This window comes from Papio anubis, chromosome 1 (assembly GCF_008728515.1).
Source record: "Papio anubis isolate 15944 chromosome 1, Panubis1.0, whole genome shotgun sequence".
NCBI classification, from domain to species: Eukaryota; Metazoa; Chordata; class Mammalia; order Primates; family Cercopithecidae; genus Papio; species Papio anubis.
Window position 1 is genome coordinate 190,439,662 of NC_044976.1, and position 144,179 is coordinate 190,583,840.

General features: G+C 39.1%; 1 protein-coding gene and 1 long non-coding RNA gene across 7 annotated transcripts; one reads left to right on the top strand and one right to left on the bottom strand.

Annotated features, from left to right (window-relative positions):
* Positions 1-20,881: 20,881 nt before the first annotated feature.
* Positions 20,882-96,660, bottom strand: PRRX1 (paired related homeobox 1). 6 transcript variants are annotated; one of them, XM_009193854.3, is made up of 5 exons: positions 96,498-96,660; positions 94,934-95,087; positions 40,309-40,484; positions 33,780-33,961; positions 20,882-24,270 (listed from the first exon to the last, which is right to left on the bottom strand). In XM_009193854.3, the coding sequence occupies exons 2-5, from the start codon at positions 95,031-95,033 to the stop codon at positions 24,132-24,134; spliced, it is 597 nt and encodes a 198-aa protein (XP_009192118.1). In that variant the 5' UTR covers positions 95,034-95,087; positions 96,498-96,660; the 3' UTR covers positions 20,882-24,131. The 6 variants fall into 6 exon arrangements, 4 of the variants coding, with proteins under 4 accessions (XP_009192118.1, XP_003893599.1, XP_003893600.1 ...); XM_003893550.5 differs by lacking the exon at positions 96,498-96,660 and adding an exon at positions 29,825-29,896 and having other exon boundaries at positions 94,934-96,343; XM_017952341.3 differs by lacking the exons at positions 20,882-24,270; positions 96,498-96,660 and adding exons at positions 24,278-28,542; positions 29,825-29,896 and having other exon boundaries at positions 94,934-96,345.
* On the top strand, positions 29,925-54,488 carry LOC116271445. Its single transcript, XR_004180003.1, has 3 exons — positions 29,925-30,244; positions 45,256-45,402; positions 54,404-54,488. It is a non-coding gene; the product is annotated as an uncharacterized LOC116271445 (long non-coding RNA).
* Positions 96,661-144,179: the final 47,519 nt, after the last annotated feature.

A 144,179-nucleotide genomic window follows, 5' to 3' on the forward strand; every position in this document is an offset into this window, starting at 1 on the left:
AAGGTCCCGGTGGGAGGTGATTAGATCATGGTCATGGGCTTCTGCCTTGCTGTTCTCATGACAGAGTTCTCATAAGATCTGGTTATTTGAAAGTGTATAGCACCTCCCTTCTCTCTCTCTCTCTCTCTCTCTCTCTCTCTCTCTCTCCTGCTCTGGCCATGTGAGGACCATGCCTGCTTCTTCTTCACCTTCTACCGTGATTGTAAGTTTCCTGAGGCCTCCCCAGAAGCAGAAGCCTGTACAGCCCACAGAACTGGGTCAATTAAACCTTTTTTCTTTATAAATTACCCAGTCTCAAGTAGTTCTTTACAGCAATGTAAGAACAGACTAAAGCAGGCATGGGGTCTTTCTGAGTGCAGGGTCCTGTGTAACTGTCCAGGTTTGCTTCCCTTATTCACTTAAGATGACTTTCCTTTAGAGTTTGTTACTAAACTCAGTGAAAATCGCCTCTGAGTCTTCCCAAAGTGTGGTCCAGTGGTTGACGAGATGATTTTTGATGGTGCACAGATGGGCATTTGCTTAGTGTTATGGTTATCTACCAATATGTTATGATATATGTAATGGTTATATAAATGTGCCTTAGACAAATATAATTTGCACATCAATCAATAATTTCAGGTTTATTACTGTTTGGGATAAAAGTAAGTTTAAAAATGAGCCAGATTAAAGAAAAATGCTAAGTAAATAAGAATACAGGTGTTATGCAGATATTGTAGAAAGTATAAAATGGTACTTCAATAATGGAAGTGTGGAAACAGTGGAAAACTGGATGACTACTGTTCTAATGACCTCAAAAATGTGGTAGTATTCTTGGGCCACAGCTGACCTTTGATTTTCTGTTCTGGCTGATCTTTTCTTTGTGTTTTCTCTTTAGACTGGTAGAAGGTTTTCCAATATTGAACAAAGAAAGGCTACTGAATCTGGAGTCCAGTTGGAGGCAGCAGTCACCAATTACCCCCCTGGATTTCAAAGTCCATCAGCCATTCACCACACCCTTTCGTGATCCTCTTTTGTACACAGAAAGACTCCTTACCAGGGACAGAACACATACTTGGAATTGGCCACAAAGTTTTTTCTACCAATTTTCCAGTCAGCCCTGAAGTACTAATAACAGTCTTGACACTCTTTATTCGTTATTGTGGATATCTTTAAAATGTGTGTATAATAATAATAATTAAGTAATAAATAATACTTATTCATTTATTATTAGCTCCAGTTGTTGTCCTACCCAAATTTATACATGACACAGAAAATTTAGCAAAAATAACTTGAGATTATTGCCTGAATTTGTGCTCCTTATTTATCTAGAGTACACAAAGGGATAGAATTCCTAACCTTATTTGGTATTATCAACAATCCAGTAAGTATGAGTATGTCCATATTGTAGATGAGTCTCAAGAGACCAGGTGACTTGCTTAAGGCCAGCTAGTGGTCAAGTTTCTGAAGGAGGGCCTATTTCTACTCTTCCAATTCTTAAGTTCAAAATGTTTTCAACATTCTTTGCTTGGACACTTCACACCAGGGCTCCAGTATTCCATTCTAGAATGAAGTTTCTTCCTAAATTCAGGTAGTACTAGCATCCAAATTCTCAAAGGTGTTAATCTTAGGGATTTAGGGAACAAGTGATGAGAATTTCTGGGAATTCTCAGGAATTTCAAAAGCCCTAAGTTATTCTTAAATTACTTCCAACATTCTTTACACTCTTCACTCATTATTATGGATATGTAAAAACTATTTGCTTAAATTATTAATGTTATTTAAATCATGTAGCATTCAGATTATCTAACAACAGGAGCATACAGAGTCACATGTCAATATTACTAATATAAGAAATTGTTTTGCTTCCAAAACCCATTATTTCTTGAAACACTACTCACAGAATTTGTGTAAAATATTTAGTACAATAAAACATAAAAATATTAATTTTATTTACAAGAACGATGCACCATTAGCAGCACACAAGGCCATGAGCACATAGTTAAAGCACTGGTGCAACTACAAGCAAAACTGATTACACTGTGACCACGTCACTCTTATGTGCTCCTGTCCTGGTAACAAAAACATGAACCTTAAACTTCCACTCCAAGTGGCATCACTTTATGAGACTCATTTGACTCAATAACTTTTCTATGTCGTTTATTGAGTTATGTCTCTCAGAATATACTATTTTTCACATTTCTCCAATTTTTCAGCTGATTTTTCTTGGGAGCTAGGATTTAGAAAAGTGTATTCAGGTAGAAGAAATGCTAGAAAGAAATACCTGTGGGGAAACACTACTTAGGACAGGCAGCAATCTGGGATCATGAGCATTTGGGTACAGCAGTTAGGGCAAATGATTCGTGTTCCAAGAAAGAGAAGGGCAACAACTAAGTGAGGTTTTTTTTAAACAATATTTCCTCCTTTTTGAAATAAAAGCCTTTTAAACCTTGTATTAGGTAATGAGTATCCTACATGGAATTAAAATCCACTATCTTCCCAGGAAGAGGTATTATTTAGGAGTTAATTGCTAGTTGCTTGTTTAGTCTTTCTGTGGCTGTCAGATTATTCCTGAATGGGAGCCTCATAAACAAGAAGCTTCCTAGCATGTCCTCTCCAAACCAAATGGACATGTGTTTCCCATTTAAACATTTCATTGCCCCAACTGAAAACAAATCAGCTGTGTCTTTCAGATCTTAAGGGGAGAAGGTTGGGATTTATTCCTGGACAAGCCTGAAGAAAACATTACCCTAATGGATGAAATATGTTTGCACAAAAAGACTTTTTAGAAGTGTTGCATTGGTCTTTCCCAACTTGATCTCCTTTTCCTTGAAAAGAAAGAAAGTTCAGAAAAATTCATCCATATTAGCCTAGCTTTGTCCTTAAATGAGGAGTAATGGATTAATTTTGTTTCGGTTTAGATAAGCACCAAAAGAAATAGTCACTGTTTCCAGGAATTATTCGCACACTTTCAACAATGTAGTCTAGAAGTCCCATTCTCTCCTGGCCATATACAGCAATAGAAACCCACTTCCTGTTTCCTCAAGCCAGATTCCCCTATCAATTCAATTTTTCCCAAGAAGGCTCTCACTGATTTCTCAATGCTCAATGTAGTCAGCGAGAAAAATGGTCCTGGAAAAAATATTTGACTTTCTGTGTAGAAAATAATGGTCTCTTTAAGATTGCAAGCCCACTGTGGAGGAATTTTGGCTTATTTTATGTTTTGTACCCTGATGAAGCACAGGAAATAGGAAAATAGATTATTTTTCTTGGCAAACCTGGGGTATATTTGGTTTAGCAATTGGACAAGTTTTAGTTTAAACTGAGCAGCACAACATGAAGCCACTCTCAAAATTGTGTGTCAGGTTCTCAAGCATAACTAGGAAAATTCATCATCACTGATATTTTTTCGAAATCTATGTGATAGAACTGCACAGCAAGTAAAATATGTTGGGTTTTTTCTTTTTTGTGTTTGATTTTGTCATAAGAAGGCTTACAGCCTCCAAGAAACTTGGGAGATGGCAAGGTCCACAATGAACCCAAAGAACAGCACTTGTTAGCTAACTAGAAGCTGGCATCTTGCTCGCGTTGGTGCCATGCCACTCAGCATTGTAGGTGTATAAGAATAGTATAAAAGGGTATTTTTAAATTATTCTAATATGGGTATCTGATTCAAATTTAAAATGAAATGTAGATGTCACTTTTTCATCACTCAAACAGGTGAGACTCCATCTGGATAGAGTCTGATATATAATCCTCTTTTTTTTACACTTTATGTTCTTGGGTACATGTGCAATGTGCAGGTTTGTTGCATACGTATACATGTGCCATGTTGGTGTGCTGCACCCATTAACTCGTCATTTACATTAGGTATATCTCCTAATGCTATCCCTCTCCCCTCCCCCGACCCCACAACAGGCCCCCGTGTGTGATGTTCCCCTTCCTGTGTCCAAGTGTTCTCATTCTTCAATTCCCACCTATGAGTGAGAACGTGCAGTGTTTGGTTTTCTGTTCTTGTGATAGTTTGCTGAGAATGATGGTTTCCAGCTGTATCCATGTCCCTACAAAGGACATGAACTCATCCTTTATTATGGCTATATAGTATTCCATGGTATATATGTGCCATATTTTCTTAATCCAGTCTGTCATTGATGGATATTTGGGTTGGTTACAAGTCTTTGCTATTGTGAATAGTGCACAAGAAACATATGTATGCATGTGTCTTTATAACAGCATGATTTATAATCCTTTGGGTATATACCCAGTAATGGGATGGCTGGGTCAAATGGTATTTCTAGTTCTAGATCCTTGAGGAATCACCACACTGTCTTCCACAGTGGTTAAACTAGTTTACAGTCCCACCAACAGTGTAAAAGTGTTCCTGTTTCTCCATATCCTCTCCAGCATCTGTTGTTTCCTGCCTTTTTAATGATCGCCATTCTAACTGGTGTGAGATGGAATCTCATTATGGTTTTGATTTACATTTCTCTGATGGCTAGTGATGATGAGCATTTTTTCATGTGTCTGTTGGCTGCATAAATGTCTTCTTTTGAGAAGTGTCTGTTCATATCCTTTGCCCACTTTTTGATGGGGTTGTTTGTTTTTTTCTTGTAAATTTGTTTGAGTTCTTTGTAGGTTCTGAATATTAGCCCTTTGTCGGATGAGTAGATTGCAAAAATGTTCTCCCATTCTGTAGGTTGCCTGTTCACACTGATGGTAGTTTCTTTTGCTGTGCGGAAGCTCTTTAGTTTAATTAGATCCCATTTGTCAATTTTGGCTTTTGTTGCCATTGCTTTTGGTGTTTTAGAAATGAAGTCCTTGCCCATGCCTATGTCCAGATTGCCTAGATTTTCTTCTAGAGTTTTTATGGTTTTAGATCTAACATTTAAGTCTCTAATCCATCTTGAATTAATTTTTGTATAAGGTGTAAGGAAGGAATCCAGTTTCAGCTTTCTACTTATGGCTAGCCAGTTTTCCCAGGACCATTTATTAAATAGGGAATCCTTTCCCCATTTCTTGTTTTTGTCAGATTTGTCAAAGATCAGATGGCTGTAGATGTGTGGTATTATTTCTGAGGGCTCTGTTCTGTTCCATTGGTCTATATCTCTGTTTTGGTACCAGTACCATGCTGTTTTGGTTACTGTAGCCTTGTAGTATAGTTTGAAGTCAGGTAGTCTGATGCCTCCAGCCTTGTTCTTTCGGCTTAGGATTGTCTTGGCAATGCAGGCTCTTTTTTGGTTCCATATGAACTTTAAAGTAGTTTTTTCCAATTCTGTGAAGAAAGTCATTGGTAGCTTAATAGGGATGGCATTGAATCTATAAATTATCTTGGGCAGTATGACCATTTTCATGATATTGATTCTTCCTATCCATGAGCATGGACTGTTCTTCCATTTGTTTGTGTCCTCTTTTATTTCACTGAGCAGTGGTTTGTAGTTCTCCTTGAAGAGGTCCTTCACATCCCTTGTAAGTTGGATTCCTAGGTATTTTATTATCTTTGAAGCAATTGTGAAAGGGAGTTCACTCATGATTTGGCTCTCCGTTTGTCTGTTATTGGTGTATAAAAATGCTTGTGATTTTTGCACATTGATTTTGTATCCTGAGACTTTGCTGAAGTTGCTTATCAGCTGAAAGAGATTTTGGGCTGAGATAGTGGAGTTTTCTCAATATACAATCATGTTATCTGCAAACAGGGACAATTTGACTTCATTGAATACCCTTTATTTCTTTCTCCTGCCTGATTGCCCTAGCCAGAACCTCCAACACTGTGTTGAATAGGAGCGGTGAGGGAGGGCATCCCTGTCTTGTGCCAGTTTTCAGAGGGAATGCTTCCAGTTTTTGCCCTTTCAGTATGATATTGAGTATGGGTTTGTCATAAATAGCTCTTATTATTTTGAGATACATTCCATCAATACCGAATTTATTGAGAGTTTTTAGCATAAAGGGCCATTGAATTTTGTCAAAGGCCTTTTCTGCATCTATTGAGATAATCATGTGTTTTTTGTCTTTGGTTCTGTTTATATGCTGGATTACATTTATTGATTTGCATATATTGAACCAGCCTTGCATTCCAGGGATGAAGCCCACTTGATCATGGTGGATAAGTTTTTGATGTGCTGCTGGATTTGGTTTGCCAGTATTTTATTGAGGATTTTTGCATCGATGTTCATCAGGGATATTGGTCTAAAATTCTCTTTTTTTGTTGTGTCTCTGCCAGGCTTTGGTATCAGGATGATGTTGGCCTCATAAAATGAGTTATGGATGATTCCCTCTTTTTCTATTGATTGGACTAGTTTCAGAAAGAATGGTATCAGCTCCTCCTTGTACCTCTGGTGGAATTCAGCTGTGAATCCATGTGGTCCTGGACTTTTTTTGGTTGGTAGGCTATTAATTATTGCCTCAATTTCAGAGCCAGTTACTAGTCTATTCAGGGAGTCAATTTCTTCCTAGGTTAGTCTTAGGAAAGTGTATGTGTCCAGGAATTTATCCATTTCTTCTAGGTTTTCTAGTTTATTTGCATAGAAGTGTTTATGGTATTCTCTGATGGTAGTTTGTATTTCTGTGGGGTCAGTGGTGATATCCCCTTTATCATTTTTGATTGTGTCTATTTCATTCTTCTCTCTTTTCTTCTTTATTAGTCTTGCTAGTGGTCTATCAATTTTGTTGATCTTTTCAAAAAACCAGCTCCTGGATTCGTTGATTTTTTTGAAGGATTTTATTGTGTCTCTATCTCCTTCATTTCTGCTCTGATCTTAGTTATTTCTTGCCTTCTGCTAGCTTTTGAATGTGTTTGCTCTTGCTTCTCTATTTCTTTTAGTTGTGATGTTAAGATGTCAATTTTAGATCTTTGCTGCTCTAAAATTTGAGGCTTGCCCCTAGAACTCACCAAACATGTGTCTCTTTGCAGAGAAAATTTTAACAGAACAAGTAGAGGTCAGTCTGTGATTTTTATCTTAATTATCTTCTAGCTTTTATATTCCATTCCATGATGTCTATCTTTTTTAATTCTTAAAGACTATTTTTTCCATATAATAGTCATTATGGGATGTACAGTGAGACCTTACTTGGCAAGATAGTTCATATTCATGTGAAATATAAGCACATTATCTCCATTGAAAAATCTTCCTCAGTTTGTATTTGGTATTGAAATTATTGTTTTCCAATAAATGACTATAGAAAATTTGATGTAAACATAGAGATACATTAATGTTATTCACCAAGAGAAGTATATATGTTATCAAATATAATAACTAATATAATAATGATTATCAGTTCTTGTTGTCTGATGTTAGCCAATATTCTTTAGGCCTCAAGGGCAGGTCTGCATATATGATACTCTCTGAAGTCATAGTGGGAATTTTGTTTGGGTGTGGATGTCCAATTGATTGAATTAATCAACATATGCCAACAGTTTGTTTATTACTTTGCAGCTCAATCTATTGCATTCATGGAGCTTCTGTTTCCATTACTACATACTTTGTTGGTCTGTCTACTTTTTTGTAGATTTATACAATTATCCTGTTTTAATCAACTGTATTGAGGCATAATTTACATAAAATAAAATGTACATATTTCATGAGTACAGTTTAATAATAAGCTTTAACAAATGTATATAGTCATGTAACCACCATGCCAACCATGATAGGGGACAATTCCATTAGCTCAGATAGATTCCTGATGACCTTCCCAGTCAATTTCCCCAACCCAAGCCCTAGGCAACCAACTGGACTTCTTTCTGCTCCTATAGATTTTTCTTGCACTCAACCTGTTTTTGAGATATATCCATGTTGTTGCCTGCATCAGTGATTTGATCCTTCTTATTGTCATGCAATATTCTATTTTATGCATATACCACAAATGTCTACCCACTCACCTGTTGTGGCCATTTAGGTTGTTTCCATTTGGTACTATTATGAATAAAATTGCTATAAACATTTGTGTTTAAGTCTCTATATAAACGAATGTTTTCATTTCTCTTGGAGAAATACATAGGAATATAATTTGGTTTAATGACAACTGTGTTTTCAGCTGGGTAAGAAACTGACAAACTGCTTTCCACGTGATTATATAAATTTTAATTCCGACAAGCAATGTTAAAGATTTCTAGTTGTTCTATACCTTTACCAATATTTGTTTTTGTTAATCTCCCTAATTTTAGCCATTCTAATGGGTGTGTAGTGGAAATTAAAACTAGTGAAGAATGTTGCTTCAATAGCGTTTCATTTCTCCTGGAATTAGGAGCCCACTAACCCATTATCTAACATCTATTTAAAATGGGGGCCATCTCAAATGAATCTTATGATTCAAGTGCATTAATTATTTTTTCAACAGTTGGGTCAAAGTGACCCAAGTTACTTTGGGTCAGATATGCCAGGTTACTTTGGCTCACTTTTGGGTCAAGTCTTTAAAAAAATAATGCACTTGAATCACGAGATTTTTCACTATTTTCGTAAGTAATAGAATTTTTTTTACCTTTACAGAAGTAATTGATTAAAATATTGAGTAAAAATGTACCTAAAACAAAGTCTTCAAGTATGTTAATGAATAAGCATGAACTTTGGGCACGATTATGCAGACAGTAAAAATTTTTATTCATTTGTACAATATAATCATCTGTCTCATATTTGTCTATTTTTTCCTGTTGAGAAATGAGGAACTTACTCAAAATCTTCTTGGACATTTTCAGCTTTCTAGCTACCAGCCTAAGGATAAAGCCATCAAGTAAAAGAGTACAAAAGCCCCACCATAATAAATTTCCTCATTTTTTTAAGGCCTCCAAAAATGAAGATGAGCAAGTGTTTTTAGAATTTCCTGATCTATCAGTTTACTAATTCTTCTGACTTAAAAAACATAGTGAACACATTCTACCCCCTTGTGTCCATATTATCTCCTCCCCCAACCCCCAACTTTTTTTACTCAAAAACCATCCACTCAATTGTTTTCTGGGAAGCAAAATCAAACATGACAACAAATTTTAATAGGGGGCTTGGATTGACCAAAAAAATAAACACAGACATCACATCAGTAAAAAAATCTGGATTCATTTTTCTAAAAGATCTTTAAATAAAGTGCTGTTAGGATACCCAGCACATATTCCAGGACAGAAGGATGGGTAAGTTTCCATACCCTAAATCCTGTACATTTGTAGATCACAACATCCAAGTGAATGATAGTCACATCAGTCTTCAGGTAGCCTAGCTGCTATGCCTTTTCAGGCTATCATATATAAAACCAGAGGCTGGGTGCAGTGACTCACACCTGTAATCCCAGCACTTTGGGTGGCCGAGACAGGCAGATCACCTGAGGTCAAGAGTTTGAGACCAGCCTGGCTAACATGGTGAAACCCCGTTTCTACTAAAAATACAAAAAAATTGCAGGGCATAGTGGTGCACGCCTGTAATCCCAACTACTCAGGAGGCTGAGGCAGGAGAATTGCTTGAACCTGGGAGACGGAGGTGGCAGTGAGCCAAGATTGTACCATTGCATTCCAGCTTGGGCAACAAGAGTGAAACTCCATCTCAAAAAAAAAAAAAAAAAAAAAAAAAAACCAGAGCAGGTCTGAGCACTGAGCATAGGTTGGTATGCATATATGCTTGAGATAATCAAACTTACTACTATGCAATATACTATATGATTACTGGGTACAGTTTGATATAGTACATTCAGGTATCTCCCTCAGTCTGGGTAGACCAACATGAGCCCAGTCCGGGTACATTCCTGAACTCAATACAGTGGGATAAAAAATAGGGTTGCTCTGATATACCCAGAGGCCAAGTCAACCAAACCTTAGACTAGGTGTAGAGCTTGTCCCTGTATACATACATAATAGGTATAATGCCTGTTATCGCCCTTCCTTAAAATGTTGAAATATCTTCCTGGCTCTCCTATTCTGTAATTCTTTCTACTGTCTATGACTTTTCAAACATGGGCCATGATGTTTACCCCATCGTATTTCTTTTGTTAATTTTATTTAATTACAATAAAAATGAGTTATTTGATATTTAAAATTATATTATAAATATTTATAAAGATTATGCTTGTTAATGGTCTTATTTAATTCTTCTATGACCTTTCTAATTTTAAATCTTTATCATTTACTGACAGAGGCATATTAAAATTTCCAGCTGTGGTTGTGGATTTATAAATTCCTTTTTGTGATTCTATTGATTTATCCTTTATAAATCTTAAAGCTCTGTTACTAAGTGTTGTTAGGTGTTATCTAAAATTGTTACAGCTTCATGTTGAACAATTTTGTCTTTTTATCATTATCTAATGATCTTCCTGATCCCTAACAGTGATCTTTGCATTAATATCCACATTATCTGTTATTGATGTGGGGAGACCAGATTTCTTTTGCCTAGTATTCATCTGATGTATATTTTCTCACACTTTTATGTTCAAAATTCTATCTTTGCATTTTACATATCTCCTGTCAACAGCGTATTTGCAAAATGTTAAAATTCCATCTGACCACCAGCAATTTATTTGGTGTTGGGGTGAAGTGGAGAAGGAGATGCATTCTTTCCCTGAGATGGCAAAAGCTGAGTTAGGTACCTAGAGGTACACACAGCAGGGGCTTATGGGAGCCAGCGCAGATAATTGGTTTTCTGGGGCTCAGAGGACAATTCTGTATTCATTCATAGGCCTACGATGCCTGCTTTCTGCCTTGCTGACGGAAAACCAAGCATTAACTTCAAGTAGGCCCTTTGAAAACTCACCTGGAGCCAGGAAAGGTGGGATTGAGTAGGTCAGGAGAATTAGGGACCGCTCCCCTGGATGACGAAAAGTTCTCCGTAACTAACTGGCTTCTGACGCTTCATCCCTGACAAGAAGGGGCACTACACAAACAGCAGGAAGAGGGGATTTAAGCAAAAGACTTCCAGGGATTTTTATTCACTCAAAAATTAACTCTGCACTCTACTGCTTTGGGACTAGGCTATTTTGTTACGAGAAAATAGTTATTTTGTTAGAGGAAAAAGAAATTCTTCAGAAGTCCTCTCAGTTACTGTTCTGTAGACTTTCCATTGTGCTGGGAAAAGGGGTTTCTAAACTTCTGAGTGCCATTTTTATATGTAAGGGGGAAGAAACTCAAACCCTCAACCTTGTGTAGCTAAGCAACAGGGAAAGCATGTTGTATATACTTCTGGAAAGAGCAGAGCAGTCACAGATATTCCATGTACTCCCTCTTTTCCTTTCTGTAGTTTTCTTCCTCTTCTCACTGCTACATTGCCCTTGTCTTTGAATTTCTTTTGCTGTAATGCCACATGGACAACCTGAGCCTCCTAATCTGCAGCCCAGGACTCTTGCCAATGTATCTGAGTCGTCGTTTGATAGTATGGAAGGAAAAGGGAACCTGAAGTGTGACACAGGTACTGTGTTAATGTTTCATGTATGTTGTCTTCTTTAATTTTGCCACTAATCTCTGATGTAGGTATCATTTTACAAAAGGAAAAAAGCTCAGGGGATAAGCAACTTGCCCAAGATTACACTGAAAGTAAGCAGCTAAGCAGGAACTGGAATCAAGGTCCATGTTTTTTCCATTACATCATGTTGTACCCTGAAATTCCCCTCTGTAGAATTCCTGTTAATGCTTGCTGTTCTGCAGCAGAATCCTCCCAGACCTCACACGTACTTCTCTTTTGCCTCATCTCATGCATCAAAACTATGTCCTATTCCTTTAAGACCAAGAAGTTGTGGAAATGGTTAATAATTATCTCAAGGCACAGGTTGAGCCCATGCCCCTCTTGAGAGACTCCTGGAAACTGTGTGGTGACAGCAGGAATAAGTCTCTGCTTGGGTCAATTTAGGGACAGTAGTAAACCAAGGGAGACATTTTTGGTAGAAGTCTTCTAGACACTTTGACTCTTTTACATCTAAAAGCTTGACTGGACAAGTTGAATTGCATGCAACTAAACTTTCTGTAGTTTTTTTAAAAATATATTACAATTTCCCTCCTCCCTGCTTGGCTAGAGCAACGACAAGGATTGCACAAACATCCCACCCCAACCCCACATCTCCCTCTGCTGAGGTTGTAAAATATACCTGCCCATTCTTTCTTTCTACATTTAACAAATTTTGAACTACAACAAGCACAGAAAAGTACAGAGGTTAACACTATAAACATGTTATACTCACCACCCAGCTTTTATCAAATTTAATATTTTGTTATATTTTCTTCTCATATTTTTAAGAAGTAAAATATTTCAAACGTATTAGAAGCACCCAGTATACCTGTCCCAATCCTATCCTCTGCCCCCTTGTTCAGAAGTTGCTTTTGCTGAAATTGTTTCTGAATCAATTCAGAAATTTTATGAAATTATTTCTCACTTCTATGATTTTTTTTGCTTTTTTACTACGTAGATATATGTTTGCAAACAGCATACTATTAGAGTGTGCGTTTTTTAACTTTTTATAAAGGGTGGCACATCTTTCTACAACACGTCCTCCCCTCAAAGTTATGTTTCTAAGTAAATAAATGTAGCTGTGTTTCCTTCATTTTCTATTTCTGAATAGTATTCCATTGTTTGAACATGTCACAGTATGTTTATTCTCCCATTGAAAGACATTTTGTTTGTTTCCAATATTTTGTAATTGCAAACCATGCTGCAATGAACATTTTTGTTCATGTCTTCCTGTGCACATGTGTGAGTTTCTCTGACTGTCCAGGATTGCTAGCCTTATTTTACCTCTGCTTAACTGAATGACACTAAGCAAATAAATATGTGACTCTAGGAAATAGTTCTCAGATGCCTTTGATTTGTCGACGACCTAGCTATCTTCCTTTTAGGAATGCTGACTTTTTATAACTAAAATAACAGTTTGAAATATCTTCCATGAACTCCAGACTGTCGGGCATTAATTTCTTGAAAGGGTTATTTAGTGTGTTTATTTACTATAACATTCAATTTACTTTATTAGGTTATAATCCAAGGGCACCAGGTGCCACAAGACTATATATTACATATTCAAATATCTAATGTGGGAGAATAATTTCCCCTATTCATTGAGAACTAGAAGTCTATGAGTTACCACAGGCATGTTAAAATGCTGGTCGTATGGAAGGAAGAAAGGCAGAAAGGAAGGGAAGGTAGGAGGGAAGGGAGGGAGAAAGAAAGAGGAAGGGGATATTTTTACGTAGGGCTGAGTTGCAGTAACAAATAGACTTCGCCATGTAATGGTTCAACATAATAGAACTTTATTTCTCTGTTGTATAACACTTCAGGATGGTTCCAGGTCAGTGAGGGTTGCAGCGTTTCTTCATGCAGTCACTTTTCTGGGTCCAGGCTGACTGTTACTTTACTATCTTTAAAATGTGGCTTCCAAAGTTAATCGGAAGTTGTCATCTCAGTCAGCCAGATGGAATAAATAGCAAGAAGAGCGAATGGGAGGTCTGAGTCAGGACTGAAATTGTCAAATACCATTAATGCTCACATTCCATTGGCTAGGAATTAGTCATGAGACCAGATCTACCTGTAAGAGATGCTGAGAAATGAAATCTACCTGTGTGCCCAGAAGGAAGAGCAAATGGACTTTACTAAAATGCTAATTCTTTCTTCCACAGGAGAGAGGAAAGAAGTTGTTATAGTTTTAATTGAAGTATTTGCAGCAAATGTTTGCCAACATTAGTAAGAAGAAATAGGTAATACCAATTGAGCCAAAAACAATTTGCAATCAAAAGTGCTCTCTTTCTTCTTCCTTTCTCTGGTGTACCTGTGCTATTTTTGTCTGCCTACATTTCATTTCCTTGTCTATCTTCTGATAACAACAGATCTCCACTACCCAGTCCTCATAGTTTTGATAAGAATGCAGCCTGAGAGCCCCCCTCCAAAAAGTGGAGTTGGAGGTAATGGCTGATAATGCAGGAAGTTTACTTGGAAAATGATCCCACAGAGCAGGAATGAGGGGTTGAGAGAATACAGGTAAAAAGCATGCATGATCAAGGTGGCCACCATTTCTGTGGTGACTGATGGTCAATAACTGTATGCACATAGATTAAAATTGGGGAGCATTTATCTATTGGTTTAGTTGAAGTTCTATCTTCAAGGCTGGTGGAAACATCGTGGAGACTGGGCACTGCAGTAATGACTGGGCTACAAGTGGGGACAAGAAGAGTTGCACTGGCACCCAAGTGGTGTCTTAGACAGGCAGGCAATGCTGGTCTGGCTACTCAGTACACCTGCACCCCAAGGCACAATGATTGACTCATGAGTGTTACATACACCAAGGCAGGACAACAGAATTCTCCCTTGGGATTTCTATAATAGCAGCTTGTTTCTAAGATCCTTCTTCCAAAGCTAAATGGAGGTAAGTCTGTACCTTCAAGCAGTCCCTTTCCCTACTACAAGGAGAAAACTTGCCTGCAGAGGTGGGAGATGGAGTCCTGGTGACATCAAGTCTTGGTTCCAGGACCTGAGGTTCTCAGAGTTACTCTGATTCTTATAAATCCCCCTTTCATCCTGTGACCACATCTCATCCATCTAATAAATATTCTGATTGACTATCTTAGCCTAATTTGAGTTGGGTTGCTGCCACTTACAGTTGAAGTGTACCTGAACAGAAATGTAAAAATGGATAGATGAAAGTGGAGTGTTATTAAGTGCATGCCTTCAAATCTAGACCTAGATGACCTGTGGTAGTTTGAAGAGCTGGAGGATCTCAATTTGAGACCAGCTGCCCAAGACTCCTGAGTGTCATACCGAGGGTCCGAATCTGCCAAATGGTAGAAACATTTTCTCCTTTTCAAACAAAGCCAGGAATTGTGAAACACAGTGAAAAGTATTGAGGCTTAAAAGGAGCTAGAGAAATGACTGCAAATCTTCTTTCCTCAGCCCCTTCCCAATGCCTTCCTGCTGTCCTTGCTCCCCACAGGCCAGGACTCCACTCCCCCTCCCACTGTAAATTATAATCTGCTGGGATCTTGCCTGACAAGGACAGATTATCTCTGCCCAAAACTCTTGTATCATTCTATCCAAAGGCAGAAGATTAGAATGAAACCTTTAAATTGAGGTCCTAGGAATGAGCAGACCACAGAGTCCTGTCAAGAAAAAAAAAAAAAGAAGAAGAAGAAGAAGAAGAAACAAAGTGGGGTTGGGATAGGTTCAGACTCAACTATATAACTCAACAATATTTCTGACTCACCAATATTAGTGTCTAGTTATGGAATCTCCAGAAATTGAATCAAAAAGCAGCCAAGCCAGATCTAAAAGCATGTATGTCACTCATCCATGGGGATAATAGAGCAGTGCCCGTTTCCCAGGCCTGGGCATGCATGGGGAACAAAGGGTAAAGTAGGCAGATGTGTGTGCTGGATAGACTGGCCAATGAAACCACTTTATTGTCAAGGGATTGAGTCCTCTGTGTTCCTGGTGTCATATGCTACAGACAAGTGAACACTATATATATATGTATATATCTTCCCCTTTAATCTTCCTTAAAAGAAAATTTTACTGTTGTTAGCCTCTCTTCTCCACACCCATTAGGAATGGTTAAAATACCTTAGCTATAGATGACAGGATCATAAGTTAGACCTACAGATCTAACTGACAAATATGGGTGCCTCAGAGTTCTGAGATAAGTGTTCTTGAGAGTTTTTGGCATCATGTTAAGCAGAGGCACTATGAATGGGAAGAAAGTGGTGTGTGTGCTGGGGCTCCCGGCATGGAATGGAATTGCATCTCTGCTGCTTTTGTCAGTCTGTTGTCCCTTTCCTTCCAGTATAGCACTTCCCTTCTTATAGAAGGCTGATCCTGCTCCATCCCTGTGGTACTCAGGGATCTGCGTATCAGAGTGTCCTTCATAAAGCAGTCTGGTCAATAAGAGGATCCCCCACCCCCTGACCACAGTGCTGATTCAGAGAGCCACATAACCCCAGCCAGGCCAACCAGAATCTTTCCCCTAGATTGTTCTGCTTAGAACCAGCATGGAAGATTCTTTGCCCCTCATTAGAATGTGAATCTCAAGCTGCCACTACCCATACTATTTGTCTGCTCAAAGGCCGATTAGTTGGAAAGAATTAAGATAAGAGAAAGTAAGAGGCCAAAATAAGAGATGGAAATAGAAAGAATGCTGGAGTGTGGAGCCCTTGTCCAGTCTTGTGCTCAGGGCAAGAGTAGAAATGGAAGGTCTGCATATTTATATCCATATATTTATGTATAAATCAAGCTAACAGATTGTTAAAGTGTGTTCTAGTCTCCTACTACAACAAACATACCTTCATAATGACTTGAACAGCCAGGTTTGCTGTTAGGATTCTCATACTATTTGGAGTTTCTTTCCAGAACATGGCAGTGGTGGAGAAGGGAGTTAGACCTTGGCCCCAGCCTGTAGCCTTCCCATTTCTCTCCTCACCCCAGCCCCATCGTGCACCAAAAGTGGACGTGTGTGTGTGTGTGTGTGTGTGTGTGTGTGTAAACTGTAGCACACATACCCCAGGTCTACCTTCACACTTTCACCTCCACCAAAAGTAGCCTTTTGACTACCCCTCAATGATATATGAACCACAAGAAGAGGCCTGTTCAGGCCCTAAGAGTGGGTTTGGGATCACTTGTTTAGGGAATTCCAAATCTCAAGTACCTGGAGTGTGGTCAAGAACTGTGGATGTAGGCTCCAGGTGGGCACATGCAGGTGGCTCCATAAACTCTTTCCTCAGGGGAGGCACACAGTCAGAGGAATATAGGTGAGGCTCAGGGCATGGCATATGGGCCTTGCCTGATAGAAGGGTAAGGACTTACTGCTATGATTTGGTTGTGTCCTCACCAACCAAATGGAGATAATTGAATCCCAAATGGGACCAAATGGAGATAATTGAATCATGTAGGTGGTTTCCACCATACTGCTCTCGTGGTAGTGAATAAGTCTCATGAGATCTGATGGTTTTAAGAACAGGAGTTCCCCTTCACAAGCTCTTTTGCCTGCCACCATGTAAGACATACCTTTGCTCTTTCTTCGCCTTCCACCATGATTGTGAGGCCTCTCCAGCCATGTAGAATTGTGAGCCCCACTAAGCCTCTTTCCTTTATAAATTACCCAGTCTTGTGTATGTCTTTATTAGCAATGTGAGAAGAGACTAATGCAGTAAATTGGTACCAGTAGAGTGAGCTGTTGCTGTAAAGATACCCAAAAATGTGAAAGCAACTTTGGAACTAGGTAACAGACAGCGGTTAGAACAGTTTGGAGGGCCCAGAAGAAGACAGGAAGATGTGGGAAAGTTTGCAACTTCCTAGAGACTTGTTGGATGGCTTTGATCAAAATGCTGACAGTGAATGATGTGGACAATGTAGTCCAGGCTGAGATGGTCTCAGATGGAGATGAGGAACTTGTTGGGAACTGGAGCAAAGGTGACTCTTGCTATGTTTTAGCAAAGAGACTGGTGGCATTTTGCCCCTGCTCTAGAGGTTTTTGGAAATTTGAACTTGAAAGAAATGATTTAGGGCATCTGGCAAAAGAAATTTTCTAAGCAGCAAAGTGTTCAAGAGGGAGCAGAGTATAAAAGTTTGAAAAATTTGCAGGCTGATGATGCAATAGAAAAGAAAAACACATTTTCTAAGGAGAAATTCAAGCTGGCTGTAGCAATTTGCATAAATAACAAGGAGACAAATGTTAATCACAAAAACAATGGAGAAAACATCTCCAGGGCATGTCAGAGACCTTCACAGCAGCCCTGCCCATCACAGGCCTGGAGGCCTAGAAGGAAAAAACAGTATTATGGGCTGGACCCAGGGCCCCTTTGCTGTGTACAGCCTAGGGACTTGGTGACCTGCATCCCAGCTACTCCAGCCACGGCTAAAAGAGACCAAGATACAGCTTGGGCTGTGACTTCAGGGGTGCAAACCCCAAGGTTTGGCAGCTTCCATGTGGTGGTGAGCCTGCAGATGCACAGAAGTCAAGAATTGAGGTTTGAGAACCTCCACGTAGATTTCAGAGGATGTATGGAAATGCCTGGACGTCCAGACAGAGGTGAGCTGCAAGGGCAGAGCCCTCATGGAGAACCTCTGCTAGGGCAGTGCAGAAGGGAAATGTGGGGTGAGAGCCCTCACACAGAGTGGGGCACTGCCTAGTGGAACTGTAAGAAGAGCACCACAATCCTCCAGACCCCAGAATGGTAGATCCACTGACAGCTTGCACTGTGCTCTTGGAAAAGTCACAGACACTCAAGAACAGCCTGTGAAAAAGCAACCAGGAGGGGCACTGTAGCCTGAAAAGCCACAGGGGTGGAGCTGACCAAGGTCATGGGTGCCCACCTCTTCCATCAGTATGCCCTGGATGTGAGACATGGAATAAAAGGAGGTCATTTTGAAGCTTTAAGATTTAACTGTGCTGCTGGATTGCGGACTCACATGGGGTCTGTAGCCCCTTCATTATGGCCAATTTCTCCCTTTTGGAACAGGTGTATTTACCCAACGCCTGTACCCCCATTGTATCTACAAAGTTACTAACTTCCTTTTGATTTTACAGGCTCATAGGTGGAAGGGACTTGCCTTGTCTAAGATGAGATTTTGGACTTGAACTTTTGAGTTAATGCTGAAAGGAGTTAAGACTTTGGGGGACTGTTGGGAAGGCAGGACTGGTTTTGAAATGTGAGGACATGAGATTTAGAGGGGACCAGGGGTGGAATGACATGGTTTGGCTATGTCCTCACACAAGTCTCACCTCAAATTGTAATAATCCCCACTTGCCGAGACCAGGACCAGGTGGAGATAACTGAATCATGTGTGCGGTCTCCTCCATACTATTCTCATGGTAGTAAATAAGTCTCACGAGATCTGATGGTTTTATAAATGGGAGCTCCCCTGCACAAGCTCTTTTGCCTGACCCCATGTAACATACCCCTTTGCTCTTCCTTTGACTTCTGCCATGATTGTGAGGCCTCCCCCACCCTGTGGAACTGCGAGGTCACTAAACTTCTCTCCTTCATAAATTACCCAGTCTCAGGTATATCTTTACTAGCAGTGTGAGAACAGACTAACATTCTTACTTTAAAAGGACTGCATGTTTGTGTACCCTCTAAATTCATATGTTGGAACTTTAACCCCCAATCGGATATTGCTAGTAGGTAGTGTCTTTGGGGGTAATTAGGTTTAGCTGAGGTCATGAGAGTGGAGCCACCATTGTGGAATTGGCGTCGTTACAAGAGAAAGAAACTAGAGCTCACTCTTTTTGTCATGTAAAGCCACAAGAAGATGGCTGTCTCAGGAAGAGGGCTCTCACCAGATACGGAATCTGCCAGCATCCTGATCTTGGATTTCCCAGCCTCCAGAACTGTGAGAAATAACTGTGTGTTTTTAAAGCTAGCAGACTATGGTGTCTTGTTAGAGCAGCCCAACTTGACGAAAACAGGTACAGGTTTTGTTCCAGGGTCTAGGATCCCTGGGGCTGTCCCAGCTCTGGCAGCATGTCTCGGCTGCATGAGCTGTCCTTCAAATAAAGCCTCTTTATAAATTTGACTAGTTTGATGTTTCTGCTGCCTGCAAATGAAAGAATCCTTATTAATAGGCTTATAATGCCATGCAAGTGGTTCCATTTTTTAAAAGCATTTATTCCTATCATAACTTGCTAAATCAACCTTCCTCCTCCAGCACTCAGGTAAACTGTACTTTCAAAAGTCATGAATCCAATGGCTTTTCCTCCATTCCCAATTAGCTGGCCTTCTCTAAAGCATTTGAATATATCAAACATTCCCCTCTTATTGAAAACCTCTCTTAACTCTGGAATAATAAAGAAGATTAAATCTCCTCCTATTTTTCAAACAGCTTCTTTTAAATAGACTTTATTAGCCATTTCTCCAGCTAGAGATGTTCTTCAAAGTATAATCTTCCTCCCTGGCTAAAACTACTTTCAAAAGTCATTTACTGGGAATAATTATTTGAGTCATAATGGCACTCTCTCATTTCAATGAACCCATTTGTTATTGTACCTCTAAGTATCACCTCCTTAAATATTAATTTCAAACTTATATCTCCATCTTTGACTTTGGTACCAAGTCCTATTTTTATGTCTTCACTTACTGGATGCTTACCTTTGAATTTTCAGCTTCAATAATACAACAAAAACTGTGTTTATCTTCTGTAGCTGAGTCTTTCCCCTTTTGGGTAGATTTTGTCAGTTTTGTCAGTGATTCATTTTCCCAGTCCCCAGGTTTTAAACCAATATTACCTTTGACTCCATTCTCTTTTTCTTGCTATAAAGTCCCAGTGATTCTTTCCTTGCAAAATGTTTTCTAATCGTCCTTTCTTTTATGTTCCTCTCACAGCAACTTCTATCTGATCTGCTTCCAGTTCCTGTTCTGTTCTAGTTTACCTTCATTCTTTTGATCCTGCTAAAGTAGCATTTTTTCACATGGCGTTTTTTAATGCTGAAAAGCCTTCAGTGGATCTCTGTGGCCTGAGGAAAAGTCCAAACATATTTGACGTGTAGTACCCTGCAAGATTAAGCCTCAACTTGCATCTCTAGTATCTTCCATTCAACTTTAAAATTAACTCTCCATCTCATCCAGGCCCATCTTGCCATATATCTTTGAACACAAATTCCTCATTCCTATATCCCTGCCTTCACTCCTACTTCTCCACACCCTCATTTGAAAAGCCATCACCTGTTTCTCACCTGTACAGATCCTTACTAGACAGTATTGTGAATGTTAAAGGTACTGATTTTAATAATGCTTAACTCTCATAAAAGTTCCACTCTATTCTCATCTATTATAATAGTTGTGTCCCCTCTTCTTCCTACTGTTGTCTTTGTTTCTGAGGAAAAATAGATTATTTTCCTGTTTTGTAGAAAATAATATCACACTCGGATATAGTTCTCTTGTCTATGAGCCCTTCTTACCTTCACTCTTCTGCATGTAATCTCAGATTCTAGCAGATCTGTGTTTTCGAAGTTCAAAGAGAAGAGAATCAGCAGGCTCAAGTGTATATAGCAAAAGACATGGTAGTGTCCTTTCTTTTTATTGAAAAGAAATCATTTCTATTCTAGCGCAAACAATGTATATTTTACAACATAAAGCAAGATATAATTTACATATTACATTTTTTATGAGATCTTTATACCCTAAATGTCATTCCCTTTTTTATTAAGTCACCTCTTCTGGTTTAATTTAACCTGCCAAGTACCCTACAAATCAGCATCTTGTTTGGAGGGAGATTGAGGACACAGGCAGATAGTTCCTATGTATTCACCTGTATCTAGTATCAGGAGTATCACGATGGTGAAGAACAGAGATATGTCTTGACGTTTGTGGCCCTGAGGCCCTCAACTGACAACTGGCTTAAGATCCAGAAGGTTTCTTTTCCAAATCACATACCAAACTTGTATTTTAAAAAATTGATAGTAAATGAACAAAATTGAGAGCTTGTACAACATGTGTACTTCTTGATCAAGTGCTTAGATAATACATGCTTATGGTGTTGGTTCACTGGCAGTGAATGTTTCTTTGGCTGACCAGCACCAGTTACTCTAAGATATTCCCAGACATTGCTTGCCTGAGACATTGGATAAAACCACCCAATTTCACCGATCATTTGGGTTTGTGGGTTCCGGCTTTGCTGTTTGCCACTGGAAATGGATGTCTGAATCAAAATTTCAAATGATTTTGTTTCACATGTCCCTCTATCTAAGGTTTTTCCCTTCTCAATAAAACCTTTTCATGTATGATTTCTGTTCCCTCCCTATAATTCAAATCTTCTTAGCCATTCTCTCCAAACTCCAAACCTCCAAAGTTCATCAATTTCTTGGATTATACTCATTTCACTTAGAATGTGTCAGTCTATTGGGATGTACTGTTCCTTCAAAACTTGAAAATCCACAGCAACTAGTGGGACAAAAGGATGAATGGAGGAGCTCTTCAGGAAGCAAGTAATGCATGCTGTTCAGCAAGCCTACATGAACCATTCAGTAAGAAATATTTTAATAGTGGGTTAAAAGAAGAAGGAATCGATTGGTGAAAGCAAAATGTATAAGATGAGCTTCATTATTATTTAAAGAACTACAGAATCAACATTTGAAATACAATTTCAGATTGGTGGCTGTTAGATTGAAATAACATCACCATTAGCTCAATCTGATATGCCAAGGGAAATACAAATGTGTGCTAAAAGTGCATCTTAAACCCAAAAATCCTTGCCTGTCACTCAGACTACAAAGTTGCCATATTTGACCAAAATTGATCCAAAGTTTTTTAATCACTCACAACTAGAAATTATTAGAACTAAGCTGGTCGGGATGAAAATATAAATTAAAAAAAAATTCTGTTCTATGTGTCTTAAATTATTCTTTGGTCAAATGATGTGATTTTTGAGAGATCTGAAAATATAAACCTATTTCTCATTTCCAAATACAAGGTTATAAGTATGTACAGCAAGGTAGCATTTTCTTACTAGAAAACAAGGCTTTCAGGTACCGTATCATTCCATTAACACTGTATACTTTTATAGTCCCTTTCCTCCCATGGCTACAAAGTGCTGGACATACAGAGAATACAGGAAAGAATAAAGGAGCAAATGAATAGAGCCTCACAACACCCCTGTGAGGTAGGTAAGTATTGTTAATCCCATTTTACAAATGGGTAAACTGAGGCACAGCATGGTAATGTAGTTGATCAAGTCCACCTGGCAAGTTACAAAAGCATGGCTGGGAACAAAGAAAAAGAAATGAAAGATCAGTCCTGGCTCCCAGCCCTAGACACTAAACTTTATTTCAAAATATTAAAAAATAAAAATAGCCCACAATTGCCTTTTAAATGTTGGAATTTAGAAAAACCTTTAGGTATTCCTCTTAAACATGTGTCTTTCATATTCCTGCTGAGTGAAGAAAGGGTAGATGACTAAATGGTTTTCCCTCCTCTCTCTAACTGCAATTCCCATGATAGATCAGATGTATCAGCATTTCACCAGAGCTCAGGCTCCAAACTCAAGGACATTTTTATAGCCTCAAATAGTTTCTAATCCATTTAAAGGCCTAATGTGAAAATGAGACCTGTTCTAAAACAGCTGCTCTATCAATTATTCTGTGGCTTTAATGAAAATTTTATGTAGAAAAAGAAAAGCAGCAAGATCCCTAATTAATGTCTCATCACTATAGAGATAAGAACAGTGGTGATGGTGTATAATTTGCTTTTGGTACTGTTTGGGAAATTGCAAACTGAAGCTTGCAATATTATATATATATATGAAATATATATATAAATATATAAATATATACAGTATATATATAACTGTGCATCTCACTATCCTTAAGGCACGAAAGAGATGTGGGCATGCCTTTTACGACTCACTCTTAGTGTTACTAGAGAAATTTCTCTTCCTCTCTCAGGTGAAAAATATTTCTTCTACCAAATAGTCTGTGACAGCAAATCATTCAAAGACAACAAATATCTTTAAGATGATTGATTGATTGATTGATTGATTGCATATGGTGAGGGGTGGTGGTGATAGTGATATAATCTATAGCTTCAAGCTTAAATCTATAGCTTAGATGTACACCTTAGTGCTTAGAATTAGCCAGACACAGCCAATTACATTGGATCTGACAGTCCAGTGACCAGATGTGCACAACTGTTTTTTCAGAGGCTGATGGAAAAACCTTACCATGACCAACAAAGATGGAGACAATGAGAAAGGGAATTATGTCTGTCTGGCACAGATTCTTCAGAAAGACTTTGGCTTTTCAAAAGCTCCTAGAGCTTCTATCAAGAGAACTGGGAAGAGGGCAGGGTAAGGCACTGAGGTTCAAACAAGTCAATGAGGAGAGTAGAGGCAATCATTCTGGATGTATATATGGTTTCTTTGGCTGCTGTAGTTTTTTAAAAAACTTCATACAATCATGGGGTTGGGTGGGCTGAACCTAGCTGAAGAAGCTTGGAGTATATTAAGCAAAGCATGAATAGAAAGAAAAACAAAATAAACACACACAGAAACAAGTGGTGGTGGTATCCCAGAGGGAGGAGGAACATTTGTTAACTAATTTTCATTTTGCTCCTCTCCTGCTTTTCTCTGCCATGGTCCCAATATTTTAGTTCTGTTTTTTGTTTGTTTGTTTGTTTGTTTGTTTGTTTGTTTGTTTGTAATTTACTTTTCTCCCCCAGCAGATGAAGAAATAACAGAGCGGGATAGGTGTCTTATGGTTTTTGATTTCTTCTTAGGCCTGTTTAATAATTTTTTTCCTCAGTTGACTGTTGGCACCTGGTTCCTCTGTAAACTATATTCCTTGGCCTTCAGTCTCAGGTTGGCAATGCTGTTGGCCATGTTGATGCCCTGTGCAGGGCTATTGTTGGCACATGTGGCAGAATAAGTAGCCATGGCGCTGTAGGGACAAAGGAGAGAGCAGGGAGAATAACAGGCGTTAGTTTCACAAAGCTGCAAGTCCGTGCCCCAGATGGAGGTACTCTCAGCATGGGGGCAGGCAGGGGCAATGGCTTGGACTAGATGACCTCTAGGGTCCCTTACAGCCCCAGCTTTCCATCCGTCTAAGGTACTTAGAGAAGAGTGGTCATGTTTTGAAGAGCAGGAGAGAGTGGTGTAGAGTGAGGAAAGGGAGGGAGAGGTATTTGTTGTGGTGGATACAGTGAGTAATGATTTATTTCTGGGGTAGGAGAAGAAAGTTGCTCAAGTTGAATAGCAGGTGTTTCATCAGCTGACTAATTACAACAGTATTTAATCTCTCGTCCTGCCTACCTCCCCAGCCTGTGGGAGCAGTGAGGAATAGAAACAAGCTTTTGAAAATAAACTAAAGGGAATTTTGCTCCTTCACTCTAGATAACTGACCTTAATTCCAACACATTTTAGATAATAAATACCATAATAAATAATGTGCCTGGAGAACCAGTTAAACATCCCGACATAAGTTCTCTGCCATTCTTAATTTACTGGTTGATAGTACCAAGCATTGCTGAATCAAGAGTTTACTACCCCACTGGCCTTGATTTTAAAAACTCCTCAAAAGAACTTGAATAGCACACACTGCCTTTTGGGTCAGTTATTTTGAAAATGTTTAAATCTACTAGATAAACTATCAAAGTCTCCATTTTCAGCATTCTTGACTTCAGAGGTAACTGTTTCTCACTGTCTTTATTGCTGAGAAAAATCTGAAGTTGTTTTTCGTTGTCAGAGATTACAATGAGGACCTAAGAACACTGGTAGGCAGAAATTTATCGTTGGTGGGTTTCTGTTAATTGCATCCATGAATCTCTATTAAAGGAAAAAGAAATGGTTTCATAGACTTAATAGTAAATTACTCTTTCTACTAAATAGTTAAAAGGATATGCATTTTAATTAAATAAAAATGTTTTTAGTTGCTTCTAAGATTAGCAAAATCTTTCAACTCAGGGCTGGAATGAGATAGACTTATAAATGGAATGACATGTGCTCTTCTGTTGCCTACATTCCAATGGAATTTTGTCAGCCACATAAAAGTTTGTGGTTCTGGGGATCAAGTGACAAGATCAGAAAGAGAGAAAAGTAAAGCTACTCTACAAATAGAACGTAAGTCATTGATTCTTATTTGGGACACACAGAGTCAAAACTCATAATAACCTATTTCAGCTCAGTTACTAATAATTAACTCAAAAAAATTAAGAAATATAATGAGTCCCAGATCACTAGGTATTTCCAGAAATATACATCTTTAATTTAAAATCTTTATAGCCCTGGTTAAATGTATGGGTGACTCTGTGTGTGTGTGTGTGCACACAGCTAGACAAAGCTATGTTCTATTATAGCACACTAAACTTTTGCTTTTAGCACTTGATTCATGTTTAGTTAATAATTTGTTTAGTATCTATCACTGTTTCAACTATAAGCTCCATAGATTAGACATCACATTTGCCTTGTTCACACTGTTTCCTCAGGTAGAAATGACACCATATCTAGTACTATGTGTTCAATGAATAAACAGATAACTAAGAAATATCTAGATATAGTATAATTAAATTGATTCCTGCTTGATGTCATTGGTTTCTGTCATTCTGCTGTGAGCAATGATTTCTAAAAACAAAATATATCTTACCAATATGCTTTTATTCACAGGAACTGGTCCTTACTGCCAATTTTACTATCTTAACAGAAAGAGCAAAGTCAGTAGGTAATGACAAAAGTAGAAGCTGATGACTGTGTATACTTGGACCCATCAAAAAATATCTTTCACAATAAAAACTGAACAAGTTATTAGTATAGTTAAACTATCACTTCTACCACTACCTATCAAGGGATAGAAGCAGAAGAGTTCCCAGTTAAGGTAGGTTTAAATTAGAAGTGAGATAAATGACCGGAACAATACACTAAAGTGGGACAAGTTTTTTTTAGAATATACCAAGAAATGTCACTTATTTTCAAAACTCATATACGTGTTATCATTTAGTTCACGGTTCCACTCAAGACCTTACCATAAATGTATGTAAACCCACAAAACCTATATTCAAAAAATTTCTAGGATATGCCAAGAATCCGAAGATCTAAGTATCTGAGAAAAAAAAAAAAAAAGACTATTGAATTTGGGAAATGTACCTAAGTCATAGATTATTATAAAATCAACCAAGTCAACCTTTCATAATCAGGTTTCTGTGACAGAATTAAGCCCTAAAGATGATGCACAGTTAGTATAATTTTAAACACATAGAAGAGAACCTGGAATTAGGAGTTGCCTGTATTATTTGCTAAGTATTGAGAAGAAATTTTGATGGCTTCTGAAAACAGAAAGCTAAAACTTCACGAGAGAGGATAAAGAAAAATTTTCTGATGCTAAATTGTAGATTGTCATAGAATATTGTGCTTTAAGTACTTGGTCTAATTTTCTGAGAGATGTGTTTTTTGAGATTCTGAACAAGCAAAGTCCTATTTAACAGAAATTTGCCCTTTCTTAGATATCAAAGTTGTGTTCCATCTCTTTAGCCAAAAAGGGAGATTAGAACCTTGGGGAGATTATTTTAGTTTACTGAAGATGCTATTGCTATTTCCCAGAAATGTCTCCTATAATAATGACTACGAGTTGTCTATTGCGTAACCATTTTTATTGTAGTGATTTCATAGTCAACTAGCTTTACCACCTGATATTCTAGTCTGAGGACTTAGTAGGGTCACACATTTCTTGGAAATATTGAGTTTCTCTCTCAAATGTAGGCAAGACAGTGATATCCCAAATGAGATGAATGTTAATGCACTTTCTATCTCAAAAACAAATTAATGGGATTCAGATCATCTATTGCACAGGAGATTGGGTATTTACTGGGACATTTCTCACATAAATTGCAGCCTGCTTTTCCACAGTAAAGAACAGTGCCCTTGTCTGATTATACAGTGACGTTGTATAAGAACACCAGCAGAGGCAAATCTGTGACAATGTCTTATAGGTATCCCTCAAATTAGTGGAGCATGAGGATTAAAAAGCAGTTGTTTTTAATGAATGAATTTTGCAGCTCCCTAGGAGCTTGATAGGTGATAACATTTTCACTTGATAAATGCGTAGGAAATGTATAAACTTTCAAAATTGATTTAACTTGTTCAAGCATTCCATAGCCATAAGAAGTAGGATAAAAGAACCAAAGCCATCTTAATTCACAGCCTCTTAAAAATTTTTAGAATATGTAATCCTACAAATATGGATTCCAATAATATTTTGTAAACATACTAAATAATTGCAAGTCTGTTTTCCAGTAATTTGACACGGATCTAGCTTCTCAATTTAAGCTAAGGGTGCAATGTAGCAAGCAGTGAGCAGTCCTTGGATTTACCCGTGAAAAGCAAAACTTATTACAAGTCAGAAAAGACAGAATTAGTGAGTGAGTCCTCTGAGAGTAGCTTAGTCATTCTTCAAAAATGGCATTAGAAGTAAGATGGAGAGGACCTGCCTCCTAAAGTGTCAACAGATGCAAGACAGTCTTGAGTGGCTGCCAATATGAAATTGTTTGTGACCATCTGCTTTCCATGTCATGGAAACTTCTGAAGTTCTGCTTTAGGAAAAGAAAGAGAACCCTAAAGTGTTTTCTTAAAAGTCCAATGAGGGTAATTAACTGTTTTCAACCAATTTATAGAGCCATTCAGAGCATGTAAAATGACCAGTCCTTTCTATACAGGATTAAGCTTGCTCGGATCAAATGGTGAGATTGAAACTAAGTGATTTGTACAGATTAAGCACATGACAACAACCAAAAGCCTGCTTAACAACAACCAGAGATCCTGCCTGTTGGTCTTGCCTTCTAAGCAAAATCCATTTATTCTTGGAAGCAGGGTACAGACATAAGTTCTGGGACTGAGTTTTTAGGTTTTGGCTAAAGCCCCATTTTTAGTTAGTTATAGTTAAGTTCTTTGTGTCAGTGACCAAGAAACCACACTACTGAATAAAGTGCACTGAGGAATTAGAGATTAATAATAAATGCTTGCACCACATCTGTTGATTTAGCTAGTCTGCACTGAGACTTACACGGAGTTGACACATTTAAATCAGCTTCAAATGTTTGCATTTCCTTATTTGGAGATTCCTAACAGATGCAGCACAGCCATAGATAGCAGAATGCTAATCACTAGCAGGGTTGGAGGACTGTTTTCACTGGGGACAAATCATTTTTTATCACTTCAACCTACCCTGAAAGTTGTGAGAAAAAAGGAAAATGTTAAAATGACTGCCAGAAAATACTATTCGTAGTACGATTTTAAAGCCAGGATACTTACGGACAACTGCCCCTCTGCTTTCTAAAAACCTATAGTGTTGAGTCCCACAAATCACAAAACAATTGCTAGCTTGGGAAAAAAATAATACCTGACTCTGTTTTCAACTCTTTGTTTTCTATGTGGCCCTTTGAACAAATGATGACGTTTACAATTTCACCCTAAAGACAAATCTGTCAGCCAAGAAGTCTATGAGTTTTCCCGAAATCTTGGGTTTCACCAGCTCAGGATTTTTTCAAAGACTGTAGGGGTTACGGTGTTCAAGATTGTGATGCATAGAAGTTGCAGAAAGTCTCTGGTTTGTTCTTTTGTCAGTGCAAGTACAACAGAGGCATACTTCCCTCACCTGATAAAATGTAATACCAGTTTTCCTAGGGAAATCTACTTTTAAAAAGAGATCTGGTACATTCTTTGGAAAGGGATCTTTTGTGATTTAAATAACTAACTTCTGTTTCTAACTTATGTTTTGAAATTCAGAAGTTGATTTTCTAAGATGTATATTTATCTTTTAAAGTGAACACACTTGTACATTTCATTAGTAAGCTTTCAGTTTGTACTATATATTCAGTGATCTTTCTGCTATTTTTAACTTTTCATTTTAGAAATACTTTTATATATAAAGCCTCTTATATCTTTCTATTGTTGCAATACTTTTTTTGAAGTGCACGTTGCTTATCAGTAGGTTCCAAACACCCCTGTGAAATAAGCAATAGGGAAACTATTGCTAGCTTCATGTTAGATACAAAGGTACATAAGAGAGCAATGATCTGACTGGCCTGAGGAGCAGCAGAAGCCAGGACAAGAAAATAATTCTTCCGAACCCTGTCCGGTAACCTACAAAGTCTCACTATTCAAAGTGTGCACCAAGTGTCGGCAGCATCAGCATCACCTAGAAGCGAGTTAGAGATACAGAATCCAAGCTCCACCCTGGACTTCGTGAATCAGAGTTTGCACAGTCACGTGATCCCAGATGTTTCCTGTGCACAGCAATCTCTGAAGAGCCCTGCTCTAGACTAGTATCACCCTACTATTCATTTCGTGGACATGCTTTCTTGCAGCTCTGGTTCCCAATAGTATTCCTCACTTGAGGACTTTACTGCTGAAATTTCTAGAACTGCACCCCCACTTTCTTAAACACTCTGAATTCCCACTTAAACCCTACCCCAAGCAGCCGCCCTCTTCCCCCTCTGACAAGTTACCTTTTCAGTGTCTTCCGTTAGAATCCGTTATGAAGCCCCTCGTGTAAACAACATCTTGGGAGGGACGAGGATCTATTTTTGAAAGTGTGAAAGGGAGAAATAAGCCAAATGCGTTCAGCAGATGTCAGGCAGCACCATGACCATGATCAAATGAGGGGAGGAGAAGGATGGGGAGGGAAGCTGTGGACGAGGATAGCTGGCCTCTCTTTCACTGATCACTAGCTTTCTTTTAAGCCCAGGCTTCCCTCTGGAAACGGCACTTCAGGTCAATAATGCAGAACCAGGCCATTCACTACCCACTTCACCTAGGAAAGGATGTCTCTGGGAAAATGTTTCTTGGCTACTTCATTTCAAATAACAGTCAAAAGTTCAGGACTTGGTTGGTCACTGCTACCCAAGAAGCAAAGCACTGCAAGATTAGTGAGTCTGAATAATTCTGGTGCTTGTGTGTGCTTTCATTCTTACAAGTTGCCTAAGAAAAATAGCTCTGAGTTAAGCAATGGGTGTGTGTGCCAAAAACAAGCTTCCTTTAACTGGCCATGGATGGATAAAGAAGACACCTGCCAGGACAACAGTGTCCGTGTTAGGGAATGCTTTGTCCCTCTGGTGACTCAGTTGCCTGCCTAATGTCATCACCTCTAACATGCTCAATCAAGGGAATGAGTGAGGTCATGACGTGCTATAATTAGAGCAAACTATATGTCCTAGGGACAATCCTGGCTTATACCTGTTGTCCTAGTATAATTATTAATAGCGTTCCCCTTTCACTCTAAAAAATGCCCCAGTTTGAACAATAAATTACACTTCTATCACTCTGGATGTAAAAGACACCCAGAAAAAAAATATGTTGGCTATTTTCCAACCCAAAATTCTGACCATATGCAAATAACTGCTTTTATGCCTTGGTTTTCTCCTTTCTTTTTTCAGGGGATAACTGTGGAAGTCAACAAACTATCCTTTCTGGTAAAACTGTCTGCTCACTGTCTCTGGCTTGTATGGCCAAGCCACATCTATCAGTCCATTGGGATGCCCACACCCCACGGAGTGTGGACCTCAGCTGCAGGCATGCCTCACTGATCTGAGATAGCTCTTGAATAAAAAGGGGATTTTAGATAGTTTTCCAATCTTATACTTTTTTACTACTTTCGATACAATGCAAGGTTTAATTTGAATGAGAGTACAGTCGTGTGGCTTAACATGTTGGATAAAAACAGGGATCACAAGCATTAGTTCTAGTTCTGCTTGCTGAGGACTTAAATTTGGGCAAGTGTTTAGTCTCTTCTTTGGAAGCAGAGCAAGACAGAGCTATCACACAGGAGTGTTCCAAGAATTAACCAAGAGAAATGCCTTTTAATGAGTGTCACATGTGAGATAACTAACTTGACATAATAGTATCAACAAGAACAGTGAGTTAATTTTTCATAACACAAAAGGTCTATCATTTCCTTTGCTTTGGATCACTTGTTTTTCTTTTTTATTTCCTTAACAATATTTCCTATCAAGCTTCAAAGTGTGAAATCATAACATAGTTTGGTTCTAAACATAGCAGAAACTTCTCCAAATAACAGAATAGCTTTTTGCTACTTTTAGAAATTAACCAAAATATAAACACTTCAGTCAACATTGGATCAAAAACATTATTCTTGATTAGATTACTGTTTTAACATCACTTTTCTACTTATATTTGAAGAATAATTTATTCTTCATACAGAATATGAACATTTTATGATTTTTTAATTAATTTTTACAAATTCAATTTCTAAGAGAGAAATGATATAAAAGCATACCATGAAATGAGTAAAACGTACTAGGTTATATGATTTTAAGTGAAAAGAGGAGAATACAAAATAATATATACACTAAGGCTACACCTATATAAAATATTGAACTCTAATCACAAAAATGAACATACTAGTTATGTCAAGATGGTGAATTATGGATGTTTTTTAAAATGTATCCAGTATTTCTACATAATTCTTTCCATTAAAATAGAATATTTCCAAAACAGGCACGCATAAATTGCCATGTTAATAATTTCAATTAGATGTCCATATACTAAACACGTATGATGCAGACACTGAGGCTCAAAGGGCTGAGGTCCAAGTAATATAACCCTATATTAATTCAGGAAGGATTTCATCCCCATTCATGCAGTGTGCTGTGTGAAGCCTCTCACTGGTAAGGACCATGTGGCAGCCATCTGGATTGTTTATTGCTGGTGTGAAAAATTCCTATGGAGGACCCAGATAGAAAAAGGAACAATACTTCCTGGTTGTGACCATATTCAAACCAGAGATCTTGAAGCATCAGGCTTTGAACCACACCCATTTTCCAAGTCATTTAGCATGTTCATGAACACACTAAATTTCTCTTATACCAATATTTATAAGAGAAATAAAGCAGACTTTCATTTATTTAAAATATTAGAGAATATGTGATTTTACGATGGTCTTCAAAAACTGTATTTTTAGTAAATCTTATAGGAGAAGAGTTTAAATTTAAAATAGGGCACACAGATATAACTAATGTTTCAAGATCAGCAAGGCACACCACATCTGAGTGCAACAGGGCCCAGAATAAGACTTTCCTAGACGGAGGGTCTCTATGTGCTAAGACGGAAAGAATTCAGGCTAATTTTATAACAGGGGATTAAAAGAAATTTCCAAATGCATTTACCGTGTTTCTCTAAAGGAACTGATTTGGAACAGAAAGAAACTTTTAGATGAGGCTTTTTGCTTTGATTAAAGCTATGAACCTTTGAAAAACACTTGCATTTCAAAAATGTAGCATTTCATGTCAGGAATTCAACTTCATCTGAGACATAATCTCCTATATTTCATTTAAAACCTCTCCTTAAACCGATAATTAACCTTGACAATAAAAAGGTAAACAAAAGCATAATAAATGAATTTGTGAATAGTTCTGCCTCCACTGAAATCAGCCAGGGAGAACACGTAGGCTTGGCCTGGTTTCTCAGAGTACTCAGGTCTACTTTCAAAGAAAGGCACTCTAGACTAATCCAATGGGTTAGGCACTTGTGTCTCAGCTTCCCTTCTGGCAGCCTGTATTTTCTGAACAGCATAATAATTGGAGGTTAAAAACCTCTTTATGAGATTGAAATAGTACTCTGTTATTTGTTTCTTTAAAAATGTTCAACTTTTTAATATAAAAGTTTAGTGTAAATTATACATTCCTTTTTTATTTAAAAGAAACACACACACAAACACATGCAGACACACACAGACACACACACACACACACACAAATACACACAAACTGATCCCCAGAGAAACCTTCAGACAAGTAGACAAGAATTAGCAATAGACTAGGAAGGCATTTGGCATTATAAGAAATTCACACCTACTAACAAAGAACCTTGGCCATGAAAGTGATCAGAATGAACTTGGGTTTTCCTTCCTTCTCTCTCTGTCATAGTCCCTCTCTGTCTCTCTCCTTCCTTCCTTCTTTCTTTTCTTTCTTCCTTCCTTCCTTCTTCTTTTTTTAAATTCAAAGTCAGTTTTACTGCAAAGTTTGCCTTTGGCCCTATACTTGGAGCTTTATAAGTTAAGTCCCTACATTTGCATAATACAACGAATTTATCTTAAATTTGGAAACAGGGTAAAGTGTTGTTGCAGAATTGTTGCAAGAGGGACACTGGGCACAGCTTAATGATCTTTTCTTTTAAATTCTTCCTCATCTTTGAAACCTTTGCAAGAGTTCCTGAGTCCAAGAGGAGATTGCTGAGATAGCCTGCCCCTCTTACTTCTGCCCCAAACCCTGCTCCTGGGGCAGCTAATAATCTCCTGGGAAAATGTGGGGATGTCAGCAAGTTGAATGTCTCTGAAGAGATTAACCCAGTAAGAAATGTCGGTGAGCTGCACAAGCAGCTTGAAACATGACCGACCGCTGAGAAACAAGCGGAAGTGGAGCAAGGGAGAGTGGGCCAGTCATTCACCTGTACGGAGACGCCGTCCCCCAGGAGAGATAATCGGTGGGTCTCGGAGCAGGACGAGGTACGATGGGCTGCTCCACAGCAGTCACGTCTCCTGAGTAGGATTTGAGGAGGGAAGCATTTTTATTGGCTAGCATGGCTCTCTCATTCCTGCGGAACTTGGCTCTTCGGTTCTGAAACCACACCTGGAGGATTGTTAGGAGGCGAGAAGGCGTAAGGAAAGAGAGGAAAAACAAAGAAGAAGGGGTTACATGGATGAAATTCTGGTTGATTTTACTATATAATGCCTTCCCAAGGAAGATATAAGATGGCTATGGAATTCTCCTTAGAACAATAGAAACATGCCATACGCCTTCCCTCATGAGGGCCATTCTTAAAGGTCCAGACTATTACAAGACCATGAAATTCTCCAGTAATCAGGTCTCCGGAGATGGGATCTGTGACTTACAGACAGGACAGCAAAATATGGGTTATAATCCCTGTTACAATTGTAATCAAGAAAAATCTCATTAGGCTTCTGCCACAGAAATAATGACTTTTCTAAAAGCTTTCTCAAAATTCTTCAAAATGTGAAAATGTTATCTGCTTTCATAACAATTATATTTTAAGAAAATTCCCCATCTCCCAAAAGTAGATGTTCCAACAAAGATTTAAGAAGGAAGTGTTTTATTTGGGAGGTGCAAGGAACACCATTTGGGGAGCAAGGAAGTAACAGAGAAGAAAAGGTAACCACTAAAGAGTGTGCTACTAAACCAGCTATCTCTGCGTTTGCTCAATCCTACAGAGATCCTGAAAACTAAGACTAATGTAGGACACACACTTCAGAGTTATCCCTCTTGGGGCTGACGGAGTTGGGTGTGTGTACACTGGATCCTGTCAGTCGTTGGATATTAATGTTCCAGCACTTCTGGAATGCTGAAGGCAGGGCAGTCTCCTGAAGTTCTAAAAGAAACTGCTGGCACAGAAATGCAGGCACTAAAAGTTGGAAGCTGACCAGACTGCACTTAATTGTAGGGTTCAAGGGAAATGGACAGCACAGACAGCATTTGCTACAGCTAATAATAAACCTATCATTTAATTTTATTTATTTTTATTTTATTTTACAAGTTCTAGGATACGTGTGCAGGATGTGCAGGTTTGCTACATAAGTCAAACTGTCTCTGTTTGCAGATGATATGATCCTGTATCTAGAAAACCCTATCGTTTCACCCCAAAAACTTCTTAAGCTGATAAGCAGCTTCAGCAAAGTCTCAGGGTGCAACATCAGTGTGCAAAAATCACAAGTATTCCTATACATCTACAACAGAAAAGCAGAGAGTCATATCATGAATGAACTCCAATTCACAATTGCTACAATGAGAATAAAAAATCTGGGAATATAGCTCACAAGAGAAGTAAAGCACCTCTCCAAGGAGAACTAAAAACTATTGCTCAAGGAAATCAGAGAGGACACAAACAAATGGAAAAACATTCCGTGCTCATGGATAGGAAGAATCAATATCACGAAAATGGCCATACGGCCAAAGTAATTTATAGATCTAATGCTATTTCCATTAAATTACCATTCACATTGTTCACAGAATTAGAAAAAACTACTTTAAACTTTATATAGAATGAAAAAAAGCCCATATGGCCAAGACAATCCTAAGCAAAAAAAAAACACAGCTGAAGGCATCACACTATCTGACTTCAAAATCTACTAGAAGTCTACAGTAACCGAAACAGCATGGTATTAGTACAAAAGCACACACACAGACCAATGGAACAGAATAGAGAACTCAGAAAAGACTGTACATTTACAACCATCTGATATTCAACAAACCTGAAAAAAAACAAGCTATGGGGAAAGGATTCCTTATTTAATAAATGGTGCTTGGAGAACTGGCTAGTCATATGCAGAAAATTGAAACTGGACCTCTTCATTACACCATATACAAAAATTAACTCAAGATAGATTAAAAACTTAAGTATAAAACCCCAAACTATAAAAACCCTAGAAGAAAATATAGGCAATATCATTCAGGACATAGACATAGGCAAAGAATTAATGATGAAAACGTCAAAAACAATTTCAACAAAAGCAAAAATTGACAAATGGGATCTAATTAAAGAACTTCTGCACAGAAAAATAAACTATCATCAGAGTGAACAGGCAACCTACAGAATGGGAGGAGATTTTTGTAATCTATCCATCTGACAACGGTCTAATATCCAGAATCTACAAGGAGCTTAAACAAATTTATAAGAAAAAAACAAACAATCCCATTAAAAAGTGGGCAAACAATATTGTTTGTTAAGTGTTACTAGGGCTAGGAACTTATATAAGCACACTACATACATTATTTCTAGTCAACATGACAATTTCACATATTAAGTTTTAATATTTCTATTTTACAGTTAGAAAGCAATTTCAATGAGATTAAATACAGTCATGCACCACATAATAATGTTTCAGTCAATCATGGACCTTGTATACGATGGTGGTCTCATTAAATTTTAATAATTATAACTTAAATATATTATAATTAAATTTGATATGTTTAGATACACAAATACTTCCCATGGTATTACAATTGCCTACACTATTCAGTAGAGTAATATGCTGTACAGGCTTGTGACCTAAGAGCAACAAGCTATACCCTATAGCCTAGGTGTGCAGTCAGTTATACCATCTAGATTTGTGTAAGTAGACTCCATGATGTTTGCACAATGACAAAATCACCTAAAAATGCAGTTCTCAGAACAGATTCCCCATTGTTAAGCATTATATGACTGTAATCTCTTGAAATTCACATAAATAATAAATGGCTGAGTTTCTGAACTCAAGGACATCCAATTCATGATCATACGACTCTTCCAGAGTGCTATGGAATTCTACTTATTCATTTACTCATTCAAGAAATCTTTATGGAGCTCCTCCTATGGTCCAGGCCCTGTACTAAATGCTGGAAAGAGAGAGATGAGAAACTTATGCTCTGCTTTTAAGCAGCTCACAACCTATTAAAGGAAGGCATGTAAATTTGAAAAACTGCAAAACAAGTATTTTAAATGCAATTATAGAAATGTATAACAAGGTATGGGAGAAGAAAATTCTTTTTGTGGAGTGAGCAGTTGTACAGCTCGAGGGGACAACATACACATAAAATAACATGTGATCAGTTCCCTGTAGAGCTGCGCAGCATGAAGGGCCTGGGTGGAAATTGGCCAAGGTGGAATCTGGACTTGGCTTCCCAGACTCCTGGCTCTTCTGTTTCTATTGTGCCTTCACATTGCTCATAGAGCTATCATCTTAAATGTTAATATAATCACATTAGTGCCTTGTTTTATATCATCTACTGGCTCCCCATCAGTCACAGAATAAAATAAAAACTTCTTAACTATAGAACTAAAGCTGTTCAGGAATTAGCTCTTTGTCCATCAATCCAGCCACAAGCCACATCACTCTAACCTCATACACTGGCCCTCTATGGCTCCAGCTCCTACCCTGTGTTCAAAATTACCTGTGGACTCCTAAATGTGTTAGGCTATTTCCCACCTAAAAATATTCACACCAGATATTTCCTTTGCCTATCATATTCTTTCCTGCTTTGTCCAGGTATCAAAGCCTACATATTTTTTTCAAAGTTCAACTTTAACATTGAACATAACTTAAAAGTCATACTGGCTACACTACTTTCAAGATTTGTCCTGGGAGTTGTTTAATTTCTCTGCTCCTTTTTCTCCTAATCAATTGGAGATAGTAATATCTACTTACAGGATAGTTTTGAGAGTTGGCCCAGAATTGGTGTCTAATAAATATAAATTCTCTCCCTTTTCCCCCAGGCAAATTAGATCATTCCTTCCTCTGCTCTATCACTAATTATTGTACATTCCACTGATGTCGGAATCATATTATGATATCATAAATGTATGGTTTGCACATCTATCTTGTCCACCCCAGTGCAAACATCGTTAAGGAGAGGGTCGGTGTCTTATTCATCCCCAGCAAACCAAAACTGGGTTCAAGAGCATAATATGTGCTTGATAAGTGTATGAGGAAAAAAAGAGGAAAAAGAAGAAAAAAATAAATTTTGCAAAGATGAATAGAACATGGCCTCCATCTAAGAGGCCTCCTCAGTCCTGTGGGGGAAGTTGGCCCAGATACAACTCAATATAATACATTTCATGTTATGATAAATGCCATAAATATAAAGAAGCCCGGAATCAGAAGGGGTTGGTTCAGACTGGGAAAAGGTAGGCTTTCATGGGGGGAGAGTAAAGTCATGGAGGGAGAACTCTGTCCTACTCGTTTAGGAAACGTTCACAGCTCTAAAAGTCATTAAATCACAGCAAGGTGGGAAAAGAGAAAGAAAAAAATAGTTCCAACATATAAAAAAGACATTTCCCTGTCATGATAGGGGCAAGACAGTCCACCAACCCCAAAATTGGTCTTTCACTTTTTTTTTTTGAAATGTCTACCATTGCCCTCTGCAGGTTTCCTTATTTAAAATTTGATCACCTTAGCAAAAGTGGCACATTCGTGTGCTGTGGGTTACTGGACTAAAAGTATTCATTACACCCCTGCAAGCTGAGGTGTGGCATAAAAGACATGGAGTTTTTGAGGAGAGAGGAAAGGATTTAAGAGCAGAGTTAGAGATTTGCGGTGAGCAGTGTAGGGGAAGAGGGTGTGGGAAGACAAATTTAATAATCTGCCCTGGATGGCAAATGGGAGAGCAAAACTGAGTGTTGTCCCTATGGGTCACTCTTACTTGAGCCCAAAGGGGCACCTGCACTCACACTTCCTCCTAACCTACCCTCAGGGACCCCACAGGCTCCCATAACTTTCTTCTTTTGTCACTGACATTTTCGTTTTTTTTCTTGGGGCGTACTTCTTGGTGAGGTCCCTGTTTCCCCATAGGGAAACTTTCACACTTTCTCTTCAGACTGAAGGGAGTACCGGGATCTCTGCATCAACTCCACAGTGGTCTCCCACTGTATACTGTGTCTCCTCCATAGACACAGACCCTAATCAATGGGGTAAAAACCTACCCTGGGGTCTAGCTCAAGTTCTGGCCTGTCAAGAGGGTTATCATTTGCAGAAAGAAATTCTTAACTCTCAGACAGAACATAGATATACAAACAATAATTTCGTAAGGAAGACAAGACAGATTGGACCTACCCACCTTATCAAAACAGCATCTTGCTACTGGCAATATGGAAGACAATAAGATCTTTCAGCAGAGAGCAAAGCACTACTCCAAAAGGCATTTAGCCAGGAGACTTTTATTCATTCAGTTTTTTTTGGGGGGGGGGGGCGGTGGGGGTAATTAAAAGCATGAATTCTGGATCTGCATGTCTGCATTCAAATCCTATTTCAGACACTTCCTAGCTATGTGATGCTGTGCAAAATACTTTAACCTCTCTGTACCTCAGTTTTCTCATCTGCAAAATGAAGAAGACTATCCACATCGTTGAATTAGTGTGAGGATGAAATACATTGCTTATGTAAAGAACACTATTTGGCATATAAGGGCTCCAGTAGTGTTAGTTATTATATATTGTCATTATTGTTATGACTGTTAATCACAGGTTGTATGATGTTCTAGATGTCTGGCTTGCAGTTGATGTGTCATGGCACTAATGTTAGAAAGAATGGCTCTTCTCTTTTTCCTGCCTTTCATGCTCTTACCCTCTTTCAGTTCACAGAGACCCTGAGGGTAAATAAAATCATCCACTTAAGTGTGCTCTTAACTCAGTTCCTAAGTATTCATTTCCCACTCCATCAGTGCTCATATTCATGTGTACTTACAACAAGTTTCTTGAAGACTGAGGAGGAGAGCTGAGGTAGGGGACAGAGAATTCATCTCTTTAACCACTTCAAGATCAAAGTGAAATCTAAGGGTGCAGAGTAAAATGCTCAGATGGACAATGTATATCACATAAATCTGGAAGTGTCAGAAAGAAACGGGTGCTGGGAGAGGAACCTGTAGCTAAGATTATTCTGCCCTACCTGAAAACATTCAATTTTATTTAAAAAAAAAAAAAATACTTGCTGCTCAAAGAAAAACAGCTGGAAACAGGATTCTATCCTTATGCTGACCATTTGCAACCCTTATGAGTACCAGCTCCCATCTGAAGCCTCTAACTTGTATATTATTTGTTTATTTATTTATTTTTGAGACAGAGTCTCACTCTGTCACCCAGGCTGGGGTGCAGTGGCACAATCTCAGCTCACTGCAACCTCCACCCCCCAGGCTCAAGCAATTCTCCCACCTCAGCCTTCCAAGAAACTGGGACCACAGGCACGCACCACCATGCCTGGCTATTTGTTTATTTATTTTGTATTTTTGGTAGAGATGAGGTCTCACCATGCTGCCCAGGCTGGTTTCAAACCCCTGAGCTCAAGCAATGTGCCTGTGTCAACCTCCCAATGTGCTGAGATTGCAGGCATGAATCACTGCGCTGGGCTATAATTTGTGTCTTTAAACAATCTTCAGAGATGTGCCTCTGAGGAGGGGACTACTTGGTGCCAGCTTCCCACAGCTTCAGTTACCTGCACTCTGGCCTCGGTGAGGTTCACCCGGCGGGCAAGGTCTTCTCGCACAAAAGCATCAGGATAGTGTGTCCGCTCAAACACACGCTCCAAAGCCTGCAGCTGGCTGCTATTGAAGGTTGTCCTATTCCTTCGCTGCTTTCGCTTCTTTTTTTCCTCTGAGTTCAGCTGATCATCTGGAATAGAATACAATGATGAAAAGAAGCCAAATTCACTGTAGGAGTCCCAGTTAAAACTTTTTTTACGGTATATCTATAGTGAGATATTGCTCCATTTGCTCACATCTTTATCAAAGTCCTATAGCCAAATGCCACTTTGCATGTGCAAATGTGGGCATTAGTGCTCTCAAGTTCATATGTCAAGAATCCCAGCAATTCTAATGCTTGGCTGTTGCCTCTAAATCTGGCACAAGACCTGAACTGTCAGAGAGACATTACTTGCATGCTCCTTGATGCCTTGACAAACATGTCGAGGAAAATCGTACCCCTGTTCATGTTCTCTGAACTTCTCTAGAGATAAAGGAAGAAGAGTAGATGTTTTTGTACCTTGTTTGTCTTTGACAATATTATGCTCACTCATGTAGTTTAATAATCAAGTAGACCAATTATCTCCTGGTTCCTTCTCTCCTAACATATATACATGAACACAAAAGTAGAGTTATAGAGAAGAAACTCTGTTCGAACCACATTACGTGGATGTGTTTTACCATGCACTCCCCTTGAAGCAGCAATTAATTTCTAACAGCATTCACTGAAGACTCCATGCTGTTGCAAAGGCAGGCTTCAGAGGCCTCAGCCTAGATCAGGACTAGTGCTACAATGCCATCAACCCAAGCTAACATTAGCCTGGAGCTCACTCCCTGGGAACCCAAGAACAGGAAACAGTTCAGAAAGATCCCTGAAAATGTTTCACTCAAACTTGAGTTCTAGGACCCTAAGATCTTAGGCACCTTTGAAGAATCACAACACCATTTTTTACCTGTCAAGATCCTTCCTTGGTTTTCTCTGAGCTCCCCTGAAGGTAGCCTGGTGAGATAATTGTCCAGGTAGTCCATAGCAGTCAGAGAGTAATATGCTCCTGTCCTGCTGCCCCCACCCAGCCCAGTCAGGAGCGATGTATATGTGAAACTGAGTGGAATACCAGCTATGCTGACACCTTCATCAAACTGTCACCCTAAAACCTGAGCTCTGCAGAGCCCGTGTGAGTCCCAGAGATTTGCAACACCATGCTGCCAAAACCCAAGTCATACGCTCCATCTAATGAACTGGACTTATGTTCCCCTTAGCTTTTCCCCAAAGAGGCTCAGCCCCAAGAAAATTATGAGGCGTTGTAGTGAGGATGGGGAGAAAGGAGAGCTTGGCCATTCACTGTTTAGAAAGTACTTTTGGCTGTCTCTTCTAATATGCAAATTCTCCTGATTCTCTCTGATTATAAACAGAGAGAATACAAACACAACGTACTCAGTAAAACTATTAGCACGAGTCATGATGACACCTACCTCAGCTATAATATTGTTCTTACTACAAATCAAGGGAATGTTCTAGATTTGTGTACAGAGTCAAAATGTAGCTTAAATCCAGAGGCCTGACAACTAAGGTCTCTAAGTCTTTTTGCTAAGAGAACCCTTCTACATCAATGCTTCCTTACCAGGAAAACCCTTGAAGCTTAGAATGGAGACTGCACATTTCCTCTTGATAATTAAAGCACCCATATATAGTAAATGCTTGTTGAATTTGTTTTCAGGGAAAATGTGAAACTCCTCTTGTCCTTAGAAGACTGTTTCCGTAGCAAAAAATGTCATATGATCTCAACCAGATTCCTCCAGCCAAGAAGCTACCACACCATTCTCTCTGCTTTATAGTTTTGTGCAGTCAACCTTCTCTTTAGATTTTTACATTTATGGTGCCTCAACTAGGGGCCCAGCTTTGGTGGCACTTCTGTGACACTCAGTAAGAATGTAAGATCAGCTGCATCTTGGAAATTGAGCAAATTTAATAATAATTTTTGAGATCTACCAATGCCTAAAATATTCTAACCAACATCACTGATTGTACCACTAGCGATTAGCAAAATTAGTTTGCAATAAGATCAGCACTAGAATTCAAACACCTAGGATTAAATACCTTTTAGGTAGTTACCTTGCCCTTGTATTCTCTTTCCTATTTAATATTTGGAAGCATTTCTCCCATTCATGTTCATTTTTCCAAATCATTTTGTCTTGTACTTCAGGTCTTTCTAGATAATACAAGCCCTTGTGATAGCACAATAATCTGAATTTCATGCCCCCAAAACAGAAGTCTGCAAAAAAAAATCCTTAGCTTCTGTACTTTGTTTTAACTGAGACCAATTAGACCCTAAGCCATTTTAATCATACAGGTAAATTTCTGTTTTTAATAATATAGAGATAATTCTATTTTTAGTCATATAGAGAAAATCCCTTATTAAGCCAATCCCATGATTTGTTTCCTTCTCTCAAAGAAAATTCTTTCTTAGGTGCAACCACAAATTGTAAATCTTTTATGTTTTTTATAAGCCTATTTCTTCTTGTACTGCCAACTGCAATCAAGACCAAGAATATTTTATGTTTTGTTCTTAGTATTACAACCTGCTACATAATCTCAGTAGTTCTTTGAAATATTCCACTGTTGAATCAAATTCCACTGACTGTCCACCATAAACCACCAACTCCCCTGATGTGGGAGTAAGGGAAATGGAGAATTACAGTTTATGACAGGGAATAAATAGCTATGATGACCTGAAGCAATTCCAGCAAAAGTTTCCCAGTGAATGTTCTTGTTGTTTTTAACAAATGAAAACACTAGTTCAGATCATGTTGAAGGTGAGAAAAGACACAAATAACAGGGATCCAGGGAGTCTGGCTCTGGCAAATGTCCTTCAGAGTGCAAGCATAATAGAAAGAGACGACGAGTGGGCAACAGAGACAGCTCGACCATCATGCTGGGGATGGTCTGTCTTTGCTCACTAATCACAAAGTGTGAGCTCCCTGTTTTTCCCCAAGAATGCAGAACAGGACCCAGCACAGTATCTTCAGCAGTACAAAAGGAAACATAAACACTGTAGAGGTTTACATCTGCAGGGCATCTGAAGGACCTGTGATAAACACATTTATCAGATTCTTGGCTCTGGTTGAATACAGGGGAGAGAAAGCAGTGTGTTTGTACAGATTCCAAGAGGGTCAAAACAACTACAACTAGCAAAAACAACTACAGTGAAGGTTGATTTTGAAACATGCTGTCTGAGGATACTGACATCCAATTGGATATTAGGATGCATCTCATTCTTTGGCATTCTAAAATGGGAAGGATTCACCAAGTTGTAGAATAACCAGCAGAAACATGAATACATTTTTTTTTTCTTTGAGACAGAGTCTCGTTCTGTCGCCCAGGCTGGAGTGCAGTGGCTCAATCTCGGTTCACTGCAAGCACCACCCCCCGGATTTATGCCATTCTCCTGCCTCAGCCTCCCGAGTAGCTGGGACTACAGGCACCTGCCACCACCTGCGGCTAATTTTTTGTATTTTTAGTAGAGACGGGTTTCACCATGTTAGCCAGGATGGTCTCAATCTCCTGACCTCGTGATCCACCTGCCTTGGCCTCCCAAAGTGCTGGGATTACAGGCGTGAGCCACCGTGTCCGTGTCCAGCCTACATGGATACATTTTTATCAAAGTCACAATGTTTCAAATCCAAAGTGTGTATGGATTTTACACTTTTTTGATAATTAAGTAAACTGAAAATATGTAGTTATTGTTGCTCTTAATAAAAGCAAGCGAAACATCCTTATAAATAGGTGTAGTCTTGCTTGGGATCATGAGTCATAAAATATTGGCATCTAAGAAAACCCATGAAATTGTCTAATTCAACCATCTTATTTTACAGATGAGTTAAATTAGATCTAGAAGAACAATGTGACTTGCCCAAAATCACAATGCAGACTTGGGACCTCTAGCCAGAGTGAGAAACCAGGATTCCCAATTCCAATTCCATTCCACTCTTAAGTGCAAATGACAGCATACACCCCGTGTAAGAGAGAAACAACAAAGCATTCGACACATAAATGGAAACCATTCCCCAGGGAAAATGTTTATAAGAAAGACAGATTTTTCCATACTAGCGGTTATAAAAAGGGTCTGAGAAAGAGGGTCGATTAATATCACATGTTGTCCTTCCTACCAGAATAGCCATTAAAAAATGCAACCATTCTCATCTAGAAAGCTATTTTCATCCAGATGTTCTTGTATTCTTCTTTACAATGCTATCCATAAGTCCTTGCTTCATCAGTTAAATAAGTGCAGGGTTATTTTAGCTTAGTGGTATGCCCCGTCTTCTATCTTCTCCCACAATCATGGAAGATGATTTTCACTTTAGGACACAGTTTAAAATGTCTCTGTTCCTAAAACACATCTCAAATCTTACGTTCTCTATAAACCTTTTCTGATAGCACCAATTCATATTGATTTCCAAGGCTCTAAATTTGTATACATATATTAGTATATTATCAAATACTTTTTTAAAATTATGGTTCAATTTTTTCTGTGTAAATATTTTGTCACCTTAGTGCATTCAGGTATTTCTATAGAAAAGAGATAGGATTCCTTGACATATTACGTTACAGTAAAAGTTGAAAGAGTTATAGTAATGTCATGGTATAGAAGCAGTCCCAGAATATTAGAACTTTAGTGATTTATTTGAAGTTTTAAAGCACTGCGTAGTTTCTGAATTCCAATTATTCTTTTTAACAATACATAGCAAGTAATTATGTTAGCATTGTCTTTTGTCTCTGGATAGCTTTACCCACAGAGGAAAAATTCTTTTGCAGTGTTTCTTTATCAGATAGAATAGTTACCAGATTTAGAGAGGGAAAAAGGTTTGTTGTCTGATTCCTTTGCAAATGTAGGAATTATTCTTTCATTTTTATCCTTTACTAGAAAAGCGGCTGCAGGACACATGAATTATTTAAACCACCAGGAACGTACACAAGAAAGAGGTACTAAAAGAGATGGGTGCTTCTAAGGGATCACAATGTTAGAATACATATGAAGAACTTCTTGAGAAAAGAAGTCTGCAAGCCCAAGGTAGGATACCCTCTGTGTATTCAAATATGAGTTAAAGAGAGCAATAGCCTTGACCTTGACTCTAGTGTGAAGTTCACTCTGGACTCCTCCTGTGGCTGCTGACGTTGCCCTAGAGGGAAGGTGGAGGAGAAGGCAGAAAGTGCCATCCTCAAGCAGGGGGACCTGACAGCATGTGGTGATCCCTATTCACTAAGGCCTTGCACTCACCATGCAAGCTTCAACTAACTCCAACACCCCTCACCCTCTTCTGCTCTGCATCCTGTGGGAGGAACCTTAGAGATTCCAAATCATTGGTCAGCCAAACGTAATTTAAAGGTACGGTAAAAACATATTTTAGGAATAAAATCTGAAGAAAACTGTGTTTCCTATGCCTGGATCACATCAGTTTGGGAAAAAATCTGATGCAAGAAGATAAAATGCCAGCTCCAGTAGCAGAAACCAACTACCACATCAAAGCTTGTCATCTGCCTTCTGGTTGAAAGCATGGCAGGCAAGCGGATCTAAAGTGCAGCCCGTTGATCATTTTATGGGCATTGAAGAATGTTTTCAAAGGAACTTATATTGCACAACAGCTACTTACTTTAATGGGATTTGTGTGGTTCAGGCCCTGTAACCTTTGGAAAATTGAAAGGAAGTGTAATTGCAAAAGCCACTAAAAACCGTTTAGCTTTTATTGCAAGGCCTATGAAAAGCAGCGAAATAGAGCGGTGGTATTCGTTTGAGTTTCTTTGGCTACACTCAGCATTAACTGAAATTAGGACAGCATCTTTCTAATAGGTGCCCTGATAAATGGCACATGGGTCACTTAACTGGGAAGACTGTTGCAATATAGACTGAGCTTAGTGCATCACAATGACCAAAGCCAAGTTGAGCAGCACACCCACTCCTTCTCAACAGCATAGTCCTTCAGCAGTCCTCCACCATTGACTCCCAGCGAGTATCAAGAGTGAACAGATCTCTGCCAATACAAATACCCAACTGTGCAGCTATTGTGCATTATCACAGCACAGCTACCTGAACTAGAACACACTAAATCCCCTAAACTTTGTTTGGTGGTCTTTACTGTCATCTTGGTAAGACTTGGTTCATTTTTAGTCAAGTATCAGACTAAGCCTTAGCGAACAGGATTAAAACACCTTATATGTAATTTGGGAAGTGACATATGTTCTCTGGAGAACAAAATGCTGTAAGAAGTGTGACATTACATTATTTTGAATGGTTTTGATCAAAAAGATGAGTCAGTGGCTCTGTGTAGACAGCTCAAAATGTAACTCTCTCAATATAGCCAACCCTCCTTTCAAGTAGAGAACACTCAAGAATATGAGGTACTCTAATGTGATTTGCACTGTTTTTAGCTTCTTTGTTAAGTATTTCTTTTCACTTCTATAGAACAAATACATTTCTATAGCACCAAAAATGTTAACACAATCCATATCACCTTAAGTGCTTTAACTCTCTTAAGGCTTTTTCCTTAAAGGATTATTGACCAGAACCCCTGAGAATATCCAACACAAAGCAAGGACACTTGCCAGGACTGACTTTCTGTGTAGTCTCATATTGGAACCATACTTACTTCTGAGGCTATGTTGATAAATCTCCCCTCCCCCCATTATGTGGGCATTTTCCATGTGATGATGAATCTGTTTTAGACTATAACTCTAGAGCACAACATTTGTGTTTGTATTTAATTGAAGCTCTTATCAATGCTCAGTAAGTGAATAATCAGACATGAAATAATAATACTACTAATAATACTAATGTGTTCATGAATACATAATATTACTAATACCAATAACAATAATGTATTCATGAATACATTATTTGACTTAGGAATTGGACTGCGATTACAAACAGAGCTGAGTATGAGGTATATGCTCTTGTCTTCTTCTGCTGAGCTTTTTTTCCCTTTGCAGTGAGACCGTTATCACTTTGTAAAAGAGACTACATCAATCTTGCCATTACCAGTAGAAACTAGTGTTTTCATGAGAGGCAAGCATCATATGTCATCTTTTTCAATGATTCCTTATTGTTTTGGTTATAATTTTTAATGTTCTAAAGAAAAATCTGGTAAACACAGGTTCTAAAAAACCAAGACTGGAAGCAGACAGGAATGAAGGAGATGTACATAGTTAATGAGTAAGCTCAGCTCTTAGAAGGACAGGAGTGATGGAGCAGAGCTTCTCCGCTTAGACAGAAAGACAGCTACATGGTATTTGAACTTGTGAGAACAAAAGCATGACTTGAATTTTCTTATAATTGTTAATCTTGTGTTAAATGGACAAGGTGCTTATAGCACAGAAAGCCACAGTAACAGAGAATTAGCTTTCCATCACAATAAGAGAGAGAACCAAGGGTAATTCTGTAACACTATATAGAATAAATGAAGAGGTCTGAAAAGGATATCAAAGTTTTTGGTATTACTCTGGTATTGGATGCCAAATAAATCTGAAGATGAAAACACACTAAAATGGTCAACATAAGAAGCTTGATATTTTAAAATATTTTTTAGATGAAATAAAATTATCCTTAAAGAACAAAAATTCAAATTTTATTTAAAGAATAAGAAAAGTTGAAGTGAAAATAATGGCTTACAGTTTGACTTTTTAGAGGAAAATACCATTCTTTAACATCTGAAGCTTTCAATTTCGGTATCTGTAAAATGGTTGTTGGCTTAGTCAGCTCAGGCTGCCAAAACAAAATACTATAGACTGGGTAGCTTAGACAACAGAAATATGTTTCAGAGGCTAGAAGTCTCAGGATGAGGGGGCTGGCCTATTTGGGTTCCTGTAGAGGGCCTGCTTCCTGGCCTGGAAACAACTGCCTTGTTACTATATCCTCATATGGCAGAGAGAGCAAAAGAGAGCAAGCTTCCTCGTCTCTTCTTATAAAAACACTACTAAGTCCATCATGAAGACTCACTCACGTGACCTCAACTAAACCTAATTACCTTTCAAAGACCTTAGTTCCAAATAGCATCACATTGGGGATTACGGGTTCGATATATGAATTTGGAGAGGATATAAACATTCAGTCCATGACAATTGCTTTAAGATACAAGTGATACATATATTTTTAAATGATACAAATTGTGACAACTAGTTGTGCACATTTCCTTATATTTTATTGTAAAATATGTATTATGGAGCAATTGTGGAAATGGCTTTGGATTGGGAATAAGGAGGCTTTGATTCTAAATCAGGGGAGTTACTGGGAAAGCCTGTGATGTTAGCCCTCAAGTGTCCTAACTGGCGTAATTATAGGTTAGGCTCTGGGACTAAGATCTGTTTCAAATTCAGCATTGTGGAGTTATAGGATAGCTTTTACATTTCCGATGCCTAGCCTAATTAAAAAAACTTTCAATAATTGCTCATTTAGGGTGATGACTGAATTATATTCTTTTGGTGGTGATGGTGTTGGTGGTGGTGTTTTTTTACTTTTTTGAGAAACATTTAGGCTGGATTTTATCTTGTATAAGGGCTGCAATGTAATTACCAGGCCTGGAGAAATCTTCAGTGCTTGACATATTCCTCCATGCCTACAGCACTCTGCAGAGACAACACTCCAGACTGAAATCAATGTGAATCTTTAGAAGACATTAGTTTACCTCTAACCACAGTCTAGAGAAAGAAGAAACGTACGATGTTTTTTAGAATAACTATAAAGAGTTATTCTATCTTCTAAATTTACTAAAAGGAGATAAGAATAACTACATACTTCTTTTCTCTGCCATCCTTGACCTTCTAACCATGAGTTAAGTGGCATCAGCCTTGCTGCAAACACTGCCTATATCAACCATTTTAAGCTAATCCCAAAATGGATGCCACTAACAATGGTTACATTCAATCTTGACTTCCGCATCCTCTCACTATCACTTTATTCATTCATTTGAACAAATATCTATTGAACACCTACATGCCAAGCAATGAGATGCTCTGAGTAGACAGAAATGTTGTATGTTGTCTACACTTCAAGATACTTACTTTATAACTGATCTGGAGAGAGAAGTCAAAAGCACTTGACAAGTAAAGTAACAGTAGAGAAAAAAACATTCCAGTACACTTGGTGGCCATCAGAGCCAGGAAAGGGCTAGGAAGGAGGACAGAGATACCAAAGTGAGTACAAGGTTAGAAAACACTGCATGGGCCTCTCTTTGTCATGCCTAAAGCTTAGCATGCTTTTCTCAGCTGACCTATTATTTCTCACGCAATCACTCCACATTAGTTGTACTGCTAATGGTGATAAAAACGTAATTTTCTTGTCCTTTTCATTTGTATTTTTCTCCGACCTTGTCTTTCTTTGCCTAATAACACATCACAGACCTTACCCATAGCTACTAACTTTTACATTAACGGCTTCTTCTCCTTCCCCAAGTCTCGGCTGACCTGTCAATTCTTTGTAGGAATCTTCTGTGATCAACAGCCAGAAGTAGTCTTCTCACTATTCTTCACCCAGCATCTTAACCATCTGCTTTATAACACTTATGACAACCTGTAACTATTTACGTTGATTGCCTCACCCTAGAATATAGCTTCATGAATGTAGGCACCTTACTGACTCGTTAACTGTGCTATCCTGGCACCTGGCATTAGTCTTCCATATTTTGGGTACTTTTCTTAGAATTATTAAATTAATATGTTAGACTGTCCTTGGTGAAAGTGCCTACTCTGAACAACCTGATCAGTTCACACTCAGTCACCAAACCTGACCACTCTTTCAGGGATCACTTTCTGTAATAAGGTCTTGACACACAAAATTTCCTGCTTACTGCATTTTTGTAAGATGTAAATTCCAGGATCAAATGTTTTGCAGGTTTTTCACGCACTTTCTCAGTGAATGACTTTGCAGCAGTAATTATTCCAATTAGAAAGTAAGCCTTGAAGGCAGGTGAACAGAGTTTATAGAATAGCGCCCTAAACCTCTTAGTAGTGCTCAATAAATGTTTGGCTTTGATAATGATGACACATATGGAATTATTGACCATCTTGCTCCTAGAAAAGACAAAGGAAGTCTCAAAAGGCATGACCTGATACAGTTATTTCTATGTTCCAAAAAACATATTTAGCTTGAGGTTGTATTTTCTTCTAGTTAGTCATTTCCAGTCACCGTGTTTTCTGTTCCCTTTCTCTGGCAAAGGAGCTTGGGCAAAAGCCTAGCTAATTAATTCATTCTCCAATATACAGGAACATTACTGCCTGTCAACCACACCTAAGCCTTAATTATATGGTGATTTCCTCTCCAAGGATATGTGACTGTTTTAACTAGTAAGGAAGCCGATGCACTAAGGTCATATGAGAAAAAAAAGTTACATTTGGGTAAAACACCCAAAAATTCACGTGGAATAATCCTATTCCATTGAATCATGTCCCCTGTTGTTGAACAGCCCTAAAGAAGTCCTTGTTAATAGTCATTCTGTCTGCCTGGAGTGGAAATCTATGAGTAATCTATGTGTCACTGTGACTCATGTCGTGGCCAACACTTCCAAATCCTCATCATCTGAAATTTGGCAACAAGAATTTACACTGCTCAATTCATAACAGGAAGAAGTGAATGAAGGAAAGACCTAATAAAAAGTTGTACTGATTAAACATAAAATGATAACCAGAAAAGGAAGATAATCAAGGTTAACGAAGGACAATGACTTTTCAATCACCACCTGGGTCATTCTCTACCTTAGCATCTGTTTCCAATATGACTTCCATGGCAATTACAGATATATTTCCTCCTATCACCTTGGGCCTTTTTTCAGGTTTTCCCTGTTTCTGAAAGTTTTGCAATTTTTAAATTACTTTGAAAAAGGACTTTGATAGTGATATGTTGAACCAACAGCAAGGACAAACTGGATATACTATTGTTCAATTCCACTGCAAGAGCATTCCCAACAATTGATAAAAGTTTCATTTACCAGCCTTCTTATTTCTTTTCTTTAATCTATTTGATTAAAATGGCACAGGGTGTAATTAGGTGGCTAATTTATTCAGAAGCCAGCACCTTTAAAATAAAGTATTATAGGAATAAACTTGAAATTTTCATGGACTCAGGAGATTCTTACAGAAAACATTTACTGACTAGGTGAGTAGATGGAAGAAAGGATTTGAGAAAATCAGATTTTATAAACACAGTGTTTGCATTAAATCAGTTAAAGAAAATGTGTGTATGGTAACTGATTTGGGCAAAGTTGGAGACATTCTAAGCTGCATCTTATTTTTTTTAATCTAGCCAAGAAGAGAGTTCAAATGAAATATTTTCCTTTCTTGCTATTCAGCTGTGTTATGCAGACCCCTGCTGGGCTCCTTCACTTTGTTCTATTTGGTCATTTCTATACTAGGCCTTTTTAGTATTAGTGGTCATACCTTCCTTGATGATATCATTAAACTTATTCCTTCATTACAGATCTATTAGTTTGAGGAGAAATCTTCTTGGCTAGAAGGATTATTATAATTTTCTTTCCTAGAGACATCCAGGGATTTCTTTTTCTTTTTATTTTCTTTTCTTTCTTTCTTTTTTTTTTTTTTTTTTTTAGGGATAGGGTCTTACTCTGTCACCCAGGCTGGGGTGCAGTGGCATAATCGCAGCTCACTCCAACCTCTAATTACTGGGCTCAAGTGATCCTCCTGCCTCAGCCTCCCCAGCAGCTGGGACTACAGGTGCACACCAACATGCCCAGCAATTTGTTTTTTGGTAGGTATGGGGTCTCACTATGTTGCCAAGACTAGTCTTGAACTCCTGGTCTCATGCAATCCTCCCACCTCATCCTCCCAAAGTGTTGAGATTACAGGTGTGAGCCACTGAGCCCGGCTGAGACTTCCGGTTTGAGCACCAGTCTCAGGTCTTCCCAAGATCAAATGACACTGAGCTTTTCTGGCCATTAAGTGTAGGTGGTCATCAAATGATACCAATGTAGGTAACTTCTTGACCTGAGAGAGCCCATTTTTTATATCAAAACTTATCTCTAATTAATCATAGCCCCAGACCAAATTATACAACAATAATATTATATTCTTTCCCACATTTTCAGCAATTCAATGTTAGTAAAAGTTTTTTCATAGAAATTTATGAGAAGTCAACTTTATATAATGGGGCATGGAGGAATGTCAGTGGATCAGAAGCCAGACAACCTGAGTTCTCTGTCTCTGGCCCAAAAATGTCATGTGATCTTGAGAATGTAACTTTGCCAATCTAGATTTCTATTACTGTTGCTGTTGGAAAAGGGCATAGTATTAAATTATTTTTAATAACTCTTTCTAATTTTAAATTACAAACTCCTCTTCAAGTACTTGACCAATAGATAATTCTGTGCCTTCAAAGAGGTATATAGTAAAGAATAATATACTTAATTACTAATTATCCCCATTTTTAGAATCTATGAATTTAACAATGGATTAATTAGATATTGTGTAATTCCATGGATATACATTGCCGTGGTCGAATCTGCAATGTCTTTGATTGTTTTTAAATAACACTAGTAATGATATTTGCAGAAATTAGGGTTATTTCAACATTGCATCAATGCTTATTTTCTTTCAGATAATTTTTAAAGATAATGTTCAGATTTAGCAGGTATTCAAATACTTAACAAGAAACCAAAGAAAACTATTGAAAAACCATGTATAAAGTTCTAGAGTTTTAAAACAATCTAACATTTAAGGGTGGAAGGGCATAATTTCTTATAAAATGTTTGTGTGTGTGTGTGTGTGTGTGTGTGTGTGTCTGTGTCTGTGTGTGTGTCTATGCAGGTATATATGTGACTTAGCTCAGAGAACCCAAAGTTGAACTGGTAACAACAGTGCTAGAAACATGAAAACTAGAAGCAGATTCAGTTGCTCACAGTGGGAAGGAACAACCTCTTGCAATGCGAAAGTTTTACTTGTTTGAGTTCTCTGCATAGCCCACTAAACTGCTGAGACCTACTGTCATTACCTAGTACTGACTGTATCTGGTAGCTCACTTTGACATAGTAGTTTCTGGTAGGAGCTCCCAGACAATAGCTAACATGGTATCACTGCCTGCTGAACTCAGCTGTAAACAAAATATATATACATTTTAAATAGATATTTCATGGCCAGGAGAGGTGGCTCACACCTGTAATTCCAGCACTTTGGGATGCCAGGGCGGGTGAATCACTTGAGCCCGGGAGTTTGAGACCAGCCTGAGCAACATTGCAAAACCCTGTCTCTACAAAAATAACAAAAATTAGCTGGGTGTGGTAGCGTGCTCCTGTAGTCCCAGCTACCTGGGAGACTGAGGTGGGAGGATCACCTGAGCCCAGGTGGTCGAGGCTGCACTGAGCCCATGATTGTGCCACTGCACTACAGCCTGAGCAACAGAGTGAGGCTATATATATATATATATATATATATATATATAATATATAATATACATTATGTATATTTTACATATATATTGTGTATATAGTCTAAAATTTAAATAAACCAAGTCAGAGGATATAAGTTTCCAAGTGAAGTAAATTGCCAGATTATGCTGGTTGGCACAACCATGAACTATATAAATGAGGTCTTAAATTGCTACATAATGCAAACATGGAGTAGGAAAGTGGCAAAGTGGTGACAAAAAAAGGAATGGGGTACATTTAAGATGAATCACTAAGGATGTTTTTCCATTTAATTGTGAGCATTTATATATTGAGACCATTCCACCAGGACCCAAATAACATGTGTGCCTTTGGAACTATTTGCAGTATATGTTTCAAAGTTCAGACCAAAGCCACTAGGTAAGTTTTATGGGTCCCTCTAGAAGAGCAGTTTCTTGTCAGGGCTGGAAAAATAATGGCACAAAGCATCCGGTAACAACAGAATCTAGGCCTGTTAGTTTGATCCCAAGATGATGCCTCTTCCAAAAGGAGAGAATCCAGAAAAACAATGTATTCTCCAGACTGAGTGTGAAAGACTAATATTTAAGGTTTGGAAATGTTTTGGGTATAGTCTATTACACACCGGGTGCAGATCTGTTGGGGAAAATCTATTTACCATTTTATTTGTTCCAGCAAAGACTCTCATGAAGTTGAGTTTCTCCAAGATCATCATTTGTGGAGGCTAAGGACAGGAAACAGGAAAGATGTATGACACCAGCTTTCCAAAGTCTGTCTTGCTTCTCAAGGTTCCTTTAAGAACACAGTACAGCTGAGAAGGCAAGTTTGCATTCAGGCCTATACAATGACTGCAGTGACCAATGGCCAATAAATCAATTACATCTTGTGTACCCTACTTAACCTATGAATATGATTAATATTTGGAGTGTGTTTTTTGTGGTCTCATGCCAAAAGTTAACCACAGCTTAGAGATTCTTGAACTTCAGAAAAATAAGTAGAAATCTATGTCCCCCACTTTATTCTCAGTGCAGTTGGAAAGAACAGAATTCCATGAGAGAGAAACTTAATTGTGTTCATAACTTCGGAGCGTTGAGAGGTTGCATTTATATAGGCCTTTCTTTCAAAGATTGTAAAACACCTCACGTATGTTATTTCATTTATATTCCAAATGTGTTTATAGCATAATAAAAGGACAGAATACAATTTTAATTTTAAAGAGTGTTAATTTAATACATTTTAACAAAACTAAGCAAAGTTACATTTATCTAATTTAACATTTGGGGAAATCAATGTTTAGTTATATTTCAGAATAAAAATGGTCAGTGGGTAAGTTGATTAGTTTAACCTTTAATTAAAATTTTATTTTTGCTTTGCTTTTCCCAGTACTCTAGGTCACATTGATTATTCTCCTTCCTTGACTCTGAGCTAGTGCTTGATTCACACAATTTAGCACATGGCTGTATATTTTCATGATGTCTTCTTTGTTTTCTATGTATTTTGGTCTCAACTACATACTCAGGGGGAAGAGCTGACATGGACTGGAAATGACATTAATTAGAAGATAGAGCCTTGAGAGCCAGTCCTGTCATTCACTGTCTTTCAGCAAACTCACTCATCTTGCCTGAGCCCAGGGCATGCAGCTGATATCTGGTAGTTTGGCTACAGAGACCGAGTTCTGAAATAAAATGTAAAATACAAATGTAAAGTGTCCTAAATGTTTTCAAGTGTTGTTGTGAGGTTCAAGTAAGATGACTTAAAAAAAACACACTATTATGTAATGTATTATTATTATAAACTCTGTGAAGACAGAGGCAGTAATTTGTACTTTTCCTATATACTTTCCAGGAACTAATGTAATGTCAAGTCAATATGATTTACCAAGTAAATACTTAATAAATATTTCTGAATAACAAACAATTATTAAGTACTAACTACTTGCTAAGAACCTCTGTTAAGTGCTCTACATGGACCATTTCATATTTCACTACACTAGGAGGTCTTGCAGATGAGGAGACCAAGGCTTAGGGAGCTGATCATCCAGGCCCAGGGCACACAATGGACGACGTCTGGTAGTTTGGCTACAGAGCCCAAGTTCTGAATCACTTGACATTCATAGAACCAACGATCCTGAAAGAATTCAGAGGTTAGAAAATTTTCTTCCTATAAACTATTAAGTAGTGGAAGAACTTTTAAGAAGTGGATAGGAATTCGTGGCAGTGTATCAGGTATAATTTTAACCTAGAAATTAAATTAGATAAACAGATAAACTTCTTGACATGATTGGATTGCAATTCTATGATTTTCGTAAGAGATGTTTTCTTCAAAGAAATGCCTCTGAACATTTGGTTGGCTTTGCAAACTGAAGTTCCAGCCTGCAAGATATTTCTGTTCTTCTCTTGATCAAATGGTTATAAATCCCTCTTAGAAAAGTGGGAGTATTAATCTGATTATGCACGAAGCCAATGAGAGGAAGATAATTGCATAGATCTACCCATCCATTTCACCGAACATCGTAAATTATTGAAAGCTGCAACCTAGCTTTCTGGAATCTCCAAGTTTTAAAAAAACACTCTGCTATTGCCACTTATGGGAGACCCACATTATATTGTCTTTTTGCTTTAAGTACCATAAAAATAAAATTTTAAATTTGAGAGTTTACCCTTTACAGGGTGCTCATAGAACAACGGAAAACATGTGATACCTTCTTCTACGAACACGGGCAAAAGTCTCAATCCTGGGAACTGGTTACCCTCGCTCTTAGGAAATTCAGTTGAGGAGTTCTCTTTTTACTTGTTATAAATTACATTTGTTAACAGAAATGTGGATCTGCTTTGCCTGCACACACACCCACTGTATAGCACTGCCAACTCCACAGGGAGGAGTCCGACAAATCCACTTCTTAAAAGTTCTTCCAAGTAGAGAGTACACTTGTGGTTACTAGAGGCTTGAAAGTGTGAGGGGAGGGGAGAATAGGAAGAGGTTGGTTAATAACATAAAAAATTACAGTAACAGTCCGTTGCCTGATAGGAACAGGGTCACACAGCAGGAGTTGAGCGGCAGGTGAGTGAGCATTACTGCCTGAGCTCCGCCTCCTGTCAAATCAGCGGTAGTATTAGATTCTCACAGGAGCAGAAACCCCCACCTATTGTGAACTGCGCATGCGCGGGATCTAGGGTGCAGGTTCCTTATGATAATCTAAATTAATGCCTGATGAGCTGAGGTGGAAGTTTCATCCCAAAACCATTCTCGCTCCCTACCCCCACCTTCCCCCATCCATGGAAAAATTGACTTCCATGAAACCGGTCCCTGGTGTCAAAAAGTTGGGGACTATTGTTCTATACTGCTATCAGGTGACTATAAAATAATTCACGTGTATCTTCAAATAGAAAAGAGGATTTTGAGTGTTCTCAACACAAAAAAAGATAAACGTTTCAGATGATGGATATGATATTAATAATTACCCTGATTTGATCATGACACATTGCATACATGTATCGGAATATCATACTGTACTGAATAAACATGTACAATTATAATGTGTCAATTATAAGAAAATGTATTTTTGGTCTGACTTTAGGGCATTTGTAAAACTTGTAGTTGAAGCATTCTCCCTATTGCAATAACCCTTTTGAATAAAATCTTTCCTTAAAAAAAAATTCTTCTACTTCTTAATAGTTTTTGGAAAGAAAATTTCTTAAACTCTAAATTTGTAATTCTCGAACAAAACAAGCAAAACATTTGGCCTGAGTAGAAATAGAATGATCAGATGCCCACAAGTTAAACTGATTTCATGCCCAAAGATTATATGAGCCTTTAAACCATGGAATTCAAATCAAGTTGCAATGACAAACCACAGTTCAGAGTTCCTATGTTGTGTTTTCTTTCTATTTAGTGTAATATATGTTTGCTACTGGTGATGAGCACTGGCTGATAAGTATGAAAGGTCAGTGGTTCCCACAAGGAGCTCAAAATTTAGTGAGGAAAAACAGATATATAAGCAAGTAACTTCAAACTTGAATTATGCAAAATAATGGAGGATATATATATAGTAAAGTTGTGATGCAAAGGAAGGATCAACTGTACCTTAATAGATGAGATAACAGATAAGTCATAAAGAAGAGGAACTAATTGCACTAGATTTTGATGGAAAAATACACATTTTGACCAGTGGAAAAGTACTGTTTGTAATGGACAGATCAGGATGATAAAGGCAGTATTACTCATTCCTAAAAGTGGATTTTTACCTCATTTATTCCTCATAACAGCCCTATGAAAAACTATGTCACTGTCCTAATTTCAGGGGTTCAGAAAAGTAGACTTCTCAGGAATGCCGTGCTGATAAGTGATACGATCATGATTTCCCTGTGTTGTCTCAGGCCAGCATTTGAGAGCCTTGGGAAGATGAAGCTGTAGTGGGAAAGTAGGGCCAGATGGTAGAGGACCTTTCCCAACACGCTAAGACTCTTGAACTGCATCCTCCAGGGTAGGGCAGTCAGTAACGGGTTTTCAGCAGCAAAGTGGGTGATAGGGGCAGTTTTGTCTCCAGGTAGCAACCTGGTAACATGGAGCTTGGTTTTTGCTGAGCATGAGACAAATATTAATGCTTTACAGATTCAGAAGGACAGCACTAATAATACGGCCTGTCTGCTACTTTTTTTTTTTTTTTTTTTTTTTTTTTTTGAGACGGAGTCTCACTCTGTCGCCCAGGCTGGAGTGCAGTGGCGCGATCTCGGCTCACTGCAAGCTCCACCTCCCGGGTTCACGCCATTCTCCTGCCTCAGGCTCCGCAGTAGCTGGGGCTACAGGCGCCCGCCACCATGCCTGGCTAATTTTTTTGTATGTTTAGTAGAGACAGGGTTTCACCGTGTTCGTCAGGATGGTCTCGATCTCCTGACCTCGTGATCCGCCCGCCTCGGCCTCCCAAAGTGCTGCGATTACAGGCGTGAGCCACCGCGCCCGGCCGACTGTCTGCTACTTTTAATGAATAGGATGCTTAAGGCCTCTCTGATAGCTAAATTTTCACTATAGTGTCTCTGTCCATCATCTCCCACTTTCTCCCCTGTCTAGGTCTGTTTTTAATTCTCCTGGTCATCTTTCTTTCAATCTATGACATATATGTATATCTAAATGACTAGATAAGTAAAGCAGGAATTCAGGACACGAGGACATGCCATTTTTTAACGTATGGAAGAGCCCTGAAGGACTTTCCAAATGGTCTGAATATATATCCTAAAGGTTCTCCCACCCTATAATAGAACCTGCAGTAACACACTCATCAGCAGTTCTATACTAGCTAGAAGCACCTCCACCTGCCAACATTTCACCTGAGACCTACTGGACTTCCTGGGCTCAGAAATTATTTCCTATGAAGGAGGTTGGCTTGAACCAACTCATTCACAAAAAATAATTTCCAAATGCATCAAATTGAGTATGATGTTTCATTTGCTTAAAAAATGGCCATAGGAGGCCATAGAATGTTTTCAAGTTTGTAACCCCATCAATACATTTAAATGTGATTATAGTCATATATATGAAAACCCTTGAAATCCATCCACTTGGCTGGGCTCAGTGGCTCACACCTGTAATTCCAGAACTTTGAGAGGTTGAGGCTGGCAGATCACCTGAGGTCAGGAGTTCAAGACCAGCCTCGCCCCATCCCTACTAAAAATACAAAAATTACCCGAGTGTGGTGGCAGGAGCCTGTGATCCCAGCTACTTGGCAGACTGAGGCAGGAGAATCGCTTGAACCCAGAAGGGAGAGGTTTCAACGAGCCTCGATCATGCCACCGCACTCCAACCTGGGCGACAGAGCGAGACTCCTTCTCAAATCCATTCACTTGTACTTTTGAGGCACCCTGGTATTTCTCGGTGCATTTTTGTGTTGCTTTGGTTTCGCTGTGAAAGGTATGAATCTCAATTTATATCCAAGCAGGCTAGTCTTCCTTCGAGCTCCTAGGAACCTCATTTCTCTCCTTTTTGCCATCCTCTGGCCCATTTTACTATAATTTTCCCTTCAGTCTTGTGGTGCACAGACCCTTGGGGAAGCCTTTCCCCACTCCCTTTGGCCATAATACAGTTTTCTGTGAACGGACTAGAGAGCCATCCTCTTACCATTTATCTAGAGGAGCTGTGTGCAAACCAGAGCTCCTGAATGGGACAGAGAAAGAAATGAGAGCCATTTTAAAAACTCAAACAATTCTCATTGCAAGGAAGCAAACATTTGCCCCTCTGAAAGGGTTTTGTAAAAGAATAAAATAAAAAAGTAAAATAAATAAAAATCCTTATTAATGTTCACTAGAGAAACAGAAAAGTCTTTTCCACAGAAAAGTCCTTTCTGTGCTGAAATTGGCAGGCGGAGGGCCTGAGCATTTATCTCCTGCATAGAAAGTGCTCTGTCAGGAAAGCTGTGACTAACAATAAGCTGAAAAACACACCACAGACTTCCACTGTATTTTATTTGGCAGAGAGGAATTATTCCTCAGCACAAAGTATTTGCAACTGGCATCAGTTAAACAAGAAATTACAACCTTTAAAGGCTCTATTTATCATTAGCTGCAAAAGTGCAGACTTCACCGTCAATTACTCTGACAAAGGATTACAGACCATCAACACTGCACACAGGATAACAGTCTTGGCAGTCAAAAGCCCTTGCTGAGGGGAGGATTAGACAGCTAGCTAATAGCCCGGGGCCTCTTCTCCAGACACCCCCTTGACACTTCCTCAGCCACCCTCCTCCCCTCTCAGGACTGACTCTCCCATCTCTAGCCTTCGTCTCCCTTCACCTCATCCAGTGGAGACTGCTGGACTGACAAGGTTTTGGCAGAAAGATGTGACAGTTGTGCCACCGTCATTTCTTAAGAATCATTGGCCAAATCAAGTCAGCAACAACTTTACTCCAGTTCTGCTCTGAATGTGTTCTGTGGATGAAAATGGAAATTACTAGATAGATATCTGAAAGCTGAAGAAATAATATGGTGTTACTCCTCTCAGCTGCTTTGCAAGGCTAAATGGTCAGGAAAAAAAAATGGTCTATTTTAATAAGCAAAGGCCTCTACTGTGATTCTAAAACAACTTTCTAAACCCTGAATAGTGCCTATGTATTCTTGGAAGAAGCCTTTTTGCATTGAGCTGAAACGTTTCCCCATCTTTAAATGATTCCATTCTTTGGGAACAGAAAAATAAAGAGACGCTTTGTTTCTCAGTTTTTAATTTTTTTAAAAAGTGTTTTCCTCAGGTGGTTATATAATGGTAAGAACTCTCTTTCAAGAAACAGATATAAGTATATAGCCTTATTTAGCTTTAACTTTCCAAAAAAGTACAAGGTAATAATCAGTGTTTCAGTCACCTTGTTGCCAGTTAAGTTAGTTTGAAATGGTCCTGGAGTTTCTCTTAGAAGCACAAAGCTTACAGATGATTATTATTCTCTTCAATATTTTTGTTTTTATTGGCTATATTTGTCTCCATTTACAAATGTGAATAATTATGGAGAATAAAGTAAAATAGTGTAATATGTGTAAATTACTTACACATGGTTTGGTTCATAGTGTTTAACAAACGGTGATGATAATGATCTTGGAGATGATACTAATAAAGACAAAGATGATGATGATGGGAAGGTGGAATATGCAGTATTAAAAGTTGTGTTATATAAAGGCCTTTTAATAATACAAAAGAACATGGTGATTTATATATAGATCTAGATCTAGATACATATAAATATATCCAGACCTAGATCTAGATCTGGATATATTTATATATGTATATACATATTTATATATGTATATATAGATATACATATTTGTATATGTGTATATAGATATACATATTTGTATATGTATGTATTTATATAGACATATATTTCTACATATTTATATATACATATTTATATATCTATATATGTATATGGATATCTGTATTTGTATATCTACAGATGCAGATATAAATATATATGTATATTTATAGACATGCAAAAAATATGTATTTTTTTTAAGGATTCCAGCTACAAATGTGGTGTATTCTTAACTATAAAAGAAAATGTTCAGCAAAAGATTGGAAGAAAGTGCCTCTGAATAATGTAAAGATTGGAAGAAAAGCCTCCGAATGATGCAATAATGAAGACTTTTTCCCTTATCTTCCTTTCTATATATTTCTCTAATTCTTTAAGATAAGCTTGTCTTACATTTATTATTAGAAGAAAATAGAAAAGGTCAATACAGGAAAGTAAATAAATCAAAACAAAAATATCACACTTGGAAGATTATGCATTTGTACACATGCAATATTATAACCCTTCAAGGGAGACCATTGTTCCCATTTTACAAAAGGAACTAATGTTCCAAGAGATGAAGCTGTTTTCCCAATGGAAATTAGTTCCCCAGCACAGCCAAAGCTAAGACATGGCTTATCTTATTCCTAGGCCTCTGCACTTTCCATTTCTCCTGGCTGTCTCCTGCCTGGAGAGCGTGTGCATGCATGTTCACATTCCATATCTCTTCCTGTTAATGTGTATTTAAGAAGTGAGTCTATTCATGTATGAGGCCCCTAATCTCTCCAGATTAGAGAATGTTCCTTCACGTTTGGTCTGCTATGTTCATGAAAACTATCACAGGGCTATCGCTTGTAGATGACCTCCTCCAAAAATCACAAGAGTTTGGATAGTTTTATTTAGCTCTATTAAGTTCAAAAAATGTGCCAGGCAGATTCTCAGTCCAAAAATAATCTCCTTTTATTGGTGTTCTAAATTAACTCATGGAGGAATGAGCCGAGCTAAATTAAAGCTTTCATACAGTGAGGCCCATGGATTTTTACTGAGTGGTAAACGTTTTCTTTCTCTGTGAGAACTTTACTGTTTCCTTCCTCTAAGAGAGGCTGTGCTTAGAGGCAAAGAAAGTAGCTCAAAGCAGATCTGCGAGAATTCATTTTATTTGACAAAGACTCTTAGTGTAAGCCCCCAGTGTGGAACCTTTAAAATTTTATAGGTTTTCCTACCTTTTAAAGTAATTTGCATGTAAATAAAGGGATATTAATCCCTAGCACAAATGGCAAAATGTGTTCTTTGCCCTTTTTTAACTGGAAAATTGAATTCATAAGAATCATTGAGTGAGGTATTTTTACTTATAAACGATTTCAAATAGTTTCACAAATCTTAACCACATCTCTTCTGGACTGCTGGCTGCACCTTATGTTATCTTTTCATCACTATTGGAATACTGTGGTGCATTCCTCTCTGAGAACTGCACACTAGAGAATAAGCAATGTAAGACGTAAAATATATTAAGATTCAGGGTTGCCTTTTTTTCTCTAATACAGACATGTCACTGCTGGTCATGGTTAATGGCGTATTTATCACTGTTCTTGCAGTGTGGGGATAACACCCACAGGGTTTACAAATAGACCTAGACAAGCATGCCTGGATTGTCCTACTGCCATCTGGCCTGGAAACTTTTCATGTGTCACTCTCTCCTTTGCTCCTGCCTACCTTGCACCTTGAATGAGTGACCAGTGCAGGTGTGAAGCACATGCTGATCTCTTCTGTCTCTTTTTTTGTACTGGTCTTTGGACATGTCTACTGCTAAAGACAGAGAAAACTAAAATGCCAACCAAAGCCTTTATGTTGAAATGTAGAGAAAAGCATGTTTTATTTTATTTCTCCACACTGGACATCTGGATGATCCTAGAAAAGTCATCCTAAATTGCTCCAAGCATGTGCTATGCATTCAATAAAGGTTCCAGCAAAGGCCTCAGAGAATAGAGAGGGGGAAAAAAGCATACCCAGGAAAATAAGGGAAAAGAGAAAATAAGGATGGGGTCATGATATTTGAAGGAAAAGATGCACGTTCATACTGATCACACAAAGAAATGTGTGTGAGAGTGAGGGCAGGGACTCAGGGACTCTTTACAGATTTCTTGTTGACTGCAGAAGTGTTTGAACTAATAGGAAATATAATTGATTGGAATTGATATGTTTAGTTAAGTTGACAAAACTCAAGACTGGCCACATAAAAAAAAACCTGTGGTCTTGATTCTGAAGAAGAAAATACTCTCTTCTATCCAACTGTGGCTGAGGATTCCACACATCCGCAGCAGAGAAGAATAGCCTTTCTATCCCAGGACACTTACTCCTTCCACCAAGCGTATGTCAACAGACAAATGACACTCATATCAAATATGTTCTAAAAAGGTTTTGGTAAAAAGAGAAAAACGTCCAACTGATTGAACCTTTAGGTATGTAGTATTAAAATAGCATCTTGTTTAGAGTGGCTACAACCATAATGCAGGTACGGGAAAGCCATTGGTGGGACATAATGAGCATTACATAGGGGCTCAGTTTCCAGTCACAGTTGTGCAGCTAGCTGGCTGATCTTGTGCAATCACTTCAGCTTCCTCATTTTGTCAGTAAGAGATTTGGAAGGGCACCTTCTCTAGCTCCTTCTATCTCTAATGGTTCATGGGGTATGGTTACTGCATTTAATCATAACAACATCAGATATCTTGCAAATCAGGCCTTCAAGGACATTTAGCAAACCATCCCCACCATCACTAGGGAGATAGACTCTTCCAGTGCAAGTCTTTGCAACTCCAAGTAAGGTCAGATCACCACAGCATATCTCCCAATGCATCGGCTCATTAGACTATGTCAGTTTCTCCAACTTACTACGTGAAGAGGCTGACTGACATACTAGAAGCATTGATGCCTTTAGCCTCCTCTTAATTCCTAAGTCTACTGTTATTCTAACAACAACAAAATCCTTAGATGTTACCATACTTTTAATTTTTATCTATAAGGACACTTCAAGCACAGCTGTTACTCATTAGATCCAGTGGCTGAGAGCATTTGATTACTACAGGAAAAGGAAAAAGGAAAATCAGTAAAGTTTCATTTACAATCTGCTTTTATTGTAAAATAGCAGAAGTCCTGAATCAACAAGAAGATCTGCTTGGTATTAAAAGCATAAATATGCTTTCTTAAAACAGCAGTAAATACCGTGGGCACATTTCCCAGATTTAAAGTACTATCCTAATTCTGTCTTATTTTCCCCATAAGTACCCTCATACTTCTCAACCAGTGCGACTAGCTTTTGAATAAGCAAATGCAATTATATATTTATATATTTATATAAATTATATATATAAATATATAATTATATTTCCTAGATGGAAATATAAATTACGCATGCATACACACATAGACATTCACAGAATTTTCATATAAATTTCATAAGAACCATTTCCACTCTGCAACAAAAACAGCTGTTTTGTGTGAAAATCTTTAAGCAAGGCCGGATCCTGTCTGCCAGGAATACCAGAGAAGGAATTTCGGCTCCCAGAATAGGTTTGGTTTGATCATTTATAAGCTCTCTTTCAACTCTGAATTCAAAGTTTCTGTAAGTTACTGTTTTTTCCTAAATTCATTTTAAAAATTGATCAAACCTTTCTACCGTGTTTCATGTGTTGGCAGGTACTATACAAAACACAAGTGAGAAACTGAAAGCTTATGGTGCTGAAATGTGGAGATATTTGCACCTGGGGTTTGGACGCACCCGCACCTGGAAACCAAAGTGTGTGGTAATAAAGTCCTTCACGGCGACAACTTTCCTCCAGGAAAATTGCAAAGTTCTTTACAAAACTAAGCCTGTCCCTGCTTCATGGAATCTCTGTGTGGTGAACACATGAAAAAAAAAAAAAAACTAGTAATAAAATATGTATAAATAAGATGGAATTATTGCTCCCAACCATTTTTCTTTGTGGGCACAAACCTTGCCTGAGTTGTATACTATGCAGACCCATTGCCTTGCCACTACATCTCATTTTCCCCATTCGGGTCAGATTTCTTAGAGAATAAATGTCCCTCGATCTTCTGTCTCCTCTTGTAAATTTAGTCTGATTCAAGGTCTGAGCTTCTCATCTTTTTGATCCAACCTCCAAAGAAATTTTAAATAGCAAATTGCCAGTTTCCATCATACTAGCCACACTATCAAATTTCTTGTTTCTAATAGTTTTTCTTTTAAGAGTCTAGCTGAGTAAGTTTTATCTTAACAACATACATTTCCAAATTATTTACAACAGTGATTATTGATTTTAGTGGGGGCTGGCAGATAGGGAAAGTGGAAGATCACAGCCCAGCAAAAAAGTCAACTGTTGTTCTTTCCTAGTACCCTTCATAAGAAAGGTTGTACTGCCATATCAAATATCCTGTTTCCTGAGAGCCTGCCTCTGAGATTGGTATGTGCAGGAAATTACATCATACTAGAATTTGGTCATACTGACCCTAAGTACACCCGTATTCCAGTGTTTGCCCTTTGACCCCACCTCCCTAATCACATTTGCATGCTGTCTCCACTCTTTATAGTATATTTAGAACCTTTCTACAGCATATTCTATTTTGCAAGTCATTTATCAATGCTAATTCATCTCTTCTCACCCTGATTCCTTTGAGGTAGAGCCTTGTAATTAGTAGTAATAACAAAACCATGGTATTTAGCTTTTCTATAGCTTCTGTCTCCTGAGAACTCTACAAATATTAACAGCACACATTGCAGTCTCCCAGAATTGCTTAGGTCACAGAAGGACTGGGGAAAAATGTTGTGACTAGCCTAAGTGGAATAAATTGAAGGTTGGGTTGGAAGTGAATCAAGATGCTGGTGTTAACATGCCTGAATATTTAGGAAAAGTTCCAGGATCACTTAATGATGAAAAGCAATAAGGCTGTCAAAATTTGTCTGGAATATATATAGGATTAGGCCAAGTCCTAAAATTTCCCAAGGCACCTCAAGGTCAAGGGCTTTCTGCAGAAGGTAAGTCTTTTGATGATATAAAAATTCTAGAAGTCTCAGTTGCAGAAAAATGTGAGAGATGCATGTGAGTGTGCATGTGTGTCTGTGTGTGTGTGTGTGTGTGTGAGAGAGAGAGAGAGAGAGAGAGGATTAGTTGTTAGCTAAGGGGTTTTTTCCACTTATTTCCATGAAGATTATCTATTGGACCCATTTTAATCCCCAATACTTGTTGTAGATTATTACTTCCTATCTTGAAAAAAAAAAAAAAACAGATTCAACTAGGACAGACCTGGTTCTTAAAAAATAGTGGAACTCTAGTGGCCTGAATTTAAAAAAAAAAAAAAAAAACTTTAATTTTTCATCAAATACACGCAACAACTTAAAAATAATGTAAGGTGATCCCTTAACTACATTCTAGAAAGTTAGCTACATTCTAAAATATGTCAAGCATTAATTAAGGAAAGATATCCCAAGAGGCTCATCAATTCTATTTCTTGGAAGTTTGTACACTTTTATTTTTAGTTAAACCCTTTAAATTAAGAATTTAATCAAAAGTATTGAAACAATGGAAAATAAATTGGGTTCTTACCCCATAAGGATTTATGTCAGTTATTAGAAAGGGCTTCCTGATCCTGGACAATTGTTAATAATAATACAAATGTACATTTTTCCTGGAAATGTAAACCTGAATAGATCCAACTTCAATTTTGGTCTGCCAAGATAAAAACAACTTTATTATGGAATTGGCTCCTCTCTCATGGCACCACTTTCCATTTGATATTATATTTATGTGTATATCTAGAGTCTAGATTCTAGACCCATATATGACCTCTTAAGGACAGGGATCTTTGTATTCCTCATAGCACTTAACACAGTACCAAGCACACAATAACTGTGCACTAAATATTTCTTGAATAAATGTGCTAATAAGGCAGGCTTAGAGAACACTGCTTCCCCTCGCCCTAACAGAAGGCCCCATAGTGCTCTGAAACCTGCTGCTGGAATTCTGTTGATCACGACCCAGGGCACAGGGTTAATATTTTCATACTCTACATTAAACCATTTGGACTATGCTTCATTTTGTTTATTTTCAATACTATCTTTGTCACAACACACAAGAGTAGAAGAGAAAGAGGGAAGGAGAGGAGGGGAGAAAAGGTGAAAAGAGAAGGGAAAAGAAAGGAAGGGAGAAGAGGAAAGAATAAAATTAAAGAAAGCAATTGATGTAACAATATATCTGAAATAAAAACAAAAATATTAAAAAGAACTAAAAAATGGAGAGAGGGAGGAAGAGAGGCAGGCAAAGAGGGAGGAAGGAAGGAAGAGAGGGAGGGAGGAAGGAAAGGGAAGGGAAGGGAAGGGAAGGAGAGGGAAGGAAAGGGGAGGTAAGGAAAGGGAAGGGAAAGGGAAAGGGGAAGGGGAAGGGGAAAAGGAAGGGAAGGAGGGAATAAATTTTTTCTTAGGGATGTCAGAATTCATTTGAGTGGCAACTCCATAAAAGCAAGCTGTTATGTAAGTGTGATCTGATTAAATCCATCAATAGTTTCTGAAAGACATCACTTTATATTTCACTCTCTGGTTGGTTAATAAACATTTTTTAATCCAATCTTTGTTTGGTTGCAAACATGCAACCCATCTGCTTTATTTCTTTCATTTATTCATGCAACAAATACCTTTTGCACAATCATTTTCCAGGTCTGTGATTGGCACTGGAAAAACAGTGGTGAATAAAATATGGCCCTCACTTGAAAGGCTGCATTACTTTGCTCTCTCAATAGCTTTCTAAAACCCAAATTAGTGTATTATCCATCCCTAAATTTTGTCAAGCATCTTTTCATTACATTATCCTCTCAAGCCTCTTTTTGTCTGTCTAGATAAAACCATGAGTACCTTCTCTTTGGAATCAAGCATTTTCTGATGGACTGTATCTGACCAGTTCATGCATTTCCTTGTTTTGATGCTCACAGCAAAGACTGCATCGAGCTAACTTACTGTTCTCTCTGTAATATCTTACATTTTCTGAAATATCCATCTCTCTGAATATCTTGTAAATTTAATTTTATTTATACCTTTCCCAGAGTCACAGTTCCAAGGCCTCTCTGGTACATAATTCAGGTGGCACCTATTTAATCTGCCCTGACCCAATAAAAACATTTGAATACGTAAAGTCTAATTTATATTATAATTATTCTTATCACATAAAAGCTCATATGTGGGAGAAAGTGGGGAAGTTGAATTTTACCAAACACGTATTTTCTCACATTTTCAAGTTCAAAAACTAGGCTGGTAATGTTAACTGCAGATTGTGCTTATGAGTATTACTATAAATAAATGCTAAGATTCAACCAACTTCCTTATATGCACCACACACACTTGAAGGGTTCAAAGGAGTAAAATCGATTATTATAACTTCTCTCTCCAAGTCTAAGTGATGGATATCTGTTCATCTACCACTATTCAGCTTATAGTTCATATTTCCCATGACGTTTTTCTTTACCCATCGGACTGACAATTTCATCTTTGTGATCCTTCCATATCCTGCCTTGATCCTGACTCCATCGTAGAAGCCATAACATGCAGCTGATTTAGGGTTCACATGTCTGTCCCTGCTAAACTATAAGCTTGTAGGGGGCAAGAACAAGATCTTATCTGATACAACATTTCTAATACTTATTACAGTGCATGGGACATTATAGGTGCTCAGTAAATGTTGAATAAATGGGGAGGAGGGGAGGAGTAAGGATCTTATATACAGTGAAATTCTAACCAAATGCTAGCAAGAGCTAGAGACCTGGCAGCTCTTGAATTTTCCAAGTGATATATTGTATGGAATCTGTTGAGAAAAGTGTTTCATACAGATGAGGAATGCCAATCCAGTCTTTCTCAGACAAAATGGAACCAAATCTTTACAAAGTTTTCTCTTTTTTGATCTCTCTCTCTCTCTATCACTCACACACACACACACACACACACACACACAGATGTGATATTAAATCTCATCAGTTCACTCTACAGATGCTTGGTCTTTATGACAATCCAACCTCTGTGCCCCATGCACTCCCCACCTCACTCCGTATTGCCACCTGGTGCCCAAAAGCAAGAAAAATACCTAAGAAATGAAAACGATTTTTTTAAAGCTGATTAGTATCAGGACCTCGGAACCATAAACTGAAAGTTTAAAACAAAAACAAAAACATGTGCTTCTTGGCATAGACATCTGGTCACAGGCATATAAAGATTAAATACACAAATCTTCCTCAAAACTCACCCTTGTTTCCACTCACATCTTTATGAATGTTCTCAATTGTTCAGCCCCATGGACTGCCTTCCCACATAGATTCCATGATTTAAAACCTTTTCTACTAAATCAACTATATTTTGTCATTTGCATTAAGTAAATTCAAAATTGTCAGACTATGATATCATTTAGCCTGTGATAGCCAGGAAGATTGTTCATTCATTGATTTATTCAGCTCTTTAATGAGTCCCTACTTTGTTCTAAGAACAGTACACAGCTCCACAGAGTCTCACTAAATTATTATCAATCCCGCCAAAAATCTTAAAGTTCTTTTTTTGCTTATAGAGAGTAAACATACATTTTTATTAATATTTTTGAAATAACAGAAAAAAAAATAAAGGTCCTCTCTTACTGCCTCAAGAAGTTGGGGAATCTAAGATTGGGAACCAATGGGTTAGAAAAGAGCATATGCTGATAGATTACATACAACTTCAAATCAATAATTCCTGAAGAAAAAGCCTCAAATCTCTACATTTAGCTCGTATTATCTTTCTTCTCATTATAAATGTGCTATCGATTGCTAATGTATATTGATAATAATTATAGTGTCACAGAACTAAAAACCAAAAGATGCAAAGCTAAAGAATAATATGAATTTTACTTGAACTTGAGTCAGCACAAAATTATCAAATAAGTTTCAATACTGAACTTAGCAAGTATATAGTTAAGAAATGGGAAGAAAAAAAGATGTCAATTAGAAATTTCCTGTAAGCAGTTCCCAGAACAAAGACAAACTCTTCAAGTTTCATAATTAAATGGGTACAACAATCAGTACAACATAGTAAAGTTTTATATGTTAAATATGCCCTTTTATTATTTTACTTTGCAAGTGCAATTAGTAGTAATTAGTAGCCATTTTATTATTTTGGTCTTATAATGTTCTTTCGTCTATGAAATGATATAGTCAGCAGACTATAGGAGGTTTATTTAAATGTCTTTATTTAAGTAATATTCATACCTTTTAAACATAAAATTTTATTGGTAAATAAATTTCATAAATCTGTATAACCCTGAGCATTCACCTGAAATTAATTTTCAAGGATATTAAAGGTTAGGAACTGTTGAAACATAATGGATAAAGCTATCTTTAAGAGTAAATTTTTAGAACTCCTATTACTTTTTCAAATGGGTTGGTTAAATAAAAGCAATTTTTAAGAAAAATAGAAAAAAATAGATACCTTAATTTTTTGCCTCAGCACAGTCCAGTTTCAGAAATATATATTAACACTATATAGCATTACATTTTTTGGACCAACTTTGTACTTGGAGTGTTAGTTTTCCTTACATTCTTATTTTATACTGCTTTCTGGGTCCAAAGTCAACAAGGAGCTCCAGGATTTATTTCATCTCTCAAGATCTTTAGGGTAATAGGAAAATAATAATAATAGCAATTTTTGAGAAGTATGACAATGAATTTAGAGGTCACATAGCAAATGAATGAATGTATAGCCTACATGCTTGACTTCTAAATTATAGAGTAAGCAACACATTGCTTCTCAATCAAAATATTCTTGATGATTAGCTATTTCTCTTTCTTGGTCCTTCTCTTTCTCCTTTCTTTTTCCCCTTTTTCTCACCACAGAGCTTTTTGAATTGAGTAGAAGTATTTGGTCACTTGCTCTTTGACCCTGGTGTCTCCTGAGACTATATATTCATTTTAAGAATGAGTCCCTTTAGTTACCTAAAGTGTCCTCAGACTAAATTGTTTCCAGATGTTTACAAATATTTCAAGGATATATCCACACAGTTTTTATGGATGAGTGATAACGGACTCCACAATGTCTGTTCAATTGTAAAATAAGAATTAAGTACATGCTATAAAATAACTTTCATTAAGCAGGGACTTGCTATATGCAAGGCATAATGCTAACCACATCCTATACCTTATTTTACTTAATGCTCACAAAAACCCCATAAAGGATATATTATAATCCTCATTTTAGAGAAAAGGAAAGTAAGGCTCAGAGAGTGACTTCATAGAACAATTAAGTGACAGGAGAAGGGTGCTACACCAAGTACACGTTCTTAGCCCTTGTGAACTGCTGCTGTGTCAAAGCAAAGCTCATCTACTGTTAGCTTACAGCAGGAAAGAAAAGACAGAATTCACAAAAGTTGGGGAGCATCCCTGAGCATCCAAAGAGACTGCCTTTAAGAGGCCAGAGAAGGAGACTTGTAGACCAAGAGCTCTTGTTTAGTTTCAATAAATGCCTCCAACGGGCTTGTTCACCAAATATGCTTTCAACAGACTGTAAATGTGCAGTGCAGACATTTTCTCATCGTTTAAAAACCAGCCTTCACAAATGGGGTTTTGGAAATTGCCTGTTTAGTGTTTATTTTGTTCTTTACTCACAACATTCTGACTTGTAAAATTAAAAAAAAAAAAAGAGTGAGAGAGACAGAGAGAGAAATCCTAAATGGTCAAGGTGACCTTTTTGTAAAAAGCTCTTCTTATCATAGAAATTGGGCTTTTTGTTTAACCTTGTGGTACTCTGAGGGTGGGAGCGGGGGGAGAGGATACTTAATTAGTAAGAAACTTAAATGACGTGCATTTGGGATGGGGGTGGAGAAGCATCCGGTCAATTCTTGTTTATTCTAACTAATGGAGAGAGGCAAGGCATAACCATTTATAAGGCACTCAACCAATGTTATTATAGTTCCATCTCCCACATTACATAGTTGCCTCATTTTCGTTTCATTTCCAAATGATTTTGAATTCTCAAAGTGTAGATTCTTTGATAATGAAATAAACAAACTCTGGAGTGTGCAAGTTAGAGAGAGGTGTCAACTACAGATTTTAAAAGAATGCACCAAGTGGTAAATCCATATGCAGGCAATTAGGAGGTGACTCTGTTTGTTCTGGAAATATCTCTCATGGAATTGACTGCACAAGCCGCTGCAGCCGCCCGTCTCCTACCAATGCTAAATGTCATCTATTCATGCCACCTCCTTCTCTGTTCTCATCAAACAGCTACCCCCTAGGGCTAGAATTTGAATCAGTGTCAGAATTGCTGACCTTGGCAGGTCACATTTTCCTTAGACCCACTCCCCAAGGCTCTACACAACTCTCAGACTTTTGACCTTGCTGAAAACTATGGGATTATTGGAACAAGAAATTCTATTCCCCACGTCTCTTCCTTCCCTTCTGCTTCCCCCACAGCCCAGTGCTGCTGTAGCTCGTTTTAAAGAAAAGCTCGCTTATGAAGCGCAGAGCTGCCTGCTCTTGCCCTCTTAGGTTTTTGGCCCTCTACGCCGGCATTTTTCCAAGCTGCCATTTTCCACTCACCAGACAGTATTTTTAAAAAATATCTGAAACGCAAACAACAACTTGGTTTTTTTTTTGTACCCTTAACTAAGGATCTACCAGGCTTTTTTTAAATGTAATGTTTCAAATCATTTTTAAGTGAGCTCAGTGCTGGTGAAAGGTGCCGGATTGACAGCTTTGGAGGCAGACGGTCTATATTTTAACTATAACAGAGTGAAGCAATATTGACTACTGCCAATGAAATTCACAGGCCTCACCCTTCAGTTCAATCTCTTGTGGGAATGAACAGGTATTTGTCCAATTGAATTTGCTTGTTTAGTGTTTATATTGTTCTTAACTCTCAATAGTCTGACTTGTAAAAAAAAAAAATCAATTACACTCAAGTTACATTCACATGCTGCCTTGTGCTCTCAAGGCCTGTCCTTATATGTCCTTGCTAGGGATGAAAAATCTACCCTCCGAATCCCTAGCAGCTTGTTACCCTCTTATTATATTAGAGCTTCATAGAGGTATTCATTAGACTTCAAACCATATATAACTTTTCCACCACATTGTGCCCTCTTGAGACTCCATGATAAAAAAAAAAAAAAAAAGGAAAGAAATCAAGCAGGCATTACCATTTTCATTTTACAGGTAGGTAATAGAAGCCAAGAGTGGCAGAAATAGAGACAGGATTGAAATCTAGATTTTCTGACTCCAAATTCCAAAATCTTTTAGTCTCCATCTATCAAAATGAATACCTTTTAAACTTTCAAGTTTGGATGACAGCACTTTCATTCCCAGATCATTTTCCCTCTAAATGTGTCTTGCAGATGGCCTAACAAATCCCCTAGCTTGAGTCAACCCTCAGAGTACTGCCGGTTTGTTCCTGAGTCAGCTGCTAGCCCACACTTGAATCACCCTTTGACAAGACTTCCCAGGCTGTGGCCTCACCCATCTCACACAGTTCTTGGTGTCCTCCTGCATGGGTCCAGCCACAAATGGTGTCAACTGGCTTATTCTGACCCAATTTTCTTCTCCATTCCTTATTTCAGATCATTAATAAAGACAATAGTGAAAGCTCAAAAGAAGAGATAAATTTCAAATAAGTCCTGGTCCAAAACCAATATTTCAACATCAGGAAAAAATATTGATTAAATTTCCTGTGCCAAGAAATTAAAAAACTGGTAGATTCTAAATTGCAATTTGGAAGTCAGATGACTGTCTTTCCTGTTCCAAGTCTCAGTTTACATGAAGTCCAGTTTTTCTTTTCAAATACTAGACTTCTCTGCATGGTCTACCTAATCAATGGCATAACTCTAGGTTTACGCTGATTATAACTTATCCTTTGCCAAATTATTTTTAAAATCATGAAAACTGTTGGAAAGCTCAAGATGCTAAGACAAATGAGATAGTGAGGCATTTCTTAAATCTCTTCATGGTGCTACAAACTGCAGAATGCTTAAAGTATCTGAGACTCCAAATTGCGCACACGCGCTCGTGTGTGTGTGTGTGTGTGTGTGTGTGTGTGTGTGTGAGATGGAGTCTCACTCTGTTGCCCAGGCTGGAATGCAGTGGCATGATCTTGGCTCACTCCATCCTCCGCCTCCCGGGTTCAAGTGATTCTCCTGCCTCAGCCTCCCCAGTAGCTGGGATTACAGGTGTGCACCACCACATCCAGCTAATTTTTGTATTTTTAGTAGAGATGAGGTTTCACCATGTTGGCCAGGCTAGTCTTGAACTCCTAACCTGTAGTGATCTACTTGCCTTGGCCTCCCAAAATGCTAGGATTACAGGCATGAGCCATCACACCCGGTCAACTGCAAATCTTTAAAAGCAACATGTATCTATACAAATAGTTTATTCTGATAGTTTTCCAACTAGTTGTTTCTTATGGGTTTAAAGTTCTCATAGCCTGCAATCACTTCAGGGTCATAGAAAGTTCCATCTGTAAGAAACTACAAGAAAAGATCTGATTAAGTTTCTGAGATAAAATGTCTGTCTTGGAAAAGAGAGGATAAGCCTGAGAAAGATGCATAAAAGACAGGAAGGAGTTGAGGTTGCTATTAACATTTTGAGCAGGTGCCACCTGAGAGCATGAGGGACCACTGAGTGATAGGGAAAAGAGGAGGAACAGGATCTCTGAACCCAGGAGCAGACATGTTAAAATCATGCTGAATATGAACTATGTGAGGCACAATTTTAGATCCATCTCGCCAGCTGGATGATTGGCAAGAGGCCATGCCATTCACTTCTTTAATATCCTCCAAAGTGCTTGGCGTGATGCTGAATGCAATGCATACTTGTTAATCGACAAACTGGTGGTAGGTATAATTTTCTGATTTTACCTCCCCTGAATTTTGGTTACTATTTCATTGTTTGCTTGGAGGAAAGACCTGACGGATTTCTGACCTTTGGCTCCATTAATGCATACATACTAAAAAGAAGAGACTCAGACCCAGGAAACACTAATAACTTCTGAAGACATTTCAGTTACACAAGTCTTCGCATATCTGAATTGCAGTCTTTAGCAATGTTGCCTTCTGATGTTTTGCTAAATTACAAAGAGGCCGCTTTTGCAGAATTTAAAGCAGAACCCTTCTTTTCTGGGAAAATTACAGGCAGTACCTGAATTATAGACTTTAACCTTTCAAATAACAAAATCAAAATAAATTGCTCCTATTTCATACCCCACTGCACACAACCAACCACTCCTTCTCCCATGCAGCTGCTTCCAAGGAGCCCACCATGGTAAGACTTGGAAATTTGAGAGAAAACCCAGGTACAGAAACAGAAAAGATGAGACTGAGAAAGATGAATGTCCTCGGTCAGTCCTCTAGGCCAGGCTGCACAGCTTCATTGACATTGTCCCTTCTTTTCCTCTTTCATTTGCTAAACTCCGCTGGCTCCGTCAGCCTCCTGAGCCCCTGTAGGAGGCACACTCTGGGTGCCTACCACTGCTGCTGCATCCTCACTCATACAGCCAGTTCAAGACACCATCATCTCTCATCTGGCTTCTTGCAATAACCTCCTAACTGCTTCTCCTTCCTCCTCTAATATCCTTTCTCCATAAAGCAGTCGGGTTGTTCTTTTAAAGACATAAATCACATTACAAAACTCTCCAGTTTTAATTTCTCCCCTGGCTTCCCATTGTCATCACACTTAGAATATAAGCCCAGTTCCTCAGTGCAACGTACAAGTCCCTGTCACCTAGCCCCTACATACCTCTCTGACTTTGTCATCTCTCAAAGTCCAATCGCTTACTATCTTCCAGTCACATTGACCTTCTTTCTGTTCCTTGGCCATCTCAAGCTTGTTCCTGTCTCAGGGCCTTTGCACTTACTGTTCACTTCCTCTGCCTGGAAGGCTTTTCACCCTGCTCTCTACATAGTTAGCTCTCCTTCTTTTCTTTCGTATTCCTGCTCAAATAGCCTGTGTCATTTCTTTCATAAAACTTATTAATCTCAATTGAATTACTTATCTAGGTGTGTGTTCATTTATTTGTTTATTGCCTCTTTTTCCCAGGAGAATGTAAGGTTCATGAGAAAAAGCAACGTGTCTATTTTATTCACTGCTGCATCCCTGAACCTGGCATAATAACTGGCACATAGTAGGTACTCAAGACATATTTGTGCAATATGTATGAAAAAAAATAAGTGAGAGAAAGAAAAAGAGATGGGCATGGAAGTCTGTTCTACGAACATAACAGATTTAAACCTAGGCCTCCAACTTTGTTATACTAACAAATCCCAGGAGATGGGGCATGGGGTGCCAAGAGTTTATGGAGTGTTTGCTAGATGATGATAATTCAGTACCTTATTTCCTCTTCAGCTACTGTTCTATGTGTTTATCTTCCTTATGGGGAACTCTAGAGAAGAGGAGTGAGTAGGATGTAACTGAGGCACCAAAACCTCACTGGCATTCTTAAGCCACACAGTGTGATAATACTGTTAAGGGTGACTAAGAACATGGGAGCACACAGAAAGAACACTGAATTCAGACATTACGGGTCGGGGAGAAGGGTTTTGGAGAAGGCTGCCTAGAGATTAAATTCATCTAGCTCTAAATTTTGCCTAAATTTTGGTCCTATACCAGTAAAGAGAGAAGGGCCATCCCTTTCTTCCTCATTCTGAACCACAAGTCTATTTCTTCCAGGATGCAACACACTAGCTGCTTCCATTTACACTACAGTTCAACTGTATCACCCATCGACTAATCTTTTGGAGGTTTCCTAGGAACCTAATAACACATTAAAACATTGCATTTGGACAAATGAATTTCCAGTTCCAAACAGCCAAATTAGAAACAACTGTCTGAATCTTTTAAATAAAATTCTATTCTTGGTTATAAAAATTCATTTCCATAGCAACAGAGAACATAATCAGAAATGTTGAACCTGTCACCTTTTTCTCAGTGTTTTACAATTCAATATTAGATGATACAAATTAGGAGCTTGGTTCCACCTGTGAGGTAAAGTTGATACATAAAAATCTGATTTAATATTTAATAGACTTGTCAAGAAGATATTTCTATTATTCCCGTGATTAGAGCTCAGAAGGGCTGGGTGGCATGTGCAAGGCCACACTGTTGGAAGGACCGTGGTCAAAATCAACTCCTCACCTTCGGGAAAGCTCTCTGGCTCACCTGTTTCTTCTCTAGTACTATCTTCCAACTCACTTCTTCATTTATGTTCACTGAGCCCTGTAATTGACCTCAATTTTGCTGCTTATCTGACATCTAAATGTCTAGTGCTATCAAGAGGGGTTTTTTTTTTTTGCAACAATAATATTTTCTGAAGGATTATTTGCATGTTTTAATTTGTAATTCTAACAGTCAGGTACCACAGTTACAAGAGTTCTATGTTCCACTGAATAAATGCCACTGAAAAACCATTCAACTCAATCACTTCCTTCCAATTTTCTAGCCACTGGAGAAAAAGTTAGAAGATACTGGAACACTGTGGAACAGAGTGGTCAAGACAAGTTCTGATTTGTCAATCACTAACTTTGACGCTTCAGGCACATTGCTCCGACTCCTCTGAGTCTCAAAGCCCTATTTGTAAGGTAGGGATGGCAATATCTATCACTCAGCATTATTGTGAAAATTGAAACAACATAATTAGCAAAAATTACCCAGCAAGTACCTGACCCATTATGGTATTCAATACATCTTAATTTCTTCCCTTTAGCTCCCTTCTTCCATTAAGAGACCCAAAGGCACAAGTTAAGTGGAATCATTTCTGAGTCTCAAGGCTAAACACAAATAAATATGGAGACAAATCCAGAGTCTCCTCGCTCACCTTGAAACTGCCTTTGTTGTTTCATTGATACATTTTACATGCCCATGGGTTAACAGGAATAGAACCACATTTTACAGTCACATTATAGAAGTCACTCCTGCATGGTGCTGGAGTTGTCTTTCTATGGAAGCATCATGCTTGCTACTCAGAAAATTGTATTTTATTTAAACCAGAAAGCCTAGCTGTCTTTGGTAACTGTTCCTCCAAAACGAAAACTCATTGAGGGGGTGATGCAGCCGGGATAACTTTCAGGACATTCATAACCAACACCAGCATCTGCAAGGCCTGAAATATGGGATGTTATGACACTTGGTGAATTACTTCTGACGTACTTAATTATGCAACAACAAGATTTGCAGGAGCATAACCACATAGTTCCCCTGAGTATGCTGCCAGTATGCTCCGCTAATGATTAAATATAAAATAAACAAGAGCTAACTGTGAATTATGAAGTCGTAATTCCACCAACGGGGTTCCATTGATGTCATAAACCACTAGAGCAAAGTTCATGTCACCAAAGGATCCCAGATGGGCTTAGAGAACTGTAACTCGGTAGTGGTCTCTACTACAGACATGGGTCCAGGAAACCCTTTCACCTCTGTTTTCTGCCTCTTCACGTCTCTACAAGAGCCATTCTTTCTTGTTTTCTTCCTTTAGGTTTTCTAAAATCATACTTATCCTGCTTTTCTAAATGTAGTTCCTTTTCATTCATTCATTGGTCTGTCATTCAAGACAGACCAACAAATACATCCTTTGGACAGCAATTCATGATTACATATACTTCATTAGAAAAAAAAAAAACAAAGCCTGGTATTTAATAGAAAATCCATTTAGGACAGGAGCCCTAAAACATACCTTAAAAGGGGATATTTGAGATATAACTTTAGCATGTGCCAAAACCTACTAGTGTAATAAATGCAGTTGTCTTTAAATGATACATTTGGAAAGGTTATGTTGAAATTTGAAATTTCATACATAGTCTTTTCAAAAATCAGCATCTGAAAAAAGGGAAAATTAAAACTTGGCTTTATCAGACCATAAAAAAGATAAATAAACAAAATTTGAAAATAGAAAAATTGTGCTTTATCAACGGTCTGAAAGTAAGGAAGGACTTTGTAAGAATAGAAGATAAAGATAAACTTTCATTTAAAAACATACTTAAAACTAAAATTACATTGCAAACATTATCCATGGGGTAGGTTGCCACTTCTTTGACACATGTTTTTTCTTCAAGAATAAGTGCTAACAACCACCTAAAACTAGTTTTAATATGTACAACCACAATTTGTCAATATATGACAAAAAATAAAATAAAATGCCTGTAATCCCAGCACTTTGGGAGGCCGAGGTGGGCAGATCACGAGGTCAGGAGATCGAGACCATCCTGGCTAACACGGTGAAACACCATCTCTACTAAAAATACAAAAAATTGGCCCAGCGTGGTGGCGGGCGCCTGTAGTCCCAGCTACTCGGGAGGCTGAGGCAGGAGAATAGCGTGAACTCGGGAGGCGGGGCTTGCAGTGAGCGGAGATTGTGCCACTGCACTCCAGCCTGGGTGACAGAGCAAGACGCCATCTCAAAAAAAATAAAATAAAATAAAACAGTTAGTCTTACTTAGAATTTTTACATCCCCTGATAGTTGCCTCACATTGTTTTTCTTGATTTTATGTGGAGTGCTTAACAGAATGCCAGATGCCTAATAATTGCTATGTGTGTGCTCTTTATTTCTCACTTGTTTGTTCACATATTTGTTTATTCAGTAACTGTTTGTTAAGCCTCCTATAATATAAAAAGCACCATGATAAGTGCTCTGAGGCTTAAACTGTTTGCCTCTGCCCTTGTCTTTAAAGCTGTATGCACTCCTTTGAAGAGATGAGACTGACACTTACGGAGAGTTAAATAACAATGGAACACACAGGATACAGTGGATGTCACAAGGAAGATATTATTCAATACCAATTGCTATGGGAGAAAGTGGTCTAGGTCAGTGTTTTCAGACTTTGTGGGATATAAAAATCATCTGGGATATTTAATATGCACATGCTTTGGAGATTCTGATTCACTGGGTATGAGTGGAGCCCTGAAATCTGCATTTTGAGAAACCTCGGATCATTCTGATGCAAGTGAACCAGGCATCACATTGAAGATATGGAGGATTAGAGTATAAGGACACTAGAGAAAGAATCCCATAATCTGTCATTTATTTCTCTTATCCCTATTCTCTAAATTATTAGACATGAACTGCACATATGGGAGAGACACAGACAGGAAGAAGAAAAACAATGACCAAAGGAAAATCTTCCTAGATGAGGAAGGGCTGCATGCACTCCAAAGAACAGAGACCCAGAGTTATCTACAACCCCAATTAGAGACCCTACACAATATGATAAAATATTGACAACATTTTTAGCAAACACACACACAAACGCTTTTCTATATATCAGAACGCTATTGCCAAGAGAACTGTGCTCCTAATCTTTGCCTAACACTCACTTAGCATGTTGAGGCTGACCTTCCCCTTCTCTCTTGCATAAGGCACATGTTAAGCTACTTTCTTCGACCACAAGCACACTAGCCTTGCAATAAACTTGTCAAAGTGCCTCACCCATGGTGACCAGTTTTCTCCACATGTACCATAACTGCTAGCCACGCTGATCTATTGCTCGAGAATGCCAGAGAGATTTAATTGTTGATTGCTTGGCAAAAAAAAAAAAAAGAAAGAAAATAGAGTCCTGGATGCTTCATGATATAGAAGTGCCATCCGTATGTCTTCCAGGCTTATCAGATTTCAAAGGAAAATATGTATGCAGACAGGTCACATATCAAACGGAGGACAGAATGTTTATCTTACTCAACTGGCTTAGGAAATCTAAGTTGGCAAAAGAATGGCAACTTTATGTATAATTATAGTTAACATGGTGAGCATTATTCATGTACAAAAAATTAAGTAAACCCACAGAAATCTCAGTGGAGTAGTAAGGTAGTGCTATGTTAGAGGCACTATATGACAGAGAGAATTTAATGTGGTTGGCCTCCAGAAATTTACTAGCTATGTCAGGTCTGGAATAAGAACCCTTAACACCCTGTATCCCAAGCATATGTCATAGAGTCTCTATAAAATTCAGAAGCTAAATAGAGGAAAGGAATTTGTCTTCTTCAATCCCTGTAACGTCTTCAGTCCCTATAAAATCTTTAATATTGGTGCCATCCAAAAATATAAAATGATCTGTGTTATTGTTTCATGCTGAGAGAGGAAGGGTGGCCTAAAGGTGATAACCATAGTCAGGAACTTCTGAGCCAAACTCCTGGTTCTGCCAGATACTCATGGTGTGGCCTTATAAGTATCACTAAAAGTTACGAAGCATCAGTTTCTAACTGTAGATAGAAAACAAATAGACTCAATCAGTGACATGCTGTAAGAGTATGGCTTTTGGAATGTGCAAATATTCCTCTTTTCAGTGGCACTAAATGGCCTCCAACATTGATTGGGAAGCCACAGTGGACATATATCCATGCCAGAAAAAAGTCATACTAGTCAGAGATGCTGTGGGGTGGAAATAATGTAAGCAAAATGCCCAGTACCCTACTACCATTCCCACTGAAGGCACTCAAATAAATGCTTGCCCTAAAGGGCATTTATAACAATTTATAATAAGCATTTATTTGAGTAGGGTACTAGGCATTTTGCTTACATCGTTTTATTATCACAAATAACAAACCTGTGTGATAAATATTATTGTGCCAGTTTTATAGATGAGTAAATTGAGACACAGAGATTTGTCTAAAATCAGTTGGCAAGTATTAATAAATGGTGGAACCATAATTTAACACATAATTTGCTGAATCCAACGTAAAACACATGAAGACTTCTAATGTATCTAAATCTAAATTTAAAATGTTTCACATTTTGAGACCTTGCTGTAAATCCAACAAAATGCATTCTTTTTTTTTATTGTTACTTGACAACTTAATTTAGAAAATTCTCCATTCACTCCCTTATAGTATGATAACGCACATACATTTAGCCCTTTATTTCTCAAATATTTTCACAAACACAATTTCTTTCCAACCTGCTATGTTAGCATGAAGAAGATAGGTGCAGCAGTCACATGCCAATTTTATAATGAAGAACACGAACCAGAGGAATTTAAAAAGGTCTGTGCAGCATGGCAATATGTTATGAAATGGCATGCTAGACTCTTCCTTCCTAACTCAGTATGATTTCACCAGATAATAATGCATCTGGAGGAATTTGGTTGACATCAAAGATCATGGAATATAATGAAAAATAAATAACATGGGATCAGAGCAGCTCCAAGCCACAGTTTTCCTATCTGTAAAATGAAATAATTACATTAGCCCTATCTTACTTCTTAAAATTGTTTTTATAGAACATAGTAGCATTTGCATGTGTTCTTAAAGTTTGTGAAGCAGTTTTATGTTTTATCCCACCTTATCTCTCATATTAAGAATTTTATTAATTCTTTATGACAAAGTAAGTCATCTAAATAAACCAGCAGTCTGAGTATACTAATTCAGCTGAAATGGTTATATTTCAAGGCCTACATAGATTAGATTTCCTGACCTTCAAGGTAGCTCTGAATCTCCAAATCAAAAAGCCCAAAACAGTTCAGAAAACAAATATTCTCACCACCCAGAAAAAAAGAATGTTGAGGTAAAGAAAAAAAAAGAGAGAGAGAGAAGGGAGATATAAATTTAAATAGCAGTCTGTATATTCTGAGTAAAAACGATCATACCAGGAAAAATTTCTTCCCTGAGGGAAGCTAAGAACAGACTGTAACAGTCAAATGTGGAGTGATATTATTTTCTATTTCTCTTGTCAGAAGGGATTCAGTCTTGAAATATGTCTAGCAAAACTGCAGATTTTGGTTCCATGATTAATGAACTAAATTACATTTTATTTCTTAAATGTGTTGAGGATTCATCCTGTGGTCTTCCCCTGATCTGGAGGATTAGAGCTGTTGAACAGCACATCTGGTTATAGGCAAAGAGCTCTCTGGGTGGTTCTCTTTCTTTCCTCTCTCAGAAATAGGCAATGTGGGGGAACTTCAGAAACTTTTATTAGACAAGTGTGGTTTTTAGTTTTCAAAAATGGTGTTTACTCTCTCTGTTCTCCCTTTCTCATGAGGAGAAAGATTAATTATTAACATACATGTAATTCATAATTTAAAATTTCTGTTCTATCAGATTTTATATCACTTGTTAATACTTCCCCTAAATAAAATATTTGCATGCATCAGACAAATGTTTTAATGTCCATTTGGTTGGGAACAATTTTTAAATAGACTTCATAATAATAAAATACATTGTTTCCCTGAAAAATCACATTTGAAAAAGCTGAGATGCTGTAGATGCTCATGTCTGGGTAAATGCACTATCTTTAGTTTTTTGTAATTGCTTCTTCCTCTGTCAAACCACACTATTATGTCCTGGAAGATGTCACTCTCTTACCTCTAAAAGGTATAAAGAAATAAATGTCATTTTCCTCCTTTTCTCTTTCAAAAAGCATGTATGAGCCTTAAGACATTTCATTTTAAAAATTCAAGATTCAGGGACCAAGAGTAATAGAAAATGTCTAGTTTGCTACAAAATTTTCCCCCACTAATTTTGTGAGCTCTTCCTTACCAAATCATGTAAAAATTAATTTTTGGAGCAGTAGTTCTCTAACTGTGGTCTAGGAACATCCTTTCGGTATTATGCAGGCTTTTCCAATTTCAAAAGAAGACATGTGCTCATGTCTAGAAGGTTCCCAGCTAGAACCAGCAGCAAAGAAAAAGAAGCTGTTAACTCTGAAGGACTTCACTGCTGAAAACGTCCCCACTGGAACTTGAGAAAGCTGGGAATTAACTGATAACACAGCTTTCACAATCCTTGTAGAACCGTTGTTAGTGTGGTGCGTGTTTGTTTAATTTTTCTGATCAGAGCAAGTGGGTTAAATGTTTAGGCAGTTTTTCAGTTTTAGAGAAACACAGTCTTTGAAAATGGGGTTAAAAATTTTTCCACTGAATAAAGAAAAATCAATAAAGAAGAATGTTAATGCAATATGATGCCAATTGTGTAAAAAGTTTAAAAGAAAATATTTTAACACCAAAATATTAACTGTATCTACCTCAGACTTGTGAAAAAATTGGTGTCTTGATATTCCCATTTCAATTTTTAAATGTACAACAATACATTTTCAAAAATGAACATGTATTACACTTTGGTATTACTCCTATAATTTAAAAAACTACTTGCAGCTAAAGATTACAAAAACAGAGATGGGGAAGAGGGGAGGAAAAAAAGGATTACAAAAACAGTAGAAGTACTATGTACAAAAAAAGAAAAATCTATTTGCTTACTGCAGCAGTGTTGTACACTGTGGAATACACCTTTTCCCCAGAAGTCTCTAAATCTTAAAAAAATCTAGATAATCATAAAATATTTAGAAAATAACTGAGCACTACTTGTGGAGCCACTGACTGTTATTTTCATAGTAAGTCTTGAGAAAAGAGATTTGTGTGGTCTAGATAAAGTAGTCAGAGAAGGTTTTGCAAGGGGGTGTGATGGGAGCAGAATCTTGGAAGATAGCATGGGAAGATTTGCAAAAACGAGGCACAGAGCAAGGACACTTCACATCAGAAGTCAGAGAAGCCAAAATGAGACCAGAGCCCATGAAAGGAGACTAGAGCACATGGAGTTACTATACTAGCCTAGCTAGCATACTAGGGAACAATAGGAAAACAGTTACAATCTGTGTGTGTGCGTGTGTGAGTGTGTGTGTGAGGGAGAGAGAGACAGAGAGGTAGACTATCAAGTGATTTTTTTAAAAAAAAGATAAACAATTCAATTTTGATGTAAAGGATGAAAAGTATGAGTTCTAAAGAAAGAACATGACATGATTTTTTAAATGTATTTGTAGAAAAATACACTAGCATTTGTCATTCGGACATTCAATAAATATTCTTTAGGGATCTATTATATCCAGTCTTTGTCACCAACACATCAAGGACAAGTATGGACGCAGAGAGTTTCCACAGGCTAGGAGGGTGGTACAGCAGTGCAGGTGAGCCAGGATAGAGATTTAAATAGTAGATGAATTCAAATGATTTTAGAAGGTAAACTTGCTAGGATTTGGGGATGGATGGAACAGAATCATAAAGGAAGGAGAGTCAAGGATGAGTCTGAAGTGCCTGAGTCTCGCACCCACATGCTACCATGTAGGAAAACAGGGAAAGTTGTAGGAGGATCAGACTCGGGAAAGAAAGTTCATTAGTTCCATGTTTTGTTGATTTTTGAGGTCGTAGCACATTTGTGATGTTCAAATGGAAATGTCAAATAAGTGACTGTGGCTATGGATTGCAGCTCCAATGGAGGGTCTTGAAGCTGTCAACTGGGAGTGGTTAGTATATAGATGGTTATTAGAATGGTGGGCCTAGAAGATACCTCCTAGGCAAAAGGTATAAAATGGGAAGGGGAGGGTAAAGTGGCTAGAACTTAGGCTAGATTAGAAGGGTGTTCCACCAAGGTTGGAGAGCTCGTTCTCTCACTTGGTAAGCATTAACTGAACACAGGCGACAATTTAGCAACTGTCCCAGTAGTATACTACTGCTGGAATCTAGACCAGTATTTAGCAAAGCAGCACTGGTAGAAAATGGAAAGTGACAATGTACATAATTATTTAACGTTACCTCCCAGTTTGAATTAATGGTGATACGTGAAAATGCCCAGGTATAAAGGTTTACATTCAATACCTACTTCCATGGGCACTTTCAGCTTCATATATTCACGAGTTAGCTGAAAATAAAACAGAATGATATCCAGTCCCCAAAACCTAAGTCTCCAATAAGTCTCTAACTTGACTATTATAAAATGAATTAGCAGAGAAGAAAAATACATAAAGAGGTATATTACATATAATTGAACTCAACAGTCCTCTTGTTTTCTGAGGATCCTAGAAAACAGCATTTAGGAGACCTCTGTGGCCTCTAGGTGTCAGTTTTCTCTGCAACACAGATTTTTGGCAAACTGTTGAAGCAGAGAGAGTACCAAAAAAAAAAAAGGGGAGTAGACAAGGACAGGAGCCTGGGGCACTGACTCCCACCACCCTCCAAATCTAACAATCCCTTTGAAGACTAACACTAAATTTGTGTGGAAAATAACAATGGAAACTTGAGAAAATGTGGTTCTCTGTATGTATCTGAAGAGCTGGCTAGGTCTAACACTTTGCCCATAGTCAAGCTGATTGAACTTAGCACATCCTGGCTCAAATTTTGATTGAGTTGGGCTCGTTGGCCTTTAAATTGTATATCTGAATTCTCTTTGAAAAGATTTGGCCTTCCCGTACATATTTAGAGGACTGGGATCACCCATCTGTTTTTATGCTTATTTATAACTATACCACTTTCCAGCACTGTGAGGTCCTTGAAAATATAATGACATGACTGATGATGAGAAATTAAGTGAATGGGGTGAATGTTCTTATTCTCAGACAAACGTTTGTGGGAAAGCAATTTCCCTTACAGTTCTGGCCTTGTGCTCCTGTTTCTAGTGAACACTCCAGCTCAGATTATCTTGGAAGGTATGTATTAACCATCATCTATGCTATGAAGACAAACCATTCATTCTTCCAGTTTGTTACTCTCACTCTTGCCTTGATTTGTTGACCCCCATTGTCAGGGTGTGCTAAGAAGTCGAAAATCCCTAAATTTACAGAAGGGGTTAAAAATGTATCCTCATCTGTCCTGTGAGTCTCTTGAAACTCTTGCCCAAAAATGGAGGATCAGTGGAGGCCAGGAGTCAGATTTGTAGATTGGAAATGGCTTTAGGTACCCAAGTTGCAGGCTCACACAAGATTTGGGGCAGTTACTGTTCTTTTGTGGGGACAAAAGGTTACCCTGATCCAAGGGCCTAAAACTCTATGGTGTCAGGTTTTCTCTTCTGTCTTAACACTCCAGGCACTGTGAGGGCTTCTCTGACAGTTTTTCAACATCTCACTAATACCAGCCAGTTCTCCATTTCTTAGATCTGCCCTTCTTTCTTTAAAGACCTCAAGTACATATGCAGAAAAGTCCACACAGCTCCATGGGGACAAACCCTCTCCTCCAGCATGGAACCCAGGCACCAGTCCTAGCACCCACCAATTCCATCCACGGTCATCTGGCCCCACTCCCCTCCTGCCACCCTGGAACCCCGACCACCCTCATTTGAAAGGAGAGGCAGGCAGCCAGTGTTCCTGCCAGCTGTCTACATGTTTCCAATAAGATGCATGTGTGTGCAGCTTATATTCATATAGTCCCTGAAGTGTCTTCAAGCTATTATTTCCCACGTTTTGTTACTCGTGTTCAAGAGACTCTCTCTCCTGCAAGAGCCCAAAGATTTTTGAAGGCAGGATAGGCACCAGCGCCGCCTGGGAGGAGCGCGCCCCCTTTCGGCGAAAGAAGGGAAGGAGGAATGCGTCTGGCGAGGCTCGCAGCTCTTTTAAGCAGCGTCCGGCGTCGGTGCAGCAGAGAGGAGAACTGCGGCGATGCGGTGGCGGTGTTTGTTTCTTTGCCGAGGCAGAGACCACACCATTAGAACCAAAAATACTGTGGGCTCTGTTTTCAACGTTAAAATTCTTCATAGAGTTAATTACTCTTCCACCCATTCCACAACCTCAATCCCCAGTAAAGGTGAGATCCAAAAAGAGCCCCCTGTTCCGACCCCTATATCAACTTTACTGCTGCATCTGAGTTTCAGTGTATTCTCTCCCTGCCCGTTGAGAACGTTTCCAATCACTTCACAGTAACTCGGTGAAAGTAAACAAAATAGGAATAAAACCTGCCCTTGCCCTTTCTCATAACTCGGATCTTGGGGATTGAAATTAATACACGAATTTCAGATTTATCCCTTTTTAAGAGAGCTGAGCCTGGGCGGACTCAATAATGGTAAAAAAATAAGCCCCAACGTTCTGGGGAATTAGAGCTTCTTCATTACGTGGCACAGCTAAGGGACTGGGACATGCAGTACCCGACGAATGTATTCTGGGCATAACTCAGACGCTTATTCCTGTATCTGCGAACCTCGGGAACAGAAGAATCCCCAAGATGCTGGTTGTCCTCAGATTCCTCTAACACATTTGTGCATCTGATTGATTTATTCTGACATGTTTTCTTTATTTTCTTTCATAAAATTTCCTTAACCAACCACCATTTGTGCCTTTATTCCCCTCCCCTACGCTAACATGGCCCTAAAATCATCTTCCCAGATATTTTTTCATCAAGAAAAGTAGTCCCAGGGCAAGTGAAATATGGTATTTTTTTAGGCTTAAAGTTAAAATCGATACCCCATAATTGTCTAGATGAGTACTTCCCTGAGGCTGCCGCACTAAATTAGAAAAATGTCAATGACAATCTACTAATATTGAGTCCACAGTGGAGCGGTATTACTCAAGAACATCTACACCTGAAAAACAAACCTGCCGACCCGGAACCACTGATGACTGTTTCTCTGCAATGTAACTCCGAATATACTGATTTTAGAATAAACAGCATTTGGAGAAAGGGGGGGCATTGCGACCATTTGTTGGTATTATTATTACTGTTTGAGACTGTTGGGTTTTGAGTGTTAGCCTGCTCACCAAGCCATTTGATTTTAAAGGAATCCAAATTCTTGTGGATACATAACGCTGACATATGCATCCTCTTTATTAATATATTGTTGTAAACGGAGTTAAAGGACACCCAAACAATGGAAGTGGTATTCAAAAGGCATCAAAGTAAAACACAGAATTCGACAAAGGGCGCCCAGTCAAATTACAATGGCACTCACAATTACAATTACACTCACAGGCAGTTCTGTAAATGTTTGGACAGGGAGAGTTGGCCCCTTATCCAAATATTGCCTGTAATTTTTTATCTGTAGTTCTAAGGAATACTTTAAGGGTCCTGTTAATTAAACTTCCAAAGGCTTGGCTAGAGAAAGCGAACCCCCACGTTTTACTTTTTCTTTGAGAGGATACTCTGACCCCCAAAACACTTCCACCACCTGTAGAAAAATAAGCAAAATGCAATCCTCATCTCCGTCTCTACAAACACACTCCCGATTTCAAAAAGTTGTTCCTCGTATAGCTCCTTCTAAAGCGGGGGGGGGGGGGGGGTGGAGGAAATACATGCATATTTTCAGAGCGGTTGAAAGTGGGCTCGGCCCTGGAACTGGAGACTGGAGGGGCGCTGGGGGTCGCAATGCAGGCACTGGCGCGCGCAGATCTTTGCAACAACCCCTTGCCTGCGGCCCTAGTGCTTCCGCTAAGGAGAAGGGTTTTCCAGGAGTTAGGGGTCTGCGATGATGGTGTGGTAGGCTGTTGGATGGAGCGGGAAACAGTGTGTAGGAGAGGGATTGTAAAAGAAACATGCCTCTTAAAATAAAAAATCAAATTGGTCTAGGGATCGTCGTGGTTGAAAATCTACAATTGTTATTTCGTGGAAAAGGGTCCTGGCTGGGAGAGGCATTCAAAGCTGGGTCGGTGGAATAGAAAGGCATCATCACTGCTTCTGAATGGACTTTTTTTTTTTTTTCAACTGGGAGCTTGAAGGTGACATCTTGTTGGTTTGGAGATGACTTATTCGTTCGTGTTGTAAAATCTAAAATGACACTCCTGGGAAGAGGAAGGAACTATAGGGACCCGTGTGACCCATTCCTGTTTGCTTAACTCCCTGGCGCTCTGAACTGAGCGCGCACCGAAGTTAGGTCTCTCAGCCAAAATGCAGGACTGCACGACGTCCTAACGCACGGGAGAGGTGCTCTGAAGCGTGGGGGTGGGAATTCACTGCATTCCAGAGTTGGGGGATCTGGAGCCCCAGAGAGGACTGGAAGCCTAAGGCTTCGGACTTTACAGGCCTATCTCCCCACACTTCAAATTCCAAGTTGTCCTTCACCCAAAAGTGGGTAAGGAGTCCCTGGACTATCAATTTCCCCAAAATTCTAAGAGAAGAAGGTCACTCGGGCCCCTACGTTTGCGTGTAAAATAAACCGAAATCACCACCTATTGACCGGCCTTGACATTCGACTTTGGGGACTCAGTGAGGCACCTTAATCCTGTATTTCTCCTCCTCTAAAGAGAAAAGTTTCCAGGCTAACCTTAAAACGATATATTTCATTGGCTCCCCTCTTCAACGAGATAATTGAAGCCCAAATTTAGACTGCCAGCACTGGCTCCCGAGTCCCAGGATGGTGCTGCATAAGAAAATTTCTGGCGCCAGGGTTGTTGCAAACGCTGAGACGCTAGAAGTTGATATTACTGTGATGCGAATTCCAACTTGGGAGCGCCCTAGAAAATGTTCCCGCTCTCCTGGGAGTTTCTCTGGCGAAGAGAAGTTGGCGGGGCAAGGTCCTGGGAGAGTGCGGCTGGTAGATTGGGCAGGCAATTCCTTTGCGCTGCGTTTACACCTCTCCCTTTGTGACAAATCGATTTCCCGCGTCGCTGTTTTGCATTTGCATCCCGCCGCGGCCCGGGAACCAGCTGCGCCGGGTGCACACTTAGCACCGGCTTGTGAATGTGTGCGTGTGTGCGCGCGTGTCTAATTGACTTTCCGTCTACCTTTTTATGACTACATGTGTTTCCAACAAAAGGTCTTATTAGGACAATCTGGTTTCACTAATTTAGAGGTTGGAAACGTGGAAGGCAGGCGCATTTTTTTAAAAGAGTTTGCAGAAGTTCAGATTAAGAAATGACAGCGGGATTCACTGTCTTCATTGGAGTATGTCTGCTTATTTTAATGACCTGTTCCTCTTTCCTCTCCCTGATTACCCAAGTTCTGCCACCACCCCCATTCACACTCCACACTCTCCCAATAGCCACTGGATTCCAAACAATGTTAAAGAACTATTTCTTTGGACACTTAGTGTATTTGAGCCCAGAAGTTGAGAATTTACTAGTAAGAGACTCAGTAAAAAGGGAAAGAAAGCACTCTACAGAGAGGACAGTGTAGTGAATGTCCACCAAGGTGGGGGTGGGGACAGAATTGCTGATGGTGATGGGGTGGGGAGGGTCTGGGAGAAGCCCTGACTTTAGACAATACCTACTCCTTCTAACTATATTCGGCCCTCGTTGTAGTTAGGAATTTTGCAAAATTAAGAACCTAATATTGAAGGTGTAAGTGGAGTTTGTTTTGCTAATTTCAGCTGAAGAGAAAATTTAGAAAGGACAAGGACTGTTTCTGTATAGCTAAAAGAGTCAAAGGCTTCTTTTTAATGTTCCCCATCTCTCCGAAGGAGACAATCGTTTCCCACTGGAGTAGACTTTCAGCGGGATACAAAGAGCGCTAGACTCCCGGTTCCATCCCTGAGTCCCTTTGGGGGTGGGGGAGAGTCTGCTCTAGCCATCCTTTCCCCTGACACTCCCCTCTTCCCTGATTCACAGTCTGAGTCTCATTGTCACTGCAGGCTGGAGGCCCAGCGGTCCTGATTTCCAAGTAGCTCACAACAGCCTTCTTGGCAACTCTTGATGGGAGCCCAAGAACTAGGGATGCGGGTTCCCCTGGAAGCCATAAGACTCATCAGGCCCTCCCATTCTCATCCCAGCAGAGAAAAAAGAGGTGGAGAAAAGTGCTTATAAAAGCAACAAACTATTCGTTAGAACACTACCCTCATCTCTCTAGGGAGCAAGGCCTGGGGTGTATGTGTGTGTGTGTGTGTTTGTGTGTGTGTGTGTTTGTGTGTGTGGGGGGGGTTCTCAGCTACTTTCCTAGCTCCAGGTGCCTGTCACTTCGTCCCCATCACCTCCCTCTGCCTTCTGCGGCCTCCTCCCGAAGCTGTCTCTTGATCACCCTTCCGCAGAGCATCCTCTTTCTGAACCTCAGTTTCCTTTCGGGGTCTTCTCCCAACAAGACCTCTCTAGTCATTGTAACTCTGAGATGCTCCCGAGTATCACGTGGGCGAGTTTCTAGAGACTTCTTCCCTTCTCCCGGAACATACAGTCCCCAACTCCACCCGCGATGCTGAGCTTGTCCTCGAGCGCCCCTGAGGACGCCCACGTGCTCCACAGGGCGTCTGAGGCGCCAGGCTCAGGTCTCACAGAAGCCAGTCCCCAGTCCAGGGCGGCCTCCCAGCCACAGCGCGTCGCCTCCCTAATCTGCTGGGTGGCGCTCCATAGCTGGCTTCCTCGGGCCGGGCCAGCCCCTCTCCATACCCACTCTAAGGCCACGATGAATCCCGTGTTCCCTTCTCAGGAGTGGCGTCCACTCAGAGCCAAACAACCTGTACAATGTGCATCCCTCTTCCCCTGCAGTATCTGAGGGCCACCACAGCTGGCTTGTTCCCCAGGCTGGCCGAGGCAGCTGGCCTTGGCCATGGTTTTCTCATCCTCCAGCCTCCTCATAGGGCAAAGCAGCATCTAGTCTCTCCTGCTCCACTCTGGTCTTCTAAGCAGAATTTTCTTCGTGTTCCTGTTTTCTGTTGTGGGTCCAGCCTCTAGTATCGGAACAGTGGTAAATGTCGCAATTAATAAGTCGTCCTGGCAAAACAGAAACGACCAGACGTGCAGAATTGGTGAAGCTGGGGTCTACACCGAATGCTGTTCTCCCTACGTTTTTTTTTTTTTGTTTTGTTTTTTTTTTGTTGTTTTTTTTTGTTTTTTTTTTTTGTTTTTTTTTTTGTTTTTTTTGAGACTGAGTCTCACTCTTTCATCCAGGCTGGAGTGCAGTGGCACTATCTCAGCTCACTGCAACCTCCGCTTCCCGGGTTCAAGCGATTTTCCTGCCTCTACCTGCTGAGTAACTGGGATTACATGAGCGCGGCACTACACCCGCCTAATTTTTGTATTTTTAGGAGAGGGGGCTTCACCACGTTGATCAGACTGGTCTCAAACTCCTGACCTTGTGATCTGCCCACCTCGGGGTCCCAAAGTGCTGGGATTACAGGTGTGAGCTACCGCGCCTGGACTCTCCCTACTTTTTTCATTTTTCATTTTCCCTAGTAAAACGTTTAAAAACAATCATAGTATTTCTCAGTGCATTTTGTCAGAACTAAGAGTGCCTATGCAAACACTGAAGTAAGGCTGCGGGTGCCGGCAGCAGAAGCAGCCTCTCAAGAACCCAAACCCTACTTAGAACGTCTCTGTCTCTGCGCCTAGCTCTTTATGCGCAACTTGGGGACACCTGGTTCTTCATTCCTCAGAGTTGGCCACCTTTCTATGGTGTCCAGGCCAGACTTCCTCATTCAGTTCCTGTAGCAGTCTGCTAGTACATTAGGTGGATCGGCCCTAGGCCTATTTTGGCTAAAAACACCCAGGGGCGCCCAGGCCGGAATTAAGGAAGCAGGGTAAAGACCGCGCGCCCTCAGCACACCAGAGGCTCTCTCTGCCGCTTGCTTTAGCGTGGCCCGCTGGGCCACCACTGTGCCCGGGCCCTGTTTCCAGTTGTTTCTATGTCCAGTTTGACTTGTATGTCTATTCTTTGAGAGTCTGAAATAGACAATGTTTTGTGAAAATCATAGAATGCTGGCGGGTCCCCTGGTTCCCAGGTTTCCAAATTTGAAGACAAAATGGTAACCAGCAACTACTGACATAGAATGTGAACAGCCTCATTTGAGGACTTACAGCTAAGTTCAGACTCTTGCAACCTCGAGGAGAAGAGGGAGTATCTGTACATATCTGGCCACATGTCACCTGGGATGAACAGGGTGACCGGTCTGTTACAGGCTTGGGGACATGGGGATACATTTGCAGTCTCTTTTTAAGGCACTAGCGAAGCGAGATTTTCATGGGGCGCGAGGTTGGTCAGTGAGTATGGGGAAGGGAAACTAGACTTTTTTGGACGTTTAAGAGCCAATAGGGAGAGCTCCTCTAAAGTGACTCTGACCTCCGCACTGAAGCCCGCGCCGCCCAGATGCAGCTCGCCTGTGCGGGATCATGCAGGGTTGGATTTCAGGTTTCACCCGTAAAGGACATTCCCTTTGCTTGGCCTGAGTTTTCCAGAGGCAGCCGGGCTTTTGACTCTGCCATTCTCAAACCCATTTGCTGTAGAGGCAACAGCAGGGGGCAGAGAGCAGCTCCAGTGTCTCGGGCCGGGCGTTCTCTCGCGGCCTCCAAGTCGCGCCCGGCCTTACGGTGCCCGCGTGGAGTGTCAAGTCCTGCTCCCTGTGCCTGGTGCCCTCCCACAAGCCGTCATACGCTGCCTGAGAGAAGCCCTTCGAACCCGACTCAGCATCTTTAACCCGCTGCTTTCCCAAACACCGCTGGCTCTCTGAGTTTGCACCCCGCTAAGACCTTTTCCCATCCCAGTCCCGCCGCCCCGCGTGCGGGATGAACCGAGCCGGTGCCTGACCAAAGTAAAGAGAGTCCGCGGCGGACAGAGTCCCTGCCTAAGACCGCAGGGCCTCGGAGTGTCCCCGGACCTTGGAGCCTCTCTCCAGCGTCCTCCTTGGCTATGCCCTCGACCGAGACCCGCTATTCTCATCTGGTTTCCCCTGTAACTGGCCCTTCCTTTGAAGTCTGCCACCACCTATCCTGGTCCCAGGACCTAGTCTTTCTGGCCGCGGAGGAGCTCTCGCTGCCCTACACCGGTCCCCGCCCTCTGTCCCGGGCACACACCCCCGTGGGCATGCGCCCCTCACTCACTGTCCTGCTGCGGGGTGTCGCTGCCGCTGGTGAGTCCCGGCGACTCCAGCAGGCTCCGGCCAGCCTCACCCACGTTCTCGTCCGCCTGTGCCGCCACCATGTCCCCGGCTTCCTCCAGGTCTAGCAGGTGACTGACGGAGAAGTTCTTTTTCGCCTGCAGAGTGTCGAGGTTGCCCGGGCTGTCCAAGCGGCCGCCCAGCGCCGGTTGCCGCTCCAGAACGTGCCCGTAGCTGGAGGTCATGGTCTCCCCCACCGATCCCACCCACCCCCCTCTCTTCCCGCTCGAATCAACACCAAACGCTGTGGGCGCAAGGGGGGAGAGGAGCCGAGTGGGGAAGAAAGAGGGGGGTAGTGGAGAGAGAGAGAGAGAGAGAGAGGAGAGGAAGAGGGAGGGAAGGAGAGGAAGGCCAAAAAAAAAAAAAAAGTGGAAAAGAGGGCGGGGGACCCCCTTCTGTAGAGCAGAGCGTTCTGCACCAGCCACCTTCCACAGCCTTGGTTGCTTTCCTGAGGCCAAGTCCGGGGCGGTCCAAAGAGATAATCCACACTAAAATACAATATTAAAAAGTCACCCTATGTTCAAGTCAGGAGAAAAAAATCCCTTCCAACTCTCCAAAAGTGTCCACACGCACAGACTAAAAATAATAATAAGGGGGAGAAAGGAAAGCGGAGGCCAGCAGGGCGGGGGAGTTAGGCAAACAGAAGAAGAGAGAAGAAGGGGTGGGAGAGAAGAATCAAAGTGAAGGGTTTTTTTCAAAGGTTAAAAAAGTTATTCCCAGGCAAGAGTTCAAGCACCAACAGAAGAAGGCTTGTTCCAGCTTTAAAACATCTTCAAGAAAACGTGTTCCCCCCTCTCTGCACTCCTGTGGATTCTCAGGAGTGACTAAAGTTTCAGGAGGAGAGGGTGATGTCTTGCAGATGTATTAGAGAGCAGGATTCTCACTTTACTTTTTGTAAGGAGTAAAAAAAAAAAAAAAAAAAAATTAAGAATTAAAAAAAAAAGGCTTCAAGAGTCCGAAGGAGGGTGCTGTTGGGTTCCCCCCTTTCCCTTCTCTCTCTCCCCCTCTTCTTGCTGGGCTCCTTTTTCCTTCTCAGTTGGATCAAGAAGCTCTCTGGCACTTCAAAAGGCACAAACTGGCATGCAGAGGAGGCTTTGTAGGGAATACAAGAAAATTGGAGACCCCTGGGAGGGCAGATCTCGACTTAATAGGAGCCTGTAATTACGTGGCAAAGCCTTTGTGCGGTGCCTGACGTTTCACAGACCCCCTTTCTCCATCACAATCTCCTTCTTCCTCCTTTCCCTGGGACCAAAAAACAGTCTGATTAAGAAAACCCCCTTTGCCAACATCAGAGTTAGAGAGAAAGGGAGAGGGAGGGAACAAGAGAGAGGGAGGGAGAGAGGAAGGGAGGGAGGGAGAGAGAGAGGGAAGGAGAGAGAGAGAGAGAGAGAACGAGAGAAGAGAAATGAGAGAGGGAAGAGAGCAAGAGAGCCCCTTTGGATTTCTAAAGGTCTAATTATCATTCCCCTGCAATAATATCACGGGAGAAAAGACAAACTGAAACTCACAGTCACTTCAAACGTGCGGATTATTTTGCTTCGGCATTAACTCCTCCAGATTTGTTTAAGATCCTGTTGGAAAATCTCATTTGCATGTTTTGATAACAGCTGTGGGGAAATTTGGAAAAAATCCACCACCATCACAATCAAATTTTCTTCTCCTTCTGCCTTCCCCCACCACCTTTAAAACACACACACACACACACACACACACACACACACACACACATTTTCTGCTATTCTAACAGTTTTTTGGGGGGGGGAGTACAGGGAGAAAGTAAGCATATTAAGGCTATTTTTGGTTCCGTAGAGGGAGCCTATTAAATAATGTAATAAAATAACAAGAGGGATGCTAAAGGAAGCTCTCTTACGCCTCTCGCAAGGACTGAAGGCAGGTTGGGGAGATCTAGAGGGCACCGAGTTTATTTGAGGATTTCCCAGCCATTAGGAATACCAGGGCTAGGGCAATGAGAAATGTACGTGTTTATTAAGCTGGAGGAAAGGACTCCAAAAATATATTATAATATTTCTCCCTACCCCCTGCCAATTTTGTAACTTCTATGGTACGGCCAAGGTTGCTTCCCCAGGCGAGAACGCTAAACCTAGAGGGTCCCGCTGCCCAGATTCCTTGGAGCAGGCAGGAGCACTCACAGAGGCGGGAGTGGGGGAGGCTTCCGTGCGGTTCTGCGTCCGGCCTGGCTGTGGTGACGGGAGGACAGAGAGGGGCGGAGGAACCCCCATTTAAGTTTACGGATAATCCTCCGTCGTCCGTCTGCGGAGCCCTAACTTGACAGAAGACAGAGAGGTGCTGAGCAGTTTTTTCATGACCTGTTGGAATTTGGTAACAGCTTTAACAGTCTCATTAGAAATGAGTTACTATATGACGACTAAGTAAAATATTAAGTGCTTATTTGTGGCGTTTTATGTTCTTTAAACGCGCGCGCACACACACACATGCATCCGTACTCCCGCACTCCCTTGATCGCTAGACTTTTTTTTTTTTTTTTTTTTTTCGTCCTATAGCCAAGAGGCTTGACTGGAGAGAAAGAAGGGTACGAGTGTGTGTAAATGGTTTCTGGGCTCCAAACGGCCATAGTTAGCCCAGAACTTCCAGCCCTGATCTGGGAAAAGAACATTTGATGCCATCAAAGGGCTGCAGATTGAAACCAGATGTGCTCGCCTCGGTTCTTTCCATGCATTTAATTAAGGAGCAGGGATGGAGGAGACTTTTTCATCATTAGTCCACCCACTCCCCCCTCCTTTCTGCAGTCCTTCTCCCTCCCCCCAATCTCCCCACCCCCACTCCCATCCCTGGGCCGCTCGAACCCCCGACAGGGAGCCCAGAGCCCTGCCAGCGCCGAACTGTGCGCCGCGCACGTCGCTCGATCTCCCCAGCGGTACCGGCTCTAAGCTGTAAACATCTGTGCGCTTCTGAGCTAGGGTGAAATCGACGCGCGTGGGGGGTGGGCGTGCACGCGGGTGGGCCAGCGCAGAGTGGGAGTGTGTGGGTGCCTTCCGTCGGAATTTCCAACTCAGCTGCCTCCGAGAGCCTAAGCTGAGCGCCGCACGTGCTCGTGCCATCTGCTGTACTGGACGCAATCTAATAGCGCAGAGAGGTTTCCACCGGGCAGTTCGATGTGGGCCGTTTCTCCCTTCCCAGCGGTTTGTCCTTGGAGCGGATCAGCCTCCCCAAAACCTCCCTAGAATTGGAGCAGCTCCTTGCCTCTCCCTCCTTTCGCATTCTCCATCCTCATTTACACACTTGCGTTTTAACGTTGCTGTTTGTCCCCTACACAGACCGAATTGCCCCTCGTAATAAAAGTCTAGGTAAGGGCTGGGGACTTTTGGCATCCCCAAGACACGATGTTCGCCCTGAAGATCCAGCGTCCTCAGTCATTTAGGGGGTCAGCGTCCTCAGATCGCCCTTCCGAGGAAGTTGCCTTATCCGGGTGAATGGTCAGTATGGTTGGTGAGTGAGGAATAGCCACAAGCAAGAGAGTTTATAGATGGGCATCCGGAGGCATACGCAGATGTCTCCGATGATATTCGGAGGGACTGGGCGCTTCTTGAAAATCACCCACTTGTCATTCGTGTTAATATCAACCAATATCCCTAATACCAACTAGGATGCTAACGGTTTCAAGAAAAATACCGCACACATTTGCTAATTTATCGACTATATACATAATATTATATAATATACGTAATTTATAATATAAATTTCTATGTGCAGTATTTTCCTCAAATGTCTTTCGAACTGAGAGCTCGAACACCCGCCAATGTGCCGGGCTTGTTAGACCTGTGCAGTGCCGCTCCTGTAGCTCTAGAAGCACAAGGTCGGGGAGCCCACCTCTAGAAAAGGAGGTGGCCTTTGAAGAGTGAGGAACGGAGAGTGTCCTTGAGTCCTTGGAGCTGGAACTCGGGAGCTGAGTCCCAGGGTCCTCAGGGAAAGGGAAGAGCGGCGTCGGGGACTTAGTGGTGGTCCCCGGGGAGCGCGAGGCAAGCAGCAGGGCCCTCTTCCGCCGTTCCGCAGTGCTTTTCTCAGAATTCGGCGGAGGGAGGCCACCAGAGCGCGAAGGCTTGAGGGACTCTTCAACACCGTGAGAGGCTGCTCTTTCCCGGGATATCCCGTAGGCCTCAGCTGCAGGGACCAAGCCCTGGATTCCTCTAGCCCCGACATCACCGCAGGGAGTCGGGAGGCAGGGTGGGCTGCGGGACGCGTTGGGAGAGTCCCCTAGGAAGCAAATCACAAAGGCAAACACCCTGCAGAACTGATCCCCCCCGCTCCCCAACCCCAACTCCCCGGTTTTTCTTGCTTGTTTAAGTCTTTGTGGTTTTTTTTCTTTTCCTTTTTTTCTATTAGCAATTACAAGTGGATTGCATCCACACTCTGATTATGTTTACACACATTCGTAATTTGTTAAGAGTCTGAATTGTAATTTTAAAATATTGGGATAACCCTACAGGGAAATTCAAGTCAGAGCTGATAATGCGTTCACCTCATAAAGGACAAAAGGCGTGCTTCAGCTGGAGAAGGCGCTCCGGAAACCCTCCTAGCCAGAGCTGATGCTCTCCCAAAGGCACCCATGGACAAGCTGGGAGCTCCTTCCCAGAGCGCCATAGGCCGGTACTCCTAGCCTCTCCTTGACCTCCAGGTTCCAGGTCCTGCTCGCAAGAGGGGTGGAGCAAGGGGGAAACTGATGGACCAAAGTTCTCTGGGCTTGGCTCACGTTGTAGGAACCAGGAGGGACAAGCACCTTGAGAATTCGAACTACCATCTGGCAGAAAGATGTCAGGAGAGGAGACTTGAGGAAGTTTTGGAGGAGAGCACATACTCATCTCCCAAGCAGGCAGCAGGCTTGACCTGGCATTTAGAAGGCCCCAGAGAATAACCTGCTGTTGCCCCTGTAGTTCCTTAATCACTACTTTGCTTTCCCCAAGTGATTTTTGGGGGTGGGAGAGACAGCTGGAAAAAGAGAATTTCTAACTCAAAATCTCTGAACATGTGTAGGCCTTTCTTTGGCTTTAGCTTTGACTTCCATCCATCAATTATTATTTTTTGAAGTTTGAAGCCCTGCATGATGTAACCAGAAACTTCTCCCTTATGACCCTTCCAGCATCTGAGACCCACTTTCCAACCATGCCTTCTGCCCTACCTCCTTTACAATTTCTGTTTTTGAATTCCTCCCCATGTGTGTGGGAGCAAAGCTGGATCTAGCAGGGAAACTTGCCAATAGATCAGACCAAGGTAGGAGAGAGGTTTGGTTCCCAGCCACGTGCCTTTGGGTGGTCCTATTAATAGTCAGGTTTGGTACTGATTACTGTCTAGGGTTTCCCTGGCACTGAAAGTTGGCAGAACTCTGCCTTATCTGGCTAGCAGAATGTCTCCCACCCTAAGCAATTTCCTTTCTGAGGTGGAAACCAGGGGTGGCACGCCCTGACATGCTAATAAACTAACATGACAATCAGGTGACAGGTCACAGGTTCCACGACACATAAAGAAGACACCACCACTCTCAGGAGAATGACATGCTGTGGGAATGAAAATGCTTTCTTTCTCATAGTTGACAATCTAGGACATATTCATTAGCAATGATACAGGGGAAAAGACAAATGCAAAATGGATTCTGCAGGGTTCCCATATTTTAATGTTTTTAGAAGGAGTCTTTATGTCAGGCCTGAAAGGAACTCTCCTTTATCCTTCCAATTCTGATTCTTGTAATAAAAGTGTTATTTCAGGAGCATTTCTCCTATGCTCTATTCTTTATCCCATAGCCTCATTGAGTTATTTTGAAATTTTATAATAATTAAAGGAAGTCAGACCAAAAATACATTTCCAAGTAATGAGCTGCTAATGGATCTACTCTGTTATAGGCTGGGAAGCCCAATATATTCAGGTGGGACCTAGAATAGTTTCATTAAGCCCATCTGCTCCTCAAATCACTGGCTGGACACTGACTTTGCATATACCACTGAGGCAGCTTTAGCTAAAGACATTAGTGACCTGCACATTTACAAATGCAGTAAGTATTCCTCAGGCCTTATTTTGCTAAATGCTTCTGCTATAATTGATAGTGTTGAGCATCTTTTTTTTTTTTTTTTTTTTTTTTGAGTATTTTTCTCCTGGTCCTCTGTTTCTCTGACCACTTATTTTGGTTTTCATAGTGTATTACTTTTTCTCTGCTCACTCCTTAAATATTTATATTCTCCAGAATTCTGGTCTTTATTTTACTGTCTTTCAACACAAATAGGTTGTTCTTAGAAGATATCTTACTTTTTATGGGTTATGTCTTGGTCTGTTTTACGTTGCTATAAAAGAATACCTGATTGGGAGGCCGAGGTGGGCAAATCACAAGGTCAGGAGATCGAGACCATCCCGGCTAACACGGTGAAACCTTCTCTCTACTAAAAATACAAAATATTAGTCGGGCGTGGTGGCGGCTACCTGTAGTCCCAGCTACTTGGGAGGCTGAGGCAGGAGAATGGCGTGAACCTGGGAGGCGGAGCTTGCAGTGAGCCAAGATCGCACCACTGCACTCCAGTCTGGGTGACAGAGTGAGACTCTGTCTCAAATAAATAAATAAATAAATAATAAAAAAGAATACCTGAGACTGGGTTACATATAAAGAAAAGAGGTTTGTTTAGCTCATGGTTCCGCAGGCTGAGAAGTTCAAGGATAAGAAGTTCAAGTTCAAGTTCTGGCTTCTGGTGAGACCTATTCTGCTGCATCACAATATGGCAGACAGGGTAAAAGGGGAAGTGGACATGTATGAAGAGAGGGAAACCTTAGGGGCATCCCAGCTTATAACTACCCACTCCAATGAGAATCCATTCTCCTGAGAACTAATTCACTCTTGTGAGAACAAGAATGTATTTACTAATGTTGGAAGAGCACTGAACCATTCATGAGGGATCCACTGCCATAACCCAAACACCCCCTACTAGGCCCCACCCCCAACCCGCCCTCACTAGGGATCAAATTTCAACATGAGCTTTGGTGGTAACAAACAAACCATATCCAAACCATAGCAGTTAACTACCACCTGTTTGTGAGTCCAAAATGTAAACCTTAAGCTTGTCCACCTACTTACTGTCATCTGCTGCAAACTGGGCAAGTTACCACTCCAAGCCTCAGCTTACTCATCACTCAAATAATGCTAATTATGGCACCTACCATATATATTTGTGAAAATTAAATAAGAATGCAGGCAATCAATTTATCACAGTGCTTAGCATATAGTAAGCTCTGAAGAAAAAAAAAGATAGCTATCTCCTTGCTGGATCTGCACATTTATTGAAGAAACATAAACTTAAACTCTTGCCCCAGTAGTAAACCTAGGAATTATCCCAAATTCCTTCCTCTTTGATGCCACCTCCAGGTCTGCCTAAATTATCTAGCTAGCATCAATCCTGATACAAAATAGCCAATAAATCCGTGTGGAATTGGAACTGAAAATAAAGTAATACTGGAGGAGGTGAATAGGCAACACTATATATGAATATGTAGGTATTATATTTATAGTGTGTTCATATTATATAAACATAACAGTTAGTAGTCCAGGTGTCTTGCCAGATGCTCTCAGAGGAAATATGAGTATACAGGTGCCATACCTTCTCTGTCTTGAGGAACCCACATCTTACTCACCAGGCAGATTCAGATGTACCACAAATGGCTATTGAGAGGATTAAGAAAGAGAATAAAGGAAAAATGCCTTATCATAGTCAATATTCAACAAATGTTAGTTCCCTTCCTCCACTCTTTACCTTATGCTCAGATTCTTCTGGGCTGCACAGGGTAATAGGAGGCTTAATTCTTGCTATCTTTCTATTTTAGAAAAATCCTTTAAGGATGGGCATAGGCATGTAACTTAGATGCTTAAAACTGGGAATGGCTCTAGGCAAGCAGCAGCACACAGAGCTGTAAGAGAAACCAATGCCAACCCCTCATTCTTTTGCAGGAAGAATTCATGCTTGGTAGGTTTTCTTGTGTCTCACTCTGAGAATTTGAAAACCTGATACTCACCAGATTATTGGCCCTGAATAAGACATCCAAGCTGAGATCCCAGGCTAGGTTGGTGCCTCTGCAAGCTCTTCAACTTTTGGGCCCTGAAGCTCTGTTTCCAGGCCAGGCAGACATAAGATGGAATCTAACAGTACAAATAAAAAATTCTCTGGACCTGGGTAAGTTAGGCTGATTTGAAATGCATAAGGTCCTTCAGCTGACTTTGGTGCTTATTTACAGCATACATAGTGGGTGTGCCACTTTGGATAACATTCCTTGGCTTGCTGCTCCCGTAAATCTGGAACCAAGTACAGCCCACTTCTCTACGTGCTTTCCTCGCCTTCTATGAATCTCTAAGTTTCTAAACGTGTCTCTCTCTTATCTCCCAGATCTCCACTTTTCCTATAATACTAGCTCATAGGTAAACATCCAAGCTGGTCACAACTTCTTTTGTCACTTTATACCTGTTAGGTTAGGTATATAAATTTTACCCTAATTTTTCTTGTTTTTATCTTGTTAAAAACACCTGGATCTGCCTTATTTCAAGTTTTTCTCCACAGTAATTTCACAAAATTTCAGAGACTATTTTTTTCTTTCCTGCCTCAAAGTGATGCTTTGAGATAATGTATATGTGAGGAACTCAATGTAAAAGGTATGACTGTATATAGGACCAGTTACATTTGTCATTACCTCCAGTTCTCATTCTTTCCTGACATTCTTTTCTTGCCTTTATCATGACAGAAAAGAAGTAAGGATTTATACAGTGGAAATAAGAAAACTAACTTTTATTAAAAAGTCTAAAATAATGTGTTATATCAGCACTTTGCAGATCACAAACCTATTATTTCTATATTTTGTTAAGTCACCATTCACCTCTTCATGCAATATATACCTTTATCTTTCATGAGCCTGGTACCCAGCTCTGCATTTAAAGCACCACAACTACCTATCTCCAGAATACATACTGGGAAAAAAAAAAGGAATTCCTTTTGCTACTTACCCTTTTATTCTTTCCTCTTTCCTGATTTGTTCTTTTGAGCATCTTCTGTTCCTTTAAGCCAAAAGTTAGAATTATTTCCTTCAAAATATGAAAAGAGATTTAGTGACCTCTCTAACATTCGTTACTATTGTGTGTCTCAGTCTCCATCAAAAATTGTTACACAGGATCAAAGATATCAACATTTATATTCTATTTTGGACCAAATTACATAAAGTAGTAGTTCACCATTAATCTTTAACCATTACCAGACACTGTATTACATCCTACTTTGTCCCTAACGTGGTGTAAAGACTAGAGGCTGTAGCGGCTTTGAAAGTTTATTCTTTGCTTCTACCTCTTTAAAGAAATTCTGAGCAAGTAACTTAGTTCCTCTGAGTCTCACACTTTGAGTCTCAGAAACTCAAAGTACATCTGAAAAAAAAGTAAGATAATAAGTAAGACCTAACATAGTGCCTGGCAGGTAATAAATACTCAATAAAAGTTAGTTCAGAAATTCATTTGGCAATGATGTAGTAGCTTATAGCAGAAGAGTAGTGCTCCCTCCAAAAGCAACTTAAGAACCTAAAAATATTTATATCTTCCTCACTTCAAATATCAGACACCTGCCAAGGCATTCAAGACTTGAGCAAACCTATATTCCAGACAAGGATGCTCTGAGGTAAGTCAGACTTGTTTCGCTCTGTTGGCCAGGCTGGTTGTAAACTCCTGACCTCAAGTGATCCACCCACCTCAGCCTCCCAAAGTGCTGAAGCACTGGGATTACAGGCGTGAGCCACCACATCCAGCCTAGAATCATTTTAATGTTTATACAAAATGTCCAATTGATAAAAATAACCAAAAAAGCACCAAAAAATCTAGTATATTAAAAAGTAAGTCCAAGAGAAATAATACACAACAGAAAAAGATGGCCCAGGTTTTGGAAGTAGCAGACATGGACTAAAAAATAGCTGTAATTAATATAATCAAAGTAATAAATGATAAGATGAGAATTTCACCAGAAAACATGCAACTGTAAGAATTGAATGAAATTTCTAGAACTAAAAAACGCAAAAACTGAACTTAAGAACTCAATAGATGAGTTTATCAGGATATGTGACACAGCTCAAGAAAGAATTAGTGAGCTGGAAAATAAATAGGTCAGAGGAAAAGACTGAAGCAGAGAGCAAAAATAATGAGAAGTATAGAAAAAAAGAAAAGATATATATGATAAGATATAGACATATGGATAATATCTAACATCCATGTAGTTGAATTTCAGAAGAATGATAAAGAGAAGATAGGGGCAAATTTAAAGAAATTGGATCTGACTGAAATTTGTCCAAAGTTGATGGAAGACATCAAGTCACTCATTCAAGAAGTTCTTTAAACAAGATGAATAAATACAAATAAAAGAAAATGATACCTACATATATCGTAATAAGACTGGTGAGATACAAACAAAATACAAACAACAAAAAGGAAAAAATTTTAAAGGACCAGAGAAATAAGGATATTTTGACCCCAAAGTAGCAAAAGCAAGACTTCAGGCTGACTGCTCAACGGAAACAATGAAAGCCAGAGACAATCGGATGACATTGTTTAAGTACTGAAAACAAATAACTGCCCTCCTGAAGTTTTATGCCTAGTGAAAATATCTTTGTTAAAACAAAATGAAGATAGTTTCAGACAAAGTAAAACTTGAGATAATTTGCTACCAGCAAGCTCACACTAAACACATCATTCTAAAATGATTTTACTTAAAAACATAGAAATTCAGGAAGAAATAAAGTGCAAAATAAAGGCAAATATGTCAATAAATCTGAATGACTATTGACTGTAAAAATAATAATAACAACAATGTCTTATGGTCTAAATACACAAATTAAAAGACGAGAAACATCATGCTGCTACAGATTGCTACAAGAGTTACTCCTTAAATATAAAGGCAAAGAAAAGTAAAAAGCAAAAGAATGAGAAGAACATTTTGTGAAAAGATTAGCAAAACAAAGAATATGAGTACCAGAAAAGATAAGCTTAAAAGGAAGAAACAATTTTAGAGATGAAAAAAGATATTTAATAACAACAAATAAAGTTATATGAAAACATTACAATTAAACTTTGTATGCATCTATTAGTGTGGCTTCCAAAAATACATATTAAAAATTAGATGAACCAAGAGGAGAAATACACAAAACCATAATTATAGAGAATATTTAATGTCTCTTTCTCCATAACAGAAAACAAACAAACAAACAAACAAAACAAATTAAAAAGAGGGGAGGTCTGAAAAATACTTGGCCTTAGTTGACACATATGGAACACTGAAGTCAACTATGACAAACTATGTATATTTTTTCCAAGTGCATGTATAACATTGACCAAAATATTAATGACTATATGCACTGTGGTTTGAATGTTTGTCTCTTTCAAAACTCATATGGAAACTCAGTCCCCGGTGCAACAGTATTAAGAGATGAGAACTTTCAAATGTGATGGAGCCTTCAAAAGGGTTTTAGGGCTCTGACCTCATCAATGGATTAATAGGTTTGCAGGAGTGGGTTAGTTATCATGAGAGTGGATCTGTTATTAAAGCCAGTTTGGCTGTCTCTAATAAGCTCCCTTGCCATGTGATGCCCTGCAGCACCCTGGGGGCTCTAAAGAAAGTCTCTATTAGTAGTAGGGCTCTTACCAGATGTGGCTCCAAGACCTTGGACTTCCCAGCAACCAGAACTATGAAAAATAAATGCATTTTCGTTATAAATTACCCACTCTCAGGTATTCAGTTGTAGCAACAGAAAAATGACTAAGGCAGAAAAATATATGCAGAGCCTTTAAATGAGTTTCAAAATTATTCAAGGCATTGAAACTAGTCAATTAAATGCTCAAGCTAGAATTCAAGTGTAAAATAAAGACATAATCAGAAGAGATAACCAGAAGATTCCAATATGCTTGGAAATTAAGCTATTTTATTCTATTAACTATTTATCAAAGAAGAAATTTAAATGGAAGCTAGAAACATTTTGGACTACACAGTGAAAATCCTACATGTCCAACATATAGAATGCACCTGATAATATTTGTAATGGTGATTTTATAGTCTTACAGTCTTAAGATATGTTAGGGAAAAAAGGTTTTCAGTCTTTTTTCCTGTGATTCAAGTATCTGTCTCAAAAACATAAAAAACTGAAGATTAAACACTAATAAAGTAGAATAAAAGAAGCAATAAAGATGAATTGAAACTAATCAGAGAGAAAAAAAAAGGAGGTGCAATGGAGAAAGTCCACAAAGCTAAAAGCAGATACTTTGAAGAGACCAAGAAAATCAGTAAGTTCATTGTAAGTCTAAGAAAGAACAAAAGAGAAAAAAAGTGAATTATCAATATTGGGGTAAAAAAAGGGGAATCAACATAGATCTCTATATATTAAATACATCTTAAGAGAGTAATTATGTTTTCATTCAAATAAATTTGTAAATTCAGAAGAAATGTACAGATTCTTTAAAAACAGAATTTAACGGCCAGGCAAGGTAGCTCACACCTGTAATCCCAGCACTTTGGGAAGCCGAAGCAGATGGATCACCTGAGGTCAGGAGTTGGAGACCAGCCTGGCCAACATGGTGAAACCCTGTCTCTATTAAAAATACAAAAAAAAAAAAAAAACCCCGCCAGATGTGGTGGCAGGCACCTGTAATCCCAGTTACGTGGGAGGCTGAGGCAGGAGAATCTCTTGAACCTAGGAGGTAGAGGTTGCAGTGAGCTGAGATCACGCCATTGAACTCCAGCCTGGGTGACAGAGTGAGACTGCTTCTCAAAAAAAAAAAAAAAAAAAAAAACTGGGCGCGCTGGATCACGCCTGTCATCCCAGCACTTTGGGAGGCCGAGGCCAAGGCGGGTGGATCACAAGGTCAGAAGATCGAGACCATCCTGGCTAACATGGTGAAAACCGGTCTCTACTAAAAATACAAAAATTAGCTGGGCATGGTGGTGCGCCTATAGTCCCAGCTACTCCAGAGGCTGAGGCAGGAGAATCGCTTGAACCAGGGAGTCAGAGGTTGCAGTAAGCCAAGATCGCGCCACCGCACTCCAGCCTGTGAACAGGGTGAGACTCCATCTCAAACAAACAAAACAGAATAGAATTTAAGAAGATTAACACAAGAATAATTAGAAAATATGAGTAATCTTACGCATTTTAAAGAAATTGAATCAATCTTTTCCACTCAGAGATCTTCAGACAGACTCCGATGGCATGAAGGATAAATTTTTTCACTAATTTAAAAAAGCAATAATAGCAGTATTATAAATATTCTTCTGAAGAATGAATAAAGAGGACACAAGTCTCAACTTGTTTTATGAGGCCAGCATAATTCTGAAAACAAAACCAAAATGGGACATTGTAAGAAAAGAAAATCACAAGAAAGGAAAATTACAGGCCAATCTCTATAAGTAAACAAACAAAACTATTATGTGAAATACTGACAAATCAAATTGAGTAATATACAAAAATCATAACACTTCACAATCAAGTTGAGTTTATTCCAGGAATGCAAAGCTGGTTTAATATTAAAAAGTCAATCAATGTCATTCACCACTTTAAGAGAATAGAAAAGAAAAATTAGATGTTTATCTAAACTCATGAAGAAATAGTATTTGATAAAATTACACATTCATAATCATTTTTAAAAACCTTAACAAACTAGGGATACAAAACAAGTCCCTCAATCTGGTAAATAACACTTAGGAAAAGTATACTGAAAAAATAATACTTGCTGGTAAAATATTCAAAGCTTTCCCCTTGAGATTTAGAATGGGACAAAGATGCCTACTAATATCATTTCTATTTACATTCTTTTAAGGCCCTAGGCAGTACAATAAAAAAGAAGAAAAAATAATTTTAAAAAAATTGGAAAGAAAGAAATAAAGCTCTTTTTATGTGAAAATGACATAGTGATATATCTAATCTAAAGCCACATTAAGATAACATCATACAATCACCAAAATAGTTAAACGAAATAGACAGTGCTTTTAAGAATTTAGAATAGTTACACCACCACTCTCATACACTGAAATACTCATATACTGCTGGTAACTTGGTACAACCAACTGAAACTCCCATACACTGCTTCAGGGAATATAAATTGACACAACTTTTGAAAACGGGCGGCCCCTACTAAAGTCAAATATATGCCATGACCCAGACATTTTATTCTGGGTCATAGGTAACAATCCAACAGAAATGCTTTCATACGTGTACCCAAAGAAATACACACACACACAGACACACACACACAAACAGTAATGCACTATTTGTAATAGATCCAAACTGCAAATAACCCAAATGTCAGTATTATGGGTAAAAAAAATTGACATATTTATATAGTTGAAAACTGTCTGCTGCTACATGCAGCAACATGGTTAAATCTCACAAAGATAATGTTGATTTAAAAATGTCAGGCACAGAGTACAGTTTGTACATTTCATTTATTTAAGAAAAAAATTTGGTTTTCTCCATATTCTACTTCTCAAGCTGAAAACATCTCATATGATTACATTTCTCACAGAAACTATAGTTCAAGCAAGAAATCAGAGGCTCAGTTTTTGGTATTTCTCTACCACAGAGGATTTCTGTAAGAATGAGTAAGAAATGTGAATAAAATGCTTAAAACAGAATATCAATTGCTCCAAAAAACAAAGTATTTTCACAAATTGTCTTCTAATATTTAGCAGGATTTTAACTATGTTTTTTGTGTCTGATGAAATTATATACTAAGTATATAGCATTGCACACAGGCATCTGAAATATATAAGACCATGATAATTCTCTCCCAGCTATCCAGTTGTTCACATTGACCTCAATTTTATAACCAAGGAACTGTAATAGTAGTAATAATGGCTTAATGAGTATTCGCTATATGATAAACACTGTGCTAAGTATATATCCTTTATCTCATTTAATCTTCACAGTAACACCATAAGGTAAGTTTTACTATTGTCTTTTACAGATAAGAAAATCAAACTTAAGTAGTTTTCCCAGGGGGTCACCCAGGCATGATTAGAATCTGGTTCCCTCTTATGACAAGGCTTGCACTCTTAAGTACCTTGCTAGATGGTGTATCATGCCGGAATGCATTAATGATGTAAAGAAATACCAATTCAAGGGTCTGAATGGTATTTCAGATGTGAAATACCATTGTATTGACATGGCAAATGAGTTTTTCATTGCAAAGAATGAATACCTTTCAAAAATAGGGTGGGTGTAAAGATAAAGAGAAAAAATAATCTAAGTGCAGGTATTCTCTGATTTATAGGGTAAGTATTCATTTTGTAATTCCCTCTTTTCCATTGTTTTACCAAGAAAAACAGCAAGTCTGCATGCTGACTATATATCTTCCCTCTTTACTCCATCTTCAGGAAAAGAATTAAAAAACTAGACAGATTCTAAAACAATCTGTGTTAACCCTATTTTGGGATATGAACCCTTTAATAAGATAAGCATAGGTATCAATGTTTTCCTCTTCCTTGTGATATTTTTATGTTTTGAATTGCCAGTGTAGTGCAAAGTAACTCCAGGGGATCAAGTGAGGGTGAAGTAGAGGCTAAAGGAGGAAAACAGAGGGATCTGGGGGACTAAATTTACTCTATTTCTCAAATCTTAAAAGAAGTATTGTTTTAAATTTCTATAACAGCTATTATCCTAGCCCTTCATCCATCAGGGCCAAGGAAAAGCCTAAATTAAGTAATTAACAGCATCTCAGACCCCTGGGAGTGTGTAATCGTCTCTCAAAGGTAATTTCATCTTTTTTGAGATGTCAGTGCTCAGTCTTTCAGTTTGCTTCCCTTTCCTCTGACTTTCTTCTACAATGGCATCTTAGCACAGCAGGTCTTCAAATAACATCATTTTACTCAATATCGTTTTGCTATAAAATTGATGAAGAAACAATTCGATTTCTGACCAGAGCCACTGTCTGTGTGAAATTTGCATGTTCTCCCCATGCCTTCATGGGGTTTCTTGGATATTCCAGTTTCCTCCCATATCCCAAAGCTGTGCACATTAGGTGAATTGTTGTATCTCACTGGTCCCAGTCTAAGTGAGTGTGGTGAGGGGTGAATGGCTCTGAGATGGAATGGTGTCCTGTTCAGGGTTGGTTCTCACCTTGCATCCTGAGCTGCTGGGATAGGGTCATGGGAGGCCATCCATGACCCTGAACTGGAATAAATGGTTTGGGAAATGAATGAATAGACAGAAATTATTGTCAAATAAAAATCAGTAAAGTGTACAATAATCATACAGTGCACGGCAATAAATGATGCAGTACAAAAGCACTTGGCAAGCCCACCACATTTGTTATATTTTCTAATGGCATGTGGATAGGAAGAGCTCATTACAGTTTTTGCTTTGCAAACATTCTTTGATTTAACCCACCACCACTATGACCATTGTCACTCAATGACTGGCCAAAACTTGGACAAATACATGTCTTACTTGTTTTTATTAATCTTTCTTTAATGTATGTAGAGTTCACTGTTATTTCAATGTTTAATATTAGAAATATTTGGTCTTCTTTTTAAAAAAAAAAGCTTAGTGATTTTTTCGTGTGCATGACCAGAAGTATGCCATAGGAATTTAATCTTGTTTATATCAATTAGCCTATGGTAAAATGATTTTGTTATATGCTGTTTTGCTTAAGTCACAGTTTTCAAGAACCTATGGACAACATTAAGTGAGAACTTCCTGTATATCAAGGAGGGGTCTAAAGTCTACAAGAAGCTGGGGAGAGAGAGTCTAAGTTCCATGAATAAAAATTCTATGTTGACTTTTAATTTATCTGTGACAAAGTGTTTGGTGGGGAGGATCAATCCTTGGGCTCCCTTTTGCAGTTATTATTAATAAAGGTGTTTTTTCACTTAGCTGATCAGTTCATATTAGTCTTCCCTGACTCACTAAGCTCCAGTTGAACTCTCTCCAGGACTGCACATCCCTCTCAATCTGAGCTGGCTGGGTTCAGCTTCCCAGCACTAGTATACTGAGTAGGTCCCCTCACTGTTTACCGCAGCAGTCTCTTACAGATCCAATGGCTCAACTCAATTACCTTTCTCACTCCTGCCCCGCTCCACACCATGAGGCATGAAGACTTCTGGATCCCTTACATATACTAGAGGAGATGAGGAAGTCTTTTAATGGCTAACTCAGGTCTTACAAGCAAGCCAAGTCTCTCCACCATTTTATTTTGATACAGGATTGTACCCTGTGAGGCCATCTCTTTCCGGAGTTCCAAACTTCTGGTCTTTGGGAAGTAGGGAGACAAGCTCTTGGAGTTAGTGAAAGATGGGAAAGATGGGGCTCCTGTGGGGAGAACATCTGAGGGACAAGGTCTGACCTTTACCTCCTCCTACCTCTTTTTTTCTTTTCCTTCTCATAATCTATTAGACCACTATTAAGCCATATTATTCTCCCTTCCCTGTATGGAAAGGAATTATGCCTATGAATTCTCTCTACCCTTGAGAGCTTGATATTGAGGTCAGCCTGTCCTAATTCTTGATATTATAAAGAAAGTTTAAAAACAGAAATTTATTTACTCTCTCCACAATGCTGGCCTTTTGAGAATACTGTCACAAAAATGACTAAAAAGTCCCGTTTTTGGTAGTCAGAAGTTGAATGTCAACTATTTTCTTGCTTTTTTCTTTTTCATTCCTATTTACCACCTTCAGGTAGATTAATATTTCTGAATAACTAGAAAGTTACATGTATGGAAAATAAAAGAAAGGTATACATTTTAATATGCATTATATATTGTGATATATTTATATCTTATGACATTAAATATATTACACTTCTATAGTTTTATAATATACTATGTGCTATTATATATTATTTTGAAATATATTATCCAATTTTAAATGTATAAATTACAATGGAAACATCAAGAAGGAACATATAACTGTACAGAAAACTAGAGAAAGAATTAATTAAATTGCTAGAATTGGCTGTGCTTCTAATTTTTAAAAATATAGCTAGCACAATCTGGATACCAAAATCTTAGAGCACAAAAAATCAAAAGACTCACCAATTTCCTAAATAAAATATTAACTAAACAACCTAAGCTATTTATTAAAATGACAAGCCACAGTGACTAAGTAAAAGAAATGGATGGTTTGATATTAAAATATGTATTACCATTATTCATCAAATAAAAAGTATCAGAAGTGATACGTGGAAGGCATTTAATAAAATTGAGCATATATTCTCAATAAAATTTTAAAAAATAGAATTAGAAGGCAACTTTTTAACATAATAAAAATGCACACCTTAAAATGATTGAACAATATCATTCATCATGATGTAATCCTACAGAAATTCTCATTAAAGGCAAGACTACTGACAGGAGTCTATAACTGCAATGATTATATAAGACTATACAGAAAATGCCAACTAACACAATTAGATAGGAAAACTATGTAATAATGTAATAATACTGGAAAGAGAAGTAAATTTACCAAATACCATAAAATAAAAAATCAACAAAGAAGTTCCTTAAAACTAATGAATTCAGTAATGTAGTCAGTTACAAATCAGACATTTAGAATTCCAAAGTTTTTCTAGATATCAAATATAGTCAGTCAGAATACATGATGTTAAGTAAAATACCCCAATCATAATGATAATAAAATGTCAAATATCTAAGTGCAAAATGAAAAAGAAATGTGTAAGGCATACAAAAGAAGACTAAGAAAGCACTATTGAAGGACATAAAAGAAGATATGCCTTGACACGGACGGGCATTTCCTACCCGGATGAAAATACTCAATATATTAAAAATGTCAATTATATCCAAATTAATCAGTAAATGTAATGCAGTCCCAATAAAAGTTACTTGTTTTGGCCAGGCACTGTGGTTCATACCCAGTACTTTCGTAGGCCTAGGCAGGTGGACTGCTTAAGCTCAGTAGTTCAAGACCAGCCTGGGCAACATAACAAGAGCCTGTCTCAAAAAAAAAAAAAAAGTTCCTTTTTTTTTGCAGTGTGAGAAAATGGTTTTTGAGTTCAGATAGAAGGAAAATGTCTGATTTTCTGGAGCATATTTTGGTAAATTGTATTAAAAGCATTAAAAAATTGCTATGGCATAATAATACAGCTTTTAGGAATAAATCCTTAGAACATAATCAAACAAGAAGACAATGATCTATATAAAGTAATATTCCTTACAGCATTTTTATAATAGAAAATATGGAAAGAGTCAAATAGTCTAATAGTGGGGTGATTAAGTAAATTATAAATTCAATTAAATATTATGTAGCTATCAAAATAATGAAGTCATTGGAGTTACTGATTTGGAAAGATATTCACAGTACAGGTGTTATGTGAAAAAAATTAGGCAAGCATATTTATAAACTATGTATTTGCATAGAAATGAGACTGGAAGAAAGTGTACATGTTGGAATTTTTCATGATTTAATTGTATAAATTTTTGTTTGGTGCTTATTTATTTCTTCCAAAATTACATTCATTTCTTGTATTATAAGCAATAAATAAAAGTAAAATAAAGCAAATAGAAAGGAATTACCCAAGGCTGGCATCAGTGGCTCACACCTGTAATCTCAGCACTTTGAGTGGCCTACATTGGCAGATTGCTTGAACCCAGGTGTTCAAGACCAGGCTGGGGAAATAGTGAGATCTCATCTCTACAAAAATTACAAACAAACAAACAAAAATAGCCAGGCATAGTGGTGCATGCCTGTACTAACAGCTATCCAGGAGGCTGAAGTGGGAGGATCACCTGAACTCAGGAGGTAGAGGCTGCAGTGAGCTGTGATCACACCACTGCACTTCAGCCTGGGTGGCAGAATGAGAACTTGTCTCAAAAAAAAAAAAAAAAAAAAAAAAATCCTATATCCAAAAAGAAATTAAGTCCTTTCAGTTCTCTTTCCTTAATATTGTTTGCCTCAATTCTGTCTCCACTGACTGGACTACTGCAGTAATTTGCTAACTGGTTTCATTATGATCAATATCTCTCCACCATGCCACCAAAGTGGATATCTAAAAAGAATATTATCATATTTGTCTCTTTTAATATTATCCAGTGATTCCTTATTGCCAATAAAAGAGAGGATAAATATCTTAGTATAGTGATGGCATGCACTTCCTTTCATTGACTAGATTAGCATTACCTCCTACCTTCCTTTTCATGTATCAGGGACTTAGCTTGTGCCCTTCACTTGTCTGTAATGGTTATCTCACCTCTTTTGCTAAAGATTAGCTTTTGCTCATTCTTCAGGTGTCAATTTCAAAGGCACCTCTCACAAGAACACTTACTGAACTTTAAGAAATACTTCTTCCCTTTCTCATCTTCTGTGCCCAATTCTCTATCTCAGCCCCCACTTTTCTTTTTATACGCACTTATACTTTGTAATTATATTATTTATCTGTTCACATAGTAATTTTAAAAATCTGCCTTCATTACTATAACGTAGTCTTCCTGTGGGCATGGACTGAACATATCTTGTTCACTCCTCTACGGAACTTATTTAATAAATAAAGGGTTGCACCCTTATTCTGATTGAATCTATCTTCACCTGTATAACTGTGTCAGACTATTTCAGACTCTACTTTATTTTTAGTTTTCTCTGCTTGGAGAATTTGTCCTTCTCCTAAAAACCTGTATTTGGTCCTATTTCAGGAAATTGACTCAAACTTTACTTCCTCTAGAAATTCTGATATATTTGATCACTCTCATCTTTGGGCCCTGTTGAATCATAGTTTACCCTCTTATCATAGAATATATCACATTCTATTGCTTTTATTAGTTCACATGTCTATTTTCCCCTGTTAAAATGTATGTTTCTCCTGGGTATGGAGTGTTTTTATTATCTCTGTTCTCCCAGCCAACCTGTAGTTGGCTCTCAGGGATCAATCAAAGCTGGTTGGATGCATGAGTAAATATGTTTCTGTGAAATGCTTCATAGCATTTGTAATTAGTATCTTCATTTTGTGCCACATAATTCATATTTAAAATCACTACAAGATTACTTGATTTATAGAAGGAAGAAAAGACAAGAGCTTTTTAGAGGAAACTTCAAAGGACAGTCCATCTCTCTGTTACCAATGGGATGTGTTAAAATAAAGCCCACAAGATATTCTCCATATATCACCTAATCTTTCATCAAAACCACCAATAACTACAATGAGAAATAACAGTTGAAAGAAAGGTTAAATTCACTGGCATTGGCAACATCAGCCAAGCACCTATTGTATTGCAGCTGCCTGGCCCTTTGAAATAATTTTAAATGGGCATGTACTAGAATTCTCAAGTCTTTGGTTTATACTTCATTCAAAAAAAAAAAAAAAAACTGACACTGACTTTATCTCTGCTTACCACCTCTGAACTGGAGGCACTTTTACTTGGATGGGACCAAGCTTTGGAAACTGGTCTATCCAGTGGGACTGAAAATCTGTGTCGTTTGGTTTTGGAATCACCATTGTGCATTCCTTCTCCAGACTCTACACAGTAGTGATATTATTTCCTCAGCCTCAGACTCACAGTTATGCAAGGACAGCCTCCAGTACACAGATGAGCATAAAACAGCTATCACTGCAGGTGCAGGGTTGTTTTTATAATGAATTAGTGCCTCCTTACTGGGAACTAGGAGAGTCCTGCTGTTTGACACTTTTTAGTTATTAGGCAATGTCTGAAGGCACCCAATATTTCTATTCCACACTTACCCTTTTCTGGAGCAGAAAGCAAGTGCTGTAACAGCTGTGTGTGTATTTGTTTTCTTTGGGGGCAGATAGAAGCCAAAGAAACCACAATAAAGTCTAAAGCACAGCACTTCCTTCACTTACATAAGGATTACAGAAGCAGGTGCACAGTGTTTGTTTCTTCTAGTGTAAAATAAGGCATCAGTTTTCATATCAATAATTCATATTTGATCATTTATATTTCATTTTTAAAAACTTGCACCAACTTCATCTCTGCTCACCCCCTCTGAACTATAGGTACTATTGGCCCCGGTGGAACCAAGCCTCAGAAAACTAGCTTATTCTAGTGGGACTGGAGAAAAAGGAACACTGTTGGTAGGAATGTAAATTAGTACAGCTATTATGGAAAACAGTACGGAGGTTCCTCAAAATTAAAAATAGAAGTACAATATGATACAGCAATCCCACTACTGGACATATATGAAATCAGACTCTGAAGAGATAACTGCATTCCTCTGTTCATTGCAGCACTGCTCACAATAACCAAGATGTGGAATCGATCTAAGTGACCATCAGTGGATGAATGAAGAAAATATAGTATATATCCACAATAATGTAGTCAGTTACAAATCAAACATATATACAGTTACAAATCAAAATATATACCATTCAGCCTTTAAAAAGGAAGAAAATCCTATAATTTTCGACAACATGAATAATCTGGAGGACATTACGTTAACTGAAATAAGCCAAGCACACAAAGACAAGTACCAAATGCCCTCACTTACATGTGAGTATAAAAATGTCTAACTCCTGCTGGGAATGGTGGCTCACGCCTGTAATCCTAGCACTTTGGGAGGCCAAGGCGGGTGGATCACAAGGTCAAGAAATTGAGATAATCCTGGCCAACATGGTGAAACCCTGTCTCTACAAAAATTAGCTGGGTGTGGTGGCATGTACCTGTAGTCCCAGCTACTCAGGAGGCTGAGGCAGGAGAATCAGTTGAACCTGGTGTGTCCAGAGTTGGTTCCTTCCTGTGGGTTCGTGGTCTCATTGACTTCAAGAATGCAGCCGCAGACCTCTGCAGTGAGTGTTACAGCTCTTAAAGATGGCATGCACCCAAATAGTGAGCAGCAGCAAGATTTATTGTGAAGAGTGAAAGAACAAAGCTTCCACAGCATGGAAAGGGACCCCAGAGGTTACTGCTGCTAACTGGGGTGGACAGCTTTTATTCCCTTAATTGTCCCCCCTCCATGTCCTGTTTCTGCTCTATCAGAATGCCTTTTTCTCAATCCTCCCTGTGATTGGTTACTTTTAGAATCCTGCTGATTGGCCCATTTTACAGAGCGCTGATTGGTGCATTTTACAAACCTCTTGCTAGCTATAGAGCGCTGATTGGTGTGTTTTACAATCCTAGCTACAGAGTGCTGATTGGTGCATTTTACAATCCTCTTGTAAGACAGAAAAGTTCTCCAAGTCCCCACTGGACCCAGGAAGTCCAGCTAGCTTTACCTCTCACTGGGAGGCAGAGGTCGCAGTGAGCCAAGATTGTGCCACTGTACTCCAGCCTAGCGACACAGCGAAACTCCACCTAAAAAAAAAGAAAAAAAGAAAAAAAAAGTCTAACTCCTAGAAACAGAGAGTAAAATAATGGTTACCAGAGGACGGAGGTGGGAGAATCAGGGAGATTTTGGTCAAATAACACAAAATTTCAGTTAAACAAGAGGGATAACTTTAAGAGATCTACTGTACATCACGGTGACTACAGTTAAGAACAATATACTTTATACTTAAAAATTTCTAGGAGAGATTTTACAGGTTCTCATAAAAAAATGGTATGTAGGCCGGGCGCCGTGACTCACGCCTGTAATCCCAGCACTTTGGGAGGCCGAGGCGGGCGGATTACCAGTTCAGATCAAGACCATCCTGGCTAACACGGTGAAACCCCATCTCTACTAAAAATACAAAAAATTAGCTGGGCGTGGTGGCAGGCGCCTGTGGTCCCAGTTACTCAGGAGACTGAAGCAGGAGAATGGCGTGAACCCGGGAAATAGAGTTTGCAGTAAGCTGAGATCACGCCATTGCACTCCAGCCTGGGCGACAGAGTAAGACTCTGTTTCAAAAAAAAAAAAAGGTATGTAAGGTAATGTATATGTTAAATAGTTCAATTTAGCCATCTCACAAGGTATACATATATGAAAACATCATGCTCTACACCATAAATGTATACAATCTTTACTTGTCAATTGAAAAAATGACAACACAAAAAATAATTCACAAGCAGCCCATCATCATGGCCATATATATGGTGTGAGGGCTATCTCAGCTATGCTATAGAACTGCTTGACAAGATACACCTGATGGTTGCCTCTGCTCTGTTAACTTGATCATATCAGCATCATTAGCCTTAATCTCATATTTGAAGACCCACAACGTGAAGGGTCACACCTATAATGGTATAGATGAGGTCTACATTAAACTGAAACCCTCAGTTTAAACATTGTAAATTCCAAGGAGCCAAAAGGGCCAAACAGAAAATATTTTACGTTTTGTTTTTTGTTTTGTTTTGTTTTGAGATGGAGTTTCACTCTGTTACCCAGGCTGGAGTGCAATGGCGTGATCTTGGCCCACTGCAAACTCCACCTCCCTGGCTCAAGCGATTCTCCTGTCTCAGCCTCCCAAGTAGCTGGGATTACAGGTGCCCACCACTGCGCCTGGCTAATTTTTGTAGTTTTAGTAGAGACGGGGTTTCACCATACTGGCCAAGCTGGTCTCAAACTCTTGACCTCAGGTGATCCACCCGCCTCAACCTCCCAAAGTGCTGGGATTACAGGCATGCGTTTTATGCTTTAGGAATATTTCTCACTTTGCTCTAACCTTGATTGTTCACTAAGATGAAGAAAAGACTGTTCCAGAAATATCTTTTTTATTTTTATTTTTTTTGAGACAGCGTCTTCCTCTATCATCCAGGTTGGAGTGCAGTGGTGCAACCAGGGCTCACCACCCCACCCTGAGTTCAAGTGATTCTCCCATCTCAGTGTCCCGCCCCTTCAGTAGCTGGGACTATAGGCAGGTGCCATCACCCCTGCCTAATTTTTGTATTTTTTGGTAGAGATGGGGTTTTGCCATGTTGCTCAGGCTGTTCTTGAATTCCTAGGCTCAAGCAATCCACCGACTTCGGCCTCCCAAAGTGCTGGAATTACAGGCATGAGCTATAGTGCCTGGCCAAGATCCATATCTTGAAGCACCTAAAGATGAAGGCTGGCCTTTTTCATGTTCCACAAACACTCCAAGCTTTTGCCTCCCTAAGAGCCATGTAGAATTGCTTGGTCATAGATTATCATTACATTTGAAAGTTTTATAGATATCACCAAATTGTGAAACACTGAATTTCAGAAGATGTTTCTTATGTGGGATTTTATTTAAATATGTGGGTGATACGGTGAACAATACCCTTGACAATGCTTATGAGTTAATGCAATAGTGAATTATGTGTTTGAAAGAGATTAATCCTAATCATTACTATTAAATAGATATATAGTTATATAGCAAAAATATTTCTGAAGCCCAAGGGGTGGCTATCCAGTTTACTTCTCCTGATAAGTGAAGGGTAAGGAGTGTGTGTTGTTTTGCTGCTGTTTTTCCATAGGGTAGCGGCATCCTGGCTTTGGCTTCAGTGCCTGAAGCCAAAGAACAGTTAACAGAAGGTAGTGTCAGGTGAGGATCAGTGTAGTAGTTTGCTAGGGCTGCCATAACAAAGTACCATGAACTGAGTGTCTTAAACAACAGACATTGTCCCCCAGCTCTGAAGGCAAGAAGTCTGAAATAATATGTCAGCAGCAGTCATTCCTTCTGAGTATTGTGAGGGAAGGATCTGTTCCAGGCCTCTCTTCTTGGCTTATAGATGGCTGTGTTTTCTCTGTGTCTCTTCACATCATCTTCCCTCTATGTCTTTCTCTTTCCTTTTTGTAAGACACCAGTCACATTGGGCACCGGTGATTTTACCTTCATTACTTCTGTGAATACTCCATCTTTAGGCCTTTACTAAGGTCATATTCTGAGGCACTGGATAAGACAAGACTACAACATATCTTTTGAGGGGAGAGGGTGAGATACAATTCAACCCAAAACAATAAGGATGGTCTGAGGTTGTGCAGCCAACAGATGGGAAAGCCAAGATCCAAAGGCAAGGGAGACTGGAGATTTGAGAAAACCCATTCATGATGGGATTCAAAGAGGCCTGAATGATCAGAAACTTGGAATAATTCCTAAGCTGAAATGCCAATAATTGCAGTAATTTTTTATGTGATGTCCCTAACAATAATAATGTTTGGGTCAGGAGATTTTTTTTTTTATTATACTTTAAGTTCTAGGATACATGTGCACAACGTGCAGGTTTGTTACATATGTATACATGTGCCATGTTGGTGTGCTGCACCCATTAACTCGTCATTTATATTAGGTATTTCTCCTAATGATATCCCTCCCCCCTCCCACAACCCCACGACAAGCCCCGGTGTGTGATGTTCCCCTTCCTGTGTCCAACTGTTCTCATTCTTCAATTCCCACCTATGAGTGAGAACATGCGGTGTTAAGTTTTCTGTTCTTGTGATAGTTTGCTGAGAGTGATGGTTTCCGGCTGCATCCATGTCCCTACAAAGGACATGAACTCATTCTTTTTTATGGCTGCATAGTATTCTATGGTATATATGTGCCACATTTTCTTAATCCAGTCTATCATTGATGGACATTTGGGTTGGTTCCAAGTCTTTGCTATTGTAAATAGTGCTGCAATAAACATACATGTGCATGTGTCTTTATAGCAGCATGATTTATAATCCTTTGGGTATATACCCAGTAATGGGATTGCTGGGTCAAATGATATTTCTAGTTCTAGATTCTTGAGGAATTATCACTCTGTCTTCCACAATGGTTGAACTAGTTTACAGTCCCACCAACAGTATAAAAGTGTTCCTATTTCTCCACATCCTTTCCAGCACCTGTTGTTTCCTGACTTGTTAATGATCATCATTCTAACTGGAGTGAGATGGTATCTCATTGCAGTTTTGATTTGCATTTCTCTGATGAACAGTGATGATGAGCTTTTTTTTAATGTGTCTGTTGGTTGCATAAATGTCTTCTTTTGAGAAGTGTGTGTTCATATCCTTTGCCCACTTTTTGATGGGGTCGTTTGTTTTTTTCTTGTAAATTTGTTTGAGTTCTTTGTAGGTTCTGGATATTAGCCCTTTGTCAGATGAGTAGATTGCAAAATTTTTCTCCCATTCTGTAGGTTGCCTGTTCACTCTGATGGTAGTTTCTTTTGCTGTGCAGAAGCTCTTTAGTTTAACTGGATCCCATTTGTCAATTTTGGCTTTTGTTGCCATTGTTTTTGTTGTTTTAGACATGAAGTCATTGCCCATGCCTATGTCCTGAATGGTATTGCCTAGGTTTTCTTCTAGGGTTTTTATGGTTTTAGGTCTAACATTTAAGTCTCTAATCCATCTTGAATTAATTTTTGTATAAGGTATAAGGAAGGGATCCAGTTTCAGCTTTCTACTTATGGCTATCCAGTTTTCCCAGCAACATTTATTAAATAGGGAATCGTTTCCCCATTTCTTGTTTTTGTCAGGTTTGTCAAAGATCAGATGGTTGTAGATGAGTGGTATTATTTCTGAGGGCTCTGTTCTGTTCCGTTGGTTTATATCTCTGTTTTGGTACCAGTACCATGCTGTTTTGGTTAGTGTAGCCTTGTAGTATAGTTTGAAGTCAGGTAGTGTGATGCCTCCAGCTTTGTTCTTTTGGCTTAGGATTGTCTTGGCAATGCGGGCTCTTTTTTGGTTCTGTATAAACTTTAAAGTAGTTTTTTCCAATTCTGTGAAGAAAGTCATTGGTAGCTTAATGGGGATGGCATTGAATCTATAAATTACCTTGGGCAGTATGACCATTTTCATGAAATTGACTCTTCCTATCCATGAGCATGGAATGTTCTTCCATTTGTTTGTATCCTCTTTTATTTCATTGAGCAGTGGTTTGTAGTTCTCCTTGAAGAGGTCCTTCACACCCCTTGTAAGTTGGATTCCTAGGGTCAGGACATTTTAAAGAAGTAAAAACAAACAAACAAACAAACAAAAAACTGGAACAAGAGGCCACTGTGGCTCACACCTATAATCCTAGCACTCTGGGAGGCCAAGGTGGATGGTGGACAGATTGCATGAGTTCAGGAGTTTGAGACCAGCCTGGGCAACATGGTGAAACATTGTCTCTACTAAAAACACCAAAAAAAAAAAAAAAAATTAGCTGGGCATGGTGGTATTTTCCTGTAATCCCAGCTACTCGGGAGGCTGAGGTGTGAGAAATCACTTGAAACTGGGAGGCAGAGGTTGGTTGCAGTGAGCCAAGATTGTGCCACTGCACTCCAGTCTGGGCAACAGAGAGTGACTTTGTCTCAAAAAAAAAAAAAAAAAAAAAAAGACAAAAAAAGAAAAAGAAAAAGAAAAGAAAAGAAAAAACATTTGAACAAGAGGATAGCTGTGGTAGTAATGGTGTAAAACAAGGCCAAGTTGTGACACTGTTCATAATCAGGGGACTATAATATTATTTAATATTAGCATGTTTGACCCTTCTGAACTCCTTATTTATTCTCATTTTTGTTTTTCTTTTCTTTCGTTTTATATTGAATTAATTTAGATTGGGTTTAATCCCAAGTAGTTTTTGCAGCAATGAAGTCTATTTTGCTAAAGACTTCCATGTTCCATGTCTACTAAGTTTCTGAAGATGATGAATTCTATTAAAAGAGAGCTAGAGAGACAATTATTCAAAATAATTTGAATGCTAAGTTTGTACTCTTTGTTTTAAGGGGAAAATACAATTTTTTAAAAAGAGCATAAAGATCTAATAAAAGTGTGGCTATGTCTACAAATTCAGGTCAGAAAGAAATGTTGCAACCTCCCTGTCAAATCAATTTAATTCATATTTTAAGACTGCAACACATGAGACAAAAAACATAAACATTCACATTTCTTGGACTTCTCCATTATAGTATAGTTTCTATATATTATAGTATAGTTTTTAGATTTTATACAGGGTAAAGATTGGGGGTGAGGCATCTTGTCTTCAGTCTTTCTGCCACATTGATAGCCATGGAAATGTCTTCTGCCCACAAGACCCTTTCAGGACCAACAGATTCCTACTGTTTCAGGAATGTTTGCAGCACAGACCCTTTCTTGGTGAGATTGCTTGTGTGTCCCTCTGCTTGAGAACTGTTCAGCCAGGTCCTCTTGGAGGTCTCAGAACATTTCCTGTGGTGCTCTGAGAAGCAGGATGTTGGTCTCTTCTCCAACAGCTCACAAATCTCTTTCTTTTCTTTCAACCTACTAGCTCAAAAGGGGCAGGGTGATTTTCAACCTAATGGAAATCATTTTCCATTTGTTCATGCTATAGAATTTCCTTATTTTTGCCTCCTCAGCAAAATCGACAACCAATCATTTCCTCTGAACCTTAGGCTTTTTTTTTTTTATTATTTATTATTATCATACTTTAAGTTCTAGGGTACATGTGCATAATGTGCAAGTTTGTTACATATGTATACTTGTGCCATGTTGGTGTGCTGCACCCATCAACTCGTCAGCACCCATCAACTCGTCATTTACATCAGGTATAACTCCCAGTGCAATCCCTCCCCCCTCCCCCCTCCCCATGATAGGCCCCGGTGTGTGATGTTCCCCTTCCCGAGTCCTCACTCATAGGTGGGAACTGAACAATGAGATCACTTGGACTCGGGAAGGTGAACCTTAGGCTTTTAGAAACAATGGGCAGAATGACTTTGGTCTGTGTTTGCTTCCTTCCTTGCCCTGTATTGTCATTCCTGAGTAATGACAGGAGGACTAGCAACCTTCAATGTGGAGAAGGGAGGGTGTAAAATAGAAAGAGAAAAGGGTATGTTAATATCACAAAATGTGTTTCCAGGTGCACAATTAAAGTACAGGTGTTCTCAAACCAGTTACATCTTTATACACATTCAGTAACAAGCAAGACTAATATCATGGCTAATAGCATAAAGGGAGACCACCAGAGTTAGCCAATGGCTTTTTTATTGTCTTGCTGGGGAAAAGACTCAGTGAAACTTTACCTAATTGAAATTTATCAATAGGTATTTTCATCTCCTGAAAACAGTATGACTTAAACCTCTTCAGTTTAGAATATGATGCCTCTGGAATTTCCCAATGCTTCATTGAGAGTCTGCTTTCTAGAGTCCATATGTAGCTTGTATATCACTGACATCTCATTAATAACAGTAGTAAAGAATGACCCAATGAAAGACTCTCCATTCTATCAAAGCATTAGATTTTGTGGTAAAAAGAGAAAAAGTAAATTGGAAGTAGCAGTTGTCTTCCCAGGGCCTGCATGCCTTAGTCTACATTGTAGTCACCCATGTAAGATGTGTCAAATCAAAAATAATTGTTTTTAGCAACAAATGCAGCTTTCTAAGGACCACTCAATTTATTTCATACTTTTTTTCCACAAAAAGTAGATATTTCAGAGCAGCATTATCATCTACCAGAAAAAGTTATCTGATGGCATTTGGCTTACCAGAATGAGAACTCGTTTTAGATTGTAAAGCAGCTACTGACTACTTAACAGTTCTGACATTACACTGAATATAAGCAGTATTGCTAAAAGCCAACACTCATCTGACATAGTGAAATTGAAATTAAGCACAAAATTATAGAAAACATGAGAATATTATTATTCACTTCTCAGAAACAGTGTCATCTAGGCAGGTGGCATGGCTAATTCCTGTAATCCCCACACTTTGGGAGGCTGAAATAGGAGGATCTCTTAAGGCCAGGAGTTTGAGACCAGCCTGGGCAACATAGCAAAACCCCATCTCTACAATCAAAATAAAAACAAATTAGCTGAGCATGGTGGCACATGCCTATAGCTCCAGTTACTCAAGAGGCTGAGGCGGGAGGATTACTTGAGCCCAGAAGTTTGAGGTTGCAGTGAGCCATGAGACCACTACTGTACTTCAGCCTGGGTGAAAGAGCCATACCACATCTCAAAAATAAAAAGGAAAGAAAGAAAAAAAAAAGGAAACTAAAATCAATGTCATCTAAGCACAGATAAACAAATGAATGCTTACTCTTTTCTTAGGTGATGAGCAATTAGCCAAATTCAACAACATGTATTTATAAATTTTTATATCACAAACTAGACTTCTAGTCTCTGTTTCAGTATGTAAGCTATTTGGAAGTTGTCATTCTCAGCCTCAAAATAAAACAACAACAAAAAAAGCTGAACAAACTGAAAACAAACAACTCTTCTTATATCCGTCAGAAAACTGAGGTCACAGGGCAAACTCAAATTAGAGAAGCAGGTTAATACAGAAAATCACAATTACCAGACCAGAAGCAAAAATCTTCTGCAAGAACCAGTATCAAGATATGAAGATTTAAACTGTAATTGACAAGTTGTTGGCGGCTCAGTATGGACAAATTTGAGAGTTAAAAACTCTAGGGGGCTCAATCTTAGGGGAGCCCCTATACTTATGTGAGTTTTACATCTAGAAGCTCTACCAGGTTTTCACAGTGAATATCTGGTTAAAAAAAAAAAAAAAAAAAAATCACCTTCTGTTTCCAGAATGGTATGAGGAAAGTTTCCATTTAAAATTTGCCCAGATTATTTTGTTCTTCTCAAACAGGCCTACTCTCATGAAAAACTATTTTACCAGAGTTTAATCAAATGGAGGTCTTACCAGAACCTAACTGACCTGAGAGAAAAGAAATACCCAACTTCAGCTACCTCTACCCAGTCTTACTTACCAAAGAGGAGGAAACATTGAGAAGCACTCATGAAGCTCACAGCTCAGGAGCACAGGCTAACTAAAAGCCTGAGACTGCATCATAGGACTATGGAACACTTACTCTTGCCTCACACCTTACCATCACACCAATAGGGCTCTTGTATAATAATTGGAGAATACAACTAAAAGAACTGGATGTGTCAGACTTTATTTAAGAAGAAATCTCTAAGGAAACTCAGAGACAACCAGAAACACAAACAGAAAAACACAAGAGGAAATGTTAATCTCTGACACCTACAGCTACAGCCTAACTCCTAGTCAGATAAACATAAAATCTCACAAAAAACACCCTATCTACCTCTGTTCCATTTCCCCAGTATTTCATGTCTAACTTTCAATATAAGATTATAAGGCACAATAAAAGACAAAAAAAGAAAAAAGAAAAAGAAAAAGAAAAACATTTTGAAGGGATAGAACAAGTATCAGATCCAGAGTCAGACATGGCAGGGACGTTGGAATTATTAGACCGGGAATTTAAAACAACTATGATTAATATGCTGAGAGCTCTAGTGGAGAAAATGGGCAACATATGAGAACAGATAAGTGATGTAGGCATAAAGGAGAAAAAATTGTAAAAGAATCAAGAGGAAATATTAAAAATTAAAAACATTGTACCAAGAATGAAGAATACCTTAAAGGGGCATTTCAATGAACTGAACACAACTGAAGAAAGAATCAGTGAGCTTAAAGAAATGTCAACAGAAACTTCTAAAACTGAAAAGCAAAGAGAAAAAAAGACAACAGAATATCCAAGAATTGTGGAACAACTACAAAATGTATAACATACACATAATAGGAATACTAGAAGGACAATAAGGACAAAACAGAACAGAAGAAATATTTGGCCAGGCACAGTGGCTTACGCCTGTAATCCCAGCACTTTGGGAGGCCGAGGCGGGTGGATCACGAGGTTAGGAAATCGAGACCATCCTGGCTAACACGGTGAAACCGCGTCTCTACTAAAAATGCAAAAAAAACTAGCCGGGCGTGGTGGCGGGCACCTGTAGTCCCAGCTACTCAGGAGGCTGAGGCAGGAGAATGGCGTGAACCCGGGAGGCGGAGCTTGCAGTGAGCCGAGATCCGGCCACTGCACTCCAGCCTGGGTGACAGAGCGAGACTCCGTCTCAAAAAAAAAAAAAAAAAGAAATATTTGAAGCAATACTAACTGAGAATTTCCTAAAGTTAATGATAGACACCAAACCACAGATACAGAAAGCTCAGAGAATATCATGTAGGATAAAAAACAAAAATTTACACCCAGGCATATAATTTTCGAACTGCAGAAAATTAAAGACAAAGAGAACATCTTGAAAGATGAAAAAACACCTTACCTATAAAGAAGTAAGAATAGGAATTATGAACGACACTGGTGGTGTGGGGGTGGTACATTGGTGGGGGGTAGGGGGAGGCAGTGGGATGGGGAGGGGGGTGGGGAAGTGGGAGGAAGGGCGTAGGGGGGTGGGGGGGCCAAGGTGGCTGACTACAGGCAACAGCATTAGGAGGCTCCCACTGAAAAAAAAAAAAACATATTTAGTTCGTGAATGCTTCACCTGCAACCAAGGTATCCAGGTTCTGTCATCGAAATGGATTCGAATGCTGGCATGACCCAAGGAGACAAGGAAGAACAGTGTGGTGCTGTAGCCCACCTGAGAGCCACACGGGGAAGGGGAATTGCCTCCCCTCAGCCAAGGGAGGCAGTGAGTGAGCACACTACCCAGCCAGGGAAACTGCTTTTTCCATGGAACTGTGCAACCCACGGATCGGAAGATCCCACTTGTGAACCTACACCACCAGAGCCTAGCATCCCAACCCCAGAATGCACAGATTCTTACAGCTTCTCAGCTAGAATCTGCTCAAGCCTATTGAACTCCCAGGAGGAGGGGCAACCAGCACCGGCTGTGTTTGAACTCCTTTGGGGAGTGGCAGCAACCAGCACTGGGACTCACAACTGCCTAACACACTAAGCTCCTTGAGTGGGAGAAGGGCGGCACCCATTTCTATAGCTCCAGGCTGCTCTTTTACTCTGCTGGAGCCAGGGAGGCTGGACGGCTCAGTCCCAACACTTGTCCCCATAACCCAACACACCAGCTATGGTAGCCTGCGGCCAGAGTGCATCTTCAGGCCTAACCCTGACCCATCCTTCCTCAGCGGGTGGGATCTCCAATAACTCCAGCCAGAGCCTCAGGGACAGAATTTGGATCTCCCTGGGCCAGAGCCCCTAGGAGGAGAGGTGGCTGCAGTCTCTACGGACCAGCCGACTTAGCCTCTCCTCCTGGTAGTTCTGAGGAATTCAGACAGCCCAGATGAGTGGGTACCCCCCACCAGTGAAACACACCCTCTCCACTAAGGGACAAAGTGCTCTGTTAAATAGGTCCTGTTCCCTGTTCACCCAACTGGGTGAGACCCTCCAACAGGGGTTGTCAGACACCCTATATAGGGGCAATCCTACTGACAACAGGTTGGTGCCCCTCGAGGTCATAAGTTCCAGAGGAAGGAGCAGGCACCCATCTTTGCTGTTCTCCAGGCTCCTTGAGTGACATCTCTAGGCGTGGGAGTGAATCATATAGATAGGGCCTGAAGTGAACCCCCAGAAACTTCAGCAGCCCTATAGAAGAGGGACCTGACCATTGAAAGGAAAACAAGCAGAAAGCAACAATAACAGCATCATCATCATCAACAAAAAGCCCCCACAAAAATCCCATCCAAGGATCAGCAGCCTCAAAGACCGAAACGAGACAAACTCACAAAGATGAGAAAGAATCAACAATACAGTGTTGAAAACCCAAAAGAGGGAAATTTATAGCACTAAATGCCCACATCAGAAAGCTAGAAAGATCTCAAATCAACACCCTAACATCACAATTAAAAGAGCTAGAGAGGCAAGAGCAAACTAATTTAAAAGCTAGCAGAAAACAAGAAATAACTAAGATCAGAGACAAATTGAAGGAGATAGAGAAACAAAAAATCCTTCAAATAATCAACGAATCCAGGAGGTGGTTTTCTGAAAAAATTAACAAAATAGATTGACCACTAGCTAGACTAATAAAGAAGAAGAGAGAGAAGAATCAAATAGACACAATAAAAAATAATAAAGGGGATATCGCTACTGACCCCACAGAAACACAAACTAGCATCAGAGAATACTGTAATCACCTCTGCACAAATAAACTAGAAAATCTAGAAGAAATGGATAAATTCTTGGGTGCATACATTCTACCAAGACTAAACCAGGAAGAAATTGAATCCCTGAATAGAACAATAACAAGCTCTGAAATTGAGGGAGTAATTAATAGCCTCCCAAACAAACAAACAAACAAAAAACAGGACCAGACAGATTCACCAGTGAATACTACCAAAAATACAAAGATGAGCTGGTACCATTCCTTCTGAAACTATTCCAAAGAATTGAACAGGAGGGACTACTCCCTAATTCATTTTATGAAGCCAGCATCATCCTGATACAAAACTGGGAAGAGACACAACAACAACAACAAAAAACTTCAGGCCAATATCCCTGATGAACATTGATGTGAAAATCCTCAATAAAATACTGGCAAACCAAATCCAGCAGCACATTTAAAAACTTATGCACCACAATCAACTCAGTTGCATACCTAGAATGAAAGGCTGGTTCAACATATGCAAATCAATAAATGTAATCAATCACATAAACAGAACCAAAGACAAAAACCACATGATTATGTCAATAAATGCAGAAAAGGTCTTTGATAAAATTCAACATCACTTCATGCTAAAAAATACCCCCAATAAACTAGGTATTGATGGAACATATATGTAAATAATAAGAGCTATTTATGACAAACCCACAGCCAATATCATAATGAATGGGCAAAATCTGTAAGCATTCCCTTTGAAAATTGGCACAAGACAAGGATGACCTCTCTCACTACTCCTATTCAACATAGTATTGGAAGTTCTGGCCAGGGCAATTAGGCAAGAGAAATAAATAAAGCATATTCAAATAAGAAGAGAGGAAGTCAAGTTGTCTCTGTTTGCAGATGACATGATTGTATATTCAGAAAACCCCATCATCTCAGCCCAAAAACTTCTTGAACTGATAAGCAACTTCAGCAAAGAATCAGTATACAAAATCGATGTGCAGAAATCACAAACATTTCTTTACACCAACAATAGGCAAGCAGAGAGCCGAATCATGAATGAACTCCCATTCACAATCGCTACAAAGAGAATAAAATACCTAAGAATACAGCTAACAAGGGATGTGAATAAGCTAACAAGGGATTTGAATGACTTCTTCACTGCTCAAGAAAATAAGAGAGGACACAAACAAATGGAAAAACATTTCATGCTCATGGATAGGAAGAATCAATATCGTGAAAATGGCCACACTGCCCAAAATAATTTATAGATTCAATGTTATCCCATCAAACTACCATTGACATTCTTCACGGAATTAGAAAAAGCAAATTTAAATTTCATATGGAATCAAAGAAGACCCCGTATAGCCAAGACAATCCTAAGCAAAAAGAACAAAGCTGGAGGCATCACACTACCTGACTTCAAACTATACTACAAGGCTATAGTAACCAGAGCAGCATGGTACTGGTACCAAAGCAGACATACAGACCAATTAAGGAGAACAGAGACCTCAGAAATAACACCACAGATCTATAACCATCTGATCTTCAACAAACCTGCTGGCAAAAACAAGCAATGGGGAAAGGATCTCCTATTAAGTAAATGGTGCTGGGAAAACTGGCTAGCCATATGCAGAAAACTGAAACTGGACCCTTTCTTTACACCTTATACAAAAATTAACTCAAGATGGACTAAAGACTGAAATGTAGGCCGGGCGCGGTGGCTCAAGCCTGTAATCCCAGCACTTTGGGAGGCCGAGACGGGCGGATCACGAGGTCAGGAGATCAAGACCATCCTGGCTAACACGGTGAAACCCCGTCTTTACTAAAAAATACAAAAAACTAGCCGGGCGTGGTGGCGGGCGCCTGTAGTCCCAGCTACTCAGGAGGCTGAGGCAGGAGAATGGCGGGAACCCGGGAGCTGGAGCTTGTAGTGAGCTGAGATCCGGCCACTGCACTCCAGCCTGGGCGACAGAGCGAGACTCCGTCTCAAAAAAAAAAAAAAGACTGAAATGTAAAACCCGAAACCATAAAAACCCTAGAAGAAAATCTAGGCAATACCATTCAGGACATAGGCATGGGCAAAGACTTCATGAAAAAAGTGTCAAAAGCAATTGCAACAAAAGTCAAAATTGACAAATGGGATCTAATTAAACTAAGGAACGTCTGCAAGTGAAAGAAGCTATCATCAGAGTGAACAGGTAACCTACAGAATGGGAGAAATTTTTGCAATCTACCCATCTGACAAAGGTCTAATATCCAGGATCTACAAGGAACTTAAAGTTACAAGAAAAAAAAGAAAAAAATCAAAAAGTGGGCAAAGGATATGAACAGAGACTTCTCAAAAGAAGACATTTATGCAGCCTACAAACATCTGAAGAAAAGCTCAACATCACTAATCATCAGAGAAATGCAAATCAAAACCACACTGAGATACCATCTCACGCCAGTCAGAATGGCAATTATTTAAAAGTCAGAAAACAATAAAATAGACGCTGGCAAGGCTGTAGAGAAATAGGAATGCTTTTACACTGTTGGTGGGAGTGTAAATTAGTTCAACCATTGTGGATGACAGTATGGTGACTCCTCAAGGATCTAGGACCAGAAATACCATTTGACCCAGCAATCCCATTACTGGTATATACCCAAAAGAATATAAATCATTCTACTATAAAGACACATGCACACGTATATTTACTGCAGCACTATTTACAATAGTAAAGACATGGAACCAACCCAAATGCCCATTAATGATATATCGATAAAAGAAAAATATGGTATATAAACCATGGAATACCATGCAGCCATGTAAAAGGAATGAGGTCATAACCTTTGCAGGGACATACATGGATGAAGCTGGAAGCCATTATCCTCAGCAACTTAACACAGGAACAGAAAACCAAACACCACATATCCTCACTCATAAGTGGGAGTTGAACACTGACAACATATGGACACGGGGAGGGGAACAACACACACCAGGGCCCCTTTGGGGTGGGAGGGGGGGAACTTAGAGGATGTAATAATAGGTGCCGTTGTAAACCACCCATGGCACACACTACCTATGTAACAAACCTACACGTTCTGCACATGTATCCCATTTTTTTTTAGAAGAAATAAAGAAAAAAATTAAAAAAAAACAAAAAAAGAACTACATTGGGCTTATTTTCAGAATGCATGCAAACAAGAAGAGAGTAAAGTGAAATATGTAATGTATTAAAAGAAAAAACTCACCAGTCTGGAATTCTTTATTCTTTAAAAGTAAAAGACAAAGATTTTCTCCAACAAGCAAAAATTGAGGGAATTTGTCACTAGCTGATTTGCCTTGCAGGAAATGTTAAAATAATTTTTTCAGAAGGAAGAAACATGATATGATAGATTCCTGGATCTACATAAAGAAAGGAAGGGTCAAGGTGGCTCACACCTGTAATACCAAAGACCTTGAAAGGCCGAGGTGGGTGGATCTACAGGTCAGTGGTTCGAGACCGGCCTGGCTGCCAACATAGTGAAACCCCGTCTTACTAAAATACAAAAAATTAATTGCACGTAGTGGCAGGCAATCTGTAATCCCAGCTACTCGGGAGGCTGGAGGCAGGAGAATCGCTTTGGAACCCAGGAAGCTGGAGGCTGCAGTGAGCCAAGATCATGCCATTACACTCCAGTTTAAAGGGCAATAGGGAGCCAACCCATCTTGCAAAAAGAAGGTCAAGGCTGTGGCTCAAGCCTGTAATCCCAGCACTTTGGGAGGCGGAGACGGGTGGATCACGAGGTCAGGAGATCCAGACCATCCTGGCTAACACAGTGAAACCCCGTCTCTACTAAAATACAAAAAAAAAAAAAAAAATTGAATGGGCGAGGTGGTGGACGCCTGCAATTCCCAGCTACTTGGGAGCTGAGGCAGGAGGAATGGCGTGAACCTGGGAGGCGGGGCTTGCAGTGAGCTGAGATCCGCCACTGCACTCCAGACTGGGCGACAGAGGGAGACTCCGTCTCAAAACAAACAAACAAACAAACAAACGAAAAAGAAAAAGAAAGGCAAAGTGTTAAAGAAGAAAAATATGATGGCAAAATACCATAAACTATGGATCTTCTTCAAAAGATGAGCTTACTTACTTAAATCATTAAATATACAGAACTGAAGTTTTTCTCAGAAGAGAATCATAAATTCTAAAGGATATTTTATATACTCAATATATTATTTTCCTATCAATAATCTAGGTCATTTCTAATGATTTAATAATAAGGTGCTTTATTTGTTCAACAAATAATTATTGAATGTATGCTAAATGTTAGACTCTATTACTATTCATAGAAAAATGGAACAAAGACAAAAGAATTATTTCTCCCCAAAAGAAGTATACAATTTAATAAAGCTAGAGAAATGCTGCTTGAAAATTTAATAATACAGTGAGCTGAAAGTCATGAGTATCATATACACAAGTCAAGTGTCACTTTCAAGGAAGCATCTGACTTTAAAGACATCAGGCAAAGTTCATTAAAGGACACAGCATTAAAACTGAAATTTAAATGTAAGAGGAGCTATGGATGATAACTGCATGCAAAGCGGCATAAAAAGAAGCACGTCGCGACTCAAAAACGCAGCGGCCGTGCGGTGTCACACCCGTAATCCCACCCCTATAGAGACCAAGGCAGATAGATCATTTACAGACCAGCCTGAACAACATGGTGCAACCCTGTCTCTACCAAAAAAAAAAAAAAAAAAAAAAAAAGCCAGGTGTGGTGGCACAGGCCTGTAGTTGCCACTATTCAGGAGGCTGAGGTGGGAGGGTCTCCTGAACTTGTGAGTCGTAGGCTGCAGTGACCTAAGATCGTGCCATTGCACTCCAGCCTGGTTGACAGAGTGGAAAAAAAAAAAAAGCAAAGGGATTTGGTATCTCTCAAATTTAGGGAAAGAGAGTGGGGAGTGAGGCTAGACCAGTGGAAGTCAGGTAAGAAAAGTCTTACATGCCCAGCAAAGGGATTGACTTGCGTTGATTTGTTTTTGTTTTTGTTTTTTGAGACAGAGTCTCACTCTGAAGCCCAGGTTGGAGTGCAGTGGTGTGATCTGAGCTCACTGCAACCTCCGCGTCACAGGTTCAAGTGATTCTCCCGTCTCAGCTTCCTGAGATGGTATTACAGGCATGTGACAACATGCCCAGTTAATTTTTGTATTTTTAGTAGAGATGGAGTTTCACTATGTGGGCCAGGCTGCTCTCGAACTCCCAGCCTCAGGTGATCCGCTCGCCTCGGCCTCCCAAAGTGCTGGGATTACAGTCGTGAGCCACTGCGCCTGGCCTTTGTTTTTGTTTCTCTATGAACAAATCAGGTATATTGAAGAATAGTGGATTACAATAACAAAAGCACTAGGTAACATTTATTGACTGTTACCTTATCCTAGGCTCTGTTCTAAACAGTTAACATTTATTAATTTAAGCCTCACAATCTGCTGCAAGACTCAGCATGGTTAAGTAACTTGTCCAAAGTCATTCAGCTCAGTGGCAGAGCTGGGTAGGATGTGACGTAGTGGCACTTGTGTTTAGAATTATCTCTCTGATAGCCATGTAGAAGATGAAGAGGTTGGTGATAAACTCGGGCAATGGTCATGGGGATGGGGAGGAGGAGCAGATAGTCAGAAAGTAGAATTGACAGAATTGATGACCAAATCGTTGTGTGAGGGCTAGGAGAAGAAGATCTAAGATGACTTTGAGGTTCTTGGCTTGGGAAAATTGAAAGAGATGATGTCACCATTCCAAAAACAGGGAATATTGGGAAGAAAACAGTTCTGATACTATTTCATACACTCATCAATTCATACATTCATCTATTCGGTCAATATTGTCTGCCTACTCTGGATTAGGCAATCTGTTAAGTGTTGGATATACAATGTTAAGCAAATTAGACAAAATTCTCATACAGCCTGCAGTCTAAGCACAAAGTCAATTTCTGAAAACATTAAAGCTTCTATAGGTCATCAAGGTAGGCATTTCTACAAGAAGCTTTGTACATAGCTTTTAAAATTCCTGTTGATTCCCTAAAATTTACTAGAGACCCAGCCTTTTCCTGGACCCACAGCCATGTCTAGTCCAGGCCCAGGCCCTGAAATGTGTCTTGGATTCCATGCACCTTCACTCTGACCTAAAGTCAACACATGTAGCCAGAGGTGGGGTGGCTTCTGGGCTTTGACAAGTACACCTGCAGCAAGCCAGCCTTGGGAGAAAGAAGATTTATCTCTAAGGGAATATGTCCAAGGTGCAGATTATATGTTTAGCTTCAAGAGAAATCTGAATTGGAGGTAGACATGTGAAGGTCGTCAGCATGTATACAGTACATTAGATCACTCATGTGAATGACTTTGATAAGAACCGACAGCTGAAGACGGTGCTTGGAGTAGCATTAGGAACAGGTATCCATAGAAGACATAGAAGAAAAACCTGGATAGGGAGCAGGAAAACCACTAGAGTAGTGTCACAGATTCCCAAGAAGAGGAGAGCTTTAAGAAGACAGTAATGAGTAGAATAAAATGCCCCTGAGTGATATGTAAAGCACGAGCTGACAATGTCCTGAATATGGGTTCATTTGTACTGACTCTTCATCCACTTATATATTAAGAGTCTTTGTTGGGGAATTTGGTATTGAAGCAATAGATTCCATCATTATAATGAACTCTTGGGCCTACATTATACAAGCTCTAGACTGCTTTTGGGCTTGAGGGTATTGTAATGATGGTTAAATTTATAAAGTATTCTTCCAGGATGATTTGTTCAAATCAGAAATCTTAGAAACATATTTGCTGGAGTCTTCAATTTTTTATTTTTCTTCTATAATTTTGAGATGTGATAGATGTGATAGATACTTGGATCTACATAAAGAAAGGAAGGGCTGGGTGCAGTGGCTTACTCCTGTAATACCAGCACTTTGGAAGGTCAACGCGGGTGGATCACGAGGTCAGGAGTTCGAGACCAGCCTGGCCAACACAGTTAAACCCCATTCCTACTAAAAATACAAAATATTAGCCGAGCGTGGTGGCGGATGCCAAAAAGTATAGAAAACAGGATTTTTTTCTTTGGATAGTTGATCTATTAAAGTGGAGTTTTAGTTTGCAATAAATCCAGATTATTGTCAGCTTGGTTATACAGTTTAATTTAAAATGTGGTTTATCTGGTCTTTTCACTCTACCATAATAGAATTTTGGCCTCAAAATTAATTTGGCATCCTTTTTGTATAGGTAGCATTTGGCATTCAGGCAGAGCGCAGTGGACATGTTCTGTCTTCGCTTCATAGTATATGTGGGTTCAGCTGAAGAGACTTAAATGACTGGGAGTGACTTGAACAATTGAGAGACAGAATCATTTAGAGGCTTCTTCCATGTCTGGGAACTGGTCAGGAATAAATCAAAGGCTGGGCTAAGCAGGGACTGTCACCTAGAACTCCTACATGTGACTATGTGACCTGCATGTTGCCATGTGACCTCTCCATATGGCTTGGGTTTCCTCACAGGATGGTGGCCTCAGGATATGTTGCTGGACTTATCACATGATGACTCAGGATTCCATAAGCAAGTGTTCCAGAAAACAAGGCGCAAATTGCATGACTTTTTATGACTCAGTCTCAAAAATCCTGTGGCACCACAAACTCACCTAAATCAAGAATGAGTACACAAATCAGACCTCTTTATGGGAGAAATGGCAAATAATTTACAGCCATGTTTTAAAACTGCCATACTTATCAAAGGTGCTGTGAGAACGGAAGTACAACAAAAATAACGAATGAAGATTGACTAGCTACATATTATGGTGTGAGAATGATATAGAACCTTAGTTAAAAAGGCTTGCGCTGGGTTTTCAAAAATCAGAAATCATGCAAAGAACATTATCTGGATTCCTTCTTCCTTTCAAAAATTATTGAAAATACTGTGGTGAAAAGATAAAGTTCTTGCTCTCATAAAGTTTACATTCTTGTAGGAGGATGCAGAGGAGGGAAACAGATAATAAAGAAGTCATAAAATACATGAATAAGATGATTTATGCTAGAAATATATGTCTGAAGAAAACAAATTCATTTATTAAAGATTTAGAATTTAAGAGAAAGTTCAATGCTAGGCCAAAGGATCTAGCTTACCACAATCATGAAAGCATGGGATATAAATTATATAAGATCCAGAGAATCTACACAAGAAGGAAAAAGATGAGATGACAAAGGTTGAGTGCTGTACAACATTTTCAGGAAGCACAGAATATAAAAACTTGGATATGCAAGTTCAAATGTCATACAAAAGATTGGATTTGAAGCCAAAGAAAAACAGAGCCAAGGGCTAGAAGCAAGGTATAATTGAAGTTCAACAAGAATGAGATTGATAGAAAAGCACAGTGAAGTTGCTGTAATATTTCCTTTTTGGCATCAACTATGTATAATGGATGGGGCTGATGTAAGGAATAGAGGTGAGATGTGCCATTATATACAGCAGTCTATAAATCATTAAAGAGACATAGTAGAGAGAAGTTATTTGCAAGGCATGCAATTGTCAAAGAATTGGCATTAAGAATATATTATAAACTGCTAAAAATTAATTTCACAAAATCAAACAATCCAGTGGGAAAAATGGGCAAAGGATATGAAAAGAGAAATCACAGAAAAGGAAATCAATCTCACTATAATCAAGGAAATACAAAATAAAAAGTACAACAACAATGAAAAGTAATAATAGTGAACCATCATTAAATGGCATCCCACACACACACACATAAGTAGACTAGTTTTAGTGGTTATAATAATTAGAAGATATATATATATAAAAGCTTGGATAAATGTTAAAAACTATGGTAGGGTAAAAATCACATAGAAAAATGTAAAACAACATAATATTACCTAATTTAAAAATGTGCAAACGATACTACATAATAATTGCTAATACATCTACAGGTAGTAAGGTATAAAAACAACAATAAAATACACCCCAATTTCAGGTACTACCATGGAGAGAAAAAAGGAAATGGAATTGCAAGACAGGATAGTCTTCTATTATAGCATTCAAATATTAATATATCTGCTATGTCTTCTTTCGTAGAAAGAAGGTCTTTTTTTTTCTTTTTTCTTTTTTTTTTTTTTTAGACGGAGTTTCACTCTGTCACCCAGGCTGGAATGCAGTGGTTCAATCTCAGCTCACTGCAACCTCCACACTCCAGGTTCAAGTGATTCTCCTGCCTCAGCCCCGCAAGTAGCTAATATTACAGGTGCCCGCCACCGTGCCTGGCTAACTTTTGTGTTTTTAGTGGAGATGGGGTTTCAACGTGTTGGCCAGGCTGGTCTCAACTCCTGACATCAAGTGATCTGCCCTCCTTGGCCTCCCAAAGTGCTGGGATTACAGATGTGAGCCACCGTGCCCGGCAACAAAGAATTAGATCTAAAGCGAATATGGTAAGATGCTGAAACATGTAAAATATGGCTGGTGATGGTACACTATTTTCTGTTGTCTGAAATATTTTACAATCACCTCTTTTTTAAATATTAGAAACATAAACCATATGGGTTATAAACATGTAATTCTTTTTTGTGAGACAACTGGGTAAAGCCACTTGTCAGATCTGGTCAAGGAAGACGTGTCTGTCCTTATCCAGTTTGGGTCATATTCTCCTCTAGTAAGACCTTTTCTGTATCAAATAAAGGTCTTGTCCTATACCTTATGATTTAAATTTTTCACTTCTATATGTCAAAATTTTAATACTGATTACAGAAAATTCTTGGTTTCTCCATTTTAAATATTCCAAAGTTCATACGGTAAATTCAGAGGGTTTTTTTTTTTCATTTTTAAACAATTATATTTATAAGGAGATTTGCTTACTGGGAAATATGTATTTTCTGAAAAAAATACTAACTATGAGTCTCTTTGTTTCTCTCTTCTGAGTTTTCAATCTTATTCTCTTTGATGTTATGTTGAGAGATAGGGGATTTTTATTCTTGAAACTTTTGCTGGGAAAAGACCAACTGTAAGGATCTGCAAATGACTCATTCATTGTGTAGAAATTATAGACTTCATAATATTCCATTTCTAAAATCATTTAAACATCTAATTCCTACTGCAAAGCAGCATCCCAGGATATGTGTTGGCTCATTATATAGCCATGTGGACCATACAAGAACACAAAGAACCCCTGGAGAGTCTCATGAAGGAGGTACCATCCTTATCTGAATTAATACAACACTTTCGCACAGGGTAAATTGTTGCCTAAGGGTAGATTTTGTAACCATTTAAATGCCAAATCAAATACTCTATTATTAAAGGGCAGTTTATCCTTTCTCTGTCTTACTCCTAATACCCATAAAAGTAACAGTAATTTGGAAATTTCTCCCAGTCGGATTTTGCTCAATACTACTAAAGCTTAATTTCTTTTTTCTTTTTGGTGATATCCATACCAAGCACTCATGCTTCAGAAAAAGCTCTAAGCTTTGGCTGCAGCAACTTGAGCCTTGCTTTCTGCCATGTACACTGGAATGCACAACTCACAATGGTTTCCAGATATATCAGTTCCCTTCCTGTCTAGGACACTGCATTGCCGCATGACCTTTGCCAAGTCACTTCTTTCTGCTCTGCCATAACATAAGGTTGTAATTATGATGATCTCCCTCTTAGAAATGTGATGAGAAGCTATTCATAACAAAGACTGTAAAAATTGCAAACATGATGAGAGAGGCAGATATTAAATGCATGAAAACGTTCTAAATTGAATATTTACTTCCTGCCTGGCTCCACCTGTCCTTAAAATTTATCCATAAAGACAACAGTAGCAAGAGTGCCTGATTAGGCCCTTCTGTTAATGCTATCCACTTAAAATATATTTTTCTGGTCCCAAATATGGCCTGGATTTTTAGGCAGATGACATTTGTGTGTGTGAGTTATCTTTTCATTGTTCTCTCATCAGGCACATGGTCTTTCTTTTTTTCTTTCCCAAGAAAATTGAGATCACTTCGATGGTTTTAAATTGGCAATGTGATCTTGTTCAATGCCAGACACATAACGTGTTCTAGTAGCCGTCTGGAGCTGGGTCTGGGATCATATTCTCCTCTATCCCCAATACATGTTCCAAACACTTGTGAGCACACTGGAGGCAGGAGGCTTAAAGAGGTGAGATCAGGCCAGGCTGGCATCCACTCTGTAGGATTCAGGGACAGAGTCAAACTTCAAAGCGGTGCAGGAGTGACTGGCAAGGCACCAGAGTGTTCATGGTAGGTGTAAGGACAACAGGAGAAAAATAAGCTGTCTTAGTACATTTTTTCAAGTTTCTGTTTGTCTTCCATCTGTAGGCTCTTTAAGCTGCCTCCATATTTGGATGTGGAGGTTGAAGTACTGCTGACCAATGCCAGAGTCACAGGAATATCCTGCTGTGCTTTTGATCTTCCCTTATGACTGAATTTCCTGAATCATCATGTTACTGTGTGTGCACATATGTGCACATGTGAATCTTCTGGCACATCTCCCAGAAGCGCTAGTTCTGGGACAAAGGGTCCATTGGTGCTTTCAGGATGTAATATTGATCACTTTGGCTTTCCTTGGCTCAGAGCCAGACACTCCGTCTCTCACTGCACAAGATGGCTGCCAACTCCATAGGCATGTCTCATTATGACAGCCTTCGGCAGGACTTCCTGAGAGCAGACTAATTTCTGAGAGGCTTTGAAAAATGTTGTTTTAAAGTGGAATTTTGTGTTTTACCAACTATGGACAGTGCTTGGAATCTTGTTATTGACTTTTAACTTTTAAGATCTGTGTTACATTCTATATTAATTATGTAATACTCTACAATACTCAGTTAAGCAGGAAAGTCAGTGACACAGAAAAACTGATTAGGTCTTTTAATCCCATGGTTTTGCACACTTTTTAATCTAGTATCAGTCTTAGTCAACTCCATAATTTGGACTTCAAACTTAATAACAGTTCAAAAGTCAAATTCACAAGTAAGAAAGGATGAAATCTCCTAAGTTTTCAAAGTGTTTATTTCATGTAGTGTATTATTAAAATTGTAAAAGCAAAGGATATAGAAAAACCTTGATGCCAATGCTTAACTTTTAAAATAATACCAATCATCAGTGACCATTAAAATAAAATGTTTAAAACTACAATTATCTTCAGGTAGACATCTTTCAAATCAAGAACATGGCTACAAATTTGACCCATTGCAAGTTTCCAGACTACTCAAGAAAAAAAAAAAAAAAACCACCAGCAGCATCTCATTTTCTCTTCCTTTTCCAAGTACTGTGTCTAGGACTTGACCTAAGCAGAAAGTGAAAAAGACAGAGTGTTCTTTCATTTCCTTTCCAGATTTCCATTCTGCCTTTCAGCCACATCATCTTCACACACCGAAAACGTGTTGACTGCCTTTCTTCTTAGAAGAAAGCATATCTGATTAGTCACTAAGCACTTGAATGTGAATTTATTTCATATATGATTCTTTCCTGTCTCCCATAGAAATAATTTTATTTTTTTAAAAAGGACATAGGAAGGAATACTCGTGGTGGACTTTAAGAGATCACTACATCTATGAGAGGGAATGGCTGAGAACAGAGCTTTTGGTCATGTCATAATTTTTATTCCAATAGTGAGACCCTGTCCCTTGCCACCGAGGTGTGTTAGGCTTTGTTAGGCGATGAATTTGCTGTTTTCATTAGCCTCTATTTTATTTGACTCCTGAGAAATGTCCAGAGCAGGTTTTTAACCTAGGCCAAAACGAAATACAATCTGAATTCCCAACATTCCATGTGTAATGGAAAGAGCACATGCTTTGGAATCAGGAAGACGTGGGTGAGCCTCCTTGTTCAGTCGTTTGCCAGCTGTGTGATCCTGGAGAAGGTATTTAACCTCTTCAAATCTTAAGTTGCTAGTGTACAGAATAAGGATAATGCTACTTAGCTCACGGGGTTGTTTTGAGGCTGAGATCATAGGTATGAAAGTCTTAACACAGTATGTGACACAGTTGATTTTTAAATAAATTTCCTTCATTGTATGCTCTCAAATGTCAGTAGTCTCTATCAAAACTGGTGGAGCTCACTTCTTAATGATACTACGTAATCTAAAAATTCAGCTGTGATATTTTTAAAAAATTGTATTCCATGGCTATGATATCACCAGTGTTAAATTTAAGCTTGCGATGACAGCACAGCTGTGAACTCTTTGGGTGTCATATCCTTTGGAAGCAGGGCACTGTGACAGTCCTGAAGAAAACTGCCGTGTTTGCCATTCTTTGGGTGCACTCATTAGATTCTTCAATTTCCCAACAGAAAAAGCTGATTGTATTTAGCTCATTTACTCTGAAGAACCTACTTCAAATCCTTTCTTTGAAAGTAGACAGATTATATATAAATGTGTAGTATTATTACTCTATATTCCTATTACTTATAAGTGAACTCAATAGTCTTTGATGTTAATAATCTGTTTTAAAACTCATGTTTCAAACTCTCCCAGAGAGAAACTTAATAAACAAAAATTTTGAAATTAAAGAGTAAAATAATATGAGTTTGAAGATAAGCTAAAGACAGTCTGTTGACTCAATAGAGTGACATTTTGTTGTTGTTGTTCTCAGAATGACAACAGTATAATGGTAGCAGCCTTGAAAATCTAGCCGTTGATATTTTGACTGAGGAAATCACTCTCTCTCCATGGTCTTGAGAAAACATGGTATTTGGCTACAATCATTACACAGTGTGCATGGCACTGTCTGTTTAATCCCACAGATCTTGATGTCATCTAGATAACAATAAAAATAGGTTGTAATTAGGAATAGGGCTCATGTTCATACAGGCAGTAGTACAGTGAACAGACCATTAGAGCCCAATCAACAATTAAGGAGGCTTGCAATTCAAATTCTGTTTTTGGCCTTTCTCTCTCATATTTTGAAATCACATTTGAGTTGTTATTTCAGGCAATCATTTCTTCACTATTATAGTATTCAGACTCTGTGCTTGCAAAATATAGGATAATGATTTCATTGTTTTCCTTTCCCTACAAGAGACTCTTCGAAGTCTCTTCAAAAGAGACATGGCAAATAGGAAAAAAAATGAAAATTCATGGTTTTGAGTTCATCTTCAGGTTATGCCACACGAGACAAAGCTTTGCATCCAGGTAGTTGTCAGACTATAAAATCTTCAAATCCTCATGGTTGGGACAAAACTTCTTGTATTCCTCATTAAACAGGATTCATTGTTCAGCTAGCTCCATGCCACAGGTAAATTGGACAGCTGAAAGTTTTGAAAATATTCTGGTTTTGCAGAAGGCACATACATGCATATTCTGCTCACCTTTATGGAAATCAATTCCAGGGAATATTTTAGTTCATGACACTATGTCTCATCCCTCTTCACACTTTCAATTGCCACATTAGTAGCTTCCTTTACTGCAGTACTGTTTATATTCACAAAAGTCAGACCAGTCACCTATTAGTCTCTGACACTGGCACCAAGGGTTGTCTTTCTTCATTCCATAAACACCTACTAAATGTCCTGTGTATACCTTATGCTATACTTGGAACATTCGGCAATAAAAAACTAAGTAGAGG

Coding starts and splice junctions, on each gene's coding strand:
- PRRX1 (XM_003893551.5), bottom strand. CDS start 95,174: ATGACCTCCAGCTACGGGCACGTTCTGGAGCGGCAACCGGCGCTGGGC. Junction 40,485..94,933: donor CGACACCCCGCAGCAGGACA/GTGAGTGAGGGG, acceptor ATTCTATTCCAG/ATGATCAGCTGAACTCAGAG. Junction 33,962..40,308: donor TCACCGAGGCCAGAGTGCAG/GTAACTGAAGCT, acceptor ACAATCCTCCAG/GTGTGGTTTCAGAACCGAAG.